The sequence below is a fragment of the Tympanuchus pallidicinctus genome, unplaced genomic scaffold, assembly GCF_026119805.1.
Source record: "Tympanuchus pallidicinctus isolate F22 unplaced genomic scaffold, pur_lepc_1.0 scaffold23, whole genome shotgun sequence".
Taxonomy (NCBI): Eukaryota; Metazoa; Chordata; class Aves; order Galliformes; family Phasianidae; genus Tympanuchus; species Tympanuchus pallidicinctus.
Window position 1 is genome coordinate 10,869,453 of NW_026294740.1, and position 122,293 is coordinate 10,991,745.

General features: G+C 50.1%; 7 protein-coding genes and 2 pseudogenes across 10 annotated transcripts in view; all 9 read left to right on the forward strand.

The window, feature by feature from the left end:
- The window catches only part of LOC128083237 (rho GTPase-activating protein 32-like), a 6,423-nt gene extending 4,003 nt beyond the window's left edge, over window positions 1-2,420 (forward strand). Inside the window, exons 7-11 of the mRNA XM_052688275.1 lie at window positions 109-241; window positions 747-829; window positions 1,183-1,290; window positions 1,658-1,803; window positions 2,296-2,420. Coding sequence (XP_052544235.1) covers window positions 109-241; window positions 747-829; window positions 1,183-1,290; window positions 1,658-1,803; window positions 2,296-2,420 — 595 coding nt within the window. The remainder of the gene's footprint in view (window positions 1-108; window positions 242-746; window positions 830-1,182; window positions 1,291-1,657; window positions 1,804-2,295) is intronic.
- Window positions 2,421-14,426: 12,006 nt separating this feature from the next.
- On the forward strand, window positions 14,427-26,055 carry LOC128083238 (ras GTPase-activating-like protein IQGAP1; annotated as a pseudogene).
- A 2-nt stretch (window positions 26,056-26,057) lies between these two features.
- On the forward strand, window positions 26,058-40,965 carry LOC128083239 (rho GTPase-activating protein 32-like). Its single transcript, XM_052688277.1, has 16 exons — window positions 26,058-26,497; window positions 27,330-27,496; window positions 32,060-32,166; window positions 33,893-33,978; window positions 34,649-34,726; window positions 35,033-35,155; window positions 35,735-35,812; window positions 36,603-36,684; window positions 37,388-37,531; window positions 38,104-38,206; window positions 38,471-38,603; window positions 39,129-39,211; window positions 39,565-39,672; window positions 40,041-40,186; window positions 40,650-40,854; window positions 40,950-40,965. Exons 1-16 carry the CDS (start codon window positions 26,363-26,365, stop codon window positions 40,963-40,965), a joined length of 1,794 nt encoding a protein of 597 aa, XP_052544237.1. The 5' UTR covers window positions 26,058-26,362.
- Window positions 40,966-46,219: 5,254 nt separating this feature from the next.
- Window positions 46,220-56,843, forward strand: LOC128083240 (ras GTPase-activating-like protein IQGAP1; annotated as a pseudogene).
- Window positions 56,844-56,876: 33 nt separating this feature from the next.
- Window positions 56,877-121,236, forward strand: LOC128083042 (ras GTPase-activating-like protein IQGAP1). Of its 2 annotated transcripts, XM_052687913.1 has the most exons (9): window positions 56,878-56,984; window positions 79,180-79,317; window positions 79,549-79,753; window positions 117,084-117,235; window positions 117,719-117,889; window positions 118,722-118,888; window positions 120,282-120,366; window positions 120,754-120,860; window positions 121,033-121,236. In XM_052687913.1, the coding sequence occupies exons 5-9, from the start codon at window positions 117,755-117,757 to the stop codon at window positions 121,166-121,168; spliced, it is 630 nt and encodes a 209-aa protein (XP_052543873.1). In that variant the 5' UTR covers window positions 56,878-56,984; window positions 79,180-79,317; window positions 79,549-79,753; window positions 117,084-117,235; window positions 117,719-117,754; the 3' UTR covers window positions 121,169-121,236. The 2 variants fall into 2 exon arrangements, 1 of the variants encoding a protein (XP_052543873.1); XR_008207934.1 differs by lacking the exons at window positions 79,180-79,317; window positions 117,084-117,235; window positions 117,719-117,889; ... (2 more) ...; window positions 120,754-120,860; window positions 121,033-121,236 and adding exons at window positions 57,853-57,990; window positions 79,403-79,492; window positions 79,933-80,027; window positions 80,763-80,808 and having other exon boundaries at window positions 56,877-56,984; window positions 79,614-79,753.
- Window positions 59,880-76,106, forward strand: LOC128083040 (rho GTPase-activating protein 32-like). 3 transcript variants are annotated; one of them, XM_052687908.1, is made up of 16 exons: window positions 59,880-59,937; window positions 60,071-60,241; window positions 61,074-61,240; window positions 63,141-63,225; window positions 68,649-68,735; window positions 69,403-69,474; window positions 70,178-70,300; window positions 70,869-70,946; window positions 71,743-71,824; window positions 72,528-72,671; window positions 73,260-73,362; window positions 73,627-73,759; window positions 74,289-74,371; window positions 74,746-74,853; window positions 75,224-75,369; window positions 75,864-76,106. In XM_052687908.1, the coding sequence occupies exons 2-16, from the start codon at window positions 60,107-60,109 to the stop codon at window positions 76,070-76,072; spliced, it is 1,755 nt and encodes a 584-aa protein (XP_052543868.1). In that variant the 5' UTR covers window positions 59,880-59,937; window positions 60,071-60,106; the 3' UTR covers window positions 76,073-76,106. The 3 variants fall into 3 exon arrangements, with proteins under 3 accessions (XP_052543868.1, XP_052543869.1, XP_052543871.1); XM_052687909.1 differs by lacking the exons at window positions 59,880-59,937; window positions 60,071-60,241 and adding an exon at window positions 62,910-63,049 and having other exon boundaries at window positions 61,117-61,240; XM_052687911.1 differs by lacking the exons at window positions 59,880-59,937; window positions 60,071-60,241; window positions 61,074-61,240; window positions 63,141-63,225 and adding exons at window positions 65,908-66,391; window positions 66,813-66,919.
- Window positions 81,434-94,407, forward strand: LOC128083241 (rho GTPase-activating protein 32-like). Its single transcript, XM_052688278.1, has 15 exons — window positions 81,434-81,568; window positions 82,401-82,567; window positions 84,433-84,539; window positions 87,646-87,731; window positions 88,402-88,479; window positions 88,786-88,908; window positions 89,488-89,565; window positions 90,356-90,437; window positions 91,156-91,299; window positions 91,876-91,978; window positions 92,243-92,375; window positions 92,890-92,972; window positions 93,326-93,433; window positions 93,801-93,946; window positions 94,355-94,407. Exons 1-15 carry the CDS (start codon window positions 81,434-81,436, stop codon window positions 94,405-94,407), a joined length of 1,626 nt encoding a protein of 541 aa, XP_052544238.1.
- Window positions 94,386-95,750, forward strand: LOC128083041 (rho GTPase-activating protein 32-like). The gene is made up of 3 exons (XM_052687912.1): window positions 94,386-94,666; window positions 94,889-95,034; window positions 95,224-95,750. Exons 1-3 carry the CDS (start codon window positions 94,407-94,409, stop codon window positions 95,649-95,651), a joined length of 834 nt encoding a protein of 277 aa, XP_052543872.1. The 5' UTR covers window positions 94,386-94,406; the 3' UTR covers window positions 95,652-95,750.
- On the forward strand, window positions 98,172-113,900 carry LOC128083242 (ras GTPase-activating-like protein IQGAP1). The gene is given in 8 exon segments (XM_052688279.1): window positions 98,172-98,265; window positions 104,884-105,007; window positions 105,525-105,649; window positions 109,519-109,578; window positions 109,581-109,681; window positions 112,355-112,445; window positions 113,595-113,762; window positions 113,893-113,900. Coding segments are annotated over 8 exon segments (771 nt in total).
- Window positions 121,237-122,293: the final 1,057 nt, after the last annotated feature.

Below are 122,293 nucleotides of genomic sequence, written 5' to 3' on the forward strand. Positions count from 1 at the left end.
TTTGTGTTCTCCAGTACATCAGGAAGCCCTTCTGATTCTTGATTGCATTGGGTGTGGCTTTTGACTTGCTTTCCTCTTTCTCAACCGCTTTCGTGTCCTTCTCTGCAGCCAGGAATTTGAGTCTGAGCAGGTTCCTGAGCTAACCGTCCGCGACGTTCACAGCGCGAGCTCCCTCTGCAAAATGTACTTCAGGGAGCTCCCGACCCCCCTGCTGACCGACCAGCTGTACGACAAGTTCTCGGTAAGCACGAGGCAACGCCTTTCCTTTCCCTCTTCGCTGGGCCTCTAGGGAGATGGCTGCAGCAGGGCCCCAGCTCTGAGGCCCTTCTTCTGTTAGCCCCATGAGGTTTACTCGCATGTCTTTGCCACATCCCGAATCGTGCTGATGCCACTTTTGCATTCCTGCATTGCTTTTTTTTTTTTTTTTTTTTTTTTTTTTTTTTTTTTTTTTTTTTGCTATTCCCCACCTATTTCTGGAATGGGAAGGGGATTAATAGCCAAGCATACTTGCAGATGAATGCCCCTGTGAGGAGATGAGCTGCCCAACCAGGCTGTAAACCGGCCCGGTGCTTGGACTCCTTGGCTGTGGTGGCACCAGCTGCGTGCCGCTATGTTTGCCAGATGCCTCTGGGGAGGCCTAAAATCTTTCTCAGTGCTGACCAGCAGCGCGCTGTGCCCATGGTTCCCGACCCTGCGGCAGGTATCTCGCCTGATTTGTGTCTCAATCCCTTTCTGCCCTTTTCCAGGATGCTGTTGGTGCCACTACAGAGGAGGAGCGGCTGGTCAGAATGCGGGACACCATCCAGCAGCTGCCCGCTCCTCACTACAGGTCAGTGCTGCCCTCAGCCTGCTGAGCTCAGCCCTGCTGCACTTCAGAGGGCAATGGTGCGATTCCAGGCTTTGTCTCACGCGAGCAACACGATGCCTGGGTGTGCTGAAACACTGCATGGGGTTAATTTGTGGGGTCAGTTCCTGGGCACGGGGGCAGGCTTGGTGCAGCTGATGGCTGTGGCTGTGCTGTGCTGGTGCTGGGTGCTGCAGCGTGGCCCTTGGTCAAGTTGGGTCTACTTCATCTTCAGCGACAGTAGCAGTAATAACAACTAGTGTGAATTGAGGTTTGCTTTGTGAGTGGCAGCACGGCATGCTGGCTGGTGCTGAACATTTGCCGCTCTTGTTTCCCAGGACCCTGGTGTTCCTGATGAGACACTTGGCCAGTCTATCTGCGAACAGCTCTGTCACCAACATGCACGCTAAGAACTTAGCCATTGTGTGGGCTCCAAACCTCCTAAGGTAAACTTCTTTTTCCGTTTCAACAGAACGCTTACATCTGTTCTCCGGTAGAATAAAGCAGTCCTCCCTTCTTGTGCACCACATGTGCTCTTCACCTGTAAAATGTGCAGTGAGTGGCTGACAGCAGAGCAGGAGCCTGGACTGTTCTCCAACCCTGCGTGGGCACAATTTCTAGCTGAGCATTGCTGCTCTCTTGTTTAGATGGGACTGGTGTGTCCTTGATCAGCCAGGAGAACTTTTTCAGTGGCATCACTGATTGCCCACTGCGGAAGTCTCCGGAGCCCAGTTTGACAGCTTTGGGCTGCAACAGTTCAGACCCGGGAAGCGATCTTGGCTGAATGACTTCTAAAACCTGCCTTTTCTACAGATCACAGCAGAGCGAGTCTGCCTGCGCCAGCGGGAGAGCTGCCTGCACGGAACTGCAGACGCAGTCGGCTGTGGTGGAATTCATCATCGACCACACAGACGTCCTCTTCTGCTCCACATCTGGACCTGACATCGCAGATGGAGCAGGTGAGTGTCTTCCTCCATTAGCTTTATCTTGGTCAGACACCTGGATCAAATGCAGGCCTTTTCCAAGTCCTTTGAAATACACTTTTCCTGCCGAGGGGACAGCAGACGTCTGGGCTTAGGTTAGAATCTGGCACCCTGTTGCTGGATGCTGAGAATGTGCAAGCCCAAACGTGACAAGGAGAAAACTGTCACCGTCATTATGATGTTTTGCAAGCAGGTGAAGCTTGGTGAAAGTGTGACAGCGAAGCTTTCTCAGTTCCCTGTCCCCCTTTTCTAGGGTTTTTGTTTGTTTGTTTCCACACAGTGAGCTGCTCCTAATTATGACTGCATCCTTTGCCATAGACACACCTCTGAGCACATGGTTGTTTTGAGCTGCTCTTCTTGCAGCAGCTCGGATAAGCAAATCTGAGAGAAACACAGCACCTCCTGGACCTGCGATGGCTGTGCTGCCGCTTTCTGATCCTGGCTCTCACCTGTGGTTTTCCCTTCCAGGGCACAGTTCTCTCTCAGGGCCCCAGTCTGTGCGGGCGTCTTCTGCTGCCACAGAGCTGCTCAGCCTGGAGGAGGCGCAGGCACGGAGGCGAGGCCACAGCAGCTCTCCTGTCACTGTGGCATAGAGCTGGGACATAGAGGTGGAAGAAGGCCCCACAGCTGTACGGGGGAAATTCCATACGATCATCGTCTTTCCATCTGAAAGGTAAAGAGGACTTCCTGTACCTGGGAAACATTGGGGTTTTCTGACTTCAGGGCCACGTGCCTGAATCCAATTCCGGTTCTCCTCAAAGCAGAGCTGTTGGTCAGACCTGTTGGCACAAGAAACTGGACATGGCAGTGAGATGGGGCCAATGAGCTGTCAGAGTCAGAGATGCTTTTGGAGTTCCACGCACAACTCACACCATGCCCTGTTTCCTCTCTCCAGACCAAGTCCACCCAGCAGGATGAAGGAATCACCAGCTGGCTGTTGCTGTTCCTGCTTCAGCCTGGGAAAACCATCCTCCGTGGCCGAACACCAACCGCAGCACCGTCCCAGGGAGCCCTCAGAGACAGACGTTGTAGTGCTGGCAGGTAAGGGTGCAAATCCTGCTTTCAACACCCTGCTTTTCAGCAATGTAGAATTCTTGCTGTCAGTGGGCTTGTATCTCCTTCTAGCGTTCCAGCCCATACCTGACACCTTCAGTTCTCCCCTGATCAAGAACCACTTTTGTAATTCAGCTTGTGAGAGTTGGACACCAACCCCTGTTCATTCTTTTATAGGTGGTTCGAGCTCCTGTCAACCCAGATGTGCCAGAGCAAGTAGCAATGCTGGGCTGTGTGCTTCCACCAATGGAGAGCTCTTGGGAAGCACAAATGGCTGCGGATCACGTGACAACCTTGCACATAACAACAGTGATGGAGAGAGGGAGCTCATCGAAGTTGAAGCTCTCATTTCTCCCGGCTCTGCTGAAGATGCTGACCTGAGCCTGCCAGGGACCACAGGCACCAGCCTGGACTGTGACCCGGCGCCTCTGCAGTGCAGCCCAGCCCAAGCACAGTCCGAGTGCCCCGACAGCAGCACCTCTGTGCAGGAGCAGGTCAGCACCAGCGAGGAGAAGCTGAGCCTCTTGGAGGAGGACTTAGATTCAGGCCTCCATTCCCAAGCACTGGGCAGCAGCACTGAGAGTTCTGAGCCACTCTCTCCGTGAGCTTTCCACCCAAGAGAGGACGATTCCCATCTTTACCTGGACCTCTCACGCCCTCCTGTCTTTTCGTTTAATAATAAAAGCACACTTTGTTCACTCAACGCCTTGACTGCCTGAGGAGTCTTCATTCCCGGGGACTGGGATGAATGCAACAAACAGCAAGGCACCTCAGCTTGCAACGCTGAGGCTGTGGGGTGCATGAAGCAGAGCTCCAGGTTTGTTCCTGTTTTGTCTGGCTTCGGGATGGCTGCAGCTCCCGTTTGGTACAGTAGCAAATAATCTCTAGCATCCTGGATGCTGCTCGTGATAACCCCGAGCTTCCTGGCGGTGGCTTTGTGACGCCTTTAAGGGCTTTTTGATGCACTGTGATGCCTTGGCTGCTCCCTAACACCTCTCTCCTCCTGCTGCGTCCGTTCCTGGCTCCCACCCTGCAAGCTGCCTGCACAGATCATCTGCAGCCCTGTTACCGTCACGCTGCGGCAGGACGAGCTCATTCAGACCTGGCCTCTCATTGGTCAGCGGCAACGCTGTCCCGCCCCCGCCTGCCTCTTATTCGTCAGCGGCAGCGCTATCCCGCCCCCACCAGTCTCTCATTGGTCTGCGGTAGCACTGCTCCCTCCCCAGGGGGTTCCTTGTTCTGCGGTTGCTCTGCCGGCTGTGATTGGCTGAGCCGCCGTGCGGGGGAGCGGGCGTTGGGGGCGGCTGTTGGAGGCGCGGAAGACCTCAGTGGCAGCCGTTGCTGTCCGGGCAGCAGCGAGGCGGAAGCCGCAGAGCGACGGGAGCGAGTGCTGAGGGCAGCTCCGCCAGAGGTGTGCGGGAGAGCTGTGCGGAGGTGTGTGGGACAGGGAGAGGAGCCCTGCGCGGCCCCAAGAAGGGGAAATAGCTGTAAAGTGGAGCACGGGAAGTTCCGCCTGTGGATGAGAAGGGAGTTCTTCACGGTGAGGATGGCGCAGCTCTGGAACAGGCTGCCCAGGGAGGCTGTGGCTTCTCCTTGTCTGGAGATATTCCAGAACCGCCTGGACGCCCAGGGAATTTTTTTCCGCTCTCTGTGCTGCCCTCGTGTGGCCGATATGCGGAACTGCAACGAAGGTTTTTTTGCTGTCTGTGCTGCCCTCGTGTGGCCAATATGCGGAACTGCAAAGAAGTTTTTTTCGCAGTTCTTACTGCCCCCGTGTGGCCAACATGCAGAACTGCATCCAACTTTTTTTCCGCGGTCTCTGGTGACCCCGCGTAACCAATCGGTGCCCAACAACGAGCATGTAAAAGCAGATGTGAATTTTGCACGAAAGAGTCCTGTCTGGACTTTCTGCATGCGCACTGCGGTGAGCAGAATTGCATCTGCGCTCTGCGGTGAGGAAACTGACGCACGCGCAGTGCGATGTCCGGGAAGGCGCATGGGTTCTGCCTGCATGAAGTCGGCGCATGCGGGCTACACGCAGTAACCGATGCATGCGCAGTGCTGTGCCAAGAAGCCGCATACGCTGTTCGGTGCTGAGCTGGCGCATGCGTACTACCGTGCCGCGGCTGGTGTATGCGCCTCGCGTGGCAGAAACCGGCGCGTATATATAGTGCGTTACAGAGCCCGGATTTGCTCAGATGTATTGCTTTCCCGAGACATGCTGGTGTCGGTGCTGCTGCACACCGGTAACGCGATCGAGAATCTCCGAGCCGCAGTGAGCCGCTGCGAGTCGCTCCGAGCCCTTCCGAGCCCTTCCGAGCTGCTCCGAGCCTTTCCGAGTCGTTACGAGCCCCTCCGAGGAGTTGCAAGCCGCTCCGAGCCCGTCCGAGCCGCTGCGAGCCCCTCCGAGGAGCTCCGAGCCGCTCTGAGCAGCTTTCGCGCCGCTCCGAGCTGCTCCGAGTCCTTCCGGGCAGCTCCGAGCCGCTGCGAGTCGTTCCTAGCCCTTCCGAGGAGCTCCGAGCCCCACCGTGCCGCTCCGAGCCCCTCGGAGAAGCTCCGCGCTGCTTTCGTGCGGCTCCGAGTCCTTCCAAGCAGCTCCGAGCCCTTCCGAGCAGCTCTGAGCCGCTTTTCTGCCGCTCCGAGCCACTCCGAGTCCTTCCGAGCAGCTCCGAGCCTTTCCGTGTGGTTCCGAGCCCCTCCGAGGAGCTGCAAGCCGCTCCGAGCCCCTCCGAGGAGCTCCGAGCCGCTCCGAGCAGCTTTCGCGCTGCTGCGAGCTGCTCCGAGTCCTTCCGGGCAGCTCCGAGCCGCTGCGAGTCGTTCCGAGCCCCTCCGAGGAGCTCTGAGCCTAACCGAGCAGCTCCGAGCCGCTTTCGTGCCGCTCCGAGCTGCTTTTGCGCCGCTCCGAGTCCTTCCGAGCAGCTCTGAGCCGCTGCGAGTCGTTCCTAGCCCTTCCGAAGAGCTCCGAGCCCCACCGAGCCACTCCGAGCCCCTCGGAGAAGCTCCGCGCCGCTTTCGTGCCGCGCCGAGCCGCTCCGAGCCCCTCCAAGCAGCTCCGAGCCCCTCCAAGCAGCTCCGAGCCCTTCCGAGCAGCTCCGAGCCGCTTCTGTGCCGCTCCGAGTCCTTCCAAGCAGGTTCGAGCTCCTCCAAGTCATTCCGAGCCCCTCTGAGGAGCTCCAAGCCCCTAGGAGAAGTTCCGAGCCGCTGCGAGCCGCTCTGAGCCGCAGCGAGTCGCTCCGAGCCCTTCCGAGTCGTTCCGAGCCCCTCCGAGGAGCTGCAAGCCGCTCCGAGCCACTCTGAGACCCTCCGAGCCGCTCCGAGCCCGTCTGAGCCGCTGCGAGCCCCTCGGAGAAGCTCCGCGCCGCTTTCGTGCCATGCCGAGCCGCTCGGAGTCCTTCCAAGCAGCTCCGAGCCCTTCCAAGCAGCTCCGAGCCGCTCGCTCCGAGCCGCTTTCGTGCCGCTCCGAACCCCTCCGAGCCCCACCGAGCCGCTCCGAGCCCCTCCGAGGAGCTGCAAGCCGCTCCGAGGAGCTCCGAGCCCCCCCGAGCAGCTCCGAGCCCCTCGGAGAAGTTCCGAGCCGCTCCGAGTCCTTCTCTCCATCTGCAGCGACTTCAGCAATCCCGCGTCGTGCCACAGCAGAAATGGGGGACTGCAGTACGTCAGCGATCTCTGACTCGAGGAGGGCAGTGGCTGCAGGAAGGACGCTCGCTGCAGCCTCCCTGTTTCTGTGGGGTTTGGGATTCGGTGCCAAAAGCAAATGCTTGGCTCTGCTGCACGCATCTCTCAGATTGACACCGGGTTTTTCATCACCTCCGATGATGCTGGATGAAAAAAAAAAAGAGAATAAAAAGCATGACAACATCAATTTTCCAGTGATTATTTATTATTTATTATTATTTACAGACAGATATTCATAAGCACTGAGCGCAAGTTTGCTGGCTTTGTCCAAGTTTTCCTCGTTTTCTTCGTCGTCTCCCTTCCCCCCAATTTCTTTTCTGTGTTTTCACGCATTGGAATTTCATTTCGAGGTCCGTGCTGCCCTCGTGTGGCCAATAAGCGGGACTCAAACGAAGTGTTCTCCGCTCTCTGCACTGCCCTCGTGTGGCCGATATGCGGAACTGCAACGAAGTTTTTTCCGCTCCTTGGGCTGCCCCCGTGTGGCCGATATGCGGAACTGCAAAGAAGTGTTCTCCGCGGTCTCTGCTGCCGCCGTGTGGCCGATATGCGGAACTGCAACCAAGTTTTTCCGCTCTCTGGGCTGCCCTCGTGTGGCCGATATGCGGAACTGCAACGAAGTGTTTTCCTCTCTCTGCGCTGCCCCTGTGTGGCCAGTATGTGGAACTGCGTCCAACTTTTTTTCCGCGGTCTCTTATGTCCCCGCGTAACCAATCCGTGCCCAACAACGAGCATGTAAAAGCAGATGTGAATTTTGCACGAAAGAGTCCTGTCTGGACTTGCCTCACGCGCGCTGCAGCGAGGAGAATTGCGCATGCGCTCTGCGGTGAGGAAACTGACACATGCGCAGTGCGATGTCCGGGAAGGCGCATGGGTTCTGCCTGCATGAAGTCGGCGCATGCGGGCTGCACGCAATTACCGACGCATGCGCAGTGCTGTGCCAAGAAGCCGCATACGCTGTTCGGTGCTGAGCTGGCGCATGCGTACTACCGTGCCGCGGCTGGTGTATGCGCCTCGCGTGGCAGAAACCGGCGCGTATACATAGCGCGTTACAGAGCCCGGATTTGCTCAGATGTATTGCTTTCCGAGACATGCTGGTGTCGGTGCTGCTGCACACCGGTAACGCGATCGAGAATCTCCGAGCCTCTGCGAGTCGCTCCGAGCCCCTCCGAGCAACTCCAAGCCGCTCCGAGTCTCTCCGAGCAGCTCCGAGCCGCTGCGAATAGCTGCAAGCAGCTCCGAGCCCGTCCGAGCCGCTCCGAAGTCGTTCCGAGCCCTTCCGAGCAGCTCCGAGCCGCTTCCGTGCCGCTCTGAGCCGCTTTCATGCCGTTCCGAGCCGCTCCGAGCCGCTCGCTCCGAGTCCTTCCGAGCCGCTCCGAGCCGCTCCGAGCCCCTCCGAGCAGCTCCGAGCAGCGTTGCACTGCTGCTGCGGGGGCTTTTAAACGGCTGGAGGACGGTGCAGGGCTAGGGTTCGAAGGGGATGTTTGCTGGTTCACCGGGAGGCGAGCGAGTTGGATGCCACGAGGCGCTGAGGGGCAGCTGTGAGCCGAACCGGTCCGTTTCCGTTCCCGGGTGGGCTCGGGCATCAAACGGCGGAAATAGACGAGAGGCATCCTGGATTAGCGGGGGAGAATCTATCGCTGAGCCGGCGGTCCGGAATCGGCTGCTTGCCCGTAGCCGTAGTGGTTTTTCGAGACAGCTGCTGTTTTGAAGGTGACGGGCGTATATTCGCTGTTAGCCGGAGGACTAATCACCATAGAGAGCGGCGGATGAGCTGCGCAGAGCGGTTAGATCGGCACTTCCGCATTTCTGGGCGCATGTGTTTTGCCGCGGGCGGGACTCGGCGGCAGGCAGCGGCAGTTCCGCGCGTTGGCCACGCGGTGGCAGCAGAGACCACGGCAAGAACTTTCCTGCCGGATCGATGCCGGGACTCGGTGGTAGGCGGCGGCAGTTCGGCGCATTGGGGGCTGCCCGTGGGGCGCGTGGAGTGCTGGAGGAGTTGATGGCCGTGCGCGGTGGGGTGATGGTGCCCTCGGTGCACGGCTGTGACAGCGGGGTGGGGGTCGGTGCCCCCAAAATGGGATGGTGGGCGAGTTGTATGGGGAGTGCATGTGAAGCAGTGCTGGAGCAGCTTGTGAAGGGTGCAGCCCTGTGAGCACAGATGGAAGCAAGGCAGCCGTGGGAGCAGATGTGGGACCTGTGGGTCCCTTATGCGTCGCTTGTGGGGCGCTGATGTGTCACTTTTGGGGCCCAGGCTGCTATCAGTCATTTGTGGGTCCCTGCTGCCCTGCTTGTGGGGGTACTTATGGGTCAATTCCTGGTCCCTTTGCCAGTTAACGGTCCCGGGCTGCTGTGGGGCACTTCTGGGGCTGTGTGTCTCACTTGTGGGTCCATGCTGAGTCACTTGTGAGTCACTTGTGGGGCACTGGGGGGGCACTTGTTGGTGACAGGACACTTGTGGGGCACTTATGGGACGCTGATGGGTCAATTATGGGGGACTTATGGGGCACTTGTGGTTCAGTTGTTTGTCCCTTGCGAGGCACTTGTGGGTCCCTGTGGGTCACCTGTGGGTCACAGGCTGCTGTGGGTCATTTGTGGGTCCCTGCAGTGCCACCTGTGGGGCATTTGTGGGTACCCGTGGTGTCAATTGTGGGTCCCTGCGGTGCCACCTGTGGGGCCCTTGTGGCTCCCAGGTCACTGAGGGGCTCTCTGGGTCCCTCCCTGTTTCTGTGGGGTTTGGATTGCTGTTGGAGCCAAAAGGCCACACGCTGCCATACAGGCAGGTGCCAGGGTCACCCCCTGAGGACACCAAACCCTCCAATAACGTCACAGCGGCCTTTAATTGCTGTGTGAGGAGATGACGTGCGTTTCTCCCTGGGGAGCCGTAAGCTGAGCCTGGCAGCTGGGCAGCCAGCACTCGCTCCATTGACGCCGCTCATCTCAGCCCTTGTGCTGCACGTGCAGCTTCTCAGCACCTCGCTGTATCAGCACTGAAATCTGTGCTCCCCTATTTATTACAAATGTCACCAATTGCCATTGAGGACAGACTGGAAGCAAAGGACGTGGACCGTCCTCGCTCGTCCGTGGATAAACCTCCCCTTGCCAGACAGGCAGACCCAATTGGCCGCCGGTCATTAATTTTTTTTGTTTTAACTTTATTTTTTCCTTCCTGCTTTTAGGGGAACTTTGAGATCACAGCCTGAAGCAGTGATGGAGCACCTGGTGAGGGGTGCAGCCCTGCCTGCACAGGTGGAAGCAATGCAGCCGTGGGGCAGATGGGGCTGAGCCTGGCTCCACCCCTCCCTCGCCTCATTTTAAGGGCTGGCAGCCCCACAGGCAGGGTTTCTTCCTGGAGATGCCTCCTGTGGATTGCTGGGTGAGCTCTGGTTCGTGGGAAGAGGTCAGCGATTCTTTCTTGATGGCTGTTGGGGTTTTGGTCTCTGCCTTTCTGTGGGGATTGTCAGCTGGTTTACAGTAGCTCTGTCAGCTCTGCCTCTGCTTCTGATGCCTTCCACTTGTTCTCTGAGGGCAGTCAAGGGGTTCTCTGCCTTTCTCTGAACTGGTAACGGAGGGACTGATGGATGTTCCTTTCTTTTGCTCTCATCTGTTTCGGGAATGCTTCAGTCAGCCCCAAGGTGACGCTGGTTGGGTGACTGAGCGTTGCGACTCCAGAAATGCCTGGAGCTGATGCACTGTTCTGTAAAGGGATTCTGTGTTCTGCAGAGTTCCTCTGCAACTCTTTCTAAGCTCAACACCTTCTTGTGACGTCTCTGTTCCCTCTTTCGTGATTCTCATTGTGGGATCTCCAACCTGGGCCTCCAAACTCACTCCGTCTGCTCCCACGTTGCCGCAGCCCATTTTATGACACGTTCCCTCTGTGTCCTCGTGTCCTCCCTGTGTCCTCTGCCCGTGTCCCCTCTGCATCTCCTGTGCCACGCATTCATTCCACCCGTGCTGAGTGTTGTTTGAGGGCACACATTTCAATTCCGTTCCACGTCCCGTTGGATCTCCTTCTGTTTTGCGGCTCAATGGGGTCGAAGGGTTTCTGGGGCTCCTCTGGTTAGTGGTTGCAGCGCTGTGCAATCTGTGAGGTGGACGCTGGAGTGGCAGGAACCCCTTGTTTACACGTCGCTTGTATGCAGGTGGGTTTTGGGCCGGCTGTGGGCAGCTCCCTTGGAGATGCAATGGGGGTTGGTCCCCAGGGCTCGCCCTGCTCCCTGCCCTTTGTCCTTGCAGCCCCATGAGCTCCGTGGCTGGCGATAGAGCGAGGTGCGTGGTTGCGGCTGGGAGCTGAGCTGCAGGAAACCCCCGGGCCCCAGCGGCCGTTTGCTTCATCCTCACCCAGCGCCGTCCGCTCTGCGCTGCTCGAGAATACTGAGCACAAGGATTCAGTTCCTGCTTGGCCTGGTTCTCTCCCAGATCTCCCTTAGGAATTGGTCGGCAGCAACAGGTGTCAGGGCTCGGCTCTGCGAGCGCCTTGTGGCCGACCCCCCCAGGCTCTCAGGGCTCTTTCAGTCGTGCTGGCAGATGTGGCTTTGTCTTGATAGGAAACAAAGGGCCGTCCTCTGCTGGAGCGCTGTGCCTGGATCACCGCAGATATCTCCATTCCAGCCGTCAGGGGATGCTGTCAGTTTCCCAGTCTGGATGCCACTCAACCTCCCAGCCCTCTTCCTTCCATCCCTGCCCCCCTGCAGCCGTGGCACCCAGCAGTGCGATGCAGCAATACCTCTGGTGTGCTGAATGCTGGGGCCGGCACTGAGAGGCTCTGTGGCTGACATGAATCTTCCTGGTTGGACTGCTTGTGAGTTTCCCTGGTGCTGTTGAGCACGCAGGCTTCCCCGCCTGCCCTGATTGCTCACCAGGCCATCGATGTCCTTTGTGCCGTCGTGCCTCACGGCTTCAGGTATCATGCCATAGACTCCTTAGAGTCGGAAGGGACTGTTTGTGATGATCTAGTGCGACTCCCCAGAAGGAACAGGGACATCCACAGCTCGATCGGGCTGCCCAGGGCCTGATCCCGCCTCACCTTGGAAGGGACAGGGCATCCACCGCCTCTCTGGGCAGCCTGTTCCACTGCCCAGAATCACAGAATGTCCCGGGTTGGAAGGGACCTCGAGGCCCACGAGTCTCCAGCCCCCCGCCACACGCAGGGCCACCAACCTCCCTGTTTCACAGCAGCCCAGGCTGCCCAGGGCCCCATCCAACCTGGCCTTGAACACCTCCAGGGATGGACGGGGCATCACAGCCTCTCTGGGCAGCTGTTCCAGCACCTCACCGCTCTCACAGCACAGAACTTCCCCCTGACATCCAACCTCAATCTCCCCTCCATCAATTTAAAACCATTTCCCTTTGTCCCTTGCTGTAAAAAGACATTTTCCTTACATCTAAACTAAGTTTTCCCTTCTTCTTTCCTTTAGCTCCCTTTAGGTATCGAAAGGCTGTTACCAGGTCACCTCAGAGCCTTCGCTTCTCTGGGCTGAACAGCCCCAGCTCTCTCAGCCTGTCTTTGGAGGAGAGCTGTTTGATCCCTTGGTTCTGTTTTTTTTTGTGGCCATCCTCTGATGTGATCCAACAGGTCCATGTCTCTTCTGCACTGAGGACTCTACATCCCGACACAATCTCTAGATGTGGGATTGTGCAGAATATGGACTCAGGTAAGGGAAGCCTCTTGACTTCACAGGTCCTACAGGAGCTGATGAGAACTTCAGAAATAAAGTGGGAGTTCCATACTCTGTGGCACCCTCCTTCTTCAGGGAAATTAGAATGAATCAATCAGATGCTGAAGAAGCACTTGTCAAAATTGGTTTTAGAGACCAAATTACCATGGACAAAGTGTTTGCCTGTAGCCCTTGTCAGAACACGAACCACTCACAGAAAAGGCTTAGGAGTATCAGCACACGAAGTGCTGTTTGAGTTGCTGTACTTGGGAATGGTGAGATGCCCGCTCTTGAAACCATGGGTAAGTTTCTTCAGAACTGTGTACTCGGGTTGTCTGCTGCTCTGTTATTCCTTAAGGGATGTGGACCGTTGGCTCAAACTCCACCTCTGGAATTTCCAGTGCGCTCATCCCGTGTTGGAGACTGGTCCTAATACGCGCCTGGCAGAAATCAAGGCTTCAGCCTGAGTGGGAAGGACTATTTCAGGTACTGCAGTGGATGTTGTCTACCTTGACTTCAGCAATGTTTTGTTACAGTCTCCCACATCATCCTGGTAATGAAGCTGAGAAAGTGTGGGATAGATGAGTGGATGATGAGGTGGGCTGAGAACTGGTTTACTGGCTGAGCTCAGTGGTGGTGATCGGCGGCGCAGAGTGCGGCTGGAGAGCTGTGAGCGGCGGTGCTCCCGGGGGTTGGTGCTGGGTCTGGTTGTGAAGGGGAGATTGTGTTTGTGCTGTAGAAGCTTTCAGTATTTTCTGTATGTAGTACTGGCTTTACTGAACTTACAGCCCTCTTGTGGAAGAGCTGTTTGCCTTCCACTAAGAAAATTGCTGAGCAGAGTGAAAAGATAAAGATTTGGGGTGTTCTGAATCGAGCAAGGCACAAAATAAGGCAAATGTGCAGGTTGGAGAGAGAGAGCCCAGCACAGGGCAGAACAAACGTGCTCACTCTTGGTTGGCACACCAAAAGCCTGAGCTGCCATTCAGGCTGGGGAGCTGGGCAGAAACAAACCAGATGAGGTGGAACAAAAGCAAGTGTTGAGCCTTGCACCTGGAAAGGAATGGCCGCAAGTATCAGTACAGGCTGGGACGTGACTGGCTGGAGAGGAGCTCTGCAGAGAAGGACCTGGGGGTCCTGGTGGACGACAGGTCGGCCATGAGCCAGCAGTGTGCCCTGCTGGCCAAGAAGACCAATGGGATCCTGGGTGCTTTAAAAGGAGCGCGGCCAGCTGAGCAAGGGAGGTGATTTTCCCACTCTGCTCTGCCCTGGTCAGGCCTCACCTGCAGTACTGCATCCAGTTCTGGGCTCCCTTCCTGGTACAGAAATGACAAGGATTTCTTGGAGAGAGTCCAACAGAAGGCCAGGAAGATGATAAAGGGCCTGGAGCATCTCCTCGGTATGGAAAGGCTGGGGGACCTGGGTCTGTTCAGCCTTGAGGAAAGAGGACTGAGAGCAGATCTGATTAATGCTTACATATTTGTTAAGTGTGAGAGTCCAAAGGACACGGCCAACCTCTTGTCAGCGATCTGTGGGGACAGGTGAAGGGGAAATGGCCACAAACTGGAGCACAGGAAGTTCTGCACCAAAATGCAAAGGATCTTCTTCACAGCGAGGATGATGGAGCGCTGGAACAGGCTGCCCAGGGAGGCTGTGGCTTCTCCTTGTCTGGAGATATTCCAGACCCTCCTGGACACCCACCTGCGCAGCCTGCTGTAGGGAGTCCATTTTGCAGGGAGCTTGGACTCAATGATCACTGGGGGTCCCCTGCAACCCCAATTCTGTGGTTCTGTAATTTTACTCCTTGCTTCTTGCAGCGATGCAGTGTTTCAGAAGAGAGAAAAAGCACAGCGGGCATCAACTGGATTTCTGTGGTTGGTAAAGCTGTGCTGAGAAGTGGGCTGGCTGCTGCCCAGAAGCTTTCAGTGTTTAATTCTGGCTGTACAATAGCCATTAGTTCAATTTAGAACACATGAAAAGAAAGCTGATAGGGATCTGGTTACAGGTGGTTGAAATGACAAGAGGGAGATGGTGCAGGTGTGGGAACTAGGAGGTTGCCTTCCAAGTGCCTTCCTGGTTCTCCGTGCTGCTTGGTGTTTATTTACCCATTTGTGCTGTGTTCAAGTGCAAGCACTGTAGGGTGTAGAGAACACTGTAGAATGCCTGGTGCTGCCCCGACCAGTCATAGATACTGGAAGGAAAAGTTGTGATGAACTACCGATGGAAAACATGGACAGTTTTGAGGCTTCTTCTTGGCAGAAGTTGTTGAGACAGTCCTCTGATAATCAGACAACAGGTAAACTGGTTTAAAGATGAGTCTTACTTTAAAGAGGGCCTTGTGTAGTCTGGTTGTTTACAGTAATGCAGGACTAGTTGGGTAAATAACTGATTGGAAAACCTATAAGGGAATGAGGTTGTTTTTTTTAGGTTAGGTTCTTACTATTGAATGCAGTACAAGTGCTTGCATGACTGGGAGCCCAACTGTCTGCCGCCGTTGTTGTTATGCTGCCTCTTTGATGTGCTGCCTCTTCAAACTGCTGGGGCTGGCAGCAGCGAGCAGAACTAATGCAGCAATTAGAATGGGTGATGCAGAGAAGACTGTGGCAGAAATGATGAAGCCAGAGGCCCAGCTAGCAGAGGTTTATGCATTTGCTGCCGATCTTTATCCCAAGGAGCTGGCCGCCTTGCAGCAACAAAGCCATGATGTCAGTGATGCCTTCTGATGTCTGTGAATTGATACGGATCACCAAATCTGCCTTGTCTGTTCCACTAAATGTGCCTGTCTTGAGTGTTGGTAGAACTGCCTTGATGCTTAGTCTGTTCTGACGGGATGCTTCATCTTGAAGTCTTGAGCTACTCGGCACTGTGAGATTCTGTTTGAATCTCTTGGTGCTCTAGCAGTAGTTTTGCAGAGCAAGTGTAATTGATCTGTATTCCCCTTTGTATGCAGGGTAACCTCAGCCATGCAGAATTATCTGTTGCTGTAGAGGTGCTCTCTTCTGTGGCTGTGATGATCAGGGCTTTGGGTTCAGGGGATGTGAGTGCAGTATGGAGACAACTGAGCAATGCTGTCCCAGGGCTGACAAACACTGAGGATGAGAACTGTCAGAGGTGAGTGTTTTGAAGGTTCCTGTCCGTCTTTGATATTGCTTACATTCCTGAGAGGTTCGGTTTTCTTTTCTTCCCCTTACACTTCAGGTTCTTTCCCTGCTTACTCCAATATTAATTTATTCTCTCTCGGTTCTTGCACCTTGTCTTTGCCTTCCCCATTTCTTACTAATCTGTTCTGAGTGCCGTCTCTCAGACCTTTATCAAGGTTTCACAACAAAGCTATGTTGTGGCCCTACGAGGTTCTCAATTGCACCAGGCCAGCTCCTGCCCTGTGTTTTTTGTCTGAAAGTGTCACGTGGTGTTTCAGTGCTTTTCTTGATTGCTTTGCATCCACCTTGCTCACGGTCTTTTGCCTTTTTCCTATTCCTTCTTTCTTTCGTATATGTCAGTTTTAACCCTTGTGTTATTTCTTCCATTTTGTGTTTAGTTCTCATTGCTGTCTTGTGTGTTCCCTGGCCAGTTTTTCATGACGTGATACTTGCTGGTTTTGATTTTTGTTCTTTGACAGATGTGTGGATGATGTGATGAAGCTGAAAGCTCAGATGCGTGCAGAAGAAAATGAGTTTATCACGTGGAATGATATCCAGTCATGTGTGGATGGTGCGCACTTAGCTGTGCATGAAGAGCATGAAAGTAAGTTTTGCTTGATTAGTGCTAGACTGATCCTAGATCATAAGGTGTGCTAAAAGTAGGTGCATGCCAATGAACAATCTTGTTGCTGGATTCATATAGCCTGAGATAGTTGCCTTTTGCCACTGCTTCTTGTGGAGCTGAGTTGCCCTGAAAAGGCTATCACCTAGAGAGGCTTAAACGTGATGTCAGAGCCTGGAATCTTGACTGCCTTGCTTCCTGGCTCTCCACATAGACACGGGCTTCCTGTGTGGCTTCAGTTCCTCTGATCACGTGACCCAAACAAGTGCACGCCATGTGCATGCGTGCACCAAAGCTCTAGTTTTGCAGCCTTGTATTTGTGAGGCATCACAGCAGAAGCGTGGAAGTTCATGTAGTCCAGCTCCTCGTTTCTTGTAACACTCCTGTAACCCCTGAAACCATAGAGACAACAGAGAACCCAAACCATCAACCATAAATTGCAGAGAATTTTATAATGACATCAGTTGACGTCGTATGGCATAGTTTTGGTAGGAACCTTTTGAATTCTTTCACCTGTTAGTGTTTCATAGAATCATAGAATGGCCTGGGTTGAACAGGACCGTAGTGATCGTCTAGTTTCAGCCCCCCTGCTGTGTGCAGGTCGCCAACCACCGGACCAAGCTGCCCAGAGCCACATCCAGCATGGCCTCGAGTGCCTCCACGGATGGGGCATCCACAGCCTCATTGGGCAACCTGTTCCAGTGCAAATGTGTTCAGTTTCTTGTGTGCCCCTGTGCATGGATACTTCTTATGTAGTGTCTGAGGAAGTCCTGAAGCCATAGCCACATGTACCTTTCTACTGTCCTGAAACTTGGTTTCAAAGTCAAGAATGCTTTCTAATGAGGAGCTGTAACATATTGTTGTTTCACGGCGTAGTCTTTTTCTGCCCCTGTTGGCTAATTAATCAAGGATAATGACTGCTTGTCCTCTGTGCCCTTTCCTGAGTCAAAAGTTGCTATGTGTGTTTTCCTTCGTTCTTCATGAGATGGAGTAGTGTCAACCGTAGTGTGTGTGTTTTTGTAAGAAAGGTCTTTTTTTTCCTACTTTCCCCCAGTGCTCATGGGGAGAGCAGCATGCCTAAAGGTGTGCATACTGTGTATGTGCATACTGTGTATGTGCACACTGTAGGAGGAAGCAAGCAGTCTGTACCGTAGTCTGCCCAGGTGACGGGGAGTTGTCAGATGAAGGACAGAAAAAAGGAAGGCATTCTCTGGGCTAAGATAATACTGAGAGGGAAATGCAAGTGGTGCTGAGACAAAACATGCTGTTACGGCCTAGACATCACTGTGCAAAGATACTCCGAACACACCTGGGTGCTTTCCTGTGCAACCTACATTAGTATGTGTATATGTGAATATGTAAAATGTACACAGAGCTGATTTTTGCTAGACATCATTTAGAGATGATGACAAGTGATGTGGAAGAATAAGGACAATTCAGAATGACATGAATACGTTTCACCGCGTTCTTGAAAGCCACGGTTAGAAAACAATTCAATGGCCCCGCTTCACAGAAAAAGTGCAATGGTGTGCGTTTAAAAAACAGAGTGCAGGACAGAAAGAATTCTCATGGTAGTCTTGGTCCACTACCAGCTGTAACTTTGAATAACGTGTGAAAGGAAGGCTTTCTGTAGATCTTCATTCTGTTCTTGAAGTATGCCTCTGTGCACTGGTGTAGGTAACAAGTTTTGTGGAATCACGGGACATCCCAAGTTGGGAGGGACTCACGAGGATCATGGAGTCCAAGTCCTGGCTCCGCTCTGGACCGCCTAAAAATCAGACCGTCTGTCTGAGAGCATTGTCCCAATGCTTCTTGAGCTCTGGCAAGCTCATTGCTGTGACCGCTGCCCTGGGGGAGGCAGTTCCAGTGCGGGACCACTGGAAACAGAAATCCAACTCAGATCTCCCCTGTCACATCTCCGGGCTGTTCCCTTGGCTTCTGTTGTTGTTGGCCAGGGAGCGATCAGTGCCTGCCCCTCTGCTGCCCCTGGTCGGGTAGCTGTAGAGCACCACGAAGTTTCCGCTCAGTCTCTTCTCTGGACTGAGGACTTCAGCTGCTCTTCGTATGTGTTCCCCTCTGGACCCTACGCCATCTTTGTAGCCATCCTTTGGACACTTTCTAATAGTTTTATGTCCTTTTCCTACTGGGGTGACCCAAACTGTACACTGTACTCAGGATGAGGCCACAACAATGCAGAGTAGGGTGGGACAGTCCCCTTCTCTTGACCTGCTAGTAGTGCTGTGCTTGATGCACTCCAGAATACCGTTGGCCCTCCTGGCTACGTGGGAACACTGTTGACTCGTATTCAACTTACTGTCAACCAGGACCCTCCAATCTCTTTCATCGTGGCTGCTCTCCAGCATCTCCCCCCTTAGTCTGTGTGTATAGCCAGCGTTGCCCTTTCCCAGGTGCAGAATCTGTCACTTGCTCGTACTCAATTTCTTGCAGTTGGTGATTGCTCAGCTCTCTAATTTCTCAGAATCTCTATGCAAGGCCTCTTCACCCTCCACAGATTCAGCAGTTGCTCCCAGTTTAGTGTTGTCAGTCAGCTTGCTCGTAACACCTTCTAGTCCTACATCCAAGTCTTTATGAAAGCATTCAAGAAAGCTGGCCCTAAAATAGAGCCCTGGGGAACCCCTGGAGTGACTGACTGCCAGAGTGATGTGACCTCGTTTACTGTGGCTTTTTGGGCCTGACCCATCAGCCACTCATTCACCCACTGCATTGTATTGTTGTCTAGTCGTATGTTGGATGTTTTGTCCAGGATTCTGTGAGAAACGGTGCTGAAAAGTTGACTGAAATCCAAAAAGCCCTCAACGGGCTTTTCTAGGTGAAATACAGAGGTGACCTTGTCATTAAAGAAAGCATAGTTAGTTAAATGGTCCTTGACATGGTGCTTTTTCACAGCAGTCGTACGGTCTTCTTAGCAATCCTGGTTCCTGTGGTGTCCCTAGCGTGTATTGTTCCTTAATCTTTGCTCTGTCCAAATGCAGTGCCTGCTATAAAACGTTCCACTCTGTGATTCTCCTACTGCGTGCAGAAGAAAAAGCTGCAGTCTTTGGGTGTTTTAACCCAAGTTGTATCCACTCTGAGCTCCTCGCTTTCTTCTGAAGGATCTTTGTTGTAAACTCTCCAACTGTGATTTGAACTGTTCTTCTTTCAGCAAGCAATAATTGAATATTCAATATACGTTGCATCGCACGATCTCTGGGTGTCCATTCCAACCCAGATTACTTTGTGATTTGCTGTAGGTTTGGCATGTGTGACTCAGGCTTTGTTCACATTTAGCTAACTGTAAGCTATCTATTTATGTCTGTTTTCAGTTAGTTGAGCTGTAGTCCTCGCTGTCCCTGGCAGCACCCACTGTTATCTGTTGTAATACAGCTCCTAGTACATGCATCCAATAAATCCTGGTATTTCAGAAGTGAAGGCAGTGTATTTTTGAATGGCGTTCTGTGCAAAGCTATAGCTTGGTGTGAAGAGCCTGATTCTGAAGGATTCTTGCAAGCTTGTAACTTACTAGCCCTGGCCATTGAGGTTTTGATAATTCCCTTCTAGTGGATTTGAGCTACGTGTTGAAGAACTCATTCATGTGTCCATTCATGTGGTCTCCTCGAGGGATCTTTTTTCTCCTTTTTCCTTTATTTATTACTGTGTCCAAAAACGTGTGGCTTCTTGAAGGTGGAGAAGTGGTCTTGCTTTCTTTGCTAGTAGAAAATGATTGCTATTAAGATGTTGCTATTCTCAGCGGGTATTTGGTTTAGCACTAACAGCACTTTTCTTCCAAAGCACAGTTTCGTGATGATGGTAAAGGATTGGATAAGGATTGGATCTTGTATTTCTTCTTCTATCCCTTTCTCTGTAGGAGTTTTGGCTGTTGGGCTTATCAGCGAGGCGCTGGATGAAGGAGACACCAGAAAAACTCTGCAAGCCTTACAGATTCCTGCAGCAAACCTGGAGGGTGTAACCCCACAGGTAGGTCAGCATTATCAGGGCACACTGCTTCGGGCTGAGAGAGAGAAAGCACAGGTGGGTGTAGTTAAAAGTACCTGTCAAGAAGCCTTTGCATCTGTGTACTGAGGGCATTCCTGATGTTGGGAGAAAAGCTGGGAAACAGATCTGGAAATGAAAGGGTGAACGCTGCATGCTATCAGCTGATGTTACCTGGCCAGTTTGGATCTGTCTGTATGAAGGAAAGAGAGATGCAGGCATAACACGTGAATCTTTGTGAACTACAGAGATGGGCTTCAAGATATGAACTGCTGGAGATGGATTGCTCTAGCTAATCGTACGTCCAGAGTGGCAGACGTACCTTCTTTTTGGAGATATGAGGAGATGTGTTCAGTGTCATTTGTTTTTATAAGAAGGCAGTGTTTATCCTAATAGCTGTGAATTTCCAAATGCAAGTCTCGTTCAGTCTCCTTTTCTTAGTGCTATTTGTTAAATGTATCCATAGGTGTAGTTACATAAAGCAAAAATGAGGTTTGAGAAATAGGAAAAAAAACTTGTTAGGTGATGAATTTGTTCAGAAGGAGGGGAAAATAGAAAACAAAATATATGCTTCTAGCAAGATGTGTATGAATGCCTGTCACTCGCTAGGTGACACTGCAGATGCTATGCATTTTGTGCATGGTGGTTGTCTGTTGTGGTAGCCCAGGACTTCTCCTGACTTAGATGGAGTTGCCTCTTTGTGTAACTGGTCTGTATGTACAGGTGAAAATGGAGAGAGGAAGAATGATCTCACCTTACTGGCTTAGGAAGGAAGATGAAACGCTGTATGGGTGGTGTTTGGTTGCCCTGCCTCGGGCAGGGGGTTGGAGATTCGTGATCCTTGAGGTCCCTTCCAGCCCTGTGATTCTGTGGTGTACATGCTACTGTTAAAAGTAGAGGATGTTCATGTGCACAGTTGTGGTGCATCTTAGCTTTCATTTGTGTTGTACTGTTGCCTGAATTCTATGAAGTATTTCTCAAAGTACTTTTTATTTTTTTTGCACTAAGTGCAGATAACAACACAAATCAGTGCAGTTGGCAGGTGGACTGTGCCAAAGAACATTTGGTCAAAAGCAGGATTAAAGTCTGTTTCTTTGAGCCTGAATAAGATGTTCAGATACCCTTCTACCTCTGTGTGTGCGAACAGACATTTGCTCAGTGCTGAAAATTTGCTCAGTATCTCGTGTTTACTGCTTCGGTGAGATACCTGTGGTTGATTTTGTACTGTGTTTGCAACAGAGTTCTGGAGTAGCCCTGGGTTAGCTCTTTCCTCATCTTGTTCTTGTTGATAACCTGTTCTGTGTTCAGGTTGCTATTCTTGCTAGGAACGGTGCAGTCACTGGAAAGGTGCTTTTTGAGTCAGTTGTCTGCTGTAGCAGGGCTCTGCAAGAAGAAGCTGCCTGGACTACAGCTGTTGTCAGAGTACAGCTGAGTGAATGGAGAAAAGGTTGTAGAGAAATACTGTTGATAAATCAGCACCATGGTAGGACTAAGAGCACAAAGAAAAGTGCTGTCAGACACTGTGCCATACACAGATGCACACTGTACTGAAAAGATTGTTGTACACCAAGTTGTCTTTTTTTAATCAGTATTTTTGTGCATAACTACAGGAAGGTATTTGTGTACACTGGCACAGTGCCTTGCTCTCTTAAGTCTGTTGTGAGCCACTGAGCTCCTGACTGCGCAGGTAACCTGCCTCCTCCTGTTGTTGAAGTTTCCTTAGGCATTCTGGCCGTGAATGCAGCAGTCGGTCACGGAGATACCAGCCCTACCCTGAGTGCCTTGTGCTCACCAGATGTGGGGCTGTACGGAGTCGCTGCAGAGTGTGCAGAGACATACCAGCGAGAGTTGGCAGAAGTCGAAAGGAGAAAAGTGGCCACAGGTGAACCCCAATAGCTACCAGCTAGTGCAGTAAATTCGAGATGATTGCCTGTAGAATGGAAAGCAGAGGGGGAGCAATGTGAGGAGCAGTCTTGCGTTCTGGGTATCTTGTTAGAATCTCATGTTATAGGAAATTGAGGCTGCCTTGTAAACTGAAGTCTTTGTTAACGGAAAGAAAAAAAAGGTAGGAAGGAAATGAAAAAGGTAGCAGTGAAATATTCCCCACTTGTAGAATATATTGTGCTTAGGTAGTTCTTGCGGTGGTTCATTGGAATCTGCGGCCTTCCTTCTATTGCTTGGAGGAAGGGCCCTCTCCATGCATTTCCTTCCTGTAGTATTTGTATGTGAGGAAGATAGACACGTGTTTGCTTTCAACATAGCAGCATTTCTGCTTTCAGGAGGCAGTGGCAGTGAACGGGTGAAACACTGGGTGAGAGGAGGCTGTCATCATTATCATAACGTGAGGACCAGAGAGGGAGGATGGGATGAGCCGACGGAATTTGTGCAGAATGACACACAGCTGTCACGGGAGGAGATGCAGGTAAAGTACGTGCTCTTTTCCTCTGAAGTTGAAGGTGCCCCTATTTCAGGCCTTATTGCAACTTTCAGAAGTAATGTTTCCCCACAGTAGTAAAGTTAGCAAGCTTTGTATCTTATTTCACTGCTCGCTGTCTACTTTGCACGTCAGCACCTCTCTGTCCTATTGTGGAGAATGTGCACACCTTGATCACCAGAACAAGACGGTGGTGCTGCTGCTCACCGAAAAGCAACTTGTAAGTTTCTCTTGAGCAGAATACAGAAGCCGCTGTGTAACATGTCATTTTTGCATCTCCCTTTTCTCTTCCTGGCTCTTCTTCCTACCATAACACTAATCTAGAGCACTGTATCTGGAGTCGCGGCAGCATACGAGCGAGAGCAGTTGTGGCTGGCCAAAGAGAACCTGATGGTGAAGCTTCAGGCTTGTTGTCGAGGCTGTCTTGTCTGTCAGGAATTCAACTCCAGAATGAGGTTTTTGAAGAAGAGAAATAGTGAAGGTAGCAAGTGCTATGTTTTTTTTTTTTGTTTGTTTGTTTATTTGTTTTGTTAACATTTTTGGTAGCAATATTTGTGGAGAAGACTTTTATCTGCCCTGCTTTGGGATTCTTTCCTATAGATTCAGTCACTGGCCAGGATGTATCAAGGCAGAAGGCGTTACAGAGATCACCTGCAATATTTCAGAGACCACATAAGAGATTGTGAAATGAATTCAGTGTCGGACACTTTTTTTTTTTTTTTTTTTACTCTGCCCTTAACAAGTTTAAGTGGCTGGGTTTTTTTTTCCAATCTAGATAAATGACGTTATAAAAATTCAAGCCTTTATCCGAGGAAACAAAGGGTGAGAAGACTACAAAACCCTCAGTAAGTGTGGCCAAAAGAATAAAGCTAATATGCTTTGAATCTCTATTTGCAGAAAAATACTGTTAGTGAGATCTGCAACAGGAAGAGAGCTATGAAAATCAGTTGGGGTGAAGTGGTGCAAAGAGTAGATAGGTAGGCAGGTAGGTGGCTGAAGGAAAAATTCCCTCTGGCTGAGGGAGTGGAATGTGCTGTCAGCAAGTTTGCTGATGACACAAAACTGGGCAGAGTGGCTGACACAGCAAAAGGCTGTGCTGCCTTCCAGCGAGACCTGGAGAGTTGGGTGGGGAGAAACGGAATGAGAAAGAACAAGGGCAGGTGTGGAGTCTTGCATCTGGGCAAGAGCAACCTGAGTACCAGTATAGGTTGGGGGCTGAGCTGTTGGAGAGCAGCGTAGGAGAAAGGGATCGGGGGATCCTGGTGGGCGGTAGGAGCAGCATGAGCCAGCACTGTGCTCTCGTGGCCAAGAGGGCATCGTGGGGTGTATGAGAAAGAGTACGGATAGGAGGTGGAGAGGTGCTCTTTCCCCTCTACTCTGCCCTGATGAGTGGAGCATCTCCCTGTGAGGAAAGGCTGAGAAAGCTGGGTCTCTTTAGCTTGGAGGAGACTGAGGGGTGACCTCGTTGATGTTTATAAATGTGTGAATAGTGAGCGTGAGGAGGATGAAGGCAAGCTCTTCTCAGTGACATCCAGTGATAGGACAAGGGGCAATGTGTGCAAGCTGGAGCATAGGAGGTCCCACATAAATAAGAGGAAAAACTTCTTCACGGCAAGGGTAACAGAACACTGGGATGGGCTGCCCAAAGAGGTTGTGGGATCTCCTGTGGAGACATTCAGCAGCTACCTGGACATGTTCCTGTGTGCCCTAATCTAGGTGATCCTGCCCCAGCAGGGGGATTGGACGAGGTGATCTTTGGAGGTCCCTTCCAATTCCTGACATTCTGTGATTCTGTGCAAACTTGGTTCACGGTAGTACTTTTGCTGCTGGGAAATAGGAGCGCTGATCTTTGGGGTAAGTTCAGCAAGGTGGACTCCCCTAAGCTGATACTGACTTCATCCTATAGCGTTGACTTCTGTCCTGATTTATTCCATGCCAGAAGTTCCGGATGCTGTCAGGAGTTATTCAAGCCCATTGGTGTTAATTTGATCCTGGACTGGCTGCTGCTTGACATGCTGTCTGCACAGAGGTAACGCATGCATTAATTTGTTTCCTGTCCTCTGCTGTTTTGTCTCTTGTTTTTAGTTAATGCTGAAAACCCACCTACGGCTGTGGTTGGGAAATTGGTTCACTTGCTCGATCGGACCCAGATTTTCAGGAGGAGCTGGAGCTAATGAAACTGTGTGAGGAAGCTGTGACCTTGATCCGATCTAATCAACAGCTTGAAAATGACCTCAGTCTCATGGACCTCAAGATTGGACTGCTAGTGAAGAACAGAATGACACTGCAGGTAGGAAATGCAGTGCTGGGAGACTAGGAGAGTGAATTGAGGCCAATGGCAGTTAGCATGAGGACCTTCTGAGCCTGGATCTCACTTACTCAGATGCAGTGGGAAATATTTCCCCCAGAGTTACAGGTTTTCCTCCCAGTAAGTTCCTAACTGTTCCACTTATTACTATGTATCCCTAGAAAGAGAACTGCAGCAGAAACATCAAGGCTTCAAGTGTTTTAAAAACAAAGCACCAGAAAAAAACCCACTCGGGACCAAGGGAAAGCAATAGATGGAATGCTTGAAGGCTCTGAGAAGTGTTTGTCTCTTCACTTGTGGTTACGTGAGTCATGGACTTGCACACCTCAATTTCTTCTCACGTTTTGTGTGCTGTATCAGAAGGGGGAGGTGATTTTGGAGCAGGAAATGTGCTCAGGCTGCTTGGTGTTGGTTGGCTGATGGAAGCCCCCTCTGTCACTTTGCTGACGATTGATTGCACACAAGAACAACGTTGCTGATACAGCGGTGCCTTTTTTTAACTCAAGCTGAAGTTACAGTCACCTTTTCCTTTGGTCCTGAATAGCGTGGCGCTAGGCTTGACCTTGTGTAAAATCTGAACCATGGCAGCAGTAAAGTTCAGTTCCAAAGGAGGCTCCAGCTCTTGGGCTGATGCTGGCAGCAAAAAGTATCATCGTTATCAGAGCGGTGGAGGCAGGGAGTCAGCAAAATGGAAACAGGGCTTGGGGCTTCAAGCACAGTTGAGAAAGAAAGGCATTTTCAAGCATCTTCAGAACGCTACCAGCTGTGACAGTAGTCCCTGCTCAAAGCAATTAGTCCTTGTAGGTTCTCAACCAATTCTGGAATGTGGGGACAAGACAGAAATCGCTGCTACAACAGATAATGTTTCACTTCATGATCTCCTGATGTACCTTGACTGCCTTATCCACACAAAAGGAAGTGCTATCGTGCAGCTTTTTCCCATATTGCGTGTTATTTAAATGTGGAATCTGTCCCTCTGTGTTCTTTGCAGGATGTTGTTTCTCATAGCAAAAATCTTAGCAAGGAGAACAAGGAACAGCTCTCTGACGTGATGACGCTGAACGAGCAAAAGGGAGGTTTGAAAGCTTTGAGCAAAGAGGAGAGGGAAAAGCTGGAAGCCTATCAGCATCTTTTCTACTTGAGGTATGCAGCTTTTCATTCACTGCTCTTGTCGTAGATGCTTACGTGTATTGGAACAGTCTGTGCTTATGCTCTGCAGTGTTGAGGCGCTGTCTGTCTTTGTGGTGTTGGCTTTTGTGGACACGTGCTGTATGGGAACTGCTGAGTCATGGCCTGAACCTCTGATTGATCACCTGAGGCGAGCAGTGAGTCAGGCAGAGGAGCACAGGTGAAGGCAGTGCAGCTGTGCTGCTGGAAGGGGTGCAGCCAGGCTACAGCCCTCCTAGACCTGTTTAAGAGCTGGCTACCAGTGGGGAAGGATCTCGTCTGGAGATCTGCTCTGCTGGAGTTTTGTAAGTGAGCCCAGGATAGGGGTAAGCCTTCTATTTATTCTCCTTTTGTTAGCTTAGTCTGCTTTGTCAAACTCTCTTGTTTATTTCATAATGACAACATCTTAATAGTCATTGATTATACACGTGCACTAAGTACTTTTTCTTCTTGTTTTAGACTACTCCAACGTACTTGGCCAAGCTGCTTTTGCAGATGCCTCAAAACAAACCCACAGAGTTCATGGATTCAGCCATCTTCACGCTGCATAACTACGCATCCAGTCAGAGAGAGGAATCTCTGCTGTTGCGGCTGTTGCAAACAGCATTGCAGGAAGAGATCAAGTACGTTGTAGCGTAGGACACAGCCTTGCTGTTGCCTGAGTTTGGGCCGCTGCTAAAATTGCAGCTGTTGTTGTGTGATGTCCCGTGCTCATTAGCTGATAATGCTGAACTGTCCCTGCCTTCTGCTCATGCTGTTTCACGTCAGTCCTTTCTGTAACCTGGAAGGAGGAGGAATTACCTTTGTTCTTTAGGATTAAAGCCATTTTTCTTTAGCCAATGCTTTCTTGCTCAGGGAGGCACTATTTTTGATCTGCTGCAGCGCTTTCCTAAGATTCATTCCCATCTAAGTTCTCTGCTGTCTAGTAAGAAGGACTTGGAGCAGACTGCGAGCTTGGGCTTTACAGGCCAGAGTGAAGCTGACGCGAAGGTCACTGTTTTCCAAAACTGATGAGGAGGCTGAAAATCAGATGCTGTCTGGTTTGGGTTTTTTACTGGCTGTCAGGCTTAAGGATTCTGGCTGTCTGTCGGCATAATGGAGTTGATTGGCACTTAGGAGTTTGGTGTTTATGACTTCTGGCTGATACGGAGCTTCACAACTTGCTAGGAATAGCAAATACATGTAATGTTGGAGGCAGTCATGCCTTTTTTGATGCTTTTAAGTATGAGGATGGTATGTGCCCTCCAACAGGTAACGCCTAAAAGGTTTGTTTAATTATTATTATCTTTTCTTGGAGTAGTAGTTCAGGAAAGTGCATGTCTATGCTTTATTCTCTGCTGCTGGATTTCCCATAGCGGCATGCTGTGAATGGCTTTTGTTGCTGATTGCTTACTTGTTGAAATACTGAAAGAAAATAGTTGTGCCTGTGTAGAACTCCCTTTGTTTCCTCTGTATTTTTGAGATGCGCTCTTTCAACCGTGGTGCCCGTGGTCAGAACGCACTGAGGCAGATCTTGGCCCCAGTTGTGAAGGAAATAATTGAGGACGAATCGCTCAACGTCAGAACGGATCCAGTGGATATTTACAAGTGCTGGGTGAACCAGATGGGATCTCAGAATGGTGAGGCCGGGTATGGAAGCTGTTGCTACTGTTTTTTTCTGAAAGTTGCTCAGCTGCTTTGCATTGCTCTGTTAATCGTTCCAAACCATCCCTGGATTCATTGCATGCATCTGTCCAATGGATACCAGCTTTTTTCCATCAGCTCGAGATGGCTTTCTTCTGAAAGGTATAAAGATCATCTTGTGACAGGGGTGTTGAGCCTATTAGAAGTGAATCTCATGAAGAGATAGGCCAAGAAAAGCCCCAAAGCATTTCTTCTGTGTTAACTCATAGATACAGATACCGTAGCTCTTACTCTACCAAGCCAATCTCTGCCCACAACTCGGGCAGGCTGCCCAAGGAGGCTGTGGATGCCCCATCCCTGGAGGCGTTCAAGGCCTGGCTGGATGTGGCTCTGGGCAGCCTGGGCTGCTGGTTGGTGAACCTGCACGCAGCGGGGGGTTGGAACGAGATGAGCATTGTGGTCCTTGTCAACACAGGCCGTGTTCATAGAATCACAGCATGCAGCTGTTCCTGTCTGCCCATGAGAAGGTTTCATCCACCTGGTCATCCTGGTTGGTTGGCCTGTAGATCCCCCGCTACGTCATCTGTCCCTGTCCTCCCTTTAATCTGTGTCTATAAAGTCTTGATGGGCTCCCATCCGTCCCCAGTCAGAGTTCTGTGTTTCTTCCAGTGCTTGATGTTCACCAGATTTTGAGGGTTCTGTTGTTGGTTGTATTTGTTTTGTTTTTAAGGCACTTCAAGGGAAGTGGTGGAAAAGCAATGCTATGAAGTAAAAGACAACTGTCCCAGCGCAGCACGCTGCGTGAGTTACTATCTTAACACTGCAATGTGCAGCTTGTGTTTTCACTGATTTATTTGCGACCTGAGGTACTACTGCGTATCGCAGGTGACCTTCTTGACTCTAGAGAGCGTGTCTGCATGTGGTACAGAAAGATACAGTTCAGAGTTAGCTGGGCCTGTTCTCACAGCGACTGCTGCAGGGACAGCAGAGGACGTGAGAAGTCCTTTGCTCTTTCAGTGCTAGAATTCTAACGAAAGTGAACGTGCAGCTCTTTGCAGCCAGGTGAGCGTGGATCTGTTTGTGTGTCAAGCCAAAAATTCTGCCTGGCACTGACAAAAGTATATTAGGCTGAGGAGTGCTCACCTTCACATCTGACTTTTCCAAATAGCAAGTTGCCGTACGATGTTGCACCTGAACAAGCTCTTAATCACGGTGAGGTGAGGACGCACCTGGATGCCTCAATCCGAGATGTGAAGGCAGTGACAGACAAGTTCCTGTCTGCCATCGTTGTTCAGCTGACCAAATCCCGTAAGTCTGGTGTGTCACCGCGTTATCCTGCAGCAGTTAATAGTGGGTTCATCCGTGAGGAATTCTCACTTGCCTTTTATTTCCTTCGAAGTTACGGGATGCGTTTCATCGCCAAGGTACTGAAAGACTCCCGGCATGACAAGTTTCCTGATGCTGGCGAGGATGAGCTTCTGAAGGTAAGGAGCTGAGCAGCTCTGTGAATCATTGTCTGCCACGCTGACTGCAGCAGATGCATCTCAGTGTTGTTTGTTGGCTGTACGTGTGCAGAGAAGTTTCAAAGCTGCAGTTTAAGTAGACAGGCTATTTGTTGTTATTGCTGGATACATGTTTGTCAAAGGAGACATAATACAGCGTTCAGAAGAAGTCACCCTATTGCTTTTCCTTTTGCTTTTAATATCTTGGGCATTGTGCCCCCTAGGTTTCTTGGCTTTGGGATGCTCTTGCTGCTGAATGGTGCACCTTGGTTTTGCTGGTGTTATCTGAGTCAGTTGCTCTTTTTTTAAAGAGCCAGTGCCAAGTTGAAAAGGCCCGTGTGCAGAATTCTACTCTTCTCACTTCCCTTACAATATTCTAGGGCATTACAGTAGCTGCAACAAAGTATATGGTGTCATTTTTCATGAGGTGTGGGCAGTTTTGTGTTGTACATTTCCGTACTTTAGAGAACGAAAAGGATGTTAGTAGTAAATGCTTCCAAATGAGCACAGCATTGTGGCTTTCATTGGGATTGTCCTGGCGTTTGTTATTTTGAAGGTCTTTCTGTCTGTGAGTGCTCTTCTTCTTAATAAAACAAAGAGTGGCTTTGACATTACTTGCCCCAGTCTCTTTAAGCTTTTCTGTCTCTGCTTCATTACGAAGTAATTCCCAATCTGAATGCCGTTTTCTTCTCTCTTCTGGTTCCGTGCTTTCCCGTTCTGAGGCATCGATTCTTTCTGTGCAGGTGAATTCATTTTTTCCATCTGTAAATGTAGGTGGAAAGCTGCAGTTTTTATTAATCCTTGTGGAAACAATGTCACGGCCCATGCCGCACTCTGAACTGCAGCTGCGTGCGGTGACTGCCTGTAGATGCATTAGGGCCTAAAACTACTCCTACAGTGTACTGTTCTTGTCTTCCTACTACATGTTTTACTATTATCATTATGATTTCTCTCACAAATGTGTTTCTTATGACTGGTAGTGAACAGTTTTGTCTGTTGTGACCATGTGCCGTCACCTGGGATAGTAGAGCAAGAGCTGAAACCGCTGTCAAAACCATGACCTCTCTGAAAGCAGTTAATTTCTGGGGCAGCTTAGCAATGGCGAAGCTTCTTCTTTCTGTTTTTGCCATTTCTTCACACCTCTGATCTCTTCTGTGCATTCAAATCGCACGTGAAGCAGGAGAAGCCCAGATTCTGTGACTTGGTTCTGCGCAGATTGATGTGAAACTCCAGGAAATACTGAAGCATGTGGCGTGGGAACTTTTGCTGCATGTCAGCGTGCTGGGCCAATGCCTTTTTGTTGTGGGAATTACTGCAGGCAAATGTCCAATACGGGTTAGAAGTAGATGGATGAGCACGTGGATAACGGGCTGTCTTTATCTTTGGGGCCTCGGCGTTCATTGCTGCTCACTTAGCTGGTGAATTGGACTTCTTTTGAAATGTCAAATACCGCTCATCTTCGGTACTTCTGAGTTTCTTACTTCTGGATTAAATGCACAGTTGTGCATTTATTTAGTGTATGTATCTATGTGACAGTGTGAAACTAAGATTCTTTGGGACAGCATGTGCTTATTAATGGCAGCGCAGTAGACCCTGCATCTGGAACGGGGCCCACAGCTCACAGGAAAGTAATTGGTCAGAACTCACTCGGAGTAGTGTCAGTAAAAGTCAGTGGAGGTCTGTGCCATTGGTTTTCCACGTGTTTTTTTCTCTCCTCAACTTGTCCTAGATTGTTGGCAACTTACTCTATCACCGCTACGTGAATCCGGCCATGGTGGCACCGGATGCATTTGACCTAATGGATCTTTCAGCTGGAGGGCAGCTGACTGCAGATCAATGAAGAAATCTTGGCTCTGTTGCAAAGATGCTGCAGCATGCTGCGTCCAGCAAGATGCTCATGGGAGACGGTGCACATCTGAGCATCGTGAAGGAATACTTGTCACAGTCATCCCAGAAATTCAGGTAGAAGACTTGAGCTGATTGTGTTGAGGAGTTTGTCAGAGGACAGTGTTGCAAACAAAGAGGAGTGGTGAATTTTAAATGTAATAAATTCCATCTCTGTCAAAAAGGAAGTCTGTTGAAAATGAGAGATTGCCCTTTGGGCTTCCACAATCATTGATCATAATGACATATAAAATACGTAGCTGGAATTGACAAACTAGATATAGTATATTAATGAGCTGGTCCAAACAATTGGCTTTGCCATACAAGCCTCCAGAGTAAAGGCTGTTTTTCTATGTGTTTATTATGATATTCTGGCCATTGAAAACTAGAGTGTGCATGCGTTCTTTCCTATATGCACCCTAGTTCTCTGTATGCAAACTAGATGGCACTTTGGATTAAAGCAGGCTGGAATTTAGTTGTTTGTATAATCAAGTAACTTTTGAATGAAGAGCTTCTTTATATCTTTCATCTTTTGTAAGAAAGAAAACTGGAAATGGCTGGGAGTGAGGATTATTCTTGCAGCTGAGACAGAAGGATGGGTGCACAAGGTCATTCGGTCCATGGACTTGTCCTGCAGATGCTTACAGTGAGCGAATGCCGACATGGCCAGTACCAATAACTGAATCTTCTAGATGGCTTTTGATGTGATAAGCTATAGCTTGTCCAATTGCAGTATGCTTGGGAACCATGGTTTGAAGAAGAACAGCTGCTGGTATGCTGATTACCTTTTTCTCCTTTTTCTTTTCTTTTTTTTTTTTTTAAGACTCTTTTTTCACAAGGTTGCTTGTGAGGTTCCTGAATTGCAGTATAAATTCAATATTGATGAATATTTTGGCTTCCTTCCTTGTCTGTCCCTTCTGCAGAGCTTATAGCCATCAATCTCAACGCGCCAGTCATGGGAGCAGTCCCACCATGTTTCAGTAACAGCAGCTAGATCGTAGTTAGCCTGGTGCACAATGGCTTCCAGTTCCTCCTGCTTGTTGCTCATGCTGCGTGCATTGGTATAGGTGCACTTGAGCCGAGTCATTTGCCTGACTCCCAGCTCTAAAATCGTTCCCCCAGGCTCTTCTCTTGTGAGGCCTGTACTGTCCCCTTCCCCCGTCATAATTAGTTGATTGCACAGGAAGAAAAGCTTGATGTCTGTGCCAAGGGAGACGTACACCGCACTTGCGCTGCCTGGACGATGTGGAAACTGGAAATTGTGGGGTGTGCTGAAGCATGCCCTCTCAGGTCAGTCTAAGCATCCATAGAGTAGACCTGTCTAGCAAAACAGGGAATAGACAGTTAAACCCATTCTGTTGGGAAATACTCTCTCCTTCTAAGTACCTTTAGAACGTGAGTTTCTTCAGTTAATTACTCAACTCATTTGCTTTTCCTGAATGATCCTAAGTTCTTTTCTCAGGCGACATCTGCACTCTGCTCAGTCCAAGGAGAAATCCCTGCCCGCAGATGCAATGACACAGCATGGCTCACCACCTCATTTTTCATTGCTTACTCTTATGGTAGCTGCCATCCATGTCCACCCTGCATATTCTTAGAGCTCTTCTGGAGTCCATGGGGCAGACTTATGGTTGAACTAAAGGGAATTTTTTCATATTGCTCTAGCTCCAGATGATTATCCCTAGTATCATTATATTAAAAAAAAAAAAAGGCGTTTTGAAGTAGTGCGATATATCTTCTGTGCCTCAGAATGTGGCACGTGTGGCATGAGAGAGTTGTGAGGCCACGAGGACTGCCCAGACAGCATGAGAACTGTAAGAGCAGAGAGCTATAGGTGATGCAGCGCTATTGGTGCCACCCGCAGGAAGCGGTAGCTGGAACAAAATATGGCCAGAAGAGTGATCAGATTGCGTTTGGTAAGGAACTATTTCATTGGTTGTAGAACTTTGACAAAATGTATATTCAGGATGATGATCAGCATGCCAGGTGCTGGGACCATGCCGAAAGAGAAATGGTCTGAAAACGTCGGTGCAATTTGCAATATATCCCCTTCCACAAAGCCCTCAGATCCATGCTGCAACTGCATCCAAAGCAACCCAGAGCCCTGTGCTTGTTGTACCCGGAGCTGTCGGTGCCAGGAGTTGCCGCTGTGTTTGCAAGGACGTTGTGTCAGCAGTGTGTCGTCAGTGGGGTTGTTTGATGGCAATGAAACCGCTGAATGGTGTACCTCAAGACTGAGAAAGAAGATGGTAGTGGTGACTGTGTGTCTAGGTATAGATAGCTTGATACAGATCGATAGGACTGCAGTGTGGATTGTACATAGGCCCTGCGCTGCGAGGTACGCTGTTGGGAAGCAATGTCCATCTGCCCGAGGCAGGAAGGCCCTGCAGAGGGACGGCCTGAGGCCAGCCGTACGAGGCTGCACAGGAGCAAGCGCTGGGTCCTGCGCTGTGGTCATGACAACCGCATGGCAGCTTGTGCAGGATTGGGCTGAGGTAGAATTCCAACCGCCCGCTGATTCTAGAATGTTGGGTGTTGGAATCTTCTGGTCCTGTGACATGGTCTTGCCTCCCCACCCTGTCGTCATGGCGGAGCAGCCTGGTGGCCCTTAGTGATGTCACAAGAGGCTGGAATGAGGGGAGGAGCAGTGCGTGCTGCGTCCCTTCATTGGAGCGCTTGAGCTCTGCGTGAGTAGCTCGCTTGTTGCCCTTGTGCAGCGACTGAGTGCCTTCATTTTCACCCCTTGTGTCTTGTGCAGCATCTTGTAGGTAAGCTGAGACAGCGTGGGATGGACGGGTGGGCAGTGAGCTGTTGAAAACTGCTGTCTGGTGGAGCTCCTAGCAGCTCACACTGCTTACTCTTGTCCGTCAGACGTAACTTTCAGCCAGTACCTGCATTCCCAAGCGATCCACAAAGATGGCATTTGTCCCATGGCTTTTCCCTTGTCATCTTTGCTGCATTGTGGAAGCTCACAGACCTGTTCCTTCTCTCTCCTCTACCCGCTCCCTTGGTGCAGCTTTCGCTCGTGGAAGCACAGAGCAAAGTGACAAGAAACAGCTGCGAGTTCAAGGAATTGTCTACCTTGTTCTGATCTCCTGCCAGGTACGTGCCACGCTTTGTCCCCCCACGTGGTTGACCAGCACTGTGTCGCACCATGTTTGGTAACACAGCCTCACCCAGCTTTGATGGGACACTGGTCCCGTGTGGGTTTTTTCCCTTCCCCTGCAGCTCGGTCCTGTGGAGGATGCTGTGTGTGGTGCTGTGACCAGCTGGTCTGAAGGAAAGCAATCCCTTAGGCAAAGAGTCCTAGGCCCAGTTTGTGCCGAGCTGCACAGTGTGACCCAAGGTCACAAGCACGCATGCCTGGGCTGTGTGAGTGTGCGCGGCAGCTGTAGGGAGCACAGCAGAGATGCAAGCAGAGGAAATCCTTGATGTGCGGGGCTGCAGCAGGTGCCGGTGGTGAGGCTGGTGGGAGCCGTGGCCGGGGAGCAGATGCACCTGCAGCAATGATTCCTCTCACTGCCCTGCTGCTGCGCTGTCAGAGCGCCCTGGGCGAATGCATCTGCTGCTTTGTGCCAGTCCCCATCTGCTAGCAGAGGGACAGCCGCTTGGTCAAATGCTGCCTAATGGGCTGTCCCATTTGAACGGAGTGGACAGAGTGGTTGCTTCTAGAGCACCTGCCTGTGCCAGAGGATAGCCAAGGGTAGTTCTCCAGTAGTCTCTCAATACTGTGGTGTGTGAAGAGAGAAAATATGAGCGTGTTTCTCTTCAGTTCCAGCTTGTCGTGCCTGCTGTGATGGGCGTCGCGTGCAGCGAGATCAGCTGTGGGCCTGACATCGCACGGATGGAGGTAGAGTACGGAGCTCTGATTGGTCTTTGTTCCCTGACTTGAGCCAGCAGAGTGAGCTGCAGATGTGCTCTCCTGCTTTTCAAGAGAGAGCGAATCCTTGCGGCTCTATCAGTGTCACTGAAAAGCTGCCTTCAAGGCTTTCTTTCCTTGCTGCGGGCATGTTCTTAGCCTTGCCGTTCCTTCTTGTGTGCCCATGATAAGGATGGAGTGCACTTCCTGCAGCTTTCTCTGCTGACATGCTCCTCAGCCTGAAATCCTCCTCGTTTGCCCTCAGCTCCTCACCATGGCCTGTGCTCTCTGTTTCAGGCTGAGAACAACGGGAAGCCCCGGCTGGTCCGTGAGGAGTCATCTCTTAATATCCCAGCTATTGCTGCTGCCCACGTTATTAAGAGATACGTTGCCCAGGCACCGGGTGAACTCTCCTTGGAGGTAAGCAGTTAAGGGCGTTCCTTGTTGTCCTGTACAGAAGAGTATAACATGTGAAGCTATCAGGAATATTCTCAGACACCTTCAGAGTGTTTGGTGTGGTGAAGCCCAGCAGATGCGGTTCCAGGTTAGACTTGCACTGGGTTGGATGCAGGGAGGAGTTCAGCCATCTCTAAACTATGGCTCTATTTTGCATTTGGATCTTGTGATCCAAGAGCTACTGCCCAGTGTGGTAGCCTGGTCTCTGAGCAATGGCAGAGCAGTGTATGGAGTGTGCAGATCTGTTCAGGCTCTGTTTGGCTGACTTATGCCTGCGGTTTAATTGGAGCTCTCCCTTTGGCAAAGAGCCTGCTGCTTTTGAGAACCATTTCATACTGAACAGCTGAATTCCGTATGTTGTGTATTGTAGTGACTCTTCTACTTCCACGTTCAGTTGTACGACTGCAAATGCCTGAAGAGCTGCACTGGTGCAATCGCTCTCTAGCTTGACGATATTGGGCAGTGCAGAAGAATGCAGTCATTTGAGCTGCGCTTTCCTCCCAGCTGTGCTGTAGCTGGGATTGACGTTGCAATCTCTTGCAGGTGGGAGACCTCGTGTGCATCATCGAGATGCCGCCTCAGGAGCTGAGCCCCCGCTGGAGAGGCAAGCACGGCTTTCAGGTAGGCCCAAGCTTCAGACGTGAGAGCGCAACTTCGGTCGAGGCAGGAATCTCAGCTTAGAGCTGCCCTGCCTGCACAGCGTGGCTCCACATGGAAAATGGTTTCCTTGTGCTGGTGTCAGAGGACTTTCCCTTTTGCCGTGGGCTTGGGCCAGAGCTGAAAGTTGGTCTTTGTAGGAAACTGCCTCCTCAGTTAACTTAGAAAGAAGAGCCCTCACAGCGTGCATCAGGTCACGGCCACTGAACCGCACCTTTGGAAATGCAGCAGCTAGGACACGTGTTTCAGTGTCTCTGAGCACTTGTGCTTGCACCCATGCAGAAGGGGAAGTCGGTGTCTTTTAGGAAGTCGCTGCCTGTCAGCTGAGATGAGGCAGGGTAACAGAGCCTCTGCGTGCTTGCTGCTGCTGCTGGCTGCAGAAGGCTGGGTAGCTCAGAGCTGGGGATGGCAGCTGCATCTCAGTCAGCAAGCAGAAATTTCATAGGCTGTGCTAACTCAGATCTAGCTGCATCAATCTATCATAATATATAGCTTCTGTATGAAGTCTTTCCCTTCGGGCACGCTTGAGATTTAGGGGTGCATAGCATACTTGTCCTTTCCCCGCTCCATACACAGTTTTATGGATATTTGCCTGCCAATTTGGAATAATTATTAATTTTAAGCAGGCCATTTTTTGGTTGGATTGTCTTACGGAGCATCCGGCAGGCACGTGATGAGGAAAATGTGATGTTTGAACAGTTCAGGCCTGAGAAACGCTGCCTTCAGAATCGCACCTCTCTTCTTCTTGTTACAGGTTGGATTTTTCCCTGGTGAGTGTGTGGAGCTCATTAACGGAAAAATCCCGGAGTCTCTCATCAATTCAGTGCCAAAGCCAGGTACGATGATACATTTGATGGTGCAGGGAAGCTAAATGGAGTCTTTTTTGGGTGTGTTCCATGTTTAATACCTCCCTTATCCTTCCCCCCTTATCCTCTGTGCTGATGATCCTTCATGCATAGCACGGGGCGTATGGCTGGTGTTTTGTAGGCAGTGAGAATGAGGGAAGGCCAAGGCAGTTCTCCTGCAAGTCCGTACGAGGCTGAGAACAGCCAGCGTCCCTGGTGGACAGATAGAGGTCTGGTTGTGCTAGTGACACGCTTGATCAGAACGTGGCTTTTCAAGAGGGTCCTTAATGCCCAGGTTGAGCAAGCTAAGCAAGAGGAGTGCATTCAACTCCATCAGAACGTGCAGAGATTTGGCCCAGTCCTGCTGTGTTTATGACTGGAGTTGGGGATATCCTAGAATCCTTGTAGAATGGCTTGGCATGGAAGGCAGCTCGAGGATCATCAAGCTCCAAGCCCCCTGCCTCAAGCTGGGCTGCCAACCAAGCTCCATGTTTAATGTGGGACTGGACCAGGCTGCCCAGGGCCCCATCCAGTCTGGCCTTGGACTTCTCCAGGGTTGGGGAAAATCCATTTTGGTACGCACTTGCTCATCATGTTCTTCCCGTTTTGAGGTGCTCTGTAGAATGTGTTGTGCTCGGCCTCGTCCAACGGAGCCAAACCTGAGATGAACTGGTTTCTTCCTTTTGTTGTGCAGTGCCAAAGAAGCGCGGCAAGCTCCTCACCTTCCTTCGTTCCGTGGTGAAGGCCCGCCCAAAGCAACGGAAAGAGCAGGAGGTGGAGAAGGAGAGGGTGTTTGGCCGTGACCTGGGAGAGCATCTTCTGCACTCTGGTCGTGATGGTAAGGGACAGCCCATTCCTGAGAGCTTCCCTGTTTCAGAACCTAACGATGAAAGGGAGATGGTATCTAGATAGGTGCAGGTTGATACCAGTGGAGAAACGGGGAATGGGAGTTGAGGACTGAAAGATCAACTGAGGAGGTGATGGCTGCAAGGGAAATGCTCCTAAGGGACAAACGCATTTGCATTTGCTTAAAGCAAAGCCTGTGAGCCAATCCCCTGGTAGCCTGAAAAGAAAGGAAGCCTTTTGCCTCAGTTTCCCAGCTCCTTGCAGGCGTGAGATTTTCCACCTCCATTCCCGTGGGAGCTGTGATGGGACTTGCAATGTCTGTGGCTTCCCCGGAATTACTTTCTCCAGGCTGATTCCTAGGTCCTGGCATTTCTGGAATGCAAGGCACACATCTGTGTCCAGTTTCCTCAGCAGCTCCTGCAGAGGCGTCTCTGACAGCTGTCCCCTTCAAGGAAGAACTGAGCAGTAGCCTGGCTGGGCTTAGTGGATGGGATGTGACGGGAGCGCAGCCTGAGGCAGGACTTGACTAAGGAGCTCCAGTAACCGCCGGCACGTGTTCTTTAGTCCCCCAGGTCCTCCAGAGCTGCGCCGAGTTCATCGAGCAGCATGGCGTGGTGCAGGGGATATACCGCCTGTCCGGCGTGGCGTCCAACGTCCAGAGACTGCGGTAAGAGTGCTGCGACTGACAGACACAGCTGCCAGCAGGGGCACGTGCCCTGTTGCGGGCGTTCAGAGGCCTGCGGGCAATGCCTTAGCACAGAGAAAAGGTCTCCTTTGGGAACATCCCATCCAGCACGGCTGACGTGGTGCTGGTGGCCGAGTGTTTGTGTTCTCCTGTACATCAGGAAGCCCTTCTGATTCTTGATTGCATTGGGTGTGGCTTTTGACTTGCTTTCCTCTTTCTCAACCGCTTTCGTGTCCTTCTCTGCAGCCAGGAATTTGAGTCTGAGCAGGTTCCTGAGCTAACCGTCCGCGACGTTCACAGCGCGAGCTCCCTCTGCAAAATGTACTTCAGGGAGCTCCCGACCCCCCTGCTGACCGACCAGCTGTACGACAAGTTCTCGGTAAGCACGAGGCAACGCCTTTCCTTTCCCTCTTCCCTGGGCCTCTTGGGAGATGGCTGCAGCAGTGCCCCAGCTCTGAGGCCCTTCTTCTGTTAGCCCCATGGGGTTTACTCGCATGTCTTTGCCACATCCCGCATCGTGCTGATGCCACTTCTGGTGGCCCCAGGAGGTGGTTATTTCCATATTCACAGTGCTTTGCGAGAATTCCTGTGTTGTTTGTTTGTTTGTTTTTTGCTATTCCCCAGCTATTTCTGGAACAGGAAGGGGATTAATAGCCAAGCGTACTTGGAGATGAATGCCCCCTGCGAGGAGCTGAGCTGCCCAACCAGGCTGTAAACCGGCCCGGTGCTTGGACTCCTTGGCCGTGGTGGCACCAGCTGCGTGCCGCTATGTTTGCCAGATGCCTCTGGGGAGGCCTAAAATCTTTCTCAGTGCTGACCAGCAGCGCGCTGTGCCCATGGTTCCCGACCCTGCGGCAGGTATCTCGCCTGATTTGTGTCTCAATCCCTTTCTGCCCTTTTCCAGGATGCTGTTGGTGCCACTACGGAGGAGGAGCGGCTGGTCAGAATGCGGGACACCATCCAGCAGCTGCCCGCTCCTCACTACAGGTCAGTGCTGCCCTCAGCCTGCTGAGCTCAGCCCTGCTGCACTTCAGAGGGCAATGGTGCGATTCCAGGCTTTGTCTCACGCGAGCAACGGGATGCCTGGGTATGCTGAAACACTGCATGGGGTTAATTTGTGGGGTCACTTCCTGGGCACAGGGGCACGCTTGGTGCAGCTGATGGCTGTGGCTGTGCTGTGCTGGCGCTGGGTGCTGCAGAGTGGCCCTTGGTCAAGTTGGGTCTACTTCATCTTCAGCATCAGTAGCAGTAATAACAACTAGTGTGAATTGAGGTTTGCTTTGTGAGTCGCAGCACGGCATGCTGGCTGGTGCTGAACATTTGCCTCTCTTGTTTCCCAGGACCCTGGCGTATCTGATGAGACACTTGGCCAGTCTGTCTGCAAACAGCTCTGTCACCAACATGCACGCTAAGAACTTAGCCATTGTGTGGGCTCCAAACCTCCTAAGGTAAACTTCTTTTTCCGTTTCAACAGAACGCTTACATCTGTTCTCTGGTAGAATAAAGCAATCCCCCCTTCTTCTGCACCACATGTGCTCTTCTCCTGTAAAATGTGCAGTGAGTGGCTGACAGCAGAGCAGGAGCCTGGACTGTTCTCCAACCCCGCGTGGGCACAATTTCTAGCTGAGCATTGCTGCTCTCTTGTTTAGATGGGACTGGTGTGTCCTTGATCAGACAGGAGGACTTTTTCAGTGGTATCACTGATTGCCTACTGCGGAAGTCTCCGGAGCCCAGTTTGACAGCTTTGGGCTGCAACAGTTCAGACCCGGGGAAGCGATCTTGGATAAATGACTTCTAAAACCTGCCTTTTCTACAGATCACAGCAGAGTGAGTCTGCCTGCGCCAGCGGGAGAGCTGCCTGCACGGAACTGCAGACGCAGTCGGCAGTGGTGGAATTCATCATCGACCACACAGACGTCCTCTTCTGCTCCACGTCTGGACCTGACATTGCAGATGGAGCAGGTGAGTGTCTTCCTCCATTAGCTTCATCTTGTTCAGACACCTGGATCAAATGCAGGCCTTCTCCAAGTCCTTTGAAATCCTCATTTACTATCGAGGGAACAGCAGACTTCTGGGCTTAGATTGGAATCTGGCGTCCAGTTGCTGGATGCTGAGAGTGTGCAAGCCCAAACGTGACAAGGAGAAATCTGGTGAAGCTTGGTGAAAGTGTGGCAGCGAAGCTTTCTCAGTTCCCTGCCCCCATTTTCTAGGGTTTTTGTTTGCCTGTTTCGATACAGGGAGCTGCTCCAAATTATGACTGCGTCCTTTGCCATAGACACACCTCTGAGCACATGGTTGTTTTGAGCTGCTCTTCTTGCAGCGGCTCGGATAAGCAAGTCTGAGAGAAACACAGCAGCTCCCGGACCTGCGATGGCTGTGCTGCCGCTTTCTGATCCTGGCTCTCACCTGTGGTTTTCCCTTCCAGGGCGCAGTTCTCTCTCAGGGCCCCAGTCTGTGCAGGCATCTTCTCCTGACACAGAGCTGCTCAGCCTGGAGGAGGCGCAGGCACGGAGGCGAGGCCACAGCAGCTCTCCTGTCACTGTGACACAGAGCAGGGACATAGAGGTGGAAGAAGGCCCCAAAGCTGTACGGGGCAAATTCCACACCATCATCGACTTTCCATCTGAAAGGTAAAGAGGACTTCCTTTTCCAGTACCTTCTCATCATTGTTTGGGTGGGTTTTTGTGGTTTCTTTTTGTGTTGTTTCCCCCCCCATTATTTCTAGTGCCAAAGCTTGCTGAAACTCAGTTAAATTGATGGTGCCTGAAGTGTTGCAGTGAATCTCCACTCCCTTTGCACTGTGCGACTAAACTCACATTCAGCTGCCCGCCGGGCTGAGTTTAGCCACACAAGGCTGGCATTCCCTCCTTGCTGGGCAGGCAGTCACGAGCTGCATGAAGCCACGCTGACGTCTGTCCTGGCCTGTGCTGGCTGTACCTGGAAACGTTGGGGTTTTCTGGACTTCAGGGCCACGTGCCTGAATCCAATTCCGATTCTCCTGGAAGCAGAGCTGTTGGTCAGACCTGCTGGCACGAGAAACTAGACATGGCAGTGAGATGGGGCTGGTGAGCTGTCAGAGTCAGAGATGCTTTTGGAGTTCCACGCACAACTCACACCATTCCCTGTTTCTTCTCTCCAGACCAAGTCCACCCAGCAGGATGAAGGAATCACCATCTGGCTGTTGCTGTTCCTGCTTCAGCCTCGGGAAGCCATCCTCTGTGGCCAATGGCCAACGGCAGCACCATCCAAGGGAGCCCACAGAGACAGACGTTGTAGTGCTGGCAGGTAAGGGTGCAAATTCTTCTTTCAACACCCTGCTTCTCAGCAACATAGAATTCTTGCTGTCAGTGGGCTTGTATCTCCTTCTAGCTATCCAGCCCATACCTAGCACCTTCAGATCTCCCCTGATCAAGAACCACTTTTGTAATCCAGCTTGTGAGAGTTGGACACCAACCCCTGTTCATTCTTTTATAGGTGATTTGAGCTCTTGTCAACCCAGATGTGCCAGAACAAGTAGCAATGCTGGGCTGTGTGCTTCCACCAATGGAGAGCTCTTGGGAAGCACAAATGGCTGCGGTTCAGCTGACAGCCTGCCACATAACAACAGTGACGGACACGAGGAGCTCATCCAAGTTGAAGCCCTCATTTCTCCCGGCTGTGCTGAAGATGCTGACCTGAGCCTGCCAGAAACCACAGGCAGCCTGGACTGTGACCCGGTGCCTCTGCAGTGCAGCCCAGCCCAAGCAGAGCCCGAGTGCTCCGACAGCAGCACCGCCTTTGAGGAGAAGGTCAGCATCAGCGAGGAGCAGCAGAGCCTTTTGGAGGGGGGCTTAGAATCAGGCCTCCAGTCCCAGGCACCGGACATCAACACTGACAGCGCTGATCCACTCTGTCCATGAGCTTTCCACCCAAGAGAGGACGATTCCCATCTTTGCCTGGACCTCTCACGCCCTCCTGTCTTTTCCTTTACTAATAAAAGCACACTTGTGCTCCCTCAACGCCTTGACTGCCTGTGGAGTCTTCATTCACGAGGACTGGGATGAATGCAACACACAGTAAGGCACCTCAGCTTGCAACGTGATGGCTGTGGAGTGCGTGCAGCAGAGCTTCTCGTTTGTTCCTGCTTTGTCTGCAGCGAGAGCTCTGCCTACGATTTGGTATGGCAGCTGACAATCTCTAGCATTCTGGATATGGCTAATGATAATCCCAAGAATCAAGAATCACACAAGGTTGGAAACGACCTCTAAGATCATCCAGTCCAACCGTCTCCTCATCACCATTGCCACCACTAGCACTAAACCATATCACGCAAGCTTCCTGGCTGTGGCTTTGTGATGCTTTCCAGGGCTTTTGGATGCGTTTTGACACCTTGGCTGCTTCCAGCACCTTGCTCCTGCAGCTGCGTTGGCTCCTGGCTCCCACTTACAAGCTGGCCATGCAGATCATCTCCACACGTGTCACCACCGCGCTGAGGCACGAGGAGCTCACCCTGACCAGCAGCCGCCCCCCGGGCTCTCATCGGTCCGCGGCAGCGCCGCTCCGCCCCCGGGCTCTCGTCGGTCCGCGGCAGCGCCGCCGGCTGCCATTGGCTGAGGCGCCGTGCGCGGGAGCGAACGTTGGGGGCCGGCTGTTGGAGGCGCGGCTCTCCTCGCAGAGCGCCGCTGCAGCCGCCTGTGCCGCCCCGTAGGAGACCGCGGCGGCAGCCGGAGCTGTCCGGGCGGCACCGAGAGAGAAGCCGCGGCAGCTCGGGAGCGAGTGCTGAGGACAGCTGTGCCGGAGGTGAGCGGGAGAGCGGTGCCGGGGCGGGGAGAGGGGCTGCGGGGGGCTCTAGGAAGCTGCGGGGAGGCGACGGGTGGCGAGGGGTGGGGAGGGATACAGCGAGATGTGAGGCTGCAGGCGCCTGTGAGGGGATGTAGGGGTTATGGGGAGCTGTTGGGGATGAGAGTCAGATACGGGGCTCTAAGGGTGGTGTATAGGGAGATAGGGGGCTGTGGTGGGCCATAGGGTCATAGGGGACTATTGGGGGCTGTTGGGAGCTGTAGGGAGGAAGGAATATGAAGCTGTAGTGCATTGTGGGGGGACTGTAGGCGTGGGTATGTGGATTTGTATAAAAAATGAAGCCCCTGTTCTGGGCTGCATTGCAAAAGGGGTGACCAGCAGGGAGAGGGAGGTGATTGTCCCCATCAATTCAGCTCCTTTGAGGCCTCATGTGCAGCGCTGCATCCAGGCCTGGGGCCCGCAGCACAGGAGGGACGTGGAGCTGTGGGAGCGGGTGCAGAGGAGGCACTGAGATGTCAGAGGGCTGGAGCAGCTCTGTGTGAGGAGAGGTTGAGGGCAGTGGGCTTGTTCAGCCTGGAGAAGAGTAGGCTGCGGGAGACTTCATTGCAGCCTTCCAGTACTTGAGGGGAGTGTATAAGCAGGAAGGGGAACGGCTGTTTACGAGGGTGGATGGTGATAGGACAAGGGGGAATGGTTTTAAACTGCGACAGGGGAGGTTTAGGTTGATATTAGGAGGAAGTTTTTCACACAACAGGTTGCCCAGGCGTCAGTGATTTACAGGCTGGTTCGGCCCTGTTCTGTGACTAACGGGGTGGAGGGATCCGTGCTTCTGGAAAAGGGAAACAGGGAGAATGATTTCAACATAATTGAAAACAGCCTTTACAGAAAGCAGGTGGCACCTATTGATTGGTACAAGATCCAAGAGAAATTAATGAAATGGTTCTCAAATGACACCCCCTGCTTCCTAAGCCCTGTAATGTAATGAGTCAAATCCCACACAGACACAAATGGTTCAGTGTAACAGACCTCAAAGATGCTTTTGGGACCTGCGTTTTAGACTCAGAGAGTGGAGATCTTTTTGCCGTTGTACGAGAGGATCCAAAAATGCAACAAAAATAGCAAAAGAGGTGGATTGCTTTACCCCAAGGGTTCATAGAATCGCCTAATTTATTATATTTTATGTGTTATATTATGATAGATATTATCTATTGTGTTATTATGTGTTATTTTATATACATTATATATTTTTTATTTTATTTTATATTTTATTAAGTGCTGGAGAAAGTTTTGGAGAAGTTTCAGGTTGAAGAGGAGGTGAAGCTGTTTCAGTATGTAGATGATTTGCTGAGTTGTGGAAAAGAGGAGTCTAAAGTAAAGGAGACTGCAAGTGAAATTGTGAAGTCGTTACTTGTACTGTATGTCTGCAGTGCATTATTTTCTGAAAGGGTGCACCCAAGCAGAGATGTAAGGGATCGTGTGCCTTCAGACCCTAAAAAAATGTGTCCAGTTTCAGCAAACCAGGTCTTGGGCACTGTGGTGGATGCACCTGTCCGTAATGGGTGTAACATGCTGTGACTTGATTGCATTACTGTGACTAATTGAAGTGCCTGAAGGAAAGGCTGTTTTCTTCTGTTTGTTGATTCCCTTTGCTGAGCTATTTGTACTGAATGAGCTGATGTTGTTGTTGCTGTGGGGTGTGATCAGCAGGATGGGAAAGCACAGTGTTTGTGTTCACATGAGGTTATAGCAGGGCTATCTCAGACTATCGTGGATGTTCTTTAAGTAGTTTGAGGCTACTGGAACATGGAAAAGAATCCTGACAGCTGGCTCTGTCTTCTATCGAGCTCTTCAAAATACTGCTTGAGATAACAGCAGATGAGATGAAATGCGGAGCAGCATGGGACTTGTGTCTGCCTTCAATAATTCTTTTCTTAGGCAGTTTGTGTTAAATTTTGTTCCATGGGCTGTGACAGAAATCTGGGTTGCTCCGTGAGGTGTTAAAACTAGCTGACCTGTTGACTACTGACATAAGGCTTACTTGATTTGAGCTATGGAACTTTCAGCTTGTTTTGTCATGGCTGCTTCTAGGTATCAGATAGCAAATAAAATGTAGCTCACAGTGGCTGGATTTTTTTTTACTCAGGTGCTTCTGACACCATGCAAAACTCTCTTGTGGAGAAAGTTCCAGAAGCTTTCAGTGTTTAATTCTGGCTGTACAATAGCCATTAGTTCAATTTAGAACACATGAAAAGAAAGCTGGTAGGGATCTGGTTACAGGTGGTTGAAATGACAAGAGGGAGATGGTGCAGGTGTAGGAACTAGGAGGTTGCCTTCCAAGTGCCTTCCTGGTTCTCCGTGCTGCTTGGTGTTTATTTTCCCATTGGTGCTGTGTTCAAGTGCAAGCACTGTAGGGTGTAGAGAACACTGTAGAATGCCTGGTGCTGCCCCGACCAGTCGTAGATACTGGAAGGAAAAGTTGTGATGAACTACCGATGGAAAACATGGACAGTTTTGAGGCTTCTTCTTGGCAGAAGTTGTTGAGACAGTCCTCTGATAATCAGACAACAGGTAAACTGGTTTAAAGATGAGTCTTACTTTAAAGAGGGCCTTGTGTAGTCTGGTTGTTTACAGTAATGCAGGACTAGTTGGGTAAATAACTGATTGGAAAACCTATAAGGGAATGAGGTTGTTTTTTTTAGGTTAGGTTCTTACTATTGAATGCAGTACAAGTGCTTGCATGACTGGGAGCCCAACTGTCTGCCGCCGTTGTTGTCATGCTGCCTCTTTGATGTGCTGCCTCTTCAAACTGCTGGGGCTGGCAGCAGCGAGCAGAACTAATGCTGCAATTAGAATGGGTGATGCAGAGAAGACTGTGGCAGAAATGATGAAGCCAGAGGCCCAGCTAGCAGAGGTTTATGCATTTGCTGCCGATCTTTATCCCAAGGAGCTGGCCGCCTTGCAGCAACAAAGCCATGATGTCAGTGATGCCTTCTGATGTCTGTGAATTGATACGGATCACCAAATCTGCCTTGTCTGTTCCACTAAATGTGCCTGTCTTGAGTGTTGGTAGAACTGCCTTGATGCTTAGTCTGTTCTGACGGGATGCTTCATCTTGAAGTCTTGAGCTACTCGGCACTGTGAGATTCTGTTTGAATCTCTTGGTGCTCTAGCAGTAGTTTTGCAGAGCAAGTGTAATTGATCTGTATTCCCCTTTGTATGCGGGGTAACCTCAGCCATGCAGAATTATCTGTTGCTGTAGAGATGCTCTCTTCTGTGGCTGTGATGATCAGGGCTTTGGGTTCAGGGGATGTGAGTGCAGTATGGAGACAACTGAGCAATGCTGTCCCAGGGCTGACAAACACTGAGGATGAGAACTGTCAGAGGTGAGTGTTTTGAAGGTTCCTGTCCGTCTTTGATATTGCTTACATTCCTGAGAGGTTCGGTTTTCTTTTCTTCCCCTTACACTTCAGGTTCTTTCCCTGCTTACTCCAATATTAATTTATTCTCTCTCGGTTCTTGCATCTCGTCTTTGCCTTCCCCGTTTCTTACTAATCTGCTCTGAGTGCCGTCTCTCAGACCTTTATCAAGGTTTCACAACAAAGCTATGTTGTGGCCCTACGAGGTTCTCAATTGCACCAGGCCAGCTCCTGCCCTGTGTTTTTTGTCTGAAAGTGTCATGTGGTGTTTCAGTGCTTTTCTTGATTGCTTTGCATCCACCTTGCTCACGGTCTTTTGTCTTTTTCCTATTCCTTCTTTCTTTCGTATATGTCAGTTTTAACCCTTGTGTTACTTCTTCCATTTTGTGTTTAGTTCTCATTGCTGTCTTGTGTGTTCCCTGGCCAGTTTTTCATGACGTGATACTTGCTGGTTTTGATTTTTGTTCTTTGACAGATGTGTGGATGATGTGATGAAGCTGAAAGCTCAGATGCGTGCAGAAGAAAATGAGTTTATCACGTGGAATGATATCCAGTCCCGTGTGGATGGTGTGCACTTAGCTGTGCATGAAGAACATGAAAGTAAGTTTTGCTTGATTAGTGCTAGACTGATCCTAGATCATAAGGTGTGCTGAAAGTAGGTGCATGCCAATGAACAATCTTGTTGCTGGATTCATATAGCCTGAGATAGTTGCCTTTTGCCACTGCTTCTTGTGGAGCTGAGTTGCCCTGAAAAGGCTATCACCTAGAGAGGCTTAAACGTGATGTCAGAGCCTGGAATCTTGACTGCCTTGCTTCCTGGCTCTCCACATAGACACGGGCTTCCTGTGTGGCTTCAGTTCCTCTGATCACGTGACCCAAACAAGTGCACGCCATGTGCATGCGTGCACCAAAGCTCTAGTTTTGCAGCCTTGTATTTGTGAGGCATCACAGCAGAAGCCTGGAAGTTCATGTAGTCCAGCTCCTCGTTTCTTGTAACACTCCCTGTAACCCCTGAAACAATAGAGACAACAGAGAACCCAAACCATCAACCATAAATTGCAGAGAATTTTATAATGACATCAGTTGACGTCGTATGGCATAGTTTTGGTAGGAACCTTTTGAATTCTTTCACCTGTTAGTGTTTCATAGAATCATAGAATGGCCTGGGTTGAACAGGACCGTAGTGATCGTCTAGTTTCAGCCCCCCTGCTGTGTGCAGGTCGCCAGCCACCGGACCAAGCTGCCCAGAGCCACATCCAGCGTGGCCTCGAGTGCCTCCAGGGATGGGGCATCCACAGCCTCCTTGGGCAACCTGTTCCAGTGCAAATGTGTTCAGTTTCTTGTGTGCCCCTGTGCATGGATACTTCTTATGTAGTGTCTGAGGAAGTCCTGAAGCCATAGCGACATGTACCCTTCTACTGTCCTGAAACTTGGTTTCAAAGTCAAGAATGCTTTCTAATGAGGAGCTGTAACATACTGTTGTTTCACGGAGTAGTCTTTTTCTGCCCCTGTTGGCTAATTAATCAAGGATAATTACTGCTTGTCCTCTGTGCCCTTTCCTGAGTCAAAAGTTGCTATGTGTGTTTTCCTTTGTTCTCCATGAGATGGAGTAGTGTCAACCGTAGTGTGTGTGTTTTTGTAAGAAAGGTCTTTCTTTTCCTACTTTCCCCCAGCGCTCATGGGGAGAGCAGCATGCCTAAAGGTGTGCATACTGTGTATGTGCACACTGTAGGAGGAAGCAAGCAGTCTGTACCGTAGTCTGCCCAGGTGACGGGGAGTTGTCAGATGAAGGACAGAAAAAAGGAAGGCATTCTCTGGGCTAAGATAATACTGAGAGGGAAATGCAAGTGGTGCTGAGACAAAACATGCTGTTACGGCCTAGACATCACTGTGCAAAGATACTCCGAACACACCTGGGTGCTTTCCTGTGCAACCTACGTTTAGTATGTGTATATGTGAATATGTAAAATGTACACAGAGCTGATTTTTGGTAGACATCATTTAGAGGTGATGACAATTGATGTGGAAGAATAAGGACAATTCAGAATGACATGAATACGTTTCACCGCGTTCTTGAAAGCCACGGTTAGAAAACAATTCAATGGCCCCGCTTCACAGAAAAAGTGGAATGGTGTGCGTTTAAATAACAGTGCAGGACAGAAAGAATTCTGATGGTAGTCTTGGTCCACTACCAGCTGTAACTTTGAATAATGTGTGAAAGGAAGGCTTCCTGTAGATCTTCATACTGTTCTTGAAGTATGCCTCTGTGCACTGGTGTAGGTAACAAGTTTTGTGGAATCACGGGACATCCCAAGTTGGGAGGGACTCACGAGGATCATGGAGTCCAAGTCCTGGCTCGGCTCTGGACCGCCTAAAAATCAGACCGTCTGTCTGAGAGCATTGTCCCAATGCTTCTTGAGCTCTGGCAAGCTCATTGCTGTGACCGCTGCCCTGGGGGAGGCAGTTCCAGTGCGGGACCACTGGAAACAGAAATCCAACTCAGATCTCCCCTGTCACATCTCCGGGCTGTTCCCTTGGCTTCTGTTGTTGTTGGCCAGGGAGCGATCAGTGCCTGCCCCTCTGCTGCCCCTGGTGGGGAAGCTGTAGAGCACCACGAAGTTTCCGCTCAGTCTCTTCTCTGGACTGAGGACTTCAGCTGCTCTTCGTATGTGTTCCCCTCTGGACCCTACGCCATCTTTGTAGCCATCCTTTGGACACTTTCTAATAGTTTTATGTCCTTTTCCTATTGGGGTGACCCAAACTGTACACCGTACTCAGGATGAGGCCACAACAGTGCAGAGTAGGGTGGGACAGTCCCCTTCTCTTGACCTGCTAGTGGTGCTGTGCTTGATGCACTCCAGAATACCGTTGGCTCTCCTGGCTACGTGGGAGCACTGTTGACTCGTATTCAACTTACTGTCAACCAAGACCCTCCAATCTCTTTCATCGTGGCTGCTCTCCAGCATCTCCCCCCTTAGTCTGTGTGTATAGCCAGGGTTGCCCTTTCCCAGGTGCAGAATCTGTCACTTGCTCGTACTCAATTTCTTGCAGTTGGTGATTGCTCAGCTCTCTAATTTCTCAGGATCTCTATGCAAGGCCTCTTCACCCTCCACAGATTCAGCAGTTGCTCCCAGTTTAGTGTTGTCAGTCAGCTTGCTCGTAACACCTTCTAGTCCTACATCCAAGTCTTTATGAAAGCATTCAAGAAAGCTGGCCCTAAAATAGAGCCCTGGGGAACCCCCGGAGTGACTGACTGCCAGACCAATGTGACCTCGTTTACTGTGGCTTTTTGGGCCTGACCCTTCAGCCACTCATTCACCCACTGCATTGTATTGTTGTCTAGTCGTATGTTGGATGTTTTGTCCAGGATTCTGTGAGAAACGGTGCTGAAAAGTTGACTGAAATCCAAAAAGCCCTCAACGGGCTTTTCTAGGTGAAATACAGAGGTGACCTTGTCATTAAAGAAAGCATAGTTAGTTAAATGGTCCTTGACATGGTGCTTTTTTACAGCAGTCGTACGGTCTTCTTAGCAATCCTGGTTCCTGTGGTGTCCCTAGCGTGTATTGTTCCTTAATCTTTGCTCTGTCCAAATGCAGTGCCTGCCATAAAACGTTCCACTCTGTGATTCTCCTACTGCGTGCAGAAGAAAAAGCTGCAGTCTTTGGGTGTTTTAACCCAAGTTGTATCCACTCTGAGCTCCTCGCTTTCTTCTGGAAGATCTTTGTTGTAAACTCTCCAACTGTGATTTGAACTGTTCTTCTTTCAGCAAGCAATAATTGAATATTCAATATACGTTGCATCACACGATCTCTGGGTGTCCATTCCAAGCCAAATGACTTTGTGATTTGCTGTAGGTTTGGCATGTGTGACTCAGGCTTTGTTCACATTTAGCTAACGGTAAGCTATCTATTTATGTCTGTTTTCAGTTAGTTGAGCTGTAGTCCTCGCTGTCCCTGGCAGCACCCACTGTTATCTGTTGTAATACAGCTCCTAGTACATGCATCCAATAAATGCTGGTATTTCAGAAGTGAAGGCAGTGTATTTTTGAATGGCGTTCTGTGCAAAGCTATAGCTTGGTGTGAAGAGCCTGATTCTGAAGGATTCTTGCAAGCTTGTAACTTACTAGCCCTGGCCATTGAGGTTTTGATAATTCCCTTCTAGTGGATTTGAGCTACGTGTTGAAGAACTCATTCCTGTGTCCATTCATGTGGTCTCCCCGAGGGATCTTTTTTCTCCTTTTTCCTTTATTTATTACTGTGTCCAAAAATGTGTGGCTTCTTGAAGGTGGAGAAGTGGTCTTGCTTTCTTTGCTAGTAGAAAATGATTGCTATTAAGATGTTGCTATTCTCAGCGGGTATTTGGTTTAGCACTAACAGCACTTTTCTTCCAAAGCACAGTTTCGTGATGATGGTAAAGGATTGGATAAGGATTGGATCTTGTATTTCTTCTTCTATCCCTTTCTCTGTAGGAGTTTTGGCTGTTGGGCTTATCAGCGAGGCGCTGGATGAAGGAGACACCAGAAAAACTCTGCAAGCTTACAGATTCCTGCAGCAAACCTGGAGGGTGTAACCCCACAGGTAGGTCAGCATTATCAGGGCACACTGCTTCGGGCTAAGAGAGAGAAAGCACAGGTGGGTGTAGTTAAAAGTACCTCTCAAGAAGCCTTTGCATCTGTGTACTGAGGGCATTCCTGACGTTGGGAGAAAAGCTGGGAAACAGATCTGGAAATGAAAGGGTGAACGCTGCATGCTATCAGCTGATGTTACCTGGCCAGTTTGGATCTGTCTGTATGAAGGAAAGAGAGATGCAGGCATAACACGTGAATCTTGGTGAACTACAGAGATGGGCTTCAAGATATGAACTGCTGGAGATGGATTGCTCTAATCGTACGTCCAGAGTTTTTAGCATAGAGACTGAGATGATACTGTGTTCAACATGGGTGTTTTTTTGTACGTTTGTTTGCTTTGTTTTTTTTGACTAAGTGTAAACCTTCACGATGGCAGTGTCCGAAAACTGCGCTGGTGATGAAGATCACTGAGCAGCTTCCTCAGTGGCCCTGAAAGGGTTCATGTTCCTCAGGAACCCATTTTGTGCTGAAGCATTTCCTCCTACTGAGTGAGAATGAAATAAGGAGTTGTTCTTGGTGTACACGTAAGCTTCTGCCAGGCTGGATTGGTGACTTCAGTTGATGTGAAATTACCTCATTGAGGCATATGCTCAATGTAGGGCTCCTCCCTGCAACGTGGCAGCAATTTCAGAGATGGTGAGATCGTGGTACAGACCAGCACTGTGGGTAGAACTGTTGTGTCCTGAGTCAACGTGCTTACTAGCTGGTGACTTGTGTAGTTGGGACTGAGAGGGATTGCAGTTCAGCACAAGGCAGGGGATCTGGCGTATGATGCGATTTCTCACGTGATGAGCAGTGAGAGAAGTGTTAACCCTGCAGTGTGTGACAGCGCGTGTCCCTGCTGGGGGACTGTGACAGTAAATGCACGGGAAAGATCAGACGGCTTTGACAGTCCTGGGATTGATGACTGTGCTGGTAGAGATGGCAGTGCAAGAGTTTGTTCTTCTAAGTCTGCCACTGTTCCCAACAGGAATTTCTACATTGCTGAAGCAGTCATGGGACTCCTTGGACATTCCGATAAGACTTGTTAAAGGGATGTAGGTTTCAATCCAAAGCAGTGGTAATGTGGAGGGTATGTAAGGAAATGTTAATTTTCAGTCTTGCCACAGAACTCTTCATGCTGGAATATAGTGGCTCTTTGTGCAGGGTGATTATTAATCCGTGTCAGAAGTCAATGTTTCCTGTGTCCTGTTTGCACATCAGGGGTTGTTGGAGGGATGGCCATTGCTTCTTCAGATCTCCTTCCATAGTAACCCCCAGGAAGCAACAGTGGGGGTGGAGGAGCTGTGCTTGGCAGCTGCTGGACTATTGTTCATTATGTGTATTTTGGGGTGTTCTACACACTTGTCTCTTGGACAATTTCTGCGTGTAACATTATTTAATGAGTTTCTTCAGCCAAAACATAAGATACGGTGTGGTCAGTACTCCACAGCAAATGGTCTGTTAAAAGAGAGACTTGAGAGATGCTTTTACTGTTGTACATTTGTATTTACCCGGAGTACATGCAGTGCTTTTTGATTTGCTGGTACAGAAATCTGCAAAGCTTTGTGGACGGGACAAGAGCAGCCTGCTGTTGTGTTAGTTCCCCCTCAGTTTTTGGTTGCTGCTCCTGTATGTGCATTTCCACTTCATGAAGTTTCCCTGAACAACTCCTTGCAGCCTGGTACTGGGAAAGGACTCCTGTTAGTCTCTGTTTGTGTCCACCTCGGCGGAACAAAGCTTTTCAGGAAAAGTGCTAGGAGTGCTGGTAGGCAGACAGCCAGGTGGCTGTGAGTGGGCAGTGTGCTCGTGCTGCCTGGAAGGCTTCAGTAGAGAGGTGATCCTTGCACTTGGCACTGGTGAGGCTGCTCGTGTACTGTGTCCAGTTCTGCCCTGCCCCCCCCCCCAGACAGGAGACATGAGTGTACTGGAGATAGGCCAGCGTAGGGCCACTGAGGTGCCTGAGGGACTGGAGCACCTCTCCAGAGAGGAAAGCTGAGGGTGAGGAGACTCTTTAGTCTAGAGATGAGAGGGCTTGGAGGGAATCTCTTCAGTGAATGCGAAAGCTGGAAGTGAGGATGCAGTTGAGGACGAGAGGCATTGAGTACAAACTGGGGTTCGTGGTTCCATCTAAACGTCAGGCAGCACTTTGCAGTGGAGGTAAGTGAGCAGTAGCAGAGGTCGACCAGAGAGGGACTGGAGTCTTTTCTTTGCAGTTGTTCAGAAGCCATCTGGATCTGGTCTGTCCTGGATAATGTGCTCTCGGTGTCCCTGCTGGAGCAAGGGGTTTGTACCAGCTGAGCTCAGAGGTCCCTTTCCATCTTAAATTGTTCCGTGATTTTCTTTTTTGGGCTCCTTGGAAAGGCACGTCCTATTGGCAGATACAGCTTTAGGACTGAGCAGTGCAGATTGCTTGGCGTTGGGATGCCTTGATGTTTGTTGGAGTGATACCACTGCTGGAACTCTTGGTGGGAGTTCCTTGTCCTGAGAAGAGTTTTGGCCTGGTAATGCTGTAGTTGCTTCTGCTGGTAACAAATGTCCATTATGGCCTTGTGTTGAAATGGATTAGAAAGATACTGCAGTGCTTCCTGTATCCCTTGAAGCTGCAATTGCTCAGAGGTGGTGGTTTTGTTTTGCACAACCAGTGACACTCTTTTCCTCATGCTGCGAATGCTTTCCTCATCATATTCTCTTCAGGACACTCGGGATGAAACAGCTGTGCCTTGGCTCGAGGAAGAAATGTACACATGCAAAGGAAATTAAAATACAAGTGTTTGCTTCAGGTAGGTGTAGAAGTTTTTTCTTTCAACAATGAATGTCACAGCCTTTAAACTTCAATTCTTTCAATCTTTTTGGAAGGATATGTCGTTGTTTCAGTTGTGTTGTGACTGTGTTACATCCTAGGCAGAGATACCTATTGAATCTCTGTCCGAGTGTTTGACATTAGCAGATCACTGTGTCTGTCTGTGGTTGGGTAGTCAGCCCAATAGAGGATGTTCATGTGCACAGTTGTGGTGCATCTTAGCTTTCATTTGTGTTGTACTGTTGCCTGAATTCTATGAAGTATTTCTCAAAGTACTTTTTATTTTATTTTATTTTTTTTGCACTAAGTGCAGATAACAACACAAATCAGTGCAGTTGGCAGGTGGACTGTGCCAAAGAACATTTGGTCAAAAGCAGGATTAAAGTCTGTTTCTTTGAGCCTGAATAAGATGTTCAGATACCCTTCTACCTCTGTGTGTGTGAACAGACATTTGCTCAGTGCTGAAAATGACTGTGTCTCGTGTTTACTGCTTCGGTGAGATACCTGTGGTTGATTTTGTACTGTGTTTGCAACAGAGTTCTGGAGTAGCCCTGGGTTAGCTCTTTCCTCATCTTGTTCTTGTTGATAACCTGTTCTGTGTTCAGGTTGCTATTCTTGCTAGGAACGGTGCAGTCACTGGAAAGGTGCTTTTTGAGTCAGTTGTCTGCTGTAGCAGGGCTCTGCAAGAAGAAGCTGCCTGGACTACAGCTGTTGTCAGAGTACAGCTGAGTGAATGGAGAAAAGGTTGTAGAGAAATACTGTCGATAAATCAGCACCATGGTAGGACTAAGAGCACAAAGAAAAGTGCTGTCAGACACTGTGCCATACACAGATGCACACTGTACTGAAAAGATTGTTGTACACCAAGTTGTCTTTTTTTAATCAGTATTTTTATGCATAACTACAGGAAAGTATTTGTGTACACTGGCACAGTGCCTTGCTCTCTTAAGTCTGTTGTGAGCCACTGAGCTCCTGACTGCGCAGGTAACCTGCCTCCTCCTGTTGTTGAAGTTTCCTTAGGCATTCTGGCCGTGAATGCAGCAGTCGGTCACGGAGATACCAGCCCTACCCTGAGTGCCTTGTGCTCACCAGATGTGGGGCTGTACGGAGTCGCTGCAGAGTGTGCAGAGACATACCAGCGAGAGTTGGCAGAAGTCGAAAGGAGAAAAGTGGCCACAGGTGAACCCCAAATAGCTACCAGCTAGTGCAGTAAATTCGAGATGATTGCCTGTAGAATGGAAAGCAGAGGGGGAGCAATGTGAGGAGCAGTCTTGCGTTCTGGGTATCTTGTTAGAATCTCATGTTATAGGAAATTGAGGCTGCCTTGTAAACTGAAGTCTTTGTTAACGGAAAGAAAAAAAAGGTAGGAAGGAAATGAAAAAGGTAGCAGTGAAATATTCCCCACTTGTAGAATATATTGTGCTTAGGTAGTTCTTGCGGTGGTTCATTGGAATCTGAGGCGTTCCTTCTATTGCTTGGAGGAAGGGCCCTCTCCATGCATTTCCTTCCTGTAGTATTTGTATGTGAGGAAGATAGACACGTGTTTGCTTTCAACATAGCAGCATTTCTGCTTTCAGGAGGCAGTGGCAGTGAACGGGTGAAACACTGGGTGAGAGGAGGCTGTCATCATTATCATAACGTGAGGACCAGAGAGGGAGGATGGGATGAGCCGACGGAATTTGTGCAGAATGACACACAGCTGTCACGGGAGGAGATGCAGGTAAAGTACGTGCTCTTTTCCTCTGAAGTTGAAGGTGCCCCTATTTCAGGCCTTATTGCAACTTTCAGAAGTAATGTTTCACCTCAGTAGTGATGTTAGCAAGCTTTGTATCTTATCTCCCTGTTCACTGTCTACTTTGCACGTCAGCACCTCTTTGTCCTATTGTGGAGAATGTGCACACCTTGATCACCAGAACAAGACGGTGGTGCTGCTGCTCACCGAAAAGCAACTTGTAAGTTTCTCTTGAGCAGAATACAGAAGCCGCTGTGTAACATGTCATTTTTGCATCTCCCTTTTCTCTTCCTGGCTCTTCTTCCTACCATAACGCTAATCTAGAGCACTGTATCTGGAGTCACGGCAGCATACGAGCGAGAGCAGTTGTGGCTGGCCAAAGAGAACCTGATGGTGAAGCTTCAGGCTTGTGGTCGAGGCTGTCTTGTCTGTCAGGAATTCAACTCCAGAATGAGGTTTTTGAAGAAGCAAGTTCCAGCCATCGCTTGCATGCAGGTATGAAATCCCCTGATTCTGTTAGAAGCTTGTACTTGTCAGTTGCTCTCCACACGCACGCTTACTGACTGGTTTTGTTCAAGTCAAGCAGTTGCCACGCACAATTATCTTCGTTTTGCAAAGTATTGGAAGGCGTTTCCTTCTCCCTGGGAATCACTATGTATAAATTACTTCTCTCCCTCTTCCCATGAGTCCGTGGGTTTGGAGACTTGAAGATGGCCTTGAGAATTGTGCAATGGATGGTGCTTTTGGTTGTTTAGTTTTAGTCATTTGTTCTCTAGCTGTGTTTTGCCCTTGGTGGGGGGTGCTGCTAAGTCCCTCACAACGACAGCTGGTGGTGGAAGAAATAGTTAAGGCTGCACTGCATATCTCTTACGGCATGTCTTGTAAGATGAGCATGTCTGTGTTACATTTTATTCAGCCAAAGGGAAGTGGAAACTGAGCAGCAGAAAGAAGCATCAAATAGTAAATTACTGCTCTTCACTTGGAAAAGTCGCCTTTTTCTTGTGTGTGTTTTCAGTCCCAGTGGCGTGGCTATAAACAGAGGAAGGCATATCAAATCCGTTTGGATTACTGACGAGCACACAAGGACCAAGAAGTGAAGGTAGCAAATGCTATGTTTGTTTTTGTTTGTTTGTTTGTTTTGTTAACATTTTTGGTGGCAATATTTGTGGAGAAGACTTTTATCTGACCTGCTTTGGGATTCTTTCCTGTAGATTCAGTCACTGGCCAGGATGTATCAAGGCAGAAGGCGTTACAGAGATCACCTGCAATCTTTCAGAGACCACATAAGAGATTGTGAAATGAATTCAGTATCTGACACTTTTTTTTTTTTTTACTCTGCCCTTAACAAGTTTAAGTGGCTGACGTTCTACAAGTACAAGCTTTTATCCGAGGAAACAAAGCAGGAGAAGACTACAAAACCCTCAGTAAGTGTGGCCAAAAGAATAAAGCTAATATGCTTTGAATCTCTATTTGCAGAAAAATACTGTTAGTGAGATCTGCAACAGGAAGAGAGCTATGAAAATCAGTTGGGGTGAAGTGGTGCAAAGAGTAGATAGGTAGGCAGGTAGGTGGCTGAAGGAAAAATTCCCTCTGGCTGAGGGAGTGGAATGCGCTGTCAGCAAGTTTGCTGATGACACAAAACTGGGCAGAGTGGCTGACACAGCAAAAGGCTGTGCTGCCTTCCAGCGAGACCTGGAGAGTTGGGTGGGGAGAAACGGAATGAGAAAGAACAAGGGCAGGTGTGGAGTCTTGCATCTGGGCAAGAGCAACCTGAGTACCAGTATAGGTTGGGGGCTGAGCTGTTGGAGAGCAGCGTAGGAGAAAGGGATTGGGGGATCCTGGTGGGCGGTAGGAGCAGCATGAGCCAGCACTGTGCTCTCGTGGCCAAGAGGGCATCGTGGGGTGTATGAGAAAGAGTACGGATAGGAGGTGGAGAGGTGCTCTTTCCCCTCTACTCTGCCCTGATGAGTGGAGCATCTCCCTGTGAGGAAAGGCTGAGAAAGCTGGGTCTCTTTAGCTTGGAGACTGAGGGGTGACCTCGTTGATGTTTATAAATGTGTGAATAGTGAGCGTGAGGAGGATGAAGGCAAGCTCTTCTCAGTGACATCCAGTGATAGGACAAGGGGCAGTGTGTGCAAGCTGGAGCATAGGAGGTCCCACATAAATAAGAGGAAAAACTTCTTCACGGCAAGGGTAACAGAACACTGGGATGGGCTGCCCAAAGAGGTTGTGGGATCTCCTGTGGAGACATTCAGCAGCTACCTGGACATGTTCCTGTGTGCCCTAATCTAGGTGATCCTGCCCCAGCAGGGGGATTGGACGAGGTGATCTTTGGAGGTCCCTTCCAATTCCTGACATTCTGTGATTCTGTGCAAACTTGGTTCACGGTAGTACTTTTGCTGCTGGGAAATAGGAGCGCTGATCTTTGGGGTAAGTTCAGCAAGGTGGACTCCCCTAAGCTGATACTGACTTCATCCTGTAGCGTTGACTTCTGTCGTGATTTATTCCATGCCAGAAGTTCCGGATGCTGTCAGGAGTTATTCAAGCCCATTGGTGTTAATTTGATCCTGGACTGGCTGCTGCTTGACATGCTGTCTGCACAGAGGTAACGCATGCATTAATTTGTTTCCTGTCCTCTGCTGTTTTGTCTCTTGTTTTTAGTTAATGCTGAAAACCCACCTACGGCTGTGGTTGGGAAATTGGTTCACTTGCTCGATCGGACCCAGATTTTCAGGAGGAGCTGGAGCTAATGAAACTGTGTGAGGAAGCTGTGACCTTGGTCCGATCTAATCAACAGCTTGAAAATGACCTCAATCTCATGGACCTCAAGATTGGACTGCTAGTGAAGAACAGAATGACACTGCAGGTAGGAAATGCAGTGCTGGGAGACGAGCAGAGTGAATTGAGGCCAATGGCAGTTAGCATGAGGACCTTCTGAGCCTGGATCTCACTTACTCAGATGCAGTGGGAAGTATTTCCCCCAGAGTTACAGGTTTTCCTCCCAGTAAGTTCCTAACTGTTCCACTTATTACTATGTATCCCTAGAAAGAGAACTGCAGCAGAAACATCAAGGCTTCAAGTGTTTTAAAAACAAAGCACCAGAAAAAAACCCACTCGGGACCAAGGGAAAGCAATAGATGGTATGCTTGAAGGCTCTGAGAACTGTTTGTCTCTTCACTTGTGGTTACGTGAGTCATGGACTTGCACACCTCAATTTCTTCTCACGTTTTGTGTGCTGTATCAGAAGGGGGAGGTGATTTTGGAGCAGGAAATGTGCTCAGGCTGCTTGGTGTTGGTTGGCTGATGGAAGCCCCCTCTGTCACTTTGCTGACGATTGATTGCACACAAGAACAACGTTGCTGATACAGCGGTGCCTTTTTTTAACTCAAGCTGAAGTTACAGTCACCTTTTCCTTTGGTCCTGAATAGCGTGGTGCTAGGCTTGACCTTGTGTAAAATCTGAACCATGGCAGCAGTAAAGTTCAGTTCCAAAGGAGGCTCCAGCTCTTGGGCTGATGCTGGCAGCAAAAAGTATCATAGTTATCAGAGCAGTGGAGGCAGGGAGTCAGCAAAATGGAAACAGGGCTTGGGGCTTCAAGCACAGTTGAGAAAGAAAGGCATTTTCAAGCATCTTCAGAACGCTACCAGCTGTGACAGTAGTCCCTGCTCAAAGCAATTAGTCCTTGTAGGTTCTCAACCAATTCTGGAACGTGGGGACAAGACAGAAATCGCTGCTACAACAGATAATGTTTCACTTCATGATCTCCTGATGTACCTTGACTGCCTTATCCACACATAAGGAAGTGCTATCGTGCAGCTTTTTCCCATATTGCGTGTTATTTAAATGTGGAATCTGTCCCTCTGTGTTCTTTGCAGGATGTTGTTTCTCATAGCAAAAATCTTAGCAAGGAGAACAAGGAACAGCTCTCTGATGTGATGACGCTGAACGAGCAAAAGGGAGGTTTGAAAGCTTTGAGCAAAGAGGAGAGGGAAAAGCTGGAAGCCTATCAGCACCTTTTCTACTTGAGGTATGCAGCTTTTCATTCACTGCTCTTGTCGTAGATGCTTACGTGTATTGGAACAGTCTGTGCTTATGCTCTGCAGTGTTGAGGCGCTGTCTGTCTTTGTGGTGTTGGCTTTTGTGGACACGTGCTGTATGGGAACTGCTGAGTCATGGCCTGAACCTCTGATTGATCACCTGAGGCGAGCAGTGAGTCAGGCAGAGGAGCACAGGTGAAGGCAGTGCAGCTGTGCTGCTGGAAGGGGTGCAGCCAGGCTACAGCCCTCCTAGACCTGTTTAAGAGCTGGCTGCCAGTGGGGAAGGATCTCGTCTGGAGATCTGCTCTGCTGGAGTTTTGTAAGTGAGCCCAGGATAGGGGTAAGCCTTCTATTTATTCTCCTTTTGTTAGCTTAGTCTGCTTTGTCAAACTCTCTTGTTTATTTCATAATGACAACATCTTAATAGTCATTGATTATACACGTGCACTAAGTACTTTTTCTTCTTGTTTTAGACTACTCCAACGTACTTGGCCAAGCTGCTTTTGCAGATGCCTCAAAACAAACCCACAGAGTTCATGGATTCAGCCATCTTCACGCTGCATAACTACGCATCCAGTCAGAGAGAGGAATCTCTGCTGTTGCGGCTGTTGCAAACAGCATTGCAGGAAGAGATCAAGTACGTTGTAGCGTAGGACACAGCCTTGCTGTTGCCTGAGTTTGGGCCGCTGCTAAAATTGCAGCTGTTGTTGTGTGATGTCCCGTGCTCATTAGCTGATAATGCTGAACTGTCCCTGCCTTCTGCTCATGCTGTTTCACGTCAGTCCTTTCTGTAACCTGGAAGGAGGAGGAATTACCTTTGTTCTTTAGGATTAAAGCCATTTTTCTTTAGCCAATGCTTTCTTGCTCAGGGAGGCACTATTTTTGATCTACTGCAGTGCTTTCCTAAGATTCATTCCCATCTAAGTTCTCTGCTGTCTAGTAAGAAGGACTTGGAGCAGACTGCGAGCTTGGGCTTTACAGGCCAGAGTGAAGCTGACGCGAAGGTCACTGTTTTCCAAAACTGATGAGGAGGCTGAAAATCAGATGCTGTCTGGTTTGGGTTTTTTACTGGCTGTCAGGCTTAAGGATTCTGGCTGTCTGTCGGCATAATGGAGTTGATTGGCACTTAGGAGTTTGGTGTTTATGACTTCTGGCTGATACGGAGCTTCACAACTTGCTAGGAATAGCAAATACATGTAATGTTGGAGGCAGTCATGCCTTTTTTGATGCTTTTAAGTATGAGGATGGTATGTGCCCTCCAACAGGTAACGTCTAAAAGGTTTGTTTAATTATTATTATCTTTTCTTGGAGTAGTAGTTCAGGAAAGTGCATGTCTATGCTTTATTCTCTGCTGCTGGATTTCCCATAGCGGCATGCTGTGGATGGCTTTTGTTGCTGATTGCTTACTTGTTGAAATACTGAAAGAAAATAGTTGTGCCTGTGTAGAACTCCCTTTGTTTCCTCTGTATTTTTGAGATGCGCTCTTTCAACCGTGGTGCCCGTGGTCAGAACGCACTGAGGCAGATCTTGGCCCCAGTTGTGAAGGAAATAATTGAGGACGAATCGCTCAACGTCAGAACGGATCCAGTGGATATTTACAAGTGCTGGGTTAACCAGATGGGATCTCAGAATGGTGAGGCCGGGTATGGAAGCTGTTGCTACTGTTTTTTTCTGAAAGTTGCTCAGCTGCTTTGCATTGCTCTGTTAATCGTTCCAAACCATCCCTGGATTCATTGCATGCATCTGTCCAATGGATACCAGCTTTTTTCCATCAGCTCGAGATGGCTTTCTTCTGAAAGGTATAAAGATCACAGAATCACAGAATTGTAGGGGTTGGAAGGGACCTCCAGAGCTCATCGAGTCCAACCCCCCTGCCAAAGCAGGTTCCCTACAGCGGGTCGCACAGGTCGGCATCCAGGCAGGTCTGGAACATCTCCAGAGAAGGAGACTCCACCACCTCCCTGGGCAGCCTGTTCCAGTGCTCCGTCACCTCACTGTAAAGAAGTTCTTGCGCACATTTGTGCGGAACTTCCTATGCTGCAGTTTCCAGCCGTTTCCCCTTGTCCTGTCTCCACTCACCACTGAAAACAGTCCGGCCTCGCCATTCTGCCCCCCACACCTTAGATATTTATAGACCTGGATCAGGTCCCCTGTCAGTCTTCTTTTCTCAAGGCTGAACAGACCCAGTTCACTCAGCCTTTCCTCATAGCAGAGATGCTCCAGGCCCTTCACCATCTTCGTGGCCCTCCGCTGGACTCTTTCCAAGAGATCCCTGTCTTATTTGTACTGGGGAGCCCAGAACTGGACGCAGTAGATCATCTTGTGACAGGGGTGTTGAGACTATTAGAAGTGAATCTCATGAAGCGATAGGCCAAGAAAAGCCCCAAAGCATTTCTTCTGTGTTAACTCATAGATACAGATACCGTAGCTCTTACTCTACCAAGCCAATCTCTGCCCACAACTCGGGCAGGCTGCCCAAGGAGGCTGTGGATGCCCCATCCCTGGAGGCGTTCAAGGCCTGGCTGGATGTGGCTCTGGGCAACCTGGGCTGCTGGTTGGTGAACCTGCATGCAGCGGGGGGTTGGAACGAGATGAGCATTGTGGTCCTTGTCAACACAGGCCGTGTTCATAGAATCACAGCATGCAGCTGTTCCTGTCTGCCCATGAGAAGGTTTCATCCACCTGGTCATCCTGGTTGGTTGGCCTGTAGATCCCCCGCTACGTCATCTGTCCCTGTCCTCCCTTTAATCTGTGTCTATAAAGTCTTGATGGGCTCCCATCCGTCCCCAGTCAGAGTTCTGTGTTTCTTCCAGTGCTTGATGTTCACCAGATTTTGAGGGTTCTGTTGTTGGTTGTATTTGTTTTGTTTTTAAGGCACGTCAAGGGAAGTGGTGGAAAAGCAATGCTATGAAGTAAAAGACAACTGTCCCAGCGCAGCACGCTGCGTGAGTTACTATCTTAACACTGCAATGTGCAGCTTGTGTTTTCACTGATTTATTTGCGACCTGAGGTACTACTGCGTATCGCAGGTGACCTTCTTGACTCTAGAGAGCGTGTCTGCATGTGGTACAGAAAGATACAGTTCAGAGTTAGCTGGGCCTGTTCTCACAGCGACTGCTGCAGGGACAGCAGAGGACGTGAGAAGTCCTTTGCTCTTTCAGTGCTAGCATTCTAATGAAAGTGAACGTGCAGCTCTTTGCAGCCAGGTGAGCGTGGATCTGTTTGTGTGTCAAGCCAAAAATTCTGCCTGGCACTGACAAAAGTATATTAGGCTGAGGAGTGCTCACCTTCACATCTGACTTTTCCAAATAGCAAGTTGCCGTACGATGTTACACCTGAACAAGCTCTTAATCACGGTGAGGTGAGGACGCACCTGGATGCCTCAATCCGAGATGTGAAGGCAGTGACAGACAAGTTCCTGTCTGCCATCGTTGTTCAGCTGACCAAATCCCGTAAGTCTGGTGTGTCACCGCGTTATCCTGCAGCAGTTAATAGTGGGTTCATCCGTGAGGAATTCTCACTTGCCTTTTATTTCCTTCGAAGTTACGGGATGCGTTTCATCGCCAAGGTACTGAAAGACTCCCGGCATGACAAGTTTCCTGATGCTGGCGAGGATGAGCTTCTGAAGGTAAGGAGCTGAGCAGCTCTGTGAATCACTGTCTGCCACGCTGACTGCAGCAGATGCATCTCAGTGTTGTTTGTTGGCTGTACGTGTGCAGAGAAGTTTCAAAGCTGCAGTTTAAGTAGACAGGCTATTTGTTGTTATGGGTATAAAGTACTTTGCCCTGTGCTTTGGATTGCTGGATACATGTTTGTCAGAGACATAATACAGCGTTCAGAAGAGGTCACCCTATTGCTTTTCCTTTTGCTTTTAATATCTTGGGCATTGTGCCCCCTAGGTTTCTTGGCTTTGGGATGCTCTTGCTGCTGAATGGTGCACCTTGGTTTTGCTGGTGTTATCTGAGTCAGTTGCTCTTTTTTTAAAGAGCCAGTGCCAAGTTGAAAAGGCCCGTGTGCAGAATTCTACTCTTCTCACTTCCCTTACAATATTCTAGGGCATTACAGTAGCTGCAACAAAGTATATGGTGTCATTTTTCATGAGGTGTGGGCAGTTTTGTGTTGTACATTTCCGTACTTTGGAGAACGAAAAGGATGTTAGTAGTAAATGCTTCCAAATGAGCACAGCATTGTGGCTTTCATTGGGATTGTCCTGGCGTTTGTTATTTTGAAGGTCTTTCTGTCTGTGAGTGCTCTTCTTCTTAATAAAACAAAGAGTGGCTTTGACATTACTTGCCCCAGTCTCTTTAAGCTTTTCTGTCTCTGCTTCATTACGAAGTAATTCCCAATCTGAATGCCGTTTTCTTCTCTCTTCTGGTTCCGTGCTTTCCCGTTCTGAGGCATCGATTCTTTCTGTGCAGGTGAATTCATTTTTTCCATCTGTAAATGTAGGTGGAAAGCTGCAGTTTTTATTAATCCTTGTGGAAACAATGTCACGGCCCATGCCGCACTCTGAACTGCAGCTGCGTGCGGTGACTGCCTGTAGATGCATTAGGGCCTAAAACTACTCCTACAGTGTACTGTTCTTGTCTTCCTACTACATGTTTTACTATTATCATTATGATTTCTCTCACAAATGTGTTTCTTATGACTGGTAGTGAACAGTTTTGTCTGTTGTGACCATGTGCCGTCACCTGGGATAGTAGAGCAAGAGCTGAAACCGCTGTCAAAACCATGACCTCTCTGAAAGCAGTTAATTTCTGGGGCAGCTTAGCAATGGCGAAGCTTCTTCTTTCTGTTTTTGCCATTTCTTCACACCTCTGATCTCTTCTGTGCATTCAAATCGCACGTGAAGCAGGAGAAGCCCAGATTCTGTGACTTGGCTCTGCGCAGATTGATGTGAAACTCCAGGAAATACTGAAGCATGTGGCGTGGGAACTTTTGCTGCATGTCAGCGTGCTGGGCCAATGCCTTTTTGTTGTGGGAATTACTGCAGGCAAATGTCCAATACGGGTTAGAAGTAGATGGATGAGCACGTGGATAACGGGCTGTCTTTATCTTTGGGGCCTCGGCGTTCATTGCTGCTCACTTAGCTGGTGAATTGGACTTCTTTTGAAATGTCAAATACCGCTCATCTTCGGTACTTCTGAGTTTCTTACTTCTGGATTAAATGTTTCTGAGTTCCTCTCAGTTGTGTTTAACTGGGGATCTGTAGCTAAAAACGTTGCTGGTTAACCGAAGAGGTATTCTGAGAGAGAGAGAAGTGCTCTGGAAAAGGGGCAGAAAGTAGCTGCTGTTTTCTCAGCTCAGCTCCTTGGTTTGCCACGCTTCACCATTTTTGCTTTGTTGGAGATGGTGGTCAATTCTGCACACCTGTGTTAGGAATTGGCTCCTATCCCTTATTGAGACTGCAGTACCAGGTTTCTCTGTAGCATAGTTGTTCTGCCTTCTGTTAGACTAAGCTTGGTTTAATTCTCAGAGTAACTTTTACGCTTGTATGAGGAATTCTTTGGTAACTTCTAAAAATATATAGGCAGGTGGTATTCAAAGTTAAATTTGGAAACCTTTGTGTGTAGGAATATCTGCAGTTGTGTTGTTCTGGAGCTAGTAATGGTCAGTCTTACCACTTCTGTGTTGACAGGTTGTGCATTTATTTAGTGTATGTATCTATGTTACAGTGTGAAACTAAGATTCTTTGGGACAGCATGTGCTTATTAATGGCAGCGCAGTAGACCCTGCATCTGGAACGGGGCCCACAGCTCACAGGAAAGTAATTGGTCAGAACTCACTCGGAGTAGTGTCAGTAAAAGTCAGTGGAGGTCTGTGCCATTGGTTTTCCACGTGTTTTTTTCTCTCCTCAACTTGTCCTAGATTGTTGGCAACTTACTCTATCACCGCTACGTGAATCCGGCCATGGTGGCACCGGATGCATTTGACCTAATGGATCTTTGAGCTGGAGGGCAGCTGACTGCAGATCAACGAAGAAACCTTGGTTTGTTGCAAAGATGCTGCAGCATGCTGCGTCCAGCAAGATGCTCATGGGAGACGGTGCACATCTGAGCATCGTGAAGGAATACTTGTCACAGTCATCCCAGAAATTCAGGTAGAAGACTTGAGCTGATTGTGTTGAGGAGTTTGTCAGAGGACAGTGTTGCAAACAAAGAGGAGCGATGAATTTTAAATGTAATAAATTCCATCTCAGTCAAAAAGGAGGTCTGTTGAAAATGAGAGATTGCCCTTTGGGCTTCCACAATCATTGATCATAATGACATATAAAATACGTAGCTGGAATTCACTAACTAGATATAGTATATTAATGAGCTGGTCCAAACAATTGGCTTTGCCATACAAGCCTCCAGAGTAAAGGCTGTTTTTCTATGTGTTTATTATGATATTCTGGCCATTGAAAACTAGAGTGTGCATGCGTTCTTTCCTATATGCACCCTAGTTCTCTGTATGCAAACTAGATGGCACTTTGGATTAAAGCAGGCTGGAATTTAGTTGTTTGTATAATCAAGTAACTTTTGAATGAAGAGCTTCTTTATATCTTTCATCTTTTGTAAGAAAGAAAACTGGAAATGGCTGGGAGTGAGGATTATTCTTGCAGCTGAGACAGAAGGATGGGTGCACAAGGTCATTCGGTCCATGGACTTGTCCTGCAGATGCTTACAGTGAGCGAATGCCAACATGGCCAGTACCAATAACTGAATCTTCTAGATGGCTTTTGATGTGATAAGCTATAGCTTGTCCAATTGCAGTATGCTTGGGAACCATGGTTTGAAGAAGAACAGCTGCTGGTATGCTGATTACCTTTTTCTCCTTTTTCTTTTCTTTTTTTTTTTTTTTTTTTTTTTTTTTTAGACGCTTTTCTCAGGTTGCTTGTGAGGTTCCTGAATTGCAGGATCAATTCAGTATTGATGAATATTCTGGCTTCCTTCCTTGTCTGTCCCTTCTGCAGAGCTTATAGCCATCAATCTCAACGCGCCAGTCATGGGAGCAGTCCCACCATGTTTCAGTAACAGCAGCTAGATCGTAGTTAGCCTGGTGCACAATGGCTTCCAGTTCCTCCTGCTTGTTGCTCATGCTGCGTGCATTGGTATAGGTGCACTTGAGCCGAGTCATTTGCCTGACTCCCAGCTCTAAAATCGTTCCCCCAGGCTCTTCTCTTGTGAGGCCTGTACTGTCCCCTTCCCCCGTCATAATTAGTTGATTGCACAGGAAGAAAAGCTTGATGTCTGTGCCAAGGGAGACGTACACCGCACTTGCGCTGCCTGGACGATGTGGAAACTGGAAATTGTGGGGTGTGCTGAAGCATGCCCTCTCAGGTCAGTCTAAGCATCCATAGAGTAGACCTGTCTAGCAAAACAGGGAATAGACAGTTAAACCCATTCTGTTGGGAAATACTCTCTCCTTCTAAGTACCTTTAGAACGTGAGTTTCTTCAATTAATTACTCAACTCATTTGCTTTTCCTGAATGATCCTAAGTTCTTTTCTCAGGCGACATCTGCACTCTGCTCAGTCCAAGGAGAAATCCCTGCCCGCAGATGCAATGACACAGCGTGGCTCCCAACCTCATTTTTCATTGCTTACTCTTATGGTAGCTGCCATCCATGTCCACCCTGCATATTCTTAGAGCTCTTCTGGAGTCCATGGGACAGACTTATGGTTGAACTAAAGGGAATTTTTTTATAATGCTCTAGCTCCAGATGATTATCCCTAGTATCATTATATTAAAAAAAAAAAAAGGCGTTTTGAAGTAGTGCGATATATCTTCTGTGCCTCAGAATGTGGCACGTGTGGCATGAGAGAGTTGTGAGGCCACGAGGACTGCCCAGACAGCATGAGAACTGTAAGAGCAGAGAGCTATAGGTGATGCAGCGCTATTGGTGCCACCCGCAGGAAGCGGTAGCTGGAACAAAATATGGCCAGAAGAGTGATCAGATTGCGTTTGGTAAGGAACTATTTCATTGGTTGTAGAACTTTGACAAAATGTATATTCAGGATGATGATCAGCATGCCAGGTGCTGGGACCATGCCGAAAGAGAAATGGTCTGAAAACGTCGGTGCCATTTGCAATATATCCCCTTCCACAAAGCCCTCAGATCCATGCTCCAGCTGCATCCAAAGCAACCCAGAGCCCTGTGCTTGTTGTACCCGGAGCTGTCGGTGCCAGGAGTTGCCGCTGTGTTTGCAAGGACGTTGTGTCAGCAGTGTGTCGTCAGTGGGGTTGTTTGATGGCAATGAAACCGCTGAATGGTGTACCTCAAGACTGAGAAAGAAGATGGTAGTGGTGACTGTGTGTCTGGGTATAGATAGCTTGATACAGATCGATAGGACTGCAGTGTGGATTGTACATAGGCCCTGCGCTGCGAGGTACTCTGTTGGGAAGCAATGTCCATCTGCCCGAGGGCAGGAAGGCCCTGCAGAGGGACGGCCTGAGGCCAGCCGTACGAGGCTGCACAGGAGCAAGCGCTGGGTCCTGCGCTGTGGTCATGACAACCGCATGGCAGCTTGTGCAGGATTGGGCTGAGGTAGAATTCCAACGGCCCGCTGATTCTAGAATGTTGGGTGTTGGAATCTTCTGGTCCTGTGACATGGTCTTGCCTCCCCACCCTGTCGTCATGGCGGAGCAGCCTGGTGGCCCTTAGTGATGTCACAAGAGGCTGGAATGAGGGGAGGAGCAGTGCGTGCTGCGTCCCTTCATTGGAGCGCTTGAGCTCTGCGTGAGTAGCTCGCTTGTTGCCCTTGTGCAGCGACTGAGTGCCTTCATTTTCACCCCTTGTGTCTTGTGCAGCATCTTGTAGGTAAGCTGAGACAGGGCGTGGGATAGAGGGGTGGGCAGTGAGGTGTTGAGATCTGCTGGCTGGCGGAGCTCCTGGCAGCTCACACTGCTTACTCTTGTCCATCAGACGTGACTTTCAGCCAGTACCTGCATTCCCAAGCGATCCACAAAGATGGCATTTGTCCCATGGCTTTTCCCTTGTCATCTTTGCTCCATTGTGCAAGCTCACAGACCTATTCCTTCTCTCTCCTCTGCCTGCTCCCTTGGTGCAGCTTTCGCTCGTGGAAGAACAGAGCAAAGTGACAAGGAACGGCTGCGGGTTCAAGACACTTGTCTACCTTGTTCTGATCTCCTGCCAGGTACGTGCCACGCTTTGTCCCCCCACGTGGTTGACCAGCACTGTGTCGCACCGTGTTTGGTAACACAGCCTCATCCAGCTTTGATGGGACACTGGTCCCGTGTGGGTTTTTTCCACTTCCCCTCCAGCTCCGCCCTCAGAAGGATGTGGTGCTGTGACCAGCTGGTCTGAAGGAAAGCAATCCCTTAGGCAAAGAGTGCTAGCCCCAGTTTGTGCAGAGCTGCACAGCATGACCCAGGGACACGAGCACGCGCGCTTCGGCTGCGTGAGTGTGCGCGGCAGCTGTGGGGAGCACAGCAGAGATGTGAGCAGAGGAAATCCATGTGCGAGGCTGCGGCCGGCGCTGGGCGTGAGGCTGGTGGGAGCCGGGGGCTGGGGAGCAGATCCACCCCCAGCAGTGACTCCTCTCACTGCCCTGCTGCTGCGCTGTCGGAGTGCTCTGAGCAAGTGCACCTGCTGCTTTGTGCCAGTCCCCATCTGCTAGCAGAGGGACAGCCGCTTGGTCAGATGCTGCCTCGTAGGCGGTCTTGTTTGATTTGACTGAACAAAGTGGCTGTTTGTAGAACACCTGCCTATGCCAGTGGGTAACTGAGGGTAGTTCTGAAGAAGTCTCTCCATTCTGTGGTGTGTGAAGAGAGAAAATATGAGCGTGTTTCTTTTCATTCCAGCTTGTCGTGCCTGCTGTGATGGGCGTCGCGTGCAGTGAGATCAGCTGTGGGCCTGACATGGCACGTGTGGAGGTAGAGTATGAAGCTCTGATTGGTCTTTGTTCCCTGACTTGAGCCAGCAGTGAGCCGCAGATGTGCTCTCCTGCTTTTCAAGGGAGGCAGAGTCCTTCCTGCTCTATCGGTGTCACTGAAAAGCTGCCTTCAAAGCTTCATGTCCTTGCTGCGGGCATCTAGATGGCCGTGGAAGTCATAGTACCAACAGAATCTGATGCGGCGTTATAAACGTGCAGAAGCATTTTCCGCATCCTGCCTGGATGTTGTCCCCCAAAGACAAAGTGCTGTTCTCATATTCAGCAAGTTCAAGGAAGCTGGCACTTGTAGTGAGCCAAGGATTGGGTCAGTGGCCCAGCTGCTGTGTCCAGTCCACGGCTGAGGTCTCCAGGCAATAGGTGGCAGGAAGTGAGCAGACTCTTACGCTCCTCTTTGGGAAGGCAGTAGTGCAAGCGTGGCAAGTTTATGAAACTGCTGGAGCCATCTCAGTTGTGGAGTTTGTCCTCTTAGTCTGGGTAGAGAGAGATGCATCTTTGCACTGCCTGGCGATAGTGCTGCGCACCGGGAAGAGAAACAGCTGTTATTAGACTTGCGGTTTCTTGTTAAGCGCTCGTGATAAGGACCGAGTGCATTTCCTGCAGCCTTCTCTGCCAATGTGCTCCTCACCCTGAGATCCTCCTTGCAGCCCTCAGCTCCTCACCGTGGCCTGTGCTCTCTGTTTCAGACTGAGAACAACGGGAAGCCCCTGCTGGTCCGTGAGGAGTCATCTCTTAATATTCCAGCTATTGGTGCTGCCCATGTTCTCAAGAGATACGTTGCCCAGGCACCGGATGAACTCTCCTTGGAGGTAAGCAGTTAAGGGCGTTCCTTGTTGTCCTGTACAGAAGAGTATAAGGCGTGAACGCATCAGGAATATTCTCTGACACCTTCAGAGTGTTTGGTGAGGTGAAGCCCAGAAGATGCGGTTCCAGATTAGACTTGCACTGGGTTGGATGCAGGGAGGAGTTCAGCCATCTCTAAACTATGTCTCTATTTGGCATTGGAATCTTCTGATCAAAGAGCTACTGCCCAGGGTCTCTGAGCAATGGCAGAGCAGTGTATGGAGTGTGCAGATCTGTTCAGGATGTGTTCCGCTGACTTATGCTTACAGTTTAATTGGAGCTCTCCCTTTGGCAAAGAGCCTGCTGCTTTTGAGAACCATTTGGTACTGAACAGCTGAATTCTGTATGTTGTGTATTGGAGTGACTCTTCTACCTCCACGTTCAGTTATACGACTGCAAATGCCTGAAGAGCTGCACTGGTGCAATGGCTCTCAAGCTTGACGATATTGGGCAGTGCAGAAGAATGCAGTCATTTGAGCTGCGCTTTCCTCCCAGCCGTGCTGAAGCTGGGATTGACGTTGCAATCTCTTGCAGGTGGGAGACCTCGTGTGCGTCATCGAGATGCCGCCTCAGGAGCTGAGCCCCCGCTGGAGAGGCAAGCACGGCTTTCAGGTAGGCCCAAGCTTCAGACGTGAGAGCGCAACTTCGGTCGAGGCAGGAATCTCAGCTTAGAGCTGCCCTGCCTGCACAGCATGGCTCCACATGGAAAATGGTTTCCTTGTGCTGGTGTCAGAGGACTTTCCCTTTTGCCGTGGGCTTGGGCCAGAGCTGAAAGTTGGTCTTTGTAGGAAACTGCCTCCTCAATCATTTTAGAAAGAAGAGCCCTCACAACATGCATCAGGTCACGGCCACTGAACCGCACCTTTGGAAATGCAGCAGCTAGGACACGTGTTTCAGTGTCTCTGAGCTCTTGTGCTTGCACCCATGCAGAAGGGGAAGTCAGTGTCTTTTAGGAAGTCGCTGCCTGTCAGCTGAGATGAGGCAGGGTAACAGAGCCTCTGCGCGCTTGCTGCTGCTGCTGGCTGCAGAAGGCTGGGTAGCTCAGAGCTGGGGATGGCAGCTGCATCTCAGTCAGCAAGCAGAAAGTGCATAGGCTGTGCTAACTCAGATCTAGCTGCATCAATCTATCATAATAATATATAGCTTCTGTATGAAGTCTTTCCCTTCGGGCACGCTTGAGATTTAGGGGTGCATAGCATACTTGTCCTTTCCCCGCTCCATACACAGTTTTGTGGATATTTGCCTGCCAATTTGGAATAATTATTAATTTTAAGCAGGCCATTTTTTGGTTGGATTGTCTTACGGAGCATCCGGCAGGCACGTGATGAGGAAAATGTGATGTTTGAACAGTTCAGGCCTGAGAAACGCTGCCTTCAGTATTGCACGTCTCTTCTTCTTCTTGTTACAGGTTGGATTTTTCCCTGGTGAGTGTGTGGAGCTCATTAACGGAAAAATCCCGGAGTCTCTCATCAATTCAGTGCCAAAGCCAGGTACGATGAGACATTTGATGGTGCAGGGAAGGTAAATGGAGTCTTTTTTGGGTGTGTTCCGTGTTTAATACCTCCCTTATCCTTCCCACCTTATCCTCTGTGCTGATGATCCTTCATGCATAGCACGGGGCGTATGGCTGGTGTTTTGTAGGCAGTGAGAATGAGGGAAGGCCAAGGCAGTTCTCCTGCAAGTCCGTACGAGGCTGAGAACAGCCAGCGTCCCTGGTGGACAGATAGAGGTCTGGTTGTGCTAGTGACACGCTTGATCAGAACGTGGCTTTTCAAGAGGGTCCTTAATGCCCAGGTTGAGCAAGCTAAGCAAGAGGAGTGCATTCAACTCCATCAGAACGTGCAGAGATTTGGCCCAGTCCTGCTGTGTTTATGACTGGAGTTGGGGAAATCCTAGAATCCTTGTAGAATGGCTTGGGATGGAGTGGAGCTCAAGGATCATCAAGCTCCACGCCCCCTGCCTCAAGCTGGGCTGCCAACCAAGCTCCACATTTAATGTGGGACTGGACCAGGCTGCCCAGGGCCCCATCCAGTCTGGCCTTGGACTCCTCCAGGATTGGGGAAAATCCATTTTGGTACGCACTTGCTCATCATGTTCTTCCCGTTTTGAGGTGCTCTGCAGAATGTGTTGTGCTCGGCCTCGTCCAACGGAGGCAAGCCTAAAACGAACTGGTTTCTTCCTTTTGTTGTGCAGTGCCAAAGAAGCGCGGCAAGCTCCTCACCTTCCTTCGTTCCGTGGTGAAGGCCCGCCCAAAGCAACGGAAAGAGCGGGAGGTGGAGAAGGAGAGGGTGTTTGGCCGTGACCTGGGAGAGCATCTTCTCCACTCTGGTCGTGATGGTAAGGGACAGCCCATTCCTGAGAGCTTCCCTGTTTGGGAACCTAAAGATGAAAGGGAGATGGTTTCTAGCAAGGGGCAGGTTGATACCAGTGGAGAAACGGGGAATGGGAGTTGAGGACTGAAAGATCAACTGAGTAGGTGATGGCTACAAGGTAAATGCTCCTAAGGGACAAGCACATTTGTATTTGCTTAAAGCAAAGCCTGTAAGCCAATCCCCTGGTAGCCTGAAAAGAAAGGAAGCCTTTTGGCCAAAGAGAGTGTCCTGCATGTTTCCCAGCTCCTTCCGGGCGCGAGATTTTCCACCTCCATTCCCGTGGGAGCTGTGATGGGACTTGCAATGTCTGTGGCTTCCCCGGAATGACTTTCTCCAGGCTGATTCCTAGGTCCTGGCATTTCTTGAACGCAAAGAACACATCTGTGTCCAGTTTCCTCAGCAGCTCCTGCAGAGGCGTCTCTGACAGCTGTCCCCTTCAAGGAAGAACTGAGCAGTAGCCTGGCTGGGCTTAGTGGATGGGATGTGACGGGAGCGCAGCCTGAGGCAGGACTTGACTGAGGAGCTCCAGTAACCGCCGGCACGTGTTCTTTAGTCCCCCAGGTCCTCCAGAGCTGCGCCGAGTTCATCGAGCAGCATGGCGTGGTGCAGGGGATATACCGCCTGTCCGGCGTGGCGTCCAACGTCCAGAGACTGCGGTAAGAGTGCTGCGACTGACAGACACAGCTGCCAGCAGGGGCACGTGCCCTGTTGCGGGCGTTCAGAGGCCTGCGGGCAATGCCTTAGCACAGAGAAAAGGTCTCCTTTGGGAACATCCCATCCAGCACGGCTGACGTGGTGCTGGTGGCCGAGTGTTTGTGTTCTCCTGTACATCAGGAAGCCCTTCTGATTCTTGATTGCATTGGGTGTGGCTTTTGACTTGCTTTCCTCTTTCTCAACCGCTTTCGTGTCCTTCTCTGCAGCCAGGAATTTGAGTCTGAGCAGGTTCCTGAGCTAACCGTCCGCGACGTTCACAGCGCGAGCTCCCTCTGCAAAATGTACTTCAGGGAGCTCCCGACCCCCCTGCTGACCGACCAGCTGTACGACAAGTTCTCGGTAAGCACGAGGCAACGCCTTTCCTTTCCCTCTTCGCTGGGCCTCTTGGGAGATGGCTGCAGCAGTGCCCCAGCTCTGAGGCCCTTCTGTTAGCCCCATGGGGTTTACTCGCATGTCTTTGCCACATCCTGCTTCGTGCTGATGCCACTTCTGGTGGCCCCAGGAGGTGGTGATTTCCATATTCACAGTGCTTGCGAGAATTCCTGTGTTGTTTGTTTGTTTGTTTGTTTGTTTTTTGCTATTCCCCAGCTATTTCTGGAACAGGAAGGGGATTAATAGCCAAGTGTACTTGGAGATGAATGCCCCCTGCGAGGAGCTGAGCTGCCCAACCAGGCTGTAAACCGGCCCGGTGCTTGGACTCCTTGGCCGTGGTGGCACCAGCTGCGTGCCGCTATGTTTGCCAGATGCCTCTGGGGAGGCCTAAAATCTTTCTCAGTGCTGACCAGCAGCGCGCTGTGCCCATGGTTCCCGACCCTGCGGCAGGTATCTCGCCTGATTTGTGTCTCAATCCCTTTCTGCCCTTTTCCAGGATGCTGTTGGTGCCACTACAGAGGAGGAGCGGCTGGTCAGAATGCGGGACGTCATCCAGCAGCTGCCCGCTCCTCACTACAGGTCAGTGCTGCCCTCAGCCTGCTGAGCTCAGCCCTGCTGCACTTCAGAGGGCAATGGTGCGATTCCAGGCTTTGTCTCACGTGAGCAACACGATGCCTGGGTATGTTGAAGCGGTTGAAGGCTACACGGGTTTAATTTACAGGGTTAATTTATTGGGTCAGGTCCTGGGCACGGGGGCACGCTTGGTGCAGCTGATGGCTGTGGCTGTGCTGTGCTGGTGCTGGGTGCTGCAGCGTGGCACTTGGTCAAGTTGGGTCTACTTCATCTTCAGCATCAGTAGCAGTAATAACAACTAGTGTGAATTGAGGTTTGCTTTGTGAGTGGCAGCACGGCATGCTGGCTGGTGCTGAACATTTGCCGCTCTTGTTTCCCAGGACCCTGGTGTTCCTGATGAGACACTTGGCCTGTCTTGCTGCAAAGAACTCTGTCACCAACATGCACGCTAAGAACTTAGCCATTGTGTGGGCTCCAAACCTCCTAAGGTAAACTTCTTTTTCCGTTTCAACAGAACGCTTACATCTGTTCTCCAGTAGAATAAAGCAGTCCTCCCTTCTTCTGCACCACATGTGCTCTTCTCCTGTAAAATGTGCAGTGAGTGGCTGACAGCAGAGCAGGAGCCTGGACTGTTCTCCAACCCCACGTGGGCACAATTTCTAGCTGAGCATTGCTGCCCTCTTGTTTAGATGGGACTGGTGTGTCCTTGATCAGCCAGGAGAACTTCTTCAGTGGCATCTCTTATATGCCCGCTGCGGAAGTCTCCAGAGAACAAATGTGACAGCTTTGGGCTGCAGTAATTCAGACCTGGGGAAGCGATCTTGGCTGAATGACTTCTAAAACCTGCCTTTTCTACAGATCACAGCAGAGCGAGTCTGCCTGCGCCAGCGGGAGAGCTGCCTGCATGGAACTGCAGACGCAGTCGGCTGTGGTGGAATTCATCATCAACCACACAGACGTCCTCTTCTGCTCCACATCCGGATCGGACATTGCAGATGGAGCAGGTGAGTGTCTTCCTCCATTAGCTTTATCTTGGTCAGACACCTGGATCGAATGCAGGCCTTTTCCAAGTCCTTTGAAATACACTTTTCCTGTCGAGGGAACAGCAGACTTCTGGGCTTAGATTGGAATCTGGCGTCCAGTTGCTGGATGCTGAGAATGTGCAAGCCCAAACGTGACAAGGAGAAAACTGTCACCATCATTATGATGTTTTGCAAGCAGGTGAAGCTTGATTAACGTGTGGCAGCGGAGCTTTCTCAGTTCCCTGTCCCCCTTTTCTAGGGTTTTTGTTTGTTTGTTTCCACACAGTGAGCTGCTCCTAATTATGACTGCGTCCTTTGCCATAGACACACCTCTGAGCACATGGTTGTTTTGAGCTGCTCTTCTTGCAGCGGCTCGGATAAGCAAGTCTGAGGAAAACACAGCAGCTCCCCCGGACCTGCGATGGCTGTGCTGCCGCTTTCTGATCCTGGCTCTCACCTGTGGTTTTCCCTTCCAGGGCACAGTTCTCTCTCAGGGCCCCAGTCTGTGCGGGCGTCTTCTGCTGCCACAGAGCTGCTCAGCCTGGAGGAGGCGCAGGCACGGAGGCGAGGCCACAGCAGCTCTCCTGTCGTTGTGACAGAGAGCAGGGACATAGGGGTGGAAGAAGGCCCCACAGCTGTACGGGGGAAATTCCACACAGTCATCGACTTTCCACCTGAAAGGTAAAGAGGACTTTGTTTTCCAGCAGCTATCATCACTGTTTGGGTGGGTTGTGTTTGTTCTGTCTCCATTATTTCTAGTGCCTAAACTTGTGGAAATTAGATTTAATGAATGGTGCCTGAAGTGTTGCAGTGAATCTCCCCTCCCTTTGGACTGTGAGATTCAACTAACACTGAGTTGCCCGCCGGGCTCAGTTTAGCCTCACAACGGTGCCGTTCCTTCCTTGCTGGGCAGGCAGTGACGAGATGCACAAAGCCACGCTGACGTCTACCCTGGCCTGTGCTGGCTGTACCTGGAAACGTTGGGGTTTTCCAGATTTCAGAGCCTCGTGCCTGAATCCAGTTCCGGATCTCCTCTACGCAGAGCTGTTGGTCAGACCTGCTGACACTAGAAACTAGACATGGCAGTGAAATGGGCCGATGAGCTGTCAGTGTCAGAGTCAGAGATGCTTTTGAAGTTCCTTTATGGCTGTGCAATTCCTCAGCCAGCAGTTATGCCTGCCTACTCAATCAAAGCCACCCTTTGATGCTGTCCTGTACAGGTGTGGAGCCTGTGGACCTCACATGCTCTGCATCTTGCTTGACACAGTTGAGGGGAATTTAGCCAGCAAGACTTCAGGGCTGAGCTATAGGAATGGAACCATCCTCAACTGCTTGAAATGGAGCGAGTTTCTAAGCTGTGTTTCAGCAGGAACCAGGCGGTGCTAGGAACAAGCAACTGTTGGCACGAGCTCAGTGCAGCTCTTCCCTCACCCTGCGCCACGCACGACTCACGCCATTCCCTGTTTTCTCTCTCCAGACCCAGTCCACCCAGCAAGATAAAGGAATCACCAGCTGGCTGTTGGTGTTCCTGCTTCAGCCTGGGGAAACCATCGTCTGGGGCCAAACGCCAGCCACAGCACCATCCCAGGGAGCCCTCAGAAATAGAAATCGTAGTGCTGGCAGGTAAGGGTGCAAATCCAGCTTTCAACGCCTTGCTTTTCAGCAACATAGAATTCTTGCTGTCAGTGGGCTTGTATCTACTTCCAGCGTTCCAACCCATACCTAACACCTTTAGTTCTCCCCTGATCAAGAACCCCTTTTGTAATTCAGCTTGTGAAAGTTTGGCACTAACCCCTGTGTATCCTTCCTAGATGAACTGAGCCCTTGTCCACCCAGAAGAGCTGGAGCAAGTAGCGAAGCTGGGCTGTGTGCTTCCACCAATGGAGAGCTCTTGGGAAGCACAAATGGCTGCGGATCACGTGACAGCCTTGCACGTAACAACAGTGATGGAGAGAGGGAGCTCATCCAAGTTGAAGCCCTCATTTCTCCTGGCTGTGCTGAAGATGCTGACCTGTGCCCACCAGGCACCGCAGTCACCAGCCTGGACTGTGACCCGGCACCTTTGCAGTGCAGCCCAGCCCAAGTACAGTCCGAGTGCCCGGACAGCAACACCTCTGTGCAGGAGCAGGTCAGCATCACCGAGGAGCAGCAGAGCCTCTTGGAGGGGGGCGTACAATCAGGCCTCCAGTCCCAGGCACCGTGCAGCATCTCTGAGAGCTCTGAGCCACTCTCTACGTGATCTTTCCATCCAAGAGAGGACGATTTCCATCTTTACCTGGACCTCTCACGCCCTCCTGTGTTTTCCTTTAATAATAAAAGCGCACTTATACTCACTCAACGCCTTGACTGCCTGTGGAGTCTTCATTCACGAGGACTGGGATGAATGCGGCACACAGCAAGGCACCTCTGCTGGCAACGCTGAGGCTGCAGGGTGCACGAAGCAGAGCTCTGGGTTATTTCCCATTCTGTCTGGCTTTGGGATGTCTGCAGGTCCCAGTTGGTACGGTAGCAAATAATCTCTAGCATCCTGGATTCTGCTCGTGGTGACCCCAAGCTTCCTGGCGGTGGCTTTGTGATGCCTTTCAGGGCTTTTGGATGCACTGTGATGCCTTGGCTGCTCCCTAGCACCTCTCTCCTCCGGCCGCGTCCATTCCTTGAAGGAATCAGCAGCTGGCTGTTGGTGTTCCTGTTTCAGCCTGGGAAAACCATCTTCTGTGGGCAAACGCCAACTGCAGTGCAATGCCAGGGAGCCTGCAGAAATGCAAGTCGTAGTGCTGGCAGGTAAGAGTGCAAATCCTGCTTCCAAAGCTCTGCTTTCCAGCAACATAGAATGCATGCTGTCACTGGGCTTGATTGCCCTTCTAGCGTTCCAGCCCATACCTGACACCTTCAGTTCTCCCCTGATCAAGAACCACTTTTGTAATTCAGCCTGGGAGAGTTTGACACCAACCCCTGTTCATTCTTTTATAGGTGATTCGTGCTCTTGTCAACCGAGCAGAGCCAGAGCATGTAGTGATGCTGGGCTGTGTGCTTCCACCAACGGAGAGCTGTTAGGAAGCACAAATGGCTGTGGTTCAGCTGACAGCCTGCCGCATAACAACAGTGATGGAAAGAAGGAGCTGATCCAAGTTGAAGCCCTCATTTCTCCCGGCTGACACAAAACTGGTCAGAGTGGCTGACACAGCAAAAGGCTGTGCTGCCTTCCAGCGAGACCTGGAGAGTTGGGTGGGGAGAAACGGAATGAGAAAGAACAAGGGCAGGTGTGGAGTCTTGCATCTGGGCAAGAGCAACCTGAGTACCAGTATAGGTTGGGGGCTGAGCTGTTGGAGAGCAGCGTAGGAGAAAGGGATTGGGGGATCCTGGTGGGCGGTAGGAGGAGCATGAGCCAGCACTGTGCTCTCGTGGCCAAGAGGGCATCGTGGGGTGTATGAGAAAGAGTACGGATAGGAGGTGGAGAGGTGCTCTTTCCCCTCTACTCTGCCCTGATGAGTGGAGCATCTCCCTGTGAGGAAAGGCTGGAGGAGACTGAGGGGTGACCTCGTTGATGTTTATAAATGTGTGAATAGTGAGCGTGAGGAGGATGAAGGCAAGCTCTTCTCAGTGACATCCAGTGATAGGACAAGGGGCAATGTGTGCAAGCTGGAGCATAGGAGGTCCCACATAAATAAGAAGAAAAACTTCTTCACGGCAAGGGTAACAGAACACTGGGATGGGCTGCCCAAAGAGGTTGTGGGATCTCCTGTGGAGACATTCAGCAGCTACCTGGACATGTTCCTGTGTGCCCTAATCTAGGTGATCCTGCCCCAGCAGGGGGATTGGACGAGGTGATCTTTGGAGGTCCCTTCCAATTCCTGACATTCTGTGATTCTGTGCAAACTTGGTTCACGGTAGTACTTTTGCTGCTGGGAAATAGGAGCGCTGATCTTTGGGGTAAGTTCAGCAAGGTGGACTCCCCTAAGCTGATACTGACTTCATCCTGTAGCGTTGACTTCTGTCCTGATTTATTCCATGCCAGAAGTTCCGGATGCTGTCAGGAGTTATTCAAGCCCATTGGTGTTAATTTGATCCTGGACTGGCTGCTGCTTGACATGCTGTCTGCACAGAGGTAACGCATGCATTAATTTGTTTCCTGTCCTCTGCTGTTTTGTCTCTTGTTTTTAGTTAATGCTGAAAACCCACCTACGGCTGTGGTTGGGAAATTGGTTCACTTGCTCGATCGGACCCAGATTTTCAGGAGGAGCTGGAGCTAATGAAACTGTGTGAGGAAGCTGTGACCTTGATCCGATCTAATCAACAGCTTGAAAATGACCTCAATCTCATGGACCTCAAGATTGGACTGCTAGTGAAGAACAGAATGACACTGCAGGTAGGAAATGCAGTGCTGGGAGACTAGGAGAGTGAATTGAGGCCAATGGCAGTTAGCATGAGGACCTTCTGAGCCTGGATCTCACTTACTCAGATGCAGTGGGAAGTATTTCCCCCAGAGTTACAGGTTTTCCTCCCAGTAAGTTCCTAACTGTTCCACTTATTACTATGTATCCCTAGAAAGAGAACTGCAGCAGAAACATCAAGGCTTCAAGTGTTTTAAAAACAAAGCACCAGAAAAAAACCCACTCGGGACCAAGGGAAAGCAATAGATGGTATGCTTGAAGGCTCTGAGAAGTGTTTGTCTCTTCACTTGTGATTACGTGAGTCATGGACTTGCACACCTCAATTTCTTCTCACGTTTTGTGTGCTGTATCAGAAGGGGGAGGTGATTTTGGAGCAGGAAATGTGCTCAGGCTGCTTGGTGTTGGTTGGCTGATGGAAGCCCCCTCTGTCACTTTGCTGACGATTGATTGCACACAAGAACAACGTTGCTGATACAGCGGTGCCTTTTTTTAACTCAAGCTGAAGTTACAGTCACCTTTTCCTTTGGTCCTGAATAGCGTGGTGCTAGGCTTGACCTTGTGTAAAATCTGAACCATGGCAGCAGTAAAGTTCAGTTCCAAAGGAGGTTCCAGCTCTTGGGCTGATGCTGGCAGCAAAAAGTATCATCGTTATCAGAGCGGTGGAGGCAGGGAGTCAGCAAAATGGAAGCAGGGCTTGGGGCTTCAAGCACAGTTGAGAAAGAAAGGCATTTTCAAGCATCTTCAGAACGCTACCAGCTGTGACAGTAGTCCCTGCTCAAAGCAATTAGTCCTTGTAGGTTCTCAACCAATTCTGGAACGTGGGGACAAGACAGAAATCGCTGCTACAACAGATAATGTTTCACTTCATGATCTCCTGATGTACCTTGACTGCCTTATCCACACATAAGGAAGTGCTATCGTGCAGCTTTTTCCCATATTGCGTGTTATTTAAATGTGGAATCTGTCCCTCTGTGTTCTTTGCAGGATGTTGTTTCTCATAGCAAAAATCTTAGCAAGGAGAACAAGGAACAGCTCTCTGACGTGATGACGCTGAACGAGCAAAAGGGAGGTTTGAAAGCTTTGAGCAAAGAGGAGAGGGAAAAGCTGGAAGGCTATCAGCACCTTTTCTACTTGAGGTATGCAGCTTTTCATTCACTGCTCTTGTCGTAGATGCTTACGTGTATTGGAACAGTCTGTGCTTATGCTCTGCAGTGTTGAGGCGCTGTCTGTCTTTGTGGTGTTGGCTTTTGTGGACACGTGCTGTATGGGAACTGCTGAGTCATGGCCTGAACCTCTGATTGATCACCTGAGGCGAGCAGTGAGTCAGGCAGAGGAGCACAGGTGAAGGCAGTGCAGCTGTGCTGCTGGAAGGGGTGCAGCCAGGCTACAGCCCTCCTAGACCTGTTTAAGAGCTGGCTGCCAGTGGGGAAGGATCTCGTCTGGAGATCTGCTCTGCTGGAGTTTTGTAAGTGAGCCCAGGATAGGGGTAAGCCTTCTATTTATTCTCCTTTTGTTAGCTTAGTCTGCTTTGTCAAACTCTCTTGTTTATTTCATAATGACAACATCTTAATAGTCATTGATTATACACGTGCACTAAGTACTTTTTCTTCTTGTTTTAGACTACTCCAACGTACTTGGCCAAGCTGCTTTTGCAGATGCCTCAAAACAAACCCACAGAGTTCATGGATTCAGCCATCTTCACGCTGCATAACTACGCATCCAGTCAGAGAGAGGAATCTCTGCTGTTGCGGCTGTTGCAAACAGCATTGCAGGAAGAGATCAAGTACGTTGTAGCGTAGGACACAGCCTTGCTGTTGCCTGAGTTTGGGCCGCTGCTAAAATTGCAGCTGTTGTTGTGTGATGTCCCGTGCTCATTAGCTGATAATGCTGAACTGTCCCTGCCTTCTGCTCATGCTGTTTCACGTCAGTCCTTTCTGTAACCTGGAAGGAGGAGGAATTACCTTTGTTCTTTAGGATTAAAGCCATTTTTCTTTAGCCAATGCTTTCTTGCTCAGGGAGGCACTATTTTTGATCTGCTGCAGCGCTTTCCTAAGATTCATTCCCATCTAAGTTCTCTGCTGTCTAGTAAGAAGGACTTGGAACAGACTGCGAGCTTGGGCTTTACAGGCCAGAGTGAAGCTGATGCGAAGGTCACTGTTTTCCAAAACTGATGAGGAGGCTGAAAATCAGATGCTGTCTGGTTTGGGTTTTTTACTGGCTGTCAGGCTTAAGGATTCTGGCTGTCTGTCGGCATAATGGAGTTGATTGGCACTTAGGAGTTTGGTGTTTATGACTTCTGGCTGATACGGAGCTTCACAACTTGCTAGGAATAGCAAATACATATAATGTTGGAGGCAGTCATGCCTTTTTTGATGCTTTTAAGTATGAGGATGGTATGTGCCCTCCAACAGGTAACGCCTAAAAGGTTTGTTTAATTATTATTATCTTTTCTTGGAGTAGTAGTTCAGGAAAGTGCATGTCTATGCTTTATTCTCTGCTGCTGGATTTCCCATAGCGGCATGCTGTGAATGGCTTTTGTTGCTGATTGCTTACTTGTTTAAATACTGAAAGAAAATAGTTGTGCCTGTGTAGAACTCCCTTTGTTTCCTCTGTATTTTTGAGATGCGCTCTTTCAACCGTGGTGCCCGTGGTCAGAACGCACTGAGGCAGATCTTGGCCCCAGTTGTGAAGGAAATAATTGAGGACGAATCGCTCAACGTCAGAACGGATCCAGTGGATGTTTACAAGTGCTGGGTTAACCAGATGGGATCTCAGAATGGTGAGGCCGGGTATGGAAGCTGTTGCTACCGGTTTTTTCTGAAAGTTGCTCAGCTGCTTTGCATTGCTCTATTAATCGTTCCAAACCATCCCTGGATTCATTGCATGCATCTGTCCAATGGATACCGGCTTTTTTCCATCAGCTCGAGATGGCTTTCTTCTGAAAGGTATAAAGATCATCTTGTGACAGGGTTGTTGAGCCTATTAGAAGTGAATCTCATGAAGAGATAGGCCAAGAAAAGCCCCAAAGCATTTCTTCTGTGTTAACTCATAGGTACAGATACCATAGCTCTTACTCTACCAAGCCAATCTCTGCCCACAACTCGGGCAGGCTGCCCAAGGAGGCTGTGGATGCCCCATCCCTGGAGGCGTTCAAGGCCTGGCTGGATGTGGCTCTGGACAACCTGGGCTGGCGGTTGGTGAACCTGCACGCAGCGGGGGGTTGGAACGAGATGAGCATTGTGGTCCTTGTCAACACAGGCCGTGTTCATAGAATCACAGCATGCAGCTGTTCCTGTCTGCCCATGAGAAGGTTTCATCCACCTGGTCATCCTGGTTGGTTGGCCTGTAGATCCCCCGCTACGTCATCTGTCCCTGTCCTCCCTTTAATCTGTGTCTATAAAGTCTTGATGGGCTCCCATCCGTCCCCAGTCAGAGTTCTGTGTTTCTTCCAGTGCTTGATGTTCACCAGATTTTGAGGGTTCTGTTGTTGGTTGTATTTGTTTTGTTTTTAAGGCACGTCAAGGGAAGTGGTGGAAAAGCAATGCTATGAAGTAAAAGACAACTGTCCCAGCGCAGCACGCTGCGTGAGTTACTATCTTAACACTGCAATGTGCAGCTTGTGTTTTCACTGATTTGTTTGCGACCTGAGGTGCTACTGCGTATCGCAGGTGACCTTCTTGACTCTAGAGAGCGTGTCTGCATGTGGTACAGAAAGATACAGTTCAGAGTTAGCTGGGCCTGTTCTCACAGCGACTGCTGCAGGGACAGCAGAGGACGTGAGAAGTCCTTTGCTCTTTCAGTGCTAGAATTCTAATGAAAGTGAACGTGCAGCTCTTTGCAGCCAGGTGAGCGTGGATCTGTTTGTGTGTCAAGCCAAAAATTCTGCCTGGCACTGACAAAAGTATATTAGGCTGAGGAGTGCTCTCCTTCACATCTGACTTTTCCAAATAGCAAGTTGCCGTACGATGTTGCACCTGAACAAGCTCTTAATCACGGTGAGGTGAGGACGCACCTGGATGCCTCAATCCGAGATGTGAAGGCAGTGACAGACAAGTTCCTGTCTGCCATCGTTGTTCAGCTGACCAAATCCCGTAAGTCTGGTGTGTCACCGCGTTATCCTGCAGCAGTTAATAGTGGGTTCATCCGTGAGGAATTCTCACTTGCCTTTTATTTCCTTCGAAGTTACGGGATGCGTTTCATCGCCAAGGTACTGAAAGACTCCCGGCATGACAAGTTTCCTGATGCTGGCGAGGATGAGCTTCTGAAGGTAAGGAGCTGAGCAGCTCTGTGAATAAAGACGCTTTTTTCAGGTTGCTTGTGAGGTTCCTGAATTGCAGTATAAGTTCAGTATTGATGAGTATTTTGGCTTCCTTCCTTGTCTGTCCCTTCTGCAGAGCTTATAGCCATCAATCTCAACGCGCCAGTCATGGGAGCAGTCCCACCATGTTTCAGTAACAGCAGCTAGATCGTAGTTAGCCTGGTGCACAATGGCTTCCAGTTCCTCCTGCTTGTTGCTCATGCTGCGTGCATTGGTATAGGTGCACTTGAGCCGAGTCATTTGCCTGACTCCCAGCTCTAAAATCGTTCCCCCAGGCTCTTCTCTTGTGAGGCCTGTACTGTCCCCTTCCCCCGTCATAATTAGTTGATTGCACAGGAAGAAAAGCTTGATGTCTGTGCCAAGGGAGACGTACACCGCACTTGCGCTGCCTGGACGATGTGGAAACTGGAAATTGTGGGGTGTGCTGAAGCATGCCCTCTCAGGTCAGTCTAAGCATCCATAGAGTAGACCTGTCTAGCAAAACAGGGAATAGACAGTTAAACCCATTCTGCTGGGAAATACTCTCTCCTTCTAAGTACCTTTAGAACGTGAGTTTCTTCAGTTAATTACTCAACTCATTTGCTTTTCCTGAATGATCCTAAGTTCTTTTCTCAGGCGACATCTGCACTCTGCTCAGTCCAAGGAGAAATCCCTGCCCGCAGATGCAATGACACAGCGTGGCTCCCAACCTCATTTTTCATTGCTTACTCTTATGGTAGCTGCCATCCATGTCCACCCTGCATATTCTTAGAGCTCTTCTGGAGTCCATGGGACAGACTTATGGTTGAACTAAAGGGAATTTTTTTATAATGCTCTAGCTCCAGATGATTATCCCTAGTATCATTATATTAAAAAAAAAAAAAGGCATTTTGAAGTAGCGCGATATATCTTCTGTGCCTCCGAATGTGGCACGTGTGGCATGAGAGAGTTGTGAGGCCACGAGGACTGCCCAGACAGCATGAGAACTGTAAGAGCAGAGAGCTATAGGTGATGCAGCGCTATTGGTGCCACCCGCAGGAAGCGGTAGCTGGAACAAAATATGGCCAGAAGAGTGATCAGATTGCGTTTGGTAAGGAACTATTTCATTGGTTGTAGAACTTTGACAAAATGTATATTTATCCGGGGAACTACAGGCCTGTTAGCCTGACCTCGGTGCCAGGGAAGGTTATGGAGCAGATTGTCTTGAGGGAGATCATGCGGCATGTGCAGGGTGACCGGGGGATCAGGCCTAGCCAGCATGGGTTCATGAAGGGCAGGTCCTGTTTGACCAACCTGATCTCCTTCTATGATCTAGTGACCCATCTGGTGGATGAGGGAAAGGCTGTTGATGTGGTCTACCTAGACTTCAGCAAAGCCTTTGACACTGTCTCCCACAGCATTCTCCTGCAGAAGCTGGCAGCCAGAGGCTTGGATGGATACACTCTTGGCTGGGTAAGGAGCTGGTTGGAGGGCCGGGCACAGAGAGTGGTGGTAAATGGAGTCAAATCCAGCTGGCGACCGGTTGTGAGTGGTGTTCCCCAGGGGTCGGTGCTGGGGCCTGTCCTCTTCAATATCTTTATTGATGACCTCGATGAGGGCATCGAGTGCACCCTCAGTAAATTCGCAGATGACACCAAATTGGCTGGAAGTGTGGATCTGCCTGGGGGTAGCGAGGCCCTACAGAGGGATCTGGACAGGCTGGAGAGTTGGGCTGAAGCCAATAGGATGAGTTTCAACAAGGCCAAATGCCGGGTCCTGCACTTCGGCCACAACAACCCCAGGCGACGCTACAGGCTTGGGGCGGTGTGGCTGGAGGACTGCATAGAGGAAATGGACCTGGGGGTATTGATTGATGCTCGGCTGAACATGAGCCGACAGTGTGCCCAGGTGGCCAAGAAGGCCAATGGCATCCTGGCTTGCATCAGAAACAGTGTTGCAAGCAGGAGCAGAGAGGTGATTGTTCCCCTGTATTCAGCACTGGTGAGGCCGCACCTCGAGTACTGTGTCCAGTTTTGGGCCCCTCACTGCAAGAAAGATATTGAGGCCCTGGAACGTGTTCAAAGGAGGGCGACAAAGCTGGTCAGGGGTCTGGAACACAGGCCATATGAGGAGAGGCTGAAGGAGCTGGGAATGTTCAGCCTGGAGAAGAGGAGGCTCAGGGGAGACCTCATTGCTCTCTATAACTTCCTGAAGGGAGGCTGTAGTGAGCTGGGGGTCGGCCTCTTCTCTCGTGTCATTAGTGATAGGACCAGGGGGAATGGCTTCAAGCTACGGCAGGGGAGATTCAGGCTGGACATGAGGAAGTATTACTTTTCGGAAAGGGTGGTCAGGCACTGGAACGGACTGCCCAGGGAGGTGGTGGAGTCACCGACCCTGGGGGTGTTCAAGGAAAGACTGGATGTTGTATTGAGGGACATGGTTTAGTAGGAGCTATTGGGAATAGGTGAACGGTTGGACTGGATGATCTTTTAGGTCTTTTCCAACCTTGGTGATTCTATGATTCTATGATTCTATGATGATCAGCGTGCCAGATGCTGGGATCATGCCGAAAGAGAAATGGTCTGAAAACGTCGGTGCAATTTGCAATATATCCCCTTCCACAAAGCCCTCAGATCCATGCTCCAGCTGCATCCAAAGCAACGCAGAGCCCTGTGCTTGTTGTACCCGGAGCTGTCGGTGCCAGGAGTTGCCGCTGTGTTTGCAAGGACGTTGTGTCAGCAGTGTGACGTCAGTGGGGTTGTTTGATGGCAATGAAACCGCTGAATGGTGTACCTCAAGACTGAGAAAGAAGATGGTAGTGGTGACTGTGTGTCTAGGTATAGATAGCTTGATACAGATCTATAGGACTGCAGTGTGGATTGTACATAGGCCCTGCGCTGCGAGGTACGCTGTTGGGAAGCAATGTCCATCTGCCCGAGGCAGGAAGGCCCTGCAGAGGGACGGCCTGAGGCCAGCCGTACGAGGCTGCACAGGAGCAAGCGCTGGGTCCTGCGCTGTGGTCATGACAACCGCATGGCAGCTTGTGCAGGATTGGGCTGAGGTAGAATTCCAACCGCCCACTGATTCTAGAATGTTGGGTGTTGGGTGTTGGAATCTTCTGGTCCTGTGACATGGTCTTGCCTCCCCACCCTGTCGTCATGGCGGAGCAGCCTGGTGGCCCTTAGTGATGTCACAAGAGGCTGGAATGAGGGGAGGAGCAGTGCGTGCTGCGTCCCTTCATTGGAGCGCTTGAGCTCTGCGTGAGTAGCTCGCTTGTTGCCCTTGTGCAGCGACTGAGTGCCTTCATTTTCACCCCTTGTGTCTTGTGCAGCATCTTGTAGGTAAGCTGAGACAGGGTGTGGAATGGACGGGTGGGCAGAGAGCTGTTGAAAACTGCTGTCTGGTGGAGCTCCTAGCAGCTCACACTGCTTACTCTTGTCCATCAGACGTAACTTTCAGCCAGTACCTGCATTCCCAAGCGATCCACAAAGATGGCATTTGTCCCATGGCTTTTCCCTTGTCATCTTTGCTGCATTGTGCAAGCTCACAGACCTGTTCCTTCTCTCTCCTCTACCCGCTCCCTTGGTGCAGCTTTCGCTCGTGGAAGCACAGAGCAAAGTGACAAGAATCAGCTGCGAGTTCAAGGAATTGTCTACCTTGTTCTGATCTCCTGCCAGGTACGTGCCACGCTTTGTCCCCCCACGTGGTTGACCAGCAGTGTGTCGCACCATGTTTGGTAACACAGCCTCACCCAGCTTTGATGGGACACTGGTCCCGTGTGGGTTTTTTCCCTTCCCGTGCAGCTCGGTCCTGTGGAGGATGCTGTGTGTGGTGCTGTGACCAGCTGATCTGAAGGAAGCCAAACCCTTAGGCAAAGAGTCCTTGGCCCAGTTTGTGCCGAGCTGCACAGTGTGACCCAAGGTCACAAGCACGCATGCCTGGGCTGTGTGAGTGTGCGCGGCAGCTGTAGGGAGCACAGCAGAGATGCAAGCAGAGGAAATCCTTGATGTGCGGGGCTGCAGCAGGTGCCGGTGGTGAGGCTGGTGGGAGCCGTGGCTGGGGAGCAGATGCACCTGCAGCAATGATTCCTCTCACTGCCCTGCTGCTGCGCTGTCAGAGCGCCCTGGGCGAATGCATCTGCTGCTTTGTGCCAGTCCCCATCTGCTAGCAGAGGGACAGCCGCTTGGTCAAATGCTGCCTAATGGGCTGTCCCATTTGAACGGAGTGGACAGAGTGGTTGCTTCTAGAGCACCTGCCTGTGCCAGAGGATAGCCAAGGGTAGTTCTCCAGTAGTCTCTCAATACTGTGGTGTGTGAAGAGAGAAAATATGAGCGTGTTTCTCTTCAGTTCCAGCTTGTCGTGCCTGCTGTGATGGGCGTCGCGTGCAGCGAGATCAGCTGTGGGCCTGACATCACACGGATGGAGGTAGAGTACGGAGCTCTGATTGATCTTTGTTCCCTGACTTGAGCCAGCAGAGTGAGCTGCAGATGTGCTCTCCTGCTTTTCAAGAGAGAGCGAATCCTTGCGGCTCTATCAGTGTCACTGAAAAGCTGCCTTCAAGGCTTTCTTTCCTTGCTGCGGGCATGTTCTTAGCCTTGCCGTTCCTTCTTGTGTGCCCATGATAAGGATGGAGTGCACTTCCTGCAGCTTTCTCTGCTGACATGCTCCTCAGCCTGAAATCCTCCTCGTTTGCCCTCAGCTCCTCACCATGGCCTGTGCTCTCTGTTTCAGGCTGAGAACAACGGGAAGCCCCGGCTGGTCCGTGAGGAGTCATCTCTTAATATCCCAGCTATTGCTGCTGCCCACGTTATTAAGAGATACGTTGCCCAGGCACCGGGTGAACTCTCCTTGGAGGTAAGCAGTTAAGGGCGTTCCTTGTTGTCCTGTACAGAAGAGTATAACATGTGAAGCTATCAGGAACATTCTCAGACACCTTCAGAGTGTTTGGTGTGGTGAAGCCCAGCAGATGCGGTTCCAGGTTAGACTTGCACTGGGTTGGATGCAGGGAGGAGTTCAGCCATCTCTAAACTATGGCTCTATTTTGCATTTGGATCTTGTGATCCAAGAGCTACTGCCCAGTGTGGTAGCCTGGTCTCTGAGCAATGGCAGAGCAGTGTATGGAGTGTGCAGATCTGTTCAGGCTCTGTTTGGCTGACTTATGCCTGCGGTTTAATTGGAGCTCTCCCTTTGGCAAAGAGCCTGCTGCTTTTGAGAACCATTTGGTACTGAACAGCTGAATTCCGTATGTTGTGTATTGGAGTGACTCTTGTACCTCCACGTTCAGTTGTACGACTGCAAATGCCTTAAGAGCTGCACTGGTGCAATCGCTCTCTAGCTTGACGATATTGGGCAGTGCAGAAGAATGCAGTCATTTGAGCTGCGCTTTCCTCTCAGCTGTGCTGTAGCTGGGATTGACGTTGCAATCTCTTGCAGGTGGGAGACCTCGTGTGCATCATCGAGATGCCGCCTCAGGAGCTGAGCCCCCGCTGGAGAGGCAAGCACGGCTTTCAGGTAGGCCCAAGCTTCAGACGTGAGAGCACAACTTCGGTCGAGGCAGGAATCTCAGCTTAGAGCTGCCCTGCCTGCACAGCGTGGCTCCACATGGAAAATGGTTTCCTTGTGCTGGTGTCAGAGGACTTTCCCTTTTGCCGTGGGCTTGGGCCACAGCTGAAAGTTGGTCTTTGTAGGAAACTGCCTCCTCAGTTAACTTAGAAAGAAGAGCCCTCACAGCGTGCATCAGGTCACGGCCACTGAACCGCACCTTTGGAAATGCAGCAGCTAGGACACGTGTTTCAGTGTCTCTGAGCTCTTGTGCTTGCACCCATGCAGAAGGTGAAGTCAGTGTCTTTTAGGAAGTCGCTGCCTGTCAGCTGAGATGAGGCAGGGTAACAGAGCCTCTGCGTGCTTGCTGCTGCTGCTGGCTGCAGAAGGCTGGGTAGCTCAGAGCTGGGGATGGCAGCAGCATCTCGGTCAGCAAGCAGAAATTTCATAGGCTGTGCTAACTCAGATCTAGCTGCATCAATCTATCATAATATATAGCTTCTGTATGAAGTCTTTCCCTTCGGGCACGCTTGAGATTTAGGGGTGCATAGCATACTTGTCCTTTCCCCGCTCCATACACAGTTTTATGGATATTTGCCTGCCAATTTGGAATAATTATTAATTTTAAGCAGGCCATTTTTTGGTTGGATTGTCTTACGGAGCATCCGGCAGGCACGTGATGAGGAAAAGGTGATGTTTGAACAGTTCAGGCCTGAGAAACGCTGCCTTCAGAATCGCACCTCTCTTCTTCTTGTTACAGGTTGGATTTTTCCCTGGTGAGTGTGTGGAGCTCATTAACGGAAAAATCCCAGAGTCTCTCATCAATTCAGTGCCAAAGCCAGGTACGATGAGACATTTGATGGTGCAGGGAAGCTAAATGGAGTCTTTTTTGGGTGTGTTCCATGTTTAATACCTCCCTTATCCTTCCCCCCTTATCCTTCCCCCCTTATCCTCTGTGCTGATGATCCTTCATGCATAGCACGGGGTGTATGGCTGGTGTTTTGTAGGCAGTGAGAATGAGGGAAGGCCAAGGCAGTTCTCCTGCAAGTCCGTACGAGGCTGAGAACAGCCAGCGTCCCTGGTGGACAGATAGAGGTCTGGTTGTGCTAGTGACACGCTTGATCAGAACGTGGCTTTTCAAGAGGGTCCTTAATGCCCAGGTTGAGCAAGCTAAGCAAGAGGAGTGCATTCAACTCCATCAGAACGTGCAGAGATTTGGCCCAGTCCTGCTGTGTTTATGACTGGAGTTGGGGATATCCTAGAATCCTTGTAGAATGGCTTGGCATGGAAGGCAGCTCGAGGATCATCAAGCTCCAAGCCCCCCTGCCTCAAGCTGGGCTGCCAACCAAGCACCACGTCTAATGTGGGACTGGACCGGGCTGCCCAGGGCCCCATCCAGTCTGGCCTTGGACTTCTCCAGGGTTGGGGAAAATCCATTTTGGTACGCACTTGCTCATCATGTTCTTCCCGTTTTGAGGTGCTCTGTAGAATGTGTTGTGCTCGGCCTCGTCCAACGGAGCCAAGCCTAAAATAAACTGTTTTCTTCCTTTTGTTGTGCAGTGCCAAAGAAGCGCGGCAAGCTCCTCACCTTCCTTCGTTCCGTGGTGAAGGCCCGCCCGAAGCAACGGAAAGAGCGGGAGGTGGAGAAGGAGAGGGTGTTTGGCCGTGACCTGGGAGAGCATCTTCTCCACTCTGGTCGTGATGGTAAGGGACAGCCCATTCCTGAGAGCTTCCCTGTTTGAGAACCTAGAGATGAAAGGGAGATGGTATGTAGCAAGGGGCAGGTTGATACCAGTGGAGAAACGGGGAATGGGAGTTGAGGACTGAAAGATCAACTGAGGAGGTGATGGCTGCAAGGGAAATGCTCCTAAGGGACAAACGCATGTGCATTTGCTTAAAGCAAAGCCTGTAAGCCAATCCCCTGGTAGCCTGAAATGAAAGGAAGCCTTTTGCATCCGTTTCCCAGCTCCTTGCGGGCATGAGATTTTCCACCTCCGTTCCCGTGGGAGCTGTGATGGGACTTGCAAGTTCTGTGGCTTCCCCGGAATTACTTTCTCCAGGCTGATTCCTAGGTCCTGGCATTTCTGGAATGCAAGGCACACATCTGTGTCCAGTTTCCTCAGCAGCTCCTGCAGAGGCGTCTCTGACAGCTGTCCCCTTCCTTCAAGGAAGAACTGAGCAGTAGCCTGGCTGGGCTTAGTGGATGGGATGTGACGGGAGCGCAGCCTGAGGCAGGACTTGACTAAGGAGCTCCAGTAACCGCCGGCACGTGTTCTTTAGTCCCCCAGGTCCTCCAGAGCTGCGCCGAGTTCATCGAGCAGCATGGCGTGGTGCAGGGGATATACCGCCTGTCCGGCGTGGCGTCCAACGTCCAGAGACTGCGGTAAGAGTGCTGCGACTGACAGACACAGCTGCCAGCAGGGGCACGTGCCCTGTTGCAGGCGTTCAGAGGCCTGCGGGCAATGCCTTAGCACAGAGAAAAGGTCTCCTTTGGGAACATCCCATCCAGCACGGCAGACGTGGTGCTGGTGGCCGAGTGTTTGTGTTCTCCTGTACATCAGGAAGCCCTTCCGACTCTTGATTGCATTGGGTGTGGCTTTTGACTTGCTTTCCTCTTTCTCAACCACTTTTGTGTCCTTCTCTGCAGCCAGGAATTTGAGTCTGAGCAGGTTCCTGAGCTAACCGTCCGCGACGTTCACAGCGCGAGCTCCCTCTGCAAAATGTACTTCAGGGAGCTCCCGACCCCCCTGCTGACCGACCAGCTGTACGACAAGTTCTCGGTAAGCACGAGGCAACGCCTTTCCTTTCCCTCTTCCCTGGGCCTCTTGGGAGATGGCTGCAGCAGTGCCCCAGCTCTGAGGCCCTTCTGTTAGCCCCATGGGGTTTACTCGCATGTCTTTGCCACATCCTGCATCGTGCTGATGCCACTTCTGGTGGGAGGTGGTTATTTCCATATTCACAATGCTTGCCAGAATTCCTGTGTTGGTTAGTTGTTTGTTTTTTACTATTCCCCAACTCTTTCTGGAACGGGAAGGGGATTAATAGCCAAGTGTACTTGGAGATGAATGCCCCTGTGAGGAGCTGAGCTGCCCAACCAGGCTGTAAACTGGCCCGGTGCTTGGACTCCTTGGCCTTGGTGGCACCAGCTGCATGCTGCTATGTTTGCCAGTTGCCTCTGGGGAGGCCTAAAATCTTTCTCAGTGCTGACCAGCAGCGCGCTGTGCCCATGGTTCCCGACCCTGCGGCAGGTATCTCTCCTGATTTGTGTCTCAATCCCTTTCTGCCCTTTTCCAGGATGCTGTTGGTGCCACTACAGAGGAGGAGCGGCTGGTCAGAATGCGGGACGTCATCCAGCAGCTGCCCGCTCCTCACTACAGGTCAGTGCTGCCCTCAGCCTGCTGAGCTCAGCCCTGCTGCACTTCAGAGGGCAATGGTGCGATTCCAGGCTTTGTCTCACGTGAGCAACACGATGCCTGGGTATGCTGAAACGCTGCATGCGGTTAAATTGTGGGGTCAGTTCCTGGGCACGGGAGCACGCTTGGTGCAGCTGATGGCTGTGGCTGTGCTGTGCTGGTGCTGGGTGCTGCAGCGTGGCACTTGGTCAAGTTGGATCTACTTCATCTTCAGTGACAGTAGCAGTAATAACAACTAGTGTGAATTGAGGTTTGCTTTGTGAGTGGCAGCACGGCATGCTGGCTGGTGCTGAACATTTGCCGCTCTTGTTTCCCAGGACCCTGGCGTATCTGATGAGACACTTGGCCTGTCTGTCTGCGCACAGCTCTGTCACCAACATGCACGCTAAGAACTTAGCCATTGTGTGGGCTCCAAACCTCCTAAGGTAAACTTCTTTTTCCGTTTCAACAGAACGCTTACATCTGTTCTCCAGTAGAATAAAGCAGTCCTCCCTTCTTCTGCACCACATGTGCTCTTCTCCTGTAAAATGTGCAGTGAGTGGCTGACAGCAGAGCAGGAGCCTGGACTGTTCTCCAACCCCGCGTGGGCACAATTTCTAGCTGAGCATTGCTGCTCTCTTGTTTAGATGGGACTGGTGTGTCCTTGATCAGCCAGGAGAACTTCTTCAGTGGCATCACTGATTGCCCACTGCGGAAGTCTCCGGAGCCCAGTTTGACAGCTTTGGGCTGCAGTAATTCAGACCCGGGAAGCGATCTTGGCTGAATGACTTCTAAAACCTGCCTTTTCTACAGATCACAGCAGAGCGAGTCTGCCTGCGCCAGCGGGAGAGCTGCCTGCACGGAACTGCAGACGCAGTCGGCCGTGGTGGAATTCATCATCGCCCACACGGACGTCCTCTTCTGCTCCACATCTGGACCTGACATTGCAGATGGAGCAGGTGAGTGTCTTCCTCCATTAGCTTTATCTTGGTCAGACACCTGGATCAAATGCAGGCCTTCTCCAAGTCCTTTGAAATCCTCTGTTACTATCGAGGGGACAGCAGACTTCTGGGCTTAGGTTAGAATCTGGCTGTTAGGGGCTTAGGTTAGAATCCCTGTTGCTGGATGCTGAGAATGTGCAAGCCCAAACGTGCCAAGGAGAACACTGTCACCGTCATTATGATGTTTTGCAAGGAGGTAAAGCTTGGTGAAAGTGTGGCAGCGAAGCTTTCTCAGTTCCCTGTCCCCCTTTTCTAGGGTTTTTGTTTGTTTGTTTCCACACAGTGAGCTGCTCCTAATTATGACTGCGTCCTTTGCCATAGACACACCTCTGAGCACATGGTTGTTTTGAGCTGCTCTTCTTGCAGCGGCTCGGATAAGCAAATCTGAGAGAAACACAGCAGCTCCCCCGGACCTGTGATGGCTGTGCTGCCGCTTTCTGATCCTGGCTCTCACCTGTGGTTTTCCCTTCCAGGGCACAGCTCTCTCTCAGGGCCCCAGTCTGTGCGGGCGTCTTCTGCTGCCACAGAGCTGCTCAGCCTGGAGGAGGCGCAGGCACGGAGGCGAGGCCACAGCAGCTCTCCTGTCATTGTGACAGAGAGCAGGGACATAGAGGTGGAAGAAGGCCCCACAGCTGTACGGGGGAAATTGCACACAGTCATCGACTTTCCATCTGAAAGGTAAAGAGGACTTCCTGTACCTGGGAAACATTGGGGTTTTCCGACTTCAGGGCCACGTGCCTGAATCCAATTCCAGTTCTCCTCAAAGCAGAGCTGTTCGTCAGACCTGCTGGCACAAGAAACAGGACATGGCAGTGAGATGGGGCTGATGAGCTGTCAGTGTCAGAGATGCTTTTGGAGTTCCACGCACGGCTCACACCATTCCCTCTTTCCTCTCTCCAGACCAAGTCCACCCAGCAGGATGAAGGAATCACCAGCTGGCTGTTGGTGTTCCTGCTTCAGTCTGGGAAAACCATCCTCCGTGGCCAAAGGCCAACCGCAGCGCCGTCCCAGGGAGCCGTCAGAGACAGACGTTGTAGTGCTGGCAGGTAAGGGTGCAAATCCAGCTTTCAACACCCTGCTTTTCAGCAACATGGAATTCGTGCTGTCAGTGGGCTTGTATCTCCTTCTAGCGTTCCAGCCCATACCTGACACCTTCAGTTCTCCCCTGATCAAGAAGCACTTTTGTAATTCAGCTTGTGAGAGTTTGACACGAACCCCTGTTCATTCTTTTATAGGTGATTCGAGCTCTTGTCAACCCAGATGTGCCAGAGCAAGTAGCGATGCTGGGCTGTGTGCTTCCATGAATGGAGAGCTGTTAGGAAGCACAAATGGCTGCGGTTCAGCTGACAGCCTGCTGCATAACAACAGTGGTGGACACAAGGAGCTCATCCAAGTTCAAGCCCTCATTTCTCCCAGCTCTGCTGCAGATGCTGACCTGAGCCCGCCAGACACCACAGGCACCAGCCTGGACTGTGACCCGGTGCCTCTGCAGTGCAGCCCAGCCCAAGCGCAGCCTGAGTGCCCCGACAGCAGCACCTCCATGCAGGAGCAGGTCAGCAGCAGCGAGGAGCAGCTGAGCCTCTTGGAGGGGGACTTAGAATCAAGCCTCCAGTCCCAGGCACCGTGCAGCGGCTCTGACAGCTCTGAGCCACTCTCTCCGTGAGCTTTCCACCCAAGAGAGGACGATTCCCATCTTTACCCGGACCTCTCACGCCCTCCTGTCTTTTCCTTTATTAATAAAAGCACACTTGTGCTCACTCAACGCCTTGACTGCCTGAGGAGATTTCGTTCCCGGGGACTGGGATGAATGCAACAACCAGCAAGGCACCTGAGCTTGCAACGCTGAGGCTGTGGGGTGCATGAAGCAGAGCTCCAGGCTTGTTCCCGTTTTGTCTGGCTTCGGGATGTCTGCAGCTCCCATTCGGTACGGTAGCAAATAATCTCTAGCATCCTGGATGCTGCTCGTGATAACCCCGAGCTTCCTGGCGGTGGCTTTGTGACGCCTTTAAGGGCTTTTTGATGCACTGTGATGCCTTGGCTGCTCCCTAACACCTCTCTTCTCCTGCCGCGTCCATTCCTGGCTCCCAACCTCCAAGCTGCCTGCGCAGATCATCTGCAGCCCCGTTACCATCACGCTGCAGAAGGACGAGCTCATTCAGACCCGGCCTCTCATTGGTCAGCGGCAGCGCTGTCCCGCCCCCGCCTGCCTCTTATTCGTCAGCGGCAGCGCTATCCCGCCCCCACCAGTCTCTCATTGGTCAGCGGTAGCGCTGCCCCCTCCCCCGGGGGTTCCTTGATCTGCGGTTGCTCTGCCGGCTGTGATTGGCTGAGCCGCCGTGCGGGGGAGCGGGCGTTGGGGGCCGGCTGTTGGAGGCGCGGAAGACCTCAGTGGCAGCCGTTGCTGTCCGGGCAGCAGCGAGGCGGAAGCCGCAGAGCGACGGGAGCGAGTGCTGAGGGCAGCTCCGCCGGAGGTGTGCGGGAGAGCTGTGCGGGACAGGGAGAGGAGCCCTGCGCGGCCCCAAGAAGGGGAAATAGCTGTAAAGTGGAGCACGGGAAGTTCCGCCCGTGGACGAGAAGGGAGTTCTTCACGGTGAGGATGGCGCAGCTCTGGAACAGGCTGCCCAGGGAGGCCGTGGCTTCTCCTTGTCTGGAGATATTCCAGTACCGCCTGGACGCCCAGGGAATTTTTTTCCGCTCTCTGTGCTGCCCTCGTGTGGCCGATTTGCGGAACTGCACTGAAGTGTTTTCCGTTCTCTGTGCTGCCCTCATGTGGCCAATATGCAGAACTGCAAAGAAGTTTTTTTCGCAGTTCTTGCTGCCCCCGTGTGGCCAACATACGGAACTGCATCCAACTTTTTTCCGCGGTCTCTGGTGTCCCCGCGTAACCAATCGGTGCCCAACAACGAGCATGTAAAAGCAGATGTGAATTTTGCCCGAAAGAGTCCTGTTTGGACTTTCTGCATGCGCGCTGCGGTGAGGAGAATTGCATATGCGCTCTGCGGTGAGGAAACTGACGCATGTGCAGTGCGATGTCCAGGAAGGTGCATGTGTACTGCCTGCATGAAGTCGGTGCATGTGGGCTACACGCAGTAACTGATGCATGCGCGGTGCTGTGCCAAGAAGCTGCATACGCTGTTCGGTGCTGAGCTGGTGCATGCGTGTTACCATGCCGCGGCTGGTGTATGCGCCTTGCGTGGCAGAAACCGGTGCGTATATATAGCGCGTTACAGAGCCCGGATTTGCTCAAATGTATTGCTTTCCCGAGACATGCTCGTGTCGGTGCTGCTGCACACCGGTAACGCGATCGAGAATCTCCAGAGCCGCTGCGAATCGCTCCGAGCCCCTCCAAGCAACTGCAAGCCGCTCCGAGTCCTTCCGAGCAGCTCCGAGTCCTTCCGAGTCGTTCCGAGCCCCTCCGAGGAGCTGCAAGCCGATCTGAGTCGCTGCAAGCCCGTCCGAGCCGCTGCGAGCCTCTCGGAGAAGCTCCGAGCCGCTCCGAGCAGCTTTCGCACCACTGCGAGCTGCTCCGAGTCCTTCCGAGTAGCTCCGAGCCGCTGCGAGTCGTTCCGAGCCCCTCCGAGCAGCTCTGAGCCACTTTCGTGCCGCTCCGAGCCGCTTTGGCGCCCCTCCGAGTCCTTCCGAGCAGCTCCGAGCCCCTCCGAGTCGCTCCGAGCAGCGTTGCACTGCTGCTGCGGGGGCTTTTAAACGGCTGGGGGACGGTGCAGGGCTAGGGTTGGAAGGGGACGTTTGCTGGTTCAGCGGGAGGCGAGCGAGTTGGATGCCACAAGGCGCTGAGGGGCAGCTGTGAGCCGAACCGGTCCGTTTCCGTTCCTGGGTGGGCTCGGGCATCAAACGGCGGAAATAGACGAGGGGCATCCTGGATTAGCGGGGGAGAATCTATCGCTGAGCCGGCGGTCCGGAATCGGCTGCTTGCCCGTAGCCGTAGTGGTTTTTCGAGACAGTTGCTGTTTTGAAGGTGACGGGCGTATATTCGCTGTTAGCCGGAGGACTAATCACCATAGAGAGCGGCGGATGAGCTGCGCAGAGCGGTTAGATCGGCACTTCCGCATTTCTGGGCGCATGTGTTTTGCCGCGGGTGGACTCGGCGGCAGGCAGCGGCAGTTCCGCGCGTTGGCCACACGGTGGCAGCAGAGACCACGGCAAGAACTTTCCTGCCGGATCGATGCCGGGATTCGGTGGTAGGCGGCGGCAGTTCGGCGCATTGGGGGCTGCCCGTGGGGCGCGTGGAGTGCTGGAGGAGTTGATGGCCGTGCGCGGTGGGGTGATGGTGCCCTCGGCGCACGGCTGTGACAGCGGGGTGGGGGTCGGTGCCCCCAAAATGGGGTGGTGGGCGAGTTGTATGGGGAGTGCATGTGAAGCAGTGCTGGAGCAGCTTGTGAAGGGTGCAGCCCTGTGAGCACAGGTGGAAGCAAGGCAGCCGTGGGAGCAGATGTGGGACCTGTGGGTCACTTATGCGGCGCTTGTGGGGCACTGATGTGTCACTTTTAGGGCCCAGGCTGCTATCAGTCATTTGTGGGTCCCTGCTGCCCCACTTGTGGGGGTACTTATGGGTCAATTCCTGGTCCCTTTGCCAGTTAACGGTCCCAGGCTGCTGTGTGGGGCACTTCTGGGGCCGTGTGTCTCACTTGTGGGTCCATGCTGAGTCACTTGTGGGGCACTGGGGGGCACTTGTTGGTGACAGGACGCTCGTGGGGCACTTATGGGACACTGATGGGTCAATTATGGGGGACTTATGGGGCACTTGTGGTTCAGTTGTTTGTCCCTTGCGGGGCACTTGTGGGTCCCTGTGGGTCACTTGTGGGTCACAGGCTGCTGTGGGTCATTTGTGGGTCCCTGCAGTGCCACCTGTGGGGCATTTGTGGGTACCCGTGGTGTCATTTGTGGGTCCCTGCGGTGCCACCTGTGGGGCCCTTGTGGCTCCCAGGTCACTGAGGGTCTTTCTGGGTCCCTCTCTGTTTCTGTGGGGTTTGGATTGCTGTTGGAGCCCAAAGGCCACACGCTGCCATACAGGCAGGTGCCAGGGTCACCCCCTGAGGACACCAAACCCTCCAATAACGTCACAGCGGCCTTTAATTGCTGTGTGAGGAGATGACGTGCGTTTCTCCCTGGGGAGCCGTAAGCTGAGCCTGGCAGCTGGGCAGCCAGCACTCGCTCCATTGACGCCGCTCATCTCAGCCCTTGTGCTGCACGTGCAGCTTCTCAGCACCTCGCTGTATCAGCACTGAAATCTGTGCTTCCCTATTTATTACAAATGTCAGCAATTGCCACTGAGGACAGACTGGAAGCAAAGTACGTGGACCGTCCTCGCTCGTCCGTGGATAAACCTCCCCTTGCCACACAGGCAGACCCAATTGGCCGCCGGTCATGACTTTTTTTTTTTTTACTTGATTTTTTTCCTTCCTGCTTTTAGGGGAACTTTGAGATCACAGCCTGAAGCAGTGATGGAGCACCTGGTGAGGGGTGCAGCCCTGCCTGCACAGGTGGAAGCAATGCAGCCGTGGGGCAGATGGGGCTGAGCCTGGCTCCACCCCTCCCTCATATCATCTTAAGGGCTGGCAGCCCCACAGGCAGGGTTTCTTCCTGGAGATGCCTCCTGTGGATTGCTGGGTGAGCTCTGGTTCGTGGGAAGAGGTCAGCAATTCTTTCTTGATGGCTGTTGGGGTTTTGGTCTCTGCCTTTCTGTGGGGATTGTCAGCTGGTTTACGGTAGCTCTGTCAGCTCTGCCTCTGCTTCTGATGCCTTCCACTTGTTCTCTGAGGGCAGTCAAGGGGTTCTCTGCCTTTCTCTGAACTGGTAACGGAGGGACTGATGGACGTTCCTTTCTTTTGCTCTCATCTGTTTTGGGAATGCTTCAGTCAGCCCCAAGGTGACGCTGGTTGGGTGACTGAGCGTTGGGACTCCAGAAATGCCTGGAGCTGATGCACTGTTCTGTAAAGGGATTCTGTGTTCTGCAGAGTTCCTCTGCAACTCTTTCTAAGCTCAACACCTTCTTGTGACGTCTCTGTTCCCTCTTTCGTGATTCTCATTGTGGGATCTCCAACATGGGCCTCCAAACTCACTCCGTCTGCTCCCACGTTGCCGCAGCCCATTTTATGACACGTTCCCTCTGTGTCCTCACGTCCTCCCTGTGTCCTCTGCCCGTGTCCCCTCTGCGTCTCCTGTGCCACGCATTCATTCCACCTGTGCTGAGTGTTGTTTGAGGGCACGCATTTCAATTCCGTTCCGCGTCTCGTTGGATCTCCTTCTGTTTTGCGGCTCAATGGGGTCGAAGGGTTTCTGGGGCTCCTCTGGTTAGTGGTTGCAGCGCTGTGCAATCTGTGGGGCGGACGCTGGAGTGGCAGGAACCCCTTGTTTACACATCGCTTGTATGCGGGTGGGTTTTGGGCCGGCTGTGGGCAGCTCCCTTGGAGATGCAATGGGGGTTGGTCCCCAGGGCTCGCCCTGCTCCCTGCCCTTTGTCCTTGCAGCCCCATGAGCTCCGTGGCTGGCGATAGAGCGAGGTGCGTGGTTGCGGCTGGGAGCTGAGCTGCAGGAAACCCCCGGGCCCCAGCGGCCGTTTGCTTCATCCTCACCCAGCGCCGTCCGCTCTGCGCTGCTCGAGAATACTGAGCACAAGGATTCAGTTCCTGGTTGGCCTGGTTCTCTCCCAGATCTCCCTTAGGAATTGGTCGGCAGCAACAGGTGTCAGGGCTCGGCTCTGCGAGCGCCTTGTGGCCGACCCCCCCAGGCTCTCAGGGCTCTTTCAGTCGTGCTGGCAGATGTGGCTTTGTATTGATAGGAAACAAAGGGCCGTCCTCTGCTGGAGCGCTGTGTCTGGATCACCGCAGATATCTCCATTCCAGCCATCAGGGGATGCTGTCAGTTTCCCAGTCTGGATGCCACCCAACCTCCCAGCCCTCTTCCTTCCATCCCTGCCCCCCTGCAGCCGTGGCACCCAGCAGTGCGATGCAGCAATACCTCTGGTGTGCTGAATGCTGGGGCCGGCACTGAGAGGCTCTGTGGCCGACATGAATCTTCCTGGTTGGACTGCTTGGTGAGTTTCCCTGGTGCTGTTGAGCACGCAGGCTTCCCCGCCTGCCCTGATTGCTCACCAGGCCATCGATGTCCTTTGTGTCATCGTGCCTCACTGCTTCAGGTATCATGCCATAGACTCCTTAGAGTCGGAAGGGACTGTTTGTGATGATCTAGTCTGACTTCCCACAAGGAACAGGGACATCCACAGCTCGATCGGGCTGCCCAGGGCCTGATCCCGCCTCACCTTGGAAGGGACAGGGCATCCACCGCCTCTCTGGGCAGCCTGTTCCACTGCCCAGAATCACAGAATGTCCCGGGTTGGAAGGGACCTCGAGGCCCACGAGTCTCCAGCCCCCCGCCACACGCAGGGCCATCAACCTCCCTGTTTCACAGCAGCCCAGGCTGCCCAGGGCCCCATCCAACCTGGCCTTGAACACCTCCAGGGATGGACGGGGCATCACAGCCTCTCTGGGCAGCTGTTCCAGCACCTCACCGCTCTCACAGCACAGAACTTCCCCCTGACATCCAACCTCAATCTCCCCTCCATCAATTTAAAACCATTTCCCTTTGTCCCTTGCTGTAAAAAGACATTTTCCTTACATCTAACCTAAGTTTTCCCTTCTTCTTTCCTTTAGCTCCCTTTAGGTATCGAAAGGCTGTTACCAGGTCGCCTTGGAGCCTTCACTTCTCTGGGCTGAACAGCCCCAGCTCTCTCAGCCTGTCTTTGGAGGAGAGCTGTTTGATCCCTTGGTTCTGTTTTTTTTTGTGGCCATCCTCTGATGTGATCCAACAGGTCCATGTCTCTTCTGCACTGAGGACTCTACATCCCGACACAATCTCTAGATGTGGGATTGTGCAGAATATGGACTCAGGTAAGGGAAGCCTCTTGACTTCACAAGTCCTACAGAAGCTGATGAGAACTTTAGAAATAGAGCGGGAGTTCCATACTCTGTGGCATCCTCCTTCTTCAGGGAAAGTAGAATGAATCAATCAGATGCTGAAGAAGCACTTGTCAAAATTGGTTTCAGAGACCAAATTACCATGGACAAAGTGTTTGCCTGTAGCCCTTGTCAGAACACGAACCACTCACAGAAAAGGCTTAGGAGTATCACCACACGAAGTGCTGTTTGGGTGGCCGTACTTGGGAATGGTGAGATGCCCGCTCTTGAAACCAAGGGTAAGTTTCTTCAGAACTGTGTACTCGGGTTGTCTGCTGCTCTGTTATTCCTTAAGGGATGTGGACCGTTGGCTCAAACTCCACCTCTGGAATTTCCAGTGCGCTCATCCCGTGTTGGAGACTGGTCCTAATACGCGCCTGGCAGAAATCAAGGCTTCAGCCTGAGTGGGAGGGACTATTTCAGGTACTGCAGTGGATGTCGCCTACCTTGACTTCAGCAATGTTTTGTTACAGTCTCCCACAACATCCTGGTAATGAAGCTGAGAAAGTGTGGGATAGAGGAGTGGATGATGAGGTGGGCTGAGAACAGGTTTACTGGCTGAGCTCAGTGGTGGTGATCGGCGGCGCAGAGTGCGGCTGGAGAGCTGTGAGTGGCGGTGCTCCCGGGGGTTGGTGCTGGGTCTGGTTGTGAAAGGTAGATTGTGTTTTTGCAGTAGAAGCTTTGAGTATTTTCTGTCTGTAGTACTGGCTTTACTGAACTTACAGCCCTCTTGTGAAAGAGCTGTTTGCCTTCCACTAAGAAAGTTGCAGAGCAGAGTGAAGAGATAAAGATTTGGGGTGTTCTGAATCGAGCAAGGCACAAAATAAGGCAAATGTGCAGGGTGGAGAGAGAGAGCCCAGCACAGGGCAGAACAAACGTGCTCACTCTTGGTTGGCACACCAAAAGCCTGTGCTGCCATTCAGGCTGGGGAGCTGGGCAGAAACAAACCAGATGAGGTGGAACAAAAGCAAGTGTTGAGCCTTGCACCTGGGAAGGAATGGCCGCAAGTATCAGTACAGGCTGGGACGTGACTGGCTGGAGAGGAGCTCTGCAGAGAAGGACCTGGGGGTCCTGGTGGACGACAGGTCGGCCATGAGCCAGCAGTGTGCCCTGCTGGCCAAGAAGACCAATGGTATCCTGGGTGCTTTAAAAGGAGCGCGGCCAGCTGAGCAAGGGAGGTGATTTTCCCACTCTGCTCTGCCCTGGTCAGGCCTCACCTGCAGTACTGCATCCAGTTCTGGGCTCCCTTCCTGGTACAGAAATGACAAGGATCTCCTGGAGAGAGTCCAACAGAAGGCCAGGAAGATGATAAAGGGCCTGGAGCATCTCCTCAGTATTGGAAAGGCTGGGGGACCTGGGTCTGTTCAGCCTTGAGGAAAGAAGACTGAGAGCAGATCTGATTAATGCTTACGTATTTGTTAAGTGCGGGAGTCCAAAGGACACGGCCAACCTCTTGTCAGCGATCTGTGGGGGCAGGAGAAGGGGAAATGGTCACAAACTGGAGCACAGGAAGTTCTGCACCAAAATGCAAAGGATCTTCTTCACGGCGAGGATGATGGAGCGCTGGAACAGGCTGCCCAGGGAGGCTGTGGCTTCTCCTTGTCTGGAGATATTCCAGACCCTCCTGGACACCCACCTGCGCGGCCCGCTGTAGGGAGTCCATTTTGCAGGGAGCTTGGACTCAATGATCACTGGGGGTCCCCTGCAACCCCAATTCTGTGGTTCTGTGATTTTACTCCTTGCTTCTTGCAGCGATGCAGTGTTTCAGAAGAGAGAAAAAGCACAGCGGGCATCAACTGGATTTCTGTGGTTGGTAAAGCTGTGCTGAGAACTGGGCTGGCTGCTGCCCAGAAGCTTTCAGTGTTTAATTCTGGCTGTACAATAGCCATTAGTTCAATTTAGAACACATGAAAAGAAAGCTGATAGGGATCTGGTTACAGGTGGTTGAAATGACAAGAGGGAGATGGTGCAGGTGTAGGAACTAGGAGGTTGCCTTCCAAGTGCCTTCCTGGTTCTCCGTGCTGCTTGGTGTTTATTTTCCCATTGGTGCTGTGTTCAAGTGCAAGCACTGTAGGGTGTAGAGAACACTGTAGAATGCCTGGTGCTGCCCCGACCAGTCATAGATACTGGAAGGAAAAGTTGTGATGAACTACCGATGGAAAACATGGACAGTTTTGAGGCTTCTTCTTGGCAGAAGTTGGTGAGACAGTCCTCTGATAATCAGACAACAGGTAAACTGGTTTACAAATGAGTCTTACTTTAAAGAGGGCCTTGTGTAGTCTGGTTGTTTACAGTAATGCAGGACTAGTTGGGTAAATAACTGATTGGAAAACCTATAAGGGAATGAGGTTGTTTTTTTTAGGTTAGGTTCTTACTATTGAATGCAGTACAAGTGCTTGCATGACTGGGAGCCCAACTGTCTGCCGCCGTTGTTGTCATGCTGCCTCTTTGATGTGCTGCCTCTTCAAACTGCTGGGGCTGGCAGCAGCGAGCAGAACTAATGCAGCAATTAGAATGGGTGATGCAGAGAAGACTGTGGCAGAAATGATGAAGCCAGAGGCCCAGCTAGCAGAGGTTTATGCATTTGCTGCCAATCTTTATCCCAAGGAGCTGGCCGCCTTGCAGCAACAAAGCCATGATGTCAGTAATGCCTTCTGATGTCTGTGAATTGATATGGATCACCAAATCTGCCTTGTCTGTTCCACTAAATGTGCCTGTCTTGAGTGTTGGTAGAACTGCCTTGATGCTTAGTCTGTTCTGACGGGATGCTTCATCTTGAAGTCTTGAGCTACTCGGCACTGTGAGATTCTGTTTGAATCTCTTGGTGCTCTAGCAGTAGTTTTGCAGAGCAAGTGTAATTGATCTGTATTCCCCTTTGTATGCAGGGTAACCTCAGCCATGCAGAATTATCTGTTGCTGTAGAGATGCTCTCTTCTGTGGCTGTGATGATCAGGGCTTTGGGTTCAGGGGATGTGAGTGCTGTATGGAGACAACTGAGCAATGCTGTCCCAGGGCTGACAAACACTGAGGATGAGAACTGTCAGAGGTGAGTGTTTTGAAGGTTCCTGTCTGTCTTTGATATTGCTTACATTCCCAAGAGGTTCGGTTTTCTTTTCTTCCCCTTAAACTTCAGGTTCTTTCACTGCTTACTCCAATATTAATTTATTCTCTCTCGGTTCTTGCATCTCGTCTTTGCCTTCCCCGTTTCTTACTAATCTGCTCTGAGTGCCGTCTCTCAGACCTTTATCAAGGTTTCACAACAAAGCTATGTTGTGGCCCTTCGAGGTTCTCAATTGCACCAGGCCAGCTCCTGCCCTGTGTTTTTTGTCTGAAAGTGTCATGTGGTGTTTCAGTGCTTTTCTTGATTGCTTTGCACTGGAGCTGACCACCTTGCTCACGGTCTTTTGTCTTTTTCCTATTCCTTCTTTCTTTCGTGTATGTCAGTTTTAACCCTTGTGTTACTTCTTCCATTTTGTGTTTAGTTCTCATTGCTGTCTTGTGTGTTCCCTGGCCAGTTTTTCATGACGTGATACTTGCTGGTTTTGATTTTTGTTCTTTGACAGATGTGTGGATGATGTGATGAAGCTGAAAGCTCAGATGCGTGCAGAAGAAAATGAGTTTATCACGTGGAATGATATCCAGTCCCGTGTGGATGGTGTGCACTTAGCTGTGCATGAAGAACATGAAAGTAAGTTTTGCTTGATTAGTGCTAGACTGATCCTAGATCATAAGGTGTGCTAAAAGTAGGTGCATGCCAATGAACAATCTTGTTGCTGGATTCATATAGCCTGAGATAGTTGCCTTTTGCCACTGCTTCTTGTGGAGCTGAGTTGCCCTGAAAAGGCTATCACCTAGAGAGGCTTAAACGTGATGTCAGAGCCTGGAATCTTGACTGCCTTGCTTCCTGGCTCTCCAAATAGACACGGGCTTCCTGTGTGGCTTCAGTTCCTCTGATCACGTGAGCCAAACAAGTGCACGCCATGTGCATGCGTGCACCAAAGCACTAGTTTTGCAGCCTTGTATTTGTGAGGCATCACAGCAGAAGCCTGGAAGTTCATGTAGTCCAGCTCCTCGTTTCTTGTAACACTCCCTGTAACCCCTGAAACAATAGAGACAACAGAGAACCCAAACCATCAACCATAAATTGCAGAGAATTTTATAATGACATCAGTTGACGTCGTATGGCATAGTTTTGGTAGGAACCTTTTGAATTCTTTCACCTGTTAGTGTTTCATAGAATCATAGAATGGCCTGGGTTGAACAGGACCGTAGTGATCGTCTAGTTTCAGCCCCCCTGCTGTGTGCAGGTCGCCAGCCACCGGACCAAGCTGCCCAGAGCCACATCCAGCGTGGCCTCGAGTGCCTCCAGGGATGGGGCATCCACAGCCTCCTTGGGCAACCTGTTCCAGTGCAAATGTGTTCAGTTTCTTGTGTGCCCCTGTGCATGGATACTTCTTATGTAGTGTCTGAGGAAGTCCTGAAGCCATAGCGACATGTACCCTTCTACTGTCCTGAAACTTGGTTTCAAAGTCAAGAATGCTTTCTAATGAGGAGCTGTAACATACTGTTGTTTCACGGAGTAGTCTTTTTCTGCCCCTGTTGGCTAATTAATCAAGGATAATGACTGCTTGTCCTCTGTGCCCTTTCCTGAGTCAAAAGTTGCTATGTGTGTTTTCCTTTGTTCTTCATGAGATGGAGTAGTGTCAACCGTAGTGTGTGTGTTTTTGTAAGAAAGGTCTTTCTTTTCCTACTTTCCCCCAGCGCTCATGGGGAGAGCAGCATGCCTAAAGGTGTGCATACTGTGTATGTGCACACTGTAGGAGGAAGCAAGCAGTCTGTACCGTAGTCTGCCCAGGTGACGGGGAGTTGTCAGATGAAGGACAGAAAAAAGGAAGGCATTCTCTGGGCTAAGATAATACTGAGAGGGAAATGCAAGTGGTGCTGAGACAAAACATGCTGTTACGGCCTAGACATCACTGTGCAAAGATACTCCGAACACACCTGGGTGCTTTCCTGTGCAACCTACGTTAGTATGTGTATATGTGAATATGTAAAATGTACACAGAGCTGATTTTTGGTAGACATCATTTAGAGGTGATGACAATTGATGTGGAAGAATAAGGACAATTCAGAATGACATGAATACGTTTCACCGCGTTCTTGAAAGCCACGGTTAGAAAACAATTCAATGGCCCCGCTTCACAGAAAAAGTGAAATGGTGTGCGTTTAAAAAACAGAGTGCAGGACAGAAAGAATTCTGATGGTAGTCTTGGTCCACTACCAGCTGTAACTTTGAATAATGTGTGAAAGGAAGGCTTTCTGTAGATCTTCATACTGTTCTTGAAGTATGCCTCTGTGCACTGGTGTAGGTAACAAGTTTTGTGGAATCACGGGACATCCCAAGTTGGGAGGGACTCACGAGGATCATGGAGTCCAAGTCCTGGCTCGGCTCTGGACCGCCTAAAAATCAGACCGTCTGTCTGAGAGCATTGTCCCAATGCTTCTTGAGCTCTGGCAAGCTCATTGCTGTGACCGCTGCCCTGGGGGAGGCAGTTCCAGTGCGGGACCACTGGAAACAGAAATCCAACTCAGATCTCCCCTGTCACATCTCCAGGCTGTTCCCTTGGCTTCTGTTGTTGTTGGCCAGGGAGCGATCAGTGCCTGCCCCTCTGCTCCCCCTGGTGGGGAAGCTGTAGAGCACCACGAAGTTTCCGCTCAGTCTCTTCTCTGGACTGAGGACTTCAGCTGCTCTTCGTATGTGTTCCCCTCTGGACCCTACGCCATCTTTGTAGCCATCCTTTGGACACTTTCTAATAGTTTTATGTCCTTTTCCTACTGGAGTGACCCAAACTGTACACCGTACTCAGGATGAGGCCACAACAGTGCAGAGTAGGGTGGGACAGTCCCCTTCTCTTGACCTGCTAGTGGTGCTGTGCTTGATGCACTCCAGAATACCGTTGGCCCTCCTGGCTACGTGGGAGCACTGTTGACTCGTATTCAACTTACTGTCAACCAAGACCCTCCAATCTCTTTCATCGTGGCTGCTCTCCAGCATCTCCCCCCTTAGTCTGTGTGTATAGCCAGGGTTGCCCTTTCCCAGGTGCAGAATCTGTCACTTGCTCGTACTCAATTTCTTGCAGTTGGTGATTGCTCAGCTCTCTAATTTCTCAGGATCTCTATGCAAGGCCTCTTCACCCTCCACAGATTCAGCAGTTGCTCCCAGTTTAGTGTTGTCAGTCAGCTTGCTCGTAACACCTTCTAGTCCTACATCCAAGTCTTTATGAAAGCATTTAAGAAAGCTGGCCCTAAAATAGAGCCCTGGGGAACCCCCGGAGTGACTGACTGCCAGACCAATGTGACCTCGTTTACTGTGGCTTTTTGGGCCTGACCCTTCAGCCACTCATTCACCCACTGCATTGTATTGTTGTCTAGTCGTATGTTGGATGTTTTGTCCAGGATTCTGTGAGAAACGGTGCTGAAAAGTTGACTGAAATCCAAAAAGCCCTCAACGGGCTTTTCTAGGTGAAATACAGAGGTGACCTTGTCATTAAAGAAAGCATAGTTAGTTAAATGGTCCTTGACATGGTGCTTTTTTACAGCAGTCGTACGGTCTTCTTAGCAATCCTGGTTCCTGTGGTGTCCCTAGCGTGTATTGTTCCTTAATCTTTGCTCTGTCCAAATGCAGTACCTGCTATAAAACGTTCCACTCTGTGATTCTCCTACTGCGTGCAGAAGAAAAAGCTGCAGTCTTTGGGTGTTTTAACCCAAGTTGTATCCACTCTGAGCTCCTCGCTTTCTTCTGGAAGATCTTTGTTGTAAACTCTCCAACTGTGATTTGAACTGTTCTTCTTTCAGCAAGCAACAATTGAATATTCAATATACGTTGCATCACACGATCTCTGGGTGTCCATTCCAAGCCAAATGACTTTGTGATTTGCTGTAGGTTTGGCATGTGTGACTCAGGCTTTGTTCACATTTAGCTAACGGTAAGCTATCTATTTATGTCTGTTTTCAGTTAGTTGAGCTGTAGTCCTCGCTGTCCCTGGCAGCACCCACTGTTATCTGTTGTAATACAGCTCCTAGTACATGCATCCAATAAATGCTGGTATTTCAGAAGTGAAGGCAGTGTATTTTTGAATGGCGTTCTGTGCAAAGCTATAGCTTGGTGTGAAGAGCTTGATTCTGAAGGATTCTTGCAAGCTTGTAACTTACTAGCCCTGGCCATTGAGGTTTTGATAATTCCCTTCTAGTGGATTTGAGCTACGTGTTGAAGAACTCATTCCTGTGTCCATTCATGTGGTCTCCCCGAGGGATCTTTTTTCTCCTTTTTCCTTTATTTATTACTGTGTCCAAAAATGTGTGGCTTCTTGAAGGTGGAGAAGTGGTCTTGCTTTCTTTGCTAGTAGAAAATGATTGCTATTAAGATGTTGCTATTCTCAGCGGGTATTTGGTTTAGCACTAACAGCACTTTTCTTCCAAAGCACAGTTTCGTGATGATGGTAAAGGATTGGATAAGGATTGGATCTTGTATTTCTTCTTCTATCCCTTTCTCTGTAGGAGTTTTGGCTGTTGGGCTTATCAGCGAGGCGCTGGATGAAGGAGACACCAGAAAAACTCTGCAAGCTTACAGATTCCTGCAGCAAACCTGGAGGGTGTAACCCCACAGGTAGGTCAGCATTATCAGGGCACACTGCTTCGGGCTAAGAGAGAGAAAGCACAGGTGGGTGTAGTTAAAAGTACCTCTCAAGAAGCCTTTGCATCTGTGTACTGAGGGCATTCCTGACGTTGGGAGAAAAGCTGGGAAACAGATCTGGAAATGAAAGGGTGAACGCTGCATGCTATCAGCTGATGTTACCTGGCCAGTTTGGATCTGTCTGTATGAAGGAAAGAGAGATGCAGGCATAACACGTGAATCTTGGTGAACTACAGAGATGGGCTTCAAGATATGAACTGCTGGAGATGGATTGCTCTAATCGTACGTCCAGAGTTTTTAGCATAGAGACTGAAATGATACTGTGTTCAACATTGGTGTTTTTTTGTACGTTTGTTTGCTTTGTTTTTTTTGACTAAGTGTAAACCTTCACGATGGCAGTGCCCGAAAACTGCACTGGTGATGAAGATCACTGAGCAGCTTCCTCAGTGGCCCTGAAAGGGTTCATGTTCCTCAGGAACCCATTTTGTGCTGAAGCATTTCCTCCTACTGAGTGAGAATGAAATAAGGAGTTGTTCTTGGTGTGCACGTAAGCTTCTGCCAGGCTGGATTGGTGACTTCAGTTGATGTGAAATTACCTCATTGAGGCATATGCTCAATGTAGGGCTCCTCCCTGCAACGTGGCAGCAATTTCAGAGATGGTGAGATCGTGGTACAGACCAGCACTGTGGGTAGAACTGTTGTGTCCTGAGTCAACGTGCTTACTAGCTGGTGACTTGTGTAGCTTGGGACTGAGAGGGATTGCAGTTCAGCACAAGGCAGGGGATCTGGCGTATGATGCGATTTCTCACGTGATGAGCAGTGAGAGAAGTGTTAACCCTGCAGTGTGTGACAGCGCGTGTCCCTGCTGGGGGACTGTGACAGTAAATGCACGGGAAAGATCAGACGGCTTTGACAGTCCTGGGATTGATGACTGTGCTGGTAGAGATGGCAGTGCAAGAGTTTGTTCTTCTAAGTCTGCCACCCTTCCCAACAGGAATTTCTACATTGCTGAAGCAGTCATGGGACTCCTTGGACATTCAGATAAAACTTGTTAAAGGGATGTAGGTTTCAATCCAAAGCAGTGGTAATGTGGAGGGTATGTAAGGAAATGTCAATTGTCAGTCCTGCCACAGAACTCTTCATGCTGGAATATAGTGGCTCTTTGTGCAGGGTGATTATTAATCCGTGTCAGAAGTCAATGTTTCCTGTGTCCTGTTTGCACATCAGGGATTATTGGAGGGATGGCAATTGCTTCTTCAGATCTCCTTCCATAGTAACCCCCAGGAAGCAACAGTGGGGGTGGAGGAGCTGTGCTTGGCAGCTGCTGGACTATTGTTCATTATGTGTATTTTGGGGTGTTCTACACACTTGTCTCTTGGACAATTTCTGCGTGTAACATTATTTAATGAGTTTCTTCAGCCAAAACATAAGATACGGTGTGGTCAGTACTCCACAGCAAATGGTCTGTTAAAAGAGAGACTTGAGAGATGCTTTTACTGTTGTACATTTGTATTTACCCGGAGTACATGCAGTGCTTTTTGATTTGCTGGTACAGAAATCTGCAAAGCTTTGTGGACGGGACAAGAGCAGCCTGCTGTTGTGTTAGTTCCCCCTCAGTTTTTGGTTGCTGCTCCTGTATGTGCATTTCCACTTCATGAAGTTTCCCTGAACAACTCCTTGCAGCCTGGTACTGGGAAAGGACTCCTGTTAGTCTCTGTTTGTGTCCACCTCGGCGGAACAAAGCTTTTCAGGAAAAGTGCTAGGAGTGCTGGTAGGCAGACAGCCAGGTGGCTGTGAGTGGGCAGTGTGCTCGTGCTGCCTGGAAGGCTTCAGCAGAGAGGTGATCCTTGCACTTGGCACTGGTGAGGCTGCTCGTGTACTGTGTCCAGTTCTGCCCTGCCCCCCCCCCCGGACAGGAGACATGAGTGTACTGGAGATAGGCCAGCGTAGGGCCACTGAGGTGCCTGAGGGACTGGAGCACCTCTCCAGAGAGGAAAGCTGAGGGTGAGGAGACTCTTTAGTCTAGAGATGAGAGGGCTTGGAGGGAATCTCTTCAGTGAATGCGAAAGCTGGAAGTGAGGATGCAGTTGAGGACGAGAGGCATTGAGTACAAACTGGAGTTCGTGGTTCCATCTAAACGTCAGGCAGCACTTTGCAGTGGAGGTAAGTGAGCAGTAGCAGAGGTCGACCAGAGAGGGACTGGAGTCTTTTCTTTGCAGTTGTTCAGAAGCCATCTGGATCTGGTCTGTCCTGGATAATGTGCTCTCGGTGTCCCTGCTGGAGCAAGGGGTTTGTACCAGCTGAGCTCAGAGGTCCCTTTCCATCTTAAATTGTTCCGTGATTTTCTTTTTTGGGCTCCTTGGAAAGGCACGTCCTATTGGCAAATACAGCTTTAGGACTGAGCAGTGCAGATTGCTTGGCGTTGGGATGCCTTGATGTCTGTTGGAGTGATACCACTGCTGGAACTCTTGGTGGGAGTTCCTTGTCCTGAGAAGAGTTTTGGCCTGGTAATGCTGTAGTTGCTTCTGCTGGTAACAAATGTCCATTATGGCCTTGTGTTGAAATTGATTAGAAAGATACTGCAGTGCTTCCTGTATCCCTTGAAGCTGCAATTGCTCAGAGGTGGTGGTTTTGTTTTGCACAACCAGTGACACTCTTTTCCTCATGCTGCGAATGCTTTCCTCATCATATTCTCTTCAGGACACTCAGGATGAAACAGCTGTGCTTTGGCTCGATGAAACTCAGGATGGGATTCAGAAGGCTAACAGGGACACTGAAGAGTCACAGAGATGTAAGCATTGTGGCAAATACCGTGGTTCAATGCCATTGTCAACCAAATATTTGTCACCAAATGAAAGAATGCGAGCAAGAAATGTACACATGCAAAGGAAATTAAAATACAAGTGTTTGCTTCAGGTAGGTGTAGAAGTTGTTACTTTCAGCAATGAATGTCACAGCCTTTAAACTTCAATTCTTTCAATCTTTTTGGAAGGATATGTCGTTGTTTCAGTTGTGTTGTGACTGGGTTACATCCTAGGCAGAGATACCTATTGAATCTCTGTCCAAGTGTTTGACATTAGCAGATCATTGTGTCTGTCTGTGGTTGGGTAGTCAGCCCAATAGAGGATGTTCATGTGCACAGTTGTGGTGCATCTTAGCTTTCATTTGTGTTGTACTGTTGCCTGAATTCTATGAAGTATTTCTCAAAGTACTTTTTATTTTTTTTGCACTAAGTGCAGATAACAACACAAATCAGTGCAGTTGGCAGGTGGACTGTGCCAAAGAACATTTGGTCAAAAGCAGGATTAAAGTCTGTTTCTTTGAGCCTGAATAAGATCTTCAGATACCCTTCTACCTCTGTGTGTGTGAACAGACATTTGCTCAGTGCTGAAAATTTGCTCAGTATCTCGTGTTTACTGCTTCGGTGAGATACCTGTGGTTGATTTTGTACTGTGTTTGCAACAGAGTTCTGGAGTAGCCCTGGGTTAGCTCTTTCCTCATCTTGTTCTTGTTGATAACCTGTTCTGTGTTCAGGTTGCTATTCTTGCTAGGAACGGTGCAGTCACTGGAAAGGTGCTTTTTGAGTCAGTTGTCTGCTGTAGCAGGGCTCTGCAAGAAGAAGCTGCCTGGACTACAGCTGTTGTCAGAGTACAGCTGAGTGAATGGAGAAAAGGTTGTAGAGAAATACTGTCGATAAATCAGCACCGTAGTAGGACTAAGAGCACAAAGAAAAGTGCTGTCAGACACTGTGCCATACACAGATGCACACTGTACTGAAAAGATTGTTGTACACCAAGTTGTCTTTTTTTAATCAGTATTTTTGTGCATAAATACAGGAAGGTATTTGTGTACACTGGCACAGTGCCTTGCTCTCTTAAGTCTGTTGTGAGCCACTGAGCTCCTGACTGCGCAGGTAACCTGCCTCCTCCTGTTGTTGAAGTTTCCTTAGGCATTCTGGCCGTGAATGCAGCAGTCGGTCACGGAGATACCAGCCCTACCCTGAGTGCCTTGTGCTCACCAGATGTGGGGCTGTACGGAGTCGCTGCAGAGTGTGCAGAGACATACCAGCGAGAGTTGGCAGAAGTCGAAAGGAGAAAAGTGGCCACAGGTGAACCCCAAATAGCTACCTGCTAGTGCAGTAAATTCAAGATGATTGCCTGTAGAATGGAAAGCAGAGGGGGAGCAATGTGAGGAGCAGTCTTGCGTTCTGGGTATCTTGTTAGAATCTCATGTTATAGGAAATTGAGGCTGCCTTGTAAACTGAAGTCTTTGTTAACGGAAAGAAAAAAAAGGTAGGAAGGAAATGAAAAAGGTAGCAGTGAAATATTCCCCACTTGTAGAATATATTGTGCTTAGGTAGTTCTTGCGGTGGTTCATTGGAATCTGAGGCGTTCCTTCTATTGCTTGGAGGAAGGGCCCTCTCCATGCATTTCCTTCTTGTAGTATTTGTATGTGAGGAAGATAGACACGTGTTTGCTTTCAACATAGCAGCATTTCTGCTTTCAGGAGGCAGTGGCAGTGAACAGGTGAAACACTGGGTGAGAGGAGGCTGTCATCATTATCATAACGTGAGGACCAGAGAGGGAGGATGGGATGAGCTGACGGAATTTGTGCAGAATGACACACAGCTGTCACGGGAGGAGATGCAGGTAAAGTACGTGCTCTTTTCCTCTGAAGTTGAAGGTGCCCCTATTTCAGGCCTTATTGCAACTTTCAGAAGTAATGTTTCACCACAGTAGTGATGTTAGCAAGCTTTGTATCTTATCTCCCTGTTCACTGTCTACTTTGCACGTCAGCACCTCTTTGTCCTATTGTGGAGAATGTGCACACCTTGATCACCAGAACAAGACGGTGGTGTTGCTGCTCACCGAAAAGCAACTTGTAAGTTTCTCTTGAGCAGAATACAGAAGCCGCTGTGTAACATGTCATTTTTGCATCTCCCTTTTCTCTTCCTGGCTCTTCTTCCTACCATAACGCTAATCTAGAGCACTGTATCTGGAGTCACGGCAGCATACGAGCGAGAGCAGTTGTGGCTGGCCAAAGAGAACCTGATGGTGAAGCTTCAGGCTTGTGGTCGAGGCTGTCTTGTCTGTCAGGAATTCAACTCCAGAATGAGGTTTTTGAAGAAGCAAGTTCCAGCCATCGCTTGCATGCAGGTATGAAATCCCCTAATTCTGTTAGAAGCTTGTACTTGTCAGTTGCTCTCCACACGCACGCTTACTGACTGGTTTTGTTCAACTCAAGCAGTTGCCACGCACAATTATCTTCATTATCTTCTCCCTGGGAATCACTATGTATAAATTACTTCTCTCCCTCTTCCCATTAGTCCGTGGGTTTGGAGAATTGAAGATGGCATTGAGAATTGTGCAATGGATGGTGCATTTGGTTGTTTAGTTTTAGTCATTTGTTCTCTAGCTGTGTTTTGCCCTTGGTGGGGGGTGCTGCTAAGTCCCTCACAATGACAGCTGGTGGTGGAAGAAATAGTTAAGGCTGCACTGCATATCTCTTACGGCATGTCTTGTAAGATGAGCATGTCTGTGTTACATCTTATTCAGCCAAAGGGAAGTGGAAACTGAGCAGCAGAAAGAAGCATCAAATAGTAAATTAGTGCTCTTCACTTTGAAAAGTCGCCTTTTTTCTTGTGTGTGTTTTCAGTCCCAGTGGCGTGGCTATAAACAGAGGAAGGCATATCAAATCCGTTTGGATTACTGACGAGCACACAAGGACCAAGAAGTGAAGGTAGCAAATGCTATGTTTGTTTTTGTTTGTTTGTTTGTTTTTTGTTCACATTTTTGGTAGCAATATTTGTGGAGAGGAATTTTATCTGACCTGCTTTGGGATTCTTTCCTGTAGATTCAGTCACTGCCCAGGATGTATCAAGGCAGAAGGCGTTACAGAGATCACCTGCAATATTTCAGAGACCACATAAGAGATTGTGTAATGAATTCAGTGTCTGACACTTTTCTTTTTTTTACTCTGCCCTTAACAAGTGTAAGTGGCTGTTTTTTTTTTTTCCCATTCTAGATAAATGACGTTAGAAAAGCTCAAGCTTTTATCCGAGAAAACAAAGCAGGAGAAGACTACAAAACCCTCAGTAAGTGTGGCCAAAAGAATAAAGCTAATATGCTTTGAATCTCTATTTGCAGAAAAATACTGTTAGTGAGATCTGCAACACAAAGAGAGCTATGAAAAAAGCTTGAAAAAGGACCTCAATCTCAATGCTGAAAACCCACCTACGGCTGTGGTTGGGAAATTGGTTCACTTGCTCGATCGGACCCAGATTTTCAGGAGGAGCTGGAGCTAATGAAACTGTGTGAGGAAGCTGTGACCTTGGTCCGATCTAATCAACAGCTTGAAAATGACCTCAATCTCATGGACCTCAAGATTGGACTGCTAGTGAAGAACAGAATGACACTGCAGGTAGGAAATGCAGTGCTGGGAGACTAGGAGAGTGAATTGAGGCCAATGGCAGTTAGCATGAGGACCTTCTGAGCCTGGATCTCACTTACTCAGATTCAGTGGGAAATATTTCCCCCAGAGTTACAGGTTTTCCTCCCAGTAAGTTCCTAACTGTTCCACTTATTACTATGTATCCCTAGAAAGAGAACTGCAGCAGAAACATCAAGGCTTCAAGTGTTTTAAAAACAAAGCACCAGAAAAAAACCCACTCGGGACCAAGGGAAAGCAATAGATGGTATGCTTGAAGGCTCTGAGAAGTGTTTGTCTCTTCACTTGTGGTTACGTGAGTCATGGACTTGCACACCTCAATTTCTTCTCACGTTTTGTGTGCTGTATCAGAAGGGGGAGGTGATTTTGGAGCAGGAAATGTGCTCAGGCTGCTTGGTGTTGGTTGGCTGATGGAAGCCCCCTCTGTCACTTTGCTGACGATTGATTGCACACAAGAACAACGTTGCTGATACAGCGGTGCCTTTTTTTAACTCAAGCTGAAGTTACAGTCACCTTTTCCTTTGGTCCTGAATAGCGTGGTGCTAGGCTTGACCTTGTGTAAAATCTGAACCATGGCAGCAGTAAAGTTCAGTTCCAAAGGAGGCTCCAGCTCTTGGGCTGATGCTGGCAGCAAAAAGTATCATCGTTATCAGAGCGGTGGAGGCAGGGAGTCAGCAAAATGGAAACAGGGCTTGGGGCTTCAAGCACAGTTGAGAAAGAAAGGCATTTTCAAGCATCTTCAGAACGCTACCAGCTGTGACAGTAGTCCCTGCTCAAAGCAATTAGTCCTTGTAGGTTCTCAACCAATTCTGGAACGTGGGGACAAGACAGAAATCGCTGCTACAACAGATAATGTTTCACTTCATGATCTCCTGATGTACCTTGACTGCCTTATCCACACATAAGGAAGTGCTATCGTGCAGCTTTTTCCCATATTGCGTGTTATTTAAATGTGGAATCTGTCCCTCTGTGTTCTTTGCAGGATGTTGTTTCTCATAGCAAAAATCTTAGCAAGGAGAACAAGGAACAGCTCTGTGACGTGATGACGCTGAACGAGCAAAAGGGAGGTTTGAAAGCTTTGAGCAAAGAGGAGAGGGAAAAGCTGGAAGCCTATCAGCATCTTTTCTACTTGAGGTATGCAGCTTTTCATTCACTGCTCTTGTCGTAGATGCTTACGTGTATTGGAACAGTCTGTGCTTATGCTCTGCAGTGTTGAGGCGCTGTCTGTCTTTGTGGTGTTGGCTTTTGTGGACACGTGCTGTATGGGAACTGCTGAGTCATGGCCTGAACCTCTGATTGATCACCTGAGGCGAGCAGTGAGTCAGGCAGAGGAGCACAGGTGAAGGCAGTGCAGCTGTGCTGCTGGAAGGGGTGCAGCCAGGCTACAGCCCTCCTAGACCTGTTTAAGAGCTGGCTACCAGTGGGGAAGGATCTCGTCTGGAGATCTGCTCTGCTGGAGTTTTGTAAGTGAGCCCAGGATAGGGGTAAGCCTTCTATTTATTCTCCTTTTGTTAGCTTAGTCTGCTTTGTCAAACTCTCTTGTTTATTTCATAATGACAACATCTTAATAGTCATTGATTATACACGTGCACTAAGTACTTTTTCTTCTTGTTTTAGACTACTCCAACGTACTTGGCCAAGCTGCTTTTGCAGATGCCTCAAAACAAACCCACAGAGTTCATGGATTCAGCCATCTTCACGCTGCATAACTACGCATCCAGTCAGAGAGAGGAATCTCTGCTGTTGCGGCTGTTGCAAACAGCATTGCAGGAAGAGATCAAGTACGTTGTAGCATAGGACACAGCCTTGCTGTTGCCTGAGTTTGGGCCGCTGCTAAAATTGCAGCTGTTGTTGTGTGATGTCCCGTGCTCATTAGCTGATAATGCTGAACTGTCCCTGCCTTCTGCTCATGCTGTTTCACGTCAGTCCTTTCTGTAACCTGGAAGGAGGAGGAATTACCTTTGTTCTTTAGGATTAAAGCCATTTTTCTTTAGCCAATGCTTTCTTGCTCAGGGAGGCACTATTTTTGATCTGCTGCAGCGCTTTCCTAAGATTCATTCCCATCTAAGTTCTCTGCTGTCTAGTAAGAAGGACTTGGAGCAGACTGCGAGCTTGGGCTTTACAGGCCAGAGTGAAGCTGACGCGAAGGTCACTGTTTTCCAAAACTGATGAGGAGGCTGAAAATCAGATGCTGTCTGGTTTGGGTTTTTTACTGGCTGTCAGGCTTAAGGATTCTGGCTGTCTGTCGGCATAATGGAGTTGATTGGCACTTAGGAGTTTGGTGTTTATGACTTCTGGCTGATACGGAGCTTCACAACTTGCTAGGAATAGCAAATACATATAATGTTGGAGGCAGTCATGCCTTTTTTGATGCTTTTAAGTATGAGGATGGTATGTGCCCTCCAACAGGTAACGCCTAAAAGGTTTGTTTAATTATTATTATCTTTTCTTGGAGTAGTAGTTCAGGAAAGTGCATGTCTATGCTTTATTCTCTGCTGCTGGATTTCCCATAGCGGCATGCTGTGAATGGCTTTTGTTGCTGATTGCTTACTTGTTGAAATACTGAAAGAAAATAGTTGTGCCTGTGTAGAACTCCCTTTGTTTCCTCTGTATTTTTGAGATGCGCTCTTTCAACCGTGGTGCCCGTGGTCAGAACGCACTGAGGCAGATCTTGGCCCCAGTTGTGAAGGAAATAATTGAGGACGAATCGCTCAACGTCAGAACGGATCCAGTGGATATTTACAAGTGCTGGGTTAACCAGATGGGATCTCAGAATGGTGAGGCCGGGTATGGAAGCTGTTGCTACCGGTTTTTTCTGAAAGTTGCTCAGCTGCTTTGCATTGCTCTATTAATCGTTCCAAACCATCCCTGGATTCATTGCATGCATCTGTCCAATGGATACCGGCTTTTTTCCATCAGCTCGAGATGGCTTTCTTCTGAAAGGTATAAAGATCATCTTGTGACAGGGTTATTGAGCCTATTAGAAGTGAATCTCATGAAGAGATAGGCCAAGAAAAGCCCCAAAGCATTTCTTCTGTGTTAACTCATAGGTACAGATACCATAGCTCTTACTCTACCAAGCCAATCTCTGCCCACAACTCGGGCAGGCTGCCCAAGGAGGCTGTGGATGCCCCATCCCTGGAGGCATTCAAGGCCTGGCTGGATGTGGCTCTGGGCAGCCTGGGCTGGCGGTTGGTGAACCTGCACGCAGCGGGGGGTTGGAACGAGATGAGCATTGTGGTCCTTGTCAACACAGGCCGTGTTCATAGAATCACAGCATGCAGCTGTTCCTGTCTGCCCATGAGAAGGTTTCATCCACCTGGTCATCCTGGTTGGTTGGCCTGTAGTTCCCCCGCTACGTCATCTGTCCCTGTCCTCCCTTTAATCTGTGTCTATAAAGTCTTGATGGGCTCCCATCCGTCCCCAGTCAGAGTTCTGTGTTTCTTCCAGTGCTTGATGTTCACCAGATTTTGAGGGTTCTGTTGTTGGTTGTATTTGTTTTGTTTTTAAGGCACTTCAAGGGAAGTGGTGGAAAAGCAATGCTATGAAGTAAAAGACAACTGTCCCAGCGCAGCACGCTGCGTGAGTTACTATCTTAACACTGCAATGTGCAGCTTGTGTTTTCACTGATTTATTTGCGACCTGAGGTACTACTGCGTATCGCAGGTGACCTTCTTGACTCTAGAGAGCGTGTCTGCATGTGGTACAGAAAGATACAGTTCAGAGTTAGCTGGGCCTGTTCTCACAGCGACTGCTGCAGGGACAGCAGAGGACGTGAGAAGTCCTTTGCTCTTTCAGTGCTAGCATTCTAACGAAAGTGAACGTGCAGCTCTTTGCAGCCAGGTGAGCGTGGATCTGTTTGTATGTCAAGCCAAAAATTCTGCCTGGCACTGACAAAAGTATATTAGGCTGAGGAGTGCTCACCTTCACATCTGACTTTTCCAAATAGCAAGTTGCCGTACGATGTTGCACCTGAACAAGCTCTTAATCACGGTGAGGTGAGGACGCACCTGGATGCCTCAATCCGAGATGTGAAGGCAGTGACAGACAAGTTCCTGTCTGCCATCGTTGTTCAGCTGACCAAATCCCGTAAGTCTGGTGTGTCACCGCGTTATCCTGCAGCAGTTAATAGTGGGTTCATCCGTGAGGAATTCTCACTTGCCTTTTATTTCCTTCGAAGTTACGGGATGCGTTTCATCGCCAAGGTACTGAAAGACTCCCGGCATGACAAGTTTCCTGATGCTGGCGAGGATGAGCTTCTGAAGGTAAGGAGCTGAGCAGCTCTGTGAATAAAGACGCTTTTTTCAGGTTGCTTGTGAGGTTCCTGAATTGCAGTATAAGTTCAGTATTGATGAGTATTTTGGCTTCCTTCCTTGTCTGTCCCTTCTGCAGAGCTTATAGCCATCAATCTCAACGCGCCAGTCATGGGAGCAGTCCCACCATGTTTCAGTAACAGCAGCTAGATCGTAGTTAGCCTGGTGCACAATGGCTTCCAGTTCCTCCTGCTTGTTGCTCATGCTGCGTGCATTGGTATAGGTGCACTTGAGCCGAGTCATTTGCCTGACTCCCAGCTCTAAAATCGTTCCGCCAGGCTCTTCTCTTGTGAGGCCTGTACTGTCCCCTTCCCCCGTCATAATTAGTTGATTGCACAGGAAGAAAAGCTTGATGTCTGTGCCAAGGGAGACGTACACCGCACTTGCGCTGCCTGGACGATGTGGAAACTGGAAATTGTGGGGTGTGCTGAAGCATGCCCTCTCAGGTCAGTCTAAGCATCCATAGAGTAGACCTGTCTAGCAAAACAGGGAATAGACAGTTAAACCCATTCTGTTGGGAAATACTCTCTCCTTCTAAGTACCTTTAGAACGTGAGTTTCTTCAGTTAATTACTCAACTCATTTGCTTTTCCTGAATGATCCTAAGTTCTTTTCTCAGGCGACATCTGCACTCTGCTCAGTCCAAGGAGAAATCCCTGCCCGCAGATGCAATGACACAGCGTGGCTCCCAACCTCATTTTTCATTGCTTACTCTTATGGTAGCTGCCATCCATGTCCACCCTGCATATTCTTAGAGCTCTTCTGGAGTCCATGGGGCAGACTTATGGTTGAACTAAAGGGAATTTTTTTATAATGCTCTAGCTCCAGATGATTATCCCTAGTATCATTATATTAAAAAAAAAAAAAGGCGTTTTGAAGTAGCGCGATATATCTTCTGTGCCTCAGAATGTGGCACGTGTGGCATGAGAGAGTTGTGAGGCCACGAGGACTGCCCAGACAGCATGAGAACTGTAAGAGCAGAGAGCTATAGGTGATGCAGCGCTATTGGTGCCACCCGCAGGAAGCGGTAGCTGGAACAAAATATGGCCAGAAGAGTGATCAGATTGCGTTTGGTAAGGAACTATTTCATTGGTTGTAGAACTTTGACAAAATGTATATTTATCCGGGGAACTACAGGCCTGTTAGCCTGACCTCGGTGCCAGGGAAGGTTATGGAGCAGATTGTCTTGAGGGAGATCATGCGGCATGTGCAGGGTGACCGGGGGATCAGGCCTAGCCAGCATGGGTTCATGAAGGGCAGGTCCTGTTTGACCAACCTGATCTCCTTCTATGATCTAGTGACCCATCTGGTGGATGAGGGAAAGGCTGTTGATGTGGTCTACCTAGACTTCAGCAAAGCCTTTGACACTGTCTCCCACAGCATTCTCCTGCAGAAGCTGGCAGCCAGAGGCTTCAATGGATACACTCTTGGCTGGGTAAGGAGCTGGTTGGAGGGCCGGGCACAGAGAGTGGTGGTAAATGGAGTCAAATCCAGCTGGCGACCGGTTGTGAGTGGTGTTCCCCAGGGGTCGGTGCTGGGGCCTGTCCTCTTCAATATCTTTATTGATGACCTCGATGAGGGCATCGAGTGCACCCTCAGTAAATTCGCAGATGACACCAAATTGGCTGGAAGTGTGGATCTGCCTGGGGGTAGCGAGGCCCTACAGAGGGATCTGGACAGGCTGGAGAGTTGGGCTGAAGCCAATAGGATGAGTTTCAACAAGGCCAAATGCCGGGTCCTGCACTTCGGCCACAACAACCCCAGGCGACGCTACAGGCTTGGGGCGGTGTGGCTGGAGGACTGCATAGAGGAAATGGACCTGGGGGTATTGATTGATGCTCGGCTGAACATGAGCCGACAGTGTGCCCAGGTGGCCAAGA

What these genes read in the sequence shown, in the direction of transcription:
- LOC128083239 (XM_052688277.1), top strand. Translation starts at nt 26,363, where the DNA reads ATGCCTCAAAACAAACCCACAGAGTTCATGGATTCAGCCATCTTCACG. An exon ending in GCTGAAGCATGCCCTCTCAG is followed by an intron (nt 32,167 to 33,892) that starts GTCAGTCTAAGC and finishes CCCTTGGTGCAG; the next exon opens with CTTTCGCTCGTGGAAGCACA. An exon ending in GAGGCAAGCACGGCTTTCAG is followed by an intron (nt 35,813 to 36,602) that starts GTAGGCCCAAGC and finishes TTCTTGTTACAG; the next exon opens with GTTGGATTTTTCCCTGGTGA.
- LOC128083040 (XM_052687908.1), top strand. Translation starts at nt 60,107, where the DNA reads ATGCCTCAAAACAAACCCACAGAGTTCATGGATTCAGCCATCTTCACG. An exon ending in AGGAAGAGATCAAGTACGTT is followed by an intron (nt 60,242 to 61,073) that starts GTAGCGTAGGAC and finishes TGTATTTTTGAG; the next exon opens with ATGCGCTCTTTCAACCGTGG. An exon ending in CTGACATGGCACGTGTGGAG is followed by an intron (nt 69,475 to 70,177) that starts GTAGAGTATGAA and finishes TCTCTGTTTCAG; the next exon opens with ACTGAGAACAACGGGAAGCC.
- LOC128083241 (XM_052688278.1), top strand. Translation starts at nt 81,434, where the DNA reads ATGCCTCAAAACAAACCCACAGAGTTCATGGATTCAGCCATCTTCACG. An exon ending in TTGTTCTGATCTCCTGCCAG is followed by an intron (nt 87,732 to 88,401) that starts GTACGTGCCACG and finishes GTTTCTCTTCAG; the next exon opens with TTCCAGCTTGTCGTGCCTGC. An exon ending in GAGGCAAGCACGGCTTTCAG is followed by an intron (nt 89,566 to 90,355) that starts GTAGGCCCAAGC and finishes TTCTTGTTACAG; the next exon opens with GTTGGATTTTTCCCTGGTGA.
- LOC128083041 (XM_052687912.1), top strand. Translation starts at nt 94,407, where the DNA reads ATGGCTGTGCTGCCGCTTTCTGATCCTGGCTCTCACCTGTGGTTTTCC. An exon ending in ATCGACTTTCCATCTGAAAG is followed by an intron (nt 94,667 to 94,888) that starts GTAAAGAGGACT and finishes TCCTCTCTCCAG; the next exon opens with ACCAAGTCCACCCAGCAGGA. An exon ending in AGACGTTGTAGTGCTGGCAG is followed by an intron (nt 95,035 to 95,223) that starts GTAAGGGTGCAA and finishes ATTCTTTTATAG; the next exon opens with GTGATTCGAGCTCTTGTCAA.
- LOC128083042 (XM_052687913.1), top strand. Translation starts at nt 117,755, where the DNA reads ATGCCTCAAAACAAACCCACAGAGTTCATGGATTCAGCCATCTTCACG. An exon ending in AGGAAGAGATCAAGTACGTT is followed by an intron (nt 117,890 to 118,721) that starts GTAGCATAGGAC and finishes TGTATTTTTGAG; the next exon opens with ATGCGCTCTTTCAACCGTGG. An exon ending in GCTGAAGCATGCCCTCTCAG is followed by an intron (nt 120,861 to 121,032) that starts GTCAGTCTAAGC and finishes TTCTTTTCTCAG; the next exon opens with GCGACATCTGCACTCTGCTC.